Source organism: Micromys minutus (assembly GCF_963924665.1).
Source record: "Micromys minutus genome assembly, chromosome: 10".
Lineage (NCBI taxonomy): Eukaryota > Metazoa > Chordata > Mammalia > Rodentia > Muridae > Micromys > Micromys minutus.
Window position 1 is genome coordinate 20,262,810 of NC_137979.1, and position 143,320 is coordinate 20,406,129.

At 47.7% G+C, this 143,320-nt stretch overlaps 4 protein-coding genes across 6 annotated transcripts; all 4 read left to right on the forward strand.

Moving 5' to 3' along the window:
* Positions 1 to 3,500: 3,500 nt before the first annotated feature.
* Positions 3,501 to 25,181, forward strand: PIK3R5 (phosphoinositide-3-kinase regulatory subunit 5; the record flags this gene model as incomplete). Of its 2 annotated transcripts, none has more annotated exons than XM_080923004.1 (18): positions 3,501 to 3,603; positions 5,044 to 5,144; positions 5,943 to 6,011; positions 7,068 to 7,206; positions 15,471 to 15,540; positions 19,301 to 19,475; positions 20,018 to 20,171; positions 21,128 to 21,211; positions 21,429 to 22,131; positions 22,249 to 22,411; positions 22,598 to 22,723; positions 23,197 to 23,325; positions 23,454 to 23,547; positions 23,778 to 23,854; positions 24,048 to 24,141; positions 24,224 to 24,306; positions 24,811 to 24,923; positions 25,040 to 25,181. In XM_080923004.1, the coding sequence occupies 18 exons, from the start codon at positions 3,501 to 3,503 to the stop codon at positions 25,179 to 25,181; spliced, it is 2,619 nt and encodes an 872-aa protein (XP_080779130.1). The 2 variants fall into 2 exon arrangements, with proteins under 2 accessions (XP_080779130.1, XP_080779131.1); XM_080923005.1 differs by having other exon boundaries at positions 23,200 to 23,325.
* A 6,563-nt stretch (positions 25,182 to 31,744) lies between these two features.
* Positions 31,745 to 77,560, forward strand: PIK3R6 (phosphoinositide-3-kinase regulatory subunit 6). Of its 2 annotated transcripts, XM_080922772.1 has the most exons (20): positions 31,745 to 31,865; positions 46,565 to 46,661; positions 51,775 to 51,858; positions 52,367 to 52,458; positions 53,155 to 53,223; positions 54,646 to 54,778; positions 54,954 to 55,023; positions 56,064 to 56,247; positions 57,329 to 57,491; positions 58,418 to 58,504; positions 59,374 to 59,788; positions 60,094 to 60,184; positions 61,795 to 61,917; positions 65,141 to 65,251; positions 67,113 to 67,200; positions 67,482 to 67,552; positions 68,105 to 68,195; positions 70,535 to 70,653; positions 76,408 to 76,520; positions 76,987 to 77,560. In XM_080922772.1, exons 2-20 carry the CDS (start codon positions 46,649 to 46,651, stop codon positions 77,138 to 77,140), a joined length of 2,271 nt encoding a protein of 756 aa, XP_080778898.1. In that variant the 5' UTR covers positions 31,745 to 31,865; positions 46,565 to 46,648; the 3' UTR covers positions 77,141 to 77,560. The 2 variants fall into 2 exon arrangements, with proteins under 2 accessions (XP_080778898.1, XP_080778899.1); XM_080922773.1 differs by lacking the exon at positions 31,745 to 31,865 and having other exon boundaries at positions 46,638 to 46,661; positions 53,159 to 53,223.
* Positions 77,561 to 80,711: 3,151 nt separating this feature from the next.
* MFSD6L (major facilitator superfamily domain containing 6 like) lies at positions 80,712 to 82,502 on the forward strand (the record flags this gene model as incomplete). Its single annotated transcript, XM_080923473.1, has 1 exon — positions 80,712 to 82,502. One exon carries the CDS (start codon positions 80,712 to 80,714, stop codon positions 82,500 to 82,502), a length of 1,791 nt encoding a protein of 596 aa, XP_080779599.1.
* Positions 82,503 to 107,063: 24,561 nt separating this feature from the next.
* Positions 107,064 to 117,747, forward strand: CCDC42 (coiled-coil domain containing 42; the record flags this gene model as incomplete). Its single annotated transcript, XM_080922930.1, has 7 exons — positions 107,064 to 107,146; positions 107,443 to 107,548; positions 107,984 to 108,088; positions 111,206 to 111,403; positions 114,560 to 114,781; positions 115,436 to 115,594; positions 117,670 to 117,747. 7 exons carry the CDS (start codon positions 107,064 to 107,066, stop codon positions 117,745 to 117,747), a joined length of 951 nt encoding a protein of 316 aa, XP_080779056.1.
* Positions 117,748 to 143,320: the final 25,573 nt, after the last annotated feature.

Consider the following 143,320-nt stretch of genomic DNA (forward strand, 5'->3'; position numbering starts at 1 on the left):
ACCTTCCAGAATGCTCAATGACCCTTTCCCCCTTCGCAGTCTTACAGCGGTGAGCACACACACTGCTGTTCCAGGTCCGTGCAAACAGCACCAAGATAGTTGCAGCCACTGTCCAAGTGCCTTACAGAACTTTAAACATTTATTTAATTATACATTACGTGTCTATGTGTGAGTATGTGTATGTGAATGCAGATGCCTGTAGAGACCAAAAGTGTTGGATCCCCCCTGAGGCTGGGGTGACAGGTGGTTGTGAGCTGCTTGGTGTGGGTGCTGGGAACTGAAATTAGATCCTCTGCAAGAGCAGCAAGTGCTCTTAAATGCTGAGCTATTCTCATAAGAATCAGGGTTGGGGTTCAGCCAGTTAGGGAGAAGGGAAAGTCTTGCTTGTTCCCCGGGGCTCTTGAGAGCAGTATGACTTCCCTATAGTTCTAGCCTGCTCCTGGTGGTCCAGAGCAGGTTCCTTATCCCCTCCAGCTTCCATTTTCTTCTTGTGGAAACTGAGGGACTGTTGGGCAGCGGGCTGTGTGTCCGCCTTGCCACTGGGATGCTGAGGCATCCAGGTAAACATTCCGTTCAGGGAAGGCACAATGCAGCCGGTGACGGGGGTCCGGGCCTGTGTTCTTCCTGTGGAGAAACAGCAGGAGCTGGGATGAATACTGTGGTTCTCAGTCTCCTGTGTACCCACATGCAGCAGGGAGTGGGGTAGGCAGGGACTAAGAGGGGTTGAAAACGGTCCGCACTTCCCCTGGGTCAGGCAGGCAGAAAGCGGATAGCTGAGCTGGGGATGGGGTGGAATCCAGTTTGGTTCCAAGTGGGTGCGAATAGTACAGCGGGGATGAGAAAGGCCTTCTTTGGGAGATTTAGACATGGCTCTTTATGATGATGATCTTTCCCCTAACAACCCGCCTCCCGCTCTGTGGGGAGCCCTGGTGAAGGAGATAGCCCTTGCTTGTCCAAGCTACTTTATTCATGGTGGATGTGCATGTCTTACTCAGGGTGAAGCAGGGATTAAATACCTTTTGCAGAAAGGGATGCCCAGGAAGGGAAGCTCACTGGCTAAACACTCAGGGGTGTATCTAGATAACTCTAGGTTTTCATGCTACATGACCAGTTGTCATGATCCTCTAACAGGGTGTCGTGGTTATGTGTTCCAGGAAAGATAGACCCTGGGGGGCAGTTGTTCTCAATTATGAGAATTACAGGAATTTTTGAACCTGCTTCAACCTCACTGGGTCTTCTGTCTGGTGGCCTGGCCCACTTGCCCACAAAGGACCAGCTGGGGTGACTTCCTGTCTCCATCAAGAACTTGGCCTAGTATTGATGCGGAAGCAGCTATAAGGACAAAGGCAAGGTTGGGTCTCTAAAGTTGTTTGTATGAAGGTTTCTACTGTTCCAGTAGCAAGTGCTGTCACCTCTGGGCTGATAGACATGATGTATAGGGGCTAGTGTTTGGATTGTCACTGAGATCAGCCGCTTATCACACGTGTTAATCCCTTGGTCATTCAGCCTCACTGGGTACCAGCACAGCCCAGGATGAAAAGGAGCTGAGCTCAGGAAATTACCTTATCTGTCTGGGGGCAGTGGATTCTACATAGTTTGAAGGTAAAAGTGGCAGCAGTTCTGAAAGGGCTCACAGATGCCTTGAGGCATCTCCATATCACCAAGAATAACATTTAGGGGCTTGATCATGAATAGTAAGTGAGAATTCTTTTTACTCAGCTCAACATCCCAACATCCAAGGCCGTGGAAGCTGGGTCAGCCTGTGTTCCAAGCAAGCACAGTGTCCTGATGACATCCTGCTCCAAGGGTCTAGGTCCTTAGTGAGCTCATTCCTACATTCAAACCTTGGCAATACTGTCTCCTCTTTCTGAAATACTCTTCCCCTAACTTAACCCTAGGTGTCCTCACCTTGGAAACACTAAACAACCTACTGTGTGGGCTGGCCAGTGGTTCCCTTCCAGCACCATCCACTCTTCATAGCATATGTCATCTTCCAGGAGTCCCTGTTTGTACTGACATTGGAGTCAATGTCTTCCACCCAGGAACTTATGTCTGCTCTGTCCCTGGCACATAGTAGGTGGTCAGGAAATGAAAAATGGCATGCTTCATGGGTGCTGCTGTGCCATTCAGGTTTTATGATACATCAGTCTCTAGGGGCATTGGTGGAACAGCTCACAAAGAGCTTACTTTTCAGGGGGTGCTTGTGCTCCCCCGAGATGGAGAGGCAGGAGGATTTGCCTAGGTTAAGGCTCTGAGCTCAGCATCTGGATCTGGGTCAGGGAGTTTATCCTTCTTTGCATGTCGTTTGCATGGCTCGGTTTGGAGGTTCTGCTTCCTCTTCTGGTTTCCTGGCTGGTCCTCAAATGCACAGGATCGTTCCAACACGTGCTCAGTTTCCCAGATGACCGGTGTGACAAGCCCGGGGACAGTATCTGCAGTGAGATGAATCGCCAAGGGCAGGCGAGTGTGGCAGAGAGGGTTGTGTGGTAGAGATCTCACAGTGGATGCTCAGCAGGGACCCTGTGTCCTCCCCACATCACCATCTCTGCTTCATAGATGAGCAAACTGAGGTTTGGAGGAAGCTCAGGTATTTGCCACAAATCTCGTGACTAGTGAAAATCAGGGTTCAGTCTGTGTCTCACTCTGTTGGAGGCTACAACCTGGTTTAATCACTGCGCTAAGCTTCCTGCCATAGCTTCCAAAGGACCCAAAAGCCCTCCCCAGAACCAAGACATGGGTTAGCCCTATTGGCGATTCACAGTTTCCTACCTGGTTTTAAAACCATTCCTGAAGTCCCCTTCTTATAGGCCTCTAGTTGGGCCAGCTGGGCCTCAGGAAAATGTAGAAGGGTTCTGGGCTTTGGATAGACTGAAAAATGGTCAAGGCAGAAAGGACCTGGGCATCTGAGCTGAGGTTGTATGGGATAGGGGTGAGTCAATGTGTAATAAGAGACCCCCTCACCCTTGTTCTAGCCCTAGCAGTGGCTCTGGGATATCCAGCATGTGGAGGGAGATCCTGCAACCCCCCACCCCTGTAGGACTATGAGACACAGATCTGGAAATTCACAAGCAAACTTTCTGTGAGGTTTTGATTCTCCCCTGGAGGTCCCTTGACCAGATGCCTGAGGTCTGGCATTCTCTAAATATCCCTGGGCATTTCCCGGGCACTTGGCAATGTTCCCTGCTGCCCGGAGAGTAGGCATGTCCCATTTCCCGCTCTGTTCCCATTCTGGAACTCTCTTCTCCTTCACCTTCATGTTTTTCTTCCCCATGAGTACCCTCTCCTGCCACACGGATGAACCTTCCGGAAGCTACCCCCTCCCTCCCTTGTACACGGCAGGGAACCTCCTTGTTCAGTGCCACAGAACCCAGAGTGGGCTGCGAGCGTCTACCAGTTTCACTATGGTCCTGCTGGGTTGAGGGCTCCCCTAGCCCAGTGTTCTCCAGGAAGGGAGCCCAAGCAGCTGACCAGCATCTATTCCATGCAGGCAATGACTCAGGATGCAGCCAGCAGCCACGACTTGCACAGAGGACCGCATCCACCACGCCCTGGAGCGATGCTTGCATGGACTGAGCCTCGGACGCCGTTCTGCTCCCTGGTCAGGTAGGTCTGGGGAACGGGGAGACAGTTCAGAAACTCAGAGGAAGGTTTCCCCCAGGACCTCTGTGCTTGCTTCCTGGATCCCTTCTCTAGGAACTGGCCCCTCGTTATGCAGGTCTCAGCTCAGATGTCACCTCCATGGACATCTTTCTCTGTCCTTTGGAATTAGATTTGGATTAAGACTCTTACTGTGCAGGCTTGCACAACTCACTTATCCTTGTGAGATCCCAATGAATAATGAAAATCAAGGCTCGAAGCTAGGAAGCTGGGCAGAGAGAATGCATGTGAAGGCCTAGCACCGTGGCGGCACAGAGTAATGTTCAGCGAGGAACATTGTCCCTTCTTCCTTCCTTCCCAGGTTTGGATACAGCTAAAGTTTGCATAGCGTTGGTGCCAAGCTCCATTAAATAAGATATAAGGAAATCACTAACTTCTGCACTGCTGTTTATTTTCTGTTTTTTTTTTTTTTTTTTTTTCTTTCTCTTTTTCTTGCAGTACTAAGTATTATGGTAGACAAAAATCTATAAGCACATGGACACACCTCCGGGAGCTTCCGGGATTTTGCAAAGCACTCACACACCCCAGGAAGCATGCCCCTTCCCCAGCTGCATGAAGGCCACGTCCCCTTCCACCTCCTGCTGAGCTCACTCCCTGCCCCATAGATGCAGCCCTGTTCCTGTGGTCACCTCTTCAATTTTAAGGGGTTTGCCCGTGCTGATTTCAGGGAAATCAGGAACCAGCACATTAAAGTCTGGGGAAGTCACAGTGACAAGGGCTCAGGGCTTTTCAACTCAGTGAGTGGAGCTTCCCCTTCCTTCCTGGGCTCCTCTGCCAAGCAGTCTTGGGAAGCCACATGACAGTCTCAGACTCGACACTCTTGGGTCCAGGGTGGAGCTCTTGTAGCAATGTTTACCTCTGACCCAACTTCCTTGCATCTGGTAGGAATTGGCACCCACTGCAGGAAAGCTGAGCAGGGACAATTGTTGGGACCACCACTGCACCTGGAGGTGCAGAGGCGGAGTCTTAGAGGGTTCTTTGGCCCCTAAGGGACCCTAGCTTCAACCAACAACCCTGATAGCTAAGAAGCTGCCTCAGACCCAGGGATAAGAAACGGGTCCTATGTCTTGTGGACTTTATTATCATTATGGCTATTCAGTATATCTCACTATATAGCCCAGGTTAGCCTTGAACTACGTAGCCTATTGTGCCCCTGAGCCCATGACCCAACTGCCTCAACTTCCCAAATGCTGGGTTTCTACATCTGTGCCACCAGGTCTGGCTTCACATGTCCTGATGGAGCTTGGGGGCCTGAAGCCATTTCAAATAATTTAGGTATACTCTTCAATAGCAGGGTTCCGGAATACATCCCCTTCTCTGCAGCTCTACCCGTGGCTAGCCAGAGAGAGTGAAACTAACCACTGGTCTAACTTGTCCTCTGTCTAGCCGGGCTGTGTTTGAACTGCTGGAGCCTACAGGAGCTGGTGAGCAGGGACCCAAGCCACTTCCTCATCCTCCTGGAACAGATCCTACAGAAGACCCAAGAGGTGAGGGTGAGCCAGACGCTGATGAGGGTAGCTAGCATGGACCCTGTAAAGTCAAGACTTAGGTCAGCTCTGAGGCTCCCAGACCAGCTGAAGGCTTGCCCAACCCTGGGAGCCCATCTGCTATGCTCCTGTCCTGTGTAAACACACAACAGGTCAAGCTACGGCTTAGGATAGATAATGCTTGTAAGTCAGGGTATAGACTAGAAGGAGAGAAGAGGAGGCAGGGAGAGAACTTCCCTGAGTTCCTTTGCTCAGAAGGATCTACAGCAGCAGAGACAAGGAAAACTGACTGGGAAGGAAGCCAAGGTCTCCTCTGCCAGCTCAGCGTGCAGGCTTTAATGTCTGAAGAGAGTATATAATGCTGAGTTGGGTTGACGTTCCAGAAGGGGCCAAGTTCCTAAAGTGCCTTAAACTGTTTCAAGAAGGATTCTCTTTTGTCTGGCTGGTCCCGCCCCCCAGGAGAAAGTTCATCACTTAAACCCATTATCGATTGCAGCGTTCACGGCCAGCATCCTGGCATCAGATTTACCGAGTGACTTTGCTTGCTGATCACAAGAAAACTAATTTAAGAGTACTTAGTTCCCCTCTGGAGTGCTTAGCTCCCAAGCTCACACGTAAAGGACCCGGTGCCATGGAGCCACAGGGAGGGTTTTGTTGAAGGTCTCAAGTAGGTTAGGAGAGAGAAGGGAGAGAGGGAAGGAAATGTCTTAATTCATCTGCCGAGATTGGCACAGAAGAGCTGCTGGTCGCAAGCTGTACAGCGGCTGAGTGACCTTGACCTCCCTGTCTTCTCCACAGGTCCAACAGAAGGGCACCTATGACCTCCTCGCCCCGCTGGCTTTGCTCTTCTATTCCACTGTTCTCTGTGTAAGTACAGCTGGGCAGGGGGTTCGAGGGGAGGGAAGAGTGGGCACCTGGGCCACAGGTCACCTCTCTGAGGATAAACAGAAACTTGGGAGCCACAATACTTGAGATGGGTTGAGACCTTCTGACCCCACCAGAGCACCACCCTGGGAAGCCTCTGGTCGAAAAGATGTTTGGCATGGTTACCTGCTCTCTCTTGGCTTCCATGGAGGAACCGTGTCATGGTGTGGTCATGAGAAGTTACATTGACAGAGTTTTATGTCCAATTCATCTGTCACCCTAGGGGTCAGCGTTACCTGATGTGGCTTTTCACTTGTCTGCTGAGCCAAATGGCCGATGGGGTACCGAACTCAGTCTACCCCGAGTACACTGAACTCCGTCCACCCACAGAATAAAAACATCGGCCTCTCATGAGGATATTTACATATGAATAGCATTTGCACTGAACATGGTTCCACCATTTATCATGACCCCTGAGCTGACAACTTGTCAGAGAGACTTCCTCAAGTGTTGGAAAAAAGACTGGTTTATGGGCCGAGTGTGTGGCTCAGTGTGGAGAGCACTTACTTACCTAAGCATGAAGTCCCAGGTTTGATCCTCGGCACTGCATAAAGTCAGCACTGGAGAGGTGGTGAAGAGCTCAAGGCCAGCCTGGACTACTTGAAACCCTATTTGACGAAAACAAGGCCTATTGCCACAGAGACGCTCCAGGCACCATTCTGTCTGTCCATAATTTGGTTTTCCCTGATCTTGTCCTAGGGCATCCTACTCCCTGGAAGTGTGTACCCTTTGTGGGGTAGTCCAGAAAGGGAGCAGAAACTTCCCTGGGAATACAAATGAACTCATCCTCACCTGTTCATTTCATTTCTTTTTTTTTTTTAAGGCAGAATTTCTATACTATACATATATACATATATCTTGGAACTCACTCTGTAGACCAGGCTACCCTCGAACGCACAGAGATCCACCTGCCTCTGCCTCCCGAGTGCTGGGATTAAAGATGTGTGCCGCCACCACTTGGATACCTACTCACTCCTTACTGTCCCTCTTCCACCCTAGACACCACACTTCCCACCAGACTCAGACCTCCTGCTGAAGGCAGCCAGCACCTACCACTGCTTCCTGACCTGGCCGGTCCCCTACTGCAGCATCTGCAGAGAGATGCTCACTTTCATTGATGCTGAGCTCAAGGCCCCAGGTGAGTACCCAGGGGGGCAGGGATCACATGACTAGGATAATTAGCCCTTCTGGAACAGTTCTCCACATATGGCTCACTTCATCCTCCTGTCATGGCAAGGAACTCGGAGTGCCCTCTTTATGACGTGCTTAACCAGCATCGGATGGTTGTGCTCACACATATTAAAGCAGTCGATATGGGAAGTTGTATAAGAAGGAATTATTCAGGGAAGCCAGCCCAGGCCTGTACCTCTATACTGATTAGCTAGAACAACAGTTCTCAGAAACCTCCATCTCCAAAAATATTTACATTATGATTCATAACAGTAGCAAAATTATAGCCTTGAAGTAGCAACGAAAATAATTTTATGGTTGGGGTCACCAGGAGATGAGGAACTACATTAAAAGGTCACAGTGTTAGGAAGGTTGAGAACCTATGATTAGCTAGGGGGTCTTCATGGCTGTGCAGGCCACTCAGAGAAGTCTCATGGTGATGAGATTTGTGCCCTGTGCCCTGCGATCAAATAGGCAGGTGCAGGGGTGGCTTTCCCAGGGATAGCGCCTCTGCTGGGAATGGAGAGGTTGATGGCTGTCCTGGTGAGAGAGGACAAGGACTTCGTGTTTCCAGGATCTTTCATACTTAGCATCTGAAACGTGAGAGTTCCTGAGGAATTATGACATGTATTGATGATTTTGTGTAGGAGTGGCAGAGCACATGTGTGCCTTGGTGGGCATGTGGAGGTCAGAGGGTAGCTCGGCGCCAGTTCTCTCTCCTTCCACCGTGTGGGTCCTGGGGATCGAATTCAGGTCCGCAGGCTCCGCAGCGGGCACCCTTTCCTACTGAGGCAAATGGTGCTGATGCCGTTTTTAAACGAGAATCCTAAGAAAGCCACGCGGCAGCAAGAGGAAGGACAACCGGGTTTGATTCTCTGACAGGCTGCCCAGAACAGAGTAATTCGCCATGGGTCTATTTCAGGGAAGTCGTTTTGATAGATTCCTCTAAAGCATTTGCTTAGCACCGACATTCTCTCTTGCTATTCAAAGCCCCTCAATATATGGAAACTCTTGCTGCAGAACTATTTTTAATATGGCAACAGCCCAAGAGAACTGCCACAAGCAGTTCCATTAAACTCGAGCATTGTTCTGGTTTTCCTTATGTGTATTTTGCCTATGCAAAGGATATTTCTTCATCTGGAGGAGATAACATTTTAATTTTTTATAACACCCAATTGCTTATCTAAGTGTGAGAGAGTCACGTGGGTGAGTAACTCAGAGGCAGAAGAGGCAGATTTAAACTTTCCAGTTCACCAGCCCCACCTAGGAGGAAAACTTTCAGGATTCTGGAGGCAGAGGCAGGAGGAGCATTGTTATAAGTCTGAGAGCCAGCCTGGGCTACAGATTGAGACCCTGCTTCAAGAAGAAATAGATAGGGACACAGAGGGAAGCAGGGGAGGAAGGAGGGAGGCAAAGAAGGAGGGGGAATGCAACAGAGGAAAAAATCTAAAATAAGAAATGTGAGTAACCTACACAGAGAAGTCAGCACTGCCTCAAGGACTATTGAAGGGATACATTGTGGGATCAAACCTATATCATAATGACATCAGGCATCATGGAAATAATGTAACCAAATCAAAATAACAACAACCAAAACCTAATTATAGATTACAGAAGCATCTAATTATTCACTTGCTATGAGCTTATTTATGTGTTCTTAGGGAAGACTGAGAGGGAAGTATTTGCATCACTAGGTCTTTCATAATGCTAAAGTTATTGAAATCGCACCTATTGGTATAGAAATTATCAACAGAACCGAAGGCAATTATCTAGAAACAAATTAAATACATAAAAGCTATGCTATGGTAAAGTGGCATCCTCAAAGCAGCAATTTAAGAAAAGCTCACTTAATAACTAGTGTCAGTATAACTGGCAGGTCGTTTTAGAAATGAGTTAAAATTCTACCCCCCCCCCAATAATCCAGCAGAGCCTTGGCGGTGCTTACCTTTGACCTCTGCATTCTGGAAGCCAAGGTAGGTGGACTTCTGTGAGTTTGAGGCTAGCCTGGTCTGAGTTCCAGGCCAGCCAGGGCTACATAGAGAAATTGTGTCTCAACAAAATTAAACAAAAAAATTTAAATAAAGTTCCGTCTTAAACATAAAATAACTTGCAGATAAATTAAAAATTTAAGCATGGGAAACAAGAGAGAAAAAACAGTGGAAGGAAAATATAGGCTACGTGAACCTGGGCTGCGGAAGAGCGGCCACACACATTTCTGAGATAAAGCCACAGAGATTGTGAGGGTCTGAAAGGGTCAGATCTCTGGAAGGTTCTTTGGAGTCCGTTTTAAAACTTGTCAGACACACCAGTGAAATATAAAGACATGGGTCACGTGCTCCAGAAAGAACTCAAGGGGCTGAGCAGTGCTCTCTAGGAGGGAAGCTGATGCAGAATTAGAGGGAGACACTCTTCCTTTTCAAGTTGGCTGACTTAAAAAAAAAAAAAAAAAAAAAAAAAAAAAAAAAAAAAAAAAACTGACCGTAGCAGTACTGATGGAAAAGAGAAAGGGGCTGACTCCAGCATCATCCTTTAAACCACGATTCCATTCCTGAAACTCAATCCAGAAGACCAACCATGGCTGTGCAAAGATTCAGCAGAGAGAATGGTCATCAAATGTGTCCTTCCTAACTGTTAACCGATGCAGAGCCCTCATTAATGACCATAGTTCAGAGCACGGTAGCAGTCATTTGGTAGGATGCTATTCAGTTTTCTAAAATAGAGGCTGGACAAAATTGGCTTAGCAATTGAGAACAAATACTGCTCTCACAGAGGATCCGAATTTAGTTCCCAGCATCCACTTTGGGACAGCTCACAGCCACCTCAGCTCCAATTCCATGGAATCTGTCGCCCTCTTCTGGCAGACTGGAGCACCTGCATTCACATACACAGCCCCCCCCCCACCTATCTACACATCAAAAGAATATAGAATATAAAATAAAATCTCTTAAAACGACGTTTACAAAGCAGCACTTAGATCAATAGGTGTTGATTAACTAGTCGTCTGGACCCCACCCCCATACAGTGTCCACTGTAATCATTTTACTTTTCCATTTGTAACCTTTCCTCATGCTAGATTGTGTTCAGCGTCAGTGGCGCTTAACTGCTGTCATACAGAATAAACACAAGCCAACAGAAGCATTACACTCCACACCCCCAACTCAGGAGCACTTAAAAGTTCTGGGCTGAAATCTTGCCTGTGAATTCCTTTGCAAGGGTTCATGCCTTAATTCTCCAGCCAATCAGCTGGTTTATCTGCTCATCCTAAATGAGCAATCAGTTTAAGGCCGGTCTCTTTCATGGACCTGTCTTGGCTTCTGGATGTTGACTGGGCTCCCTTTCCGGGAGACAAAGATTTTCTTTCCTTTTGCCATTGATTTGGAGAGAAATGATTTAAAAGCTCGATGGCCCTGACAGTGCTTCGGTGCACACAGCTCCTTTATTTGAAGTGGTCCAGGGGGATTGCTGCTCGGGGGAGGGGCATCACCTGCGGAGAGATGGCTTCCCACTTGCAGGCAGAACCAATGGCTAGCCTTAGTTGGGTGCGTGTGATGCCCTGAGATGCTTTTGTGGGTTGTCAGTGAGATGTTCTGTGCCCGTCAGCCCAGCAAACAGGTGTGAAGAAGCAGAAACTTAGGATGATAGGATGCTAAACATGGGAGTGAAGAGCCAGACAGAGCAGCCATTGATAGTGGAAATGGAGGACCCAGAGGTGGTCACTCACTGCTGAGGGTCCTTGGTATGAGACTATGAGAGGTATACACACCAAGGACCTGAGAGAAGTCCAATGCTGGGAGCAGGAAGCACTCACAGAGCTGCCCATCCCTTTCTGAAGGTAAGCAGAACTGAAATAGGAAAGCATGACCTCTCCTGGTGCCAGAGAATCACTTCCAAATAGCTCAAACGCTCCCACAGCTCGATGCTGGGCCTGTATTGAAGTTAGAGTTCATTCATTACTGAGGCAGTAGCAAAGTAGTAGAGCTGGCTTCAAGAAAGGCAGGAAATGGGCCAGTGAGATGGCTCAGTGGTTAGGAGCACTGGCTGCTCTTCCACAGGCCCTGAGTTCAATTCCCAGCAACCACATGGTGGCTCACAACCATCTGGAATGGCATCTGATGCCCTCTTCTGGTGTGTCTGAAGATGATGACAGTGTACTTACATGAAATAAATCATTTTGTAAAAAAGAAAGGCAGAAAATTATTTAGGTGTGGTGGCACACGCCTTTAACCCCAGTGCTTGGGAAGCAGAAGCAGGTGGGTCTGTAAGTTCAAGGCCAGCCCGGCCAATATAGTGAGTTCCAGGACAGCCAGAGCAGCATTAAAGAGGGGCATAAGAAATGGATGTAAATCTCTCACATAAGCTATAATAAGATTCAAACTGAGGACATCAGATGCAGACTGAACTTTCGTCATTCAGACACTTTTGATGGGGCCGGAGCTTTGGGGGGTGACTGTTTCTGTGGAGGAATGACAGCAGCAAAAAAAAAAAAAAAAAAAAAAAAAAAAAAAAAAAAAAAAACAAAACACTTGTGGCTTTTCTCACCCTGTGGGTAACCTGTAATTTCACAGAAGCCAAGCTCTAGTCCTCGGCAAGTAGTGGGTTAAATAAAGTTACCTTCTTCTACATGAGCAGGAGGTAGGCTTGTTGGAGAATGTCTTAGTGTGATTTTTGATAGAACTTAACTTCGGCGTGACCCCTCCCACCTGTAGTGAGTCTAGCCAGGGGACGCAGTAGGAGAAGGCTGGAAGAGGCCAGGGAACTTGAGCCATTGAAGGAGAGCCAAATATCTCTGTGGTTCCTTTGACTTAGCACCAGACCACTGGCTCCAAATCCTGGGTCACAGTCCGATGCTCATTGGCTGGGAGGCCCTTTGATAGGAACATACATAAACCTCAGTTTCCTCATCTGAGCAATAGGGGCACAGTACCTCTCTCTCTGGGCAGCCTGTGAAGACAGATGCTGATTCTGTTCGCTTCCATCTTGCAGGAAGCATTGGGATGCTGATACTGTCAGAGATAGGTCCTGCCAAAGTACAAAAAGAGATGACAAGGGATGTGGGGATCTGGTCCCTCCCCTAATAGTTAGAGAGACTCGGTTGCTATAAAGACAACAGCTGGCGGTCTCCTTAAGTAAGGAAGAAGTGGGCTAGTTATCAAAATAGGGTCTTCCCTTTTCTCCTGACTCCACCCCCAATGGCATCAGGCCCTTGTGCAGCACAGCTCTTTGGGCTTCAGACCATGTGTTTATCGAATGTTGGCTCTGCTCACACAGTAGTGATACAGAATATCGTGCTAACCTACTAAGGACTGATCTGGAATCCTGGTCGGCGGCAGGGGAACTTTACATGTGAGGCATTCAGCAATTTTGAAAGCAGACAAACCTCAAGGACTGTGCCTCAGCAGGCCACATACAGCCCTACAGGGTGAGGAAATGATCCGACACACCCCTCCAACATATGCACAGTGAGAAATTCAGTTCCCTTGCCCAAGCAAGTGTGGGAGAAGGAACCTTGTGTGCCAACGACCTCGATTTTGGCACATACTAGCTGATGACCTTGGACGGGCCACTTAACCTCTGGGTCTCTCCATCAAAGCAGGGGTCCTGCCGCGGATAGGATGCAGATGCTATTATTGTGTGCTCACTGTACGTTTGACATGGCCAGCAGGGCCCCATGCAGCCTCAGAACAGCTCTTGGTGTAGCAATGGGCGTGCTCATCGTTTAGATAATGAAGCAGGAGTTAGGCAGTAAACCCACATCTACTTAATTCCAAAAGTCATGGTGAAGTCCCCTCCCATTTACTTGACATCTTATTGCTACCAAGACAAGTGACCCCTATACCTGGGAGGCTCCCCTGTGCTCCTTTGAGGGAACATCCCTGTACAGGAAAAGTCCTTGTCCTGTGTCGGTCAGCTCTAGTGTGTCCCCAGCTCAGGCCCCAGCCCACCAATAAGCCTTATAAATTCCATAAGCCTCATGATAATCAGTGGAGACCATCACCAAGAGAGGTCAAAGGACACTGAGGGGTGTGTCTTCGGATTGGCTGTTTAACCAAATGGTTGTACTTCTACTTGGAATTCTGGTCGTCTTGGCTGTTCAGACAGGCCGTTAACTCAAAGCACAGCTTCCTCTGGGTCAGTGTGTGTCCAGATGTACCAGTGTCCCCCCAAATATTCCTTCTGGTGCTGCCAAGTTAAGCAGACAAGTGCAGGGGAAGCATCGGAAGTGGCCTCCTCTCTAATTGCACCACAGCCCAAGATGAAGGGATGGAAATATCTACAGAGGCGTAAGGAAGAAACATGACAGAGGGTAGTCCTCAGCATGAATGCCACAGGAAAAGAGTAACTACAGAGATTGTGGTTGCCAACAATGTCCCAGAGTCAAAAGACACATATATGAGAGAGTAGCAAAAGGCTGGGCAGTTGGGCTTGGGGGCAGGGCAAAAACTTGCAGTGGAATGCAGTGGGCTGAGTAGTCTGTAGCCTAGCATTTTGGAGAATTTATATTCAGGCACAAAGACTTCATGGCTTGGCATATGACTGCCTGGCTGTCCATCCTAGGTCAACAAAGGCATTAGGAAGCAGTCCCCACTCTGACTGCACCACATTGAGGTGTGTAATTAGGGGTGAAGACCCCTGGGGAGTGGGCTGCTGCTCATTTAAAAAGCATTGAGGGGGCTGTTGCTCAGTGGGTAAAGCACTTGCCATGTAAGTATGAAGACCTGAATTCTGATTCCCAATATCAGGTAATGTCTGCCTGAAATCTCAGTGCTTGGAAGGCAAACGCTGGGAATGCCAAGACAAGATGGCTGGCAGAGTTGCAGAACCAGCAAGCTCTGGGTTCAAGTGAGAAATCCTGGCTCCCTTTATAAGGTGGAGAGTGGTTGAGGGAAACACCTTCTGCCAACCTCTGACCCCTACAAGAACACACATACACTGTGTGCACATTCATACATACATATGGTGCCAGACACCTTCAGTCAAGCACACACACATATGCATTTGAAAAGAAAAAAACAACCACAAAATAGAAACAACATTAAATAAAGTAGGAGAGATAGCTAGAGATTCAAGGCTCTGGATTCTACCCAGAAACACACACACACACACACACACACACACACACACACACACACAATGAGAAATAAAGTCAACAGAAGATTTTCTTGTCTATGTTGCATGGGTGTCAAATGGGCAGGGGGTGTGGTGGGATTGAATTTATCATTGCAGTGTATAAGAATGGCCACTAGATGTCATCCTAAATACTAAGAGTAACAGCTGCTGTTTTAAGGATGCTATTAGCAAAGACCTAACATTAGCAGCTGTGGCAATTATAGAAAGCAAACAGCACACCAAAGGCCAACAATCAAACCAATTAGGCCCCAAGTTAGAAGAACATGAATTGGTAATTTCCTGTAGTTTACAAAACAAAATTCGTGGCCTTTGTGTTTGCTGCTTTCTTGGCTTTCCTGCATCCAGGGGGATTTCCCTCCCTCTCCTCAGCTCAGTCCCAGCCAGGGGTGCCCGTGTGCCCAGCAGGGACTTCCTTGAGCCTATTTCTGAACATTGTTTCCTTTCAGTGTGTTTGAAGTCACAGGGGAGGGAGGGAGACAGGCTCTGCTAGGGACTGTCAGAGAAAGCAGGCACTAGGCAAGACCTTGGTCCCCAAGCTAGGCAGAGAAGAGGAGAGGAAGGATGCTGCCAGTTTGAGACGAAACATGGAGATTGATGGGGGCCTGGTGCACACACCCTCCCCCCACTGCAGAAAGACACCAGGTGTTAGTGACACTGTTCGAGGGTCTAGAAACTACTTGGCAGCCTCCTGGGCCTGAGTTCTCCCTCTCGTGATGTTCTACCTCCCAGGAAGGCCAAGCTGATGCATCGAGGTGGGCCAGGGACTAAATTATAAGCAGTCACAGAGGAGGACATGAGGGCTCTAACAACACACCCTTTGTCACCAAATCTAGGGACAGGACTTGGACAAATGGTTAAGAAAAGACAGAGGGTAGCCAGAGAGACTTGGGGTGACTTTGATACAAAGACAGGTGCTGCAGGAGTAGGGACGGGTTCACAGAAGCAAAGCACCTGCCCAAGGGCCAAATTGGCAACTTTGTCTGGAGCCTCATAGGGCACCCCCAGCCTCACTGTCCAGAGCATGGCTTATAGGAAGCCCAGGACGACTTTGCCTGGGACCTAAACCCACCTACCCTCTCCTCTATGTTGTTTGTTGGTCCACAGGAATCTCCTACCAGCGGCTGGTGAGGGCTGAGCAGGGCTTGCCCATCAGGAGCCACCGAAGTTCCACTGTGTGAGTGTTCTCGTGGGGGGGGGAGAAACAGGGTGAGGAGCTTTTATCCCTTCCCATCCCCTGCCTTCTACACTCACCCATAACCCATAACCACAGGCGCACCGACCAACTGGGAAGCCCAGGAACTGTCCTGCTGCTGCGGTGGTGTTTAGTTCCTGAATCACTCTTTCTGGGCTGAAGGTCTTTCTTCAGACTCTTTTTTTTTTTTTTTTTAATTTTATAAGTGTTTTGTATACATGTGTATCTCTGCCCACAGAGGCTGGAAGAAGGCATCAGAGGTCCTGAGACAGGAGTTGTGGGTGGTTGTGAGCTGCCATGTGGGTGCTGGGAATCAAACCTGGGTCTTCTAGAAGAGCAGCCGGTGGTCTTAACCACTGAACCATCTCTCCAGCCCTATTCATGTCTCTCCGACCTTCTTCCTTCAGATTCTCAAATGGGTCTAGCGCACATCATTTTCTTCATCTCTAAATTTCAGGTGGAGAAACTGGAGATGAAAGAGGCCAAGTAATCTCCCCAAGATCACGCAGTTAGCAAGGGTCTGAGTTAGGATTTGAATCTTAGCCTTTCTTACTCAAGGGCCCCTACCCTACCTTGGTGTCTTAATCTTGTTGCTAAAACAGTGCTTTCTACATTCTTATTGTTCTGAACTTGCACTTTAAAAAAAAAGTGCTTTAAACCGGGCATAGTGGCATATACCTGCAATTCTCACACGTAAGGCAGAGTATTGTGAGTAGTGAAACCCTATTTTTTTTTTTAAATTATTTGACAGCCTGGCACAGGGGTAGGGGGAGAGTTTCATGAAATATTAACCCTTTCATATATAGTGAGTTCTGTACCGTGCTTATTTATTTGCCTACTTAATTATTACCTTAAACTTACTGTGTGTCTTAGTCAAGGTTTCTATTCCTGCACAAAACATCATGACCAAGAAGCAGGTTGGGGAGGTAAGGGTTTATTCAGTTTACACTTCCATATCGCTGTTCATCACTAAAGAAAGTCAGGACTGGAACTCAAGCAGGTCAGGAAACAGGAGCTGATGCAAAGACCATGGAGAGATGTTACTTAGTGGCTTGCTCCCCCTGGCTTGCTCAGCCTGCTTTCTTATAGAACCCAGGTCTACCAGCCCAGGGATGGCACCACCCACAATGGGCTGGGCCAGGGATGGCTCCACCCACAATGGGCTGGGCTTCCCCACTTGATCATTAGTTGAGAAAATGCCTTACAAGCTGGATCTCTTCCCCTGCCTCCACGAGTCAAGTGTTGGGATGGCAGATACAAACCAGCCACTGTGTCTGGCTTTATTCTATTTCATTAAAATAACAAGCTGTGGTTGGAACTCCACAGACTGTTGTCTTTTCCACCCCTGAGTCCCGGGCTGCAGTGTGTGTGTGTATGTGTGTGTGTATGTGTGTGTGTGTGTGTGTGTGATTGCTTAAAGAACTTTTGAGACAGGGTCTTACACTTAGCTCAGGCTGGCCTAAAGCTTACTATGTAGTGCCGTCTGGCCTGCATTTCGTGTTGATTCCCCTGCCTCAGTCTGCTGAGTGCTGAGGTTCCTGACATGCGTCCGCATCCCTGGCCTTTCTCGGTCTGTAGTTGGGAAAGCACTAGACAAGGCCCTCGTGCCAAGGACCCGAAGGTGCTCTGGCTCTGAGTGCTGCTCCCTCTTGCTGTGTGGTCAGAAACCCAGGGAGCCAGGGTCTCGCACATGCGCACATGCCCATCACAGCACTGAGCACCAGATGCTCTAGGTGCGGGAAACAGTCAGCAACAACAACCAAAGCCTGTGGTGAAGGCTGAGAAACAGAAAAGACTTAGACAGTCCAGGCATTCAGTCCCCTTACCTCTAGGATACGGTCCGAGATACACAGCAGGCGCCTTCGGCTACGGATAGTATCAAACCCTGTCTCTGTGCCAAGAACTTTTACTTCTGAGAACTTTCGGTGCCTCCTTGGCGTATCCAAAAATGCCAGCGTGTGCCTTTATGAAATCATGAAGAAAAATGTCGATCACCTGACGAACACTGTAGCACCTGGATGGCTCATCTGGTTACTGATGACCAATGGGCGGGCCATGTATAGGGTGAATGTGCCAGTGAACGGACCTGTATTGCCTAAGGCTTGAAAATTATAAAATGTTATTTCTGGAATTTTCATTTTATATATTTGGAGCACGATTAGTTGCAGACCAATGAAGCCTTGGATAAGGAGGGCTCTGTGCGATAGTTTAGAAAAGCAAATACGGTATTTCCAGAGAACTGAAGAGGCAGCCAACCAAATAGCCAGCGATACCGTTTCATTGTGTACTGGAGCCCGGAGCACTATTCTTTTGTCAAATTAAAATCTTTGTTTTTATTCTAAATGCAGGGGTGTTTTGCCTGCATGTGTGCCTGTGCCCCATTTGTGTAGCTGGTGCCTGCATAGGGCAGACAAGGGTGTCTGATCCCCTAGGACTGGGACTGCAGATGGTTAATTAGCCACCATGTGGGCTCTGGGAACCAAAACTGGGTCCTCTGGAAGAGCAGTCGGTGCTCTTAACCACTGAACCATTTCTCTAGTCCCTCAGCACTATTCTCAGCATATGTGTGTGTGTGTGTGTGTGTGTGTGTGTGTGTGTGTGTGTGTATTTCTCCAATGAGGATAGGGCTTTCTCCAGTGAGGATTCTGAAGCACCTTCCTCCAATGAGGATAGAGCTTTCTCCAATGAGGATTCTGAAGCACCAGAGTATTAGAAAAGTTTAGCGTTAGAAACGTTCTCATCTTCATTGTAGCAGAGAAGTCAAGGCAGACAGAGCAAGGGCTCAGTTAGCCTTGTCCTGCACACAGTAGGGATCAGCACATATCGGTGGAAGGAATGACCAACCTCCCAGCAGGAGCTCAGCCAAGCACTGTTCAAGATCCTCCCTCCCTTCAATTCTGAATGGGGAGATTAAATAATAATAATTTTAAAAGCCCGTCTCTGCGACAGATAGGGACTGTCCTGTCCTTGTGCTCTGACTCGCTCTCCTTCCCTGAAGGCGGACGGACACCTGCAGAACCTGGCAGGGACTCCGCCTGCTTGGTGCCTCTCTGCCCTGGAGTTTCATACAATTTGGGAGTGTGCGAGTGAGAGAGGTTTGGACCATTTCTACCACAGCCCCGTGGGCCCTGGCACACACAGTGTGGGGGCTATCCGGAGAAGCCTCGAACACCTTAATATCTGAATGTGCTTGAAGTCTCCATCACAAAGACTTTCGGACATCGACACCACAAGGGTCCCATGTGCCCCGCTGAGTGGGGTAGAGATGGGTTAGCCCTTCCTCTCCCAGCCCCAAACTGGAAGGCGGATGAACTCCCGGCCCTCTTGTCTCTCCCTCCCAAGTGCTAGGATTATAGGCATACACCATTATACCAACTTTATGTGGGGCTCAAGCCCACAGCTTGCGTACGCTATAAAATTACTCACTAACTGAGCTACACTCCCAGCTCCTTACGTTTTGTTTTGTTTTGTTTTTTTTTTTTTTTTTGAAAACTATTGCTTTTGTTTTTTAATTGTTTGTGTGTGTATGTCTAAGTGTGGGTATGTGAATGCAGACGTCTGCGAAGGCCAGAGGTTCCCCAACCCCCTGGAGCTGGGTTACAGGTAGTTGTGAACCACCTTGTGGATGCTGGGAACTCAGGCTCTCTGCTGTCACTTATGTTGTGAGCTGGCCTGTGTGGAATTGAGCCCGAGGGCACAGAGGGTGCAGCGGCACGTGGTCTGTGTCTCTCTGTGTCCTCAGCACTGTGCTGTTGCTGAATCCGGTAGAGGTACAAGCTGAATTCCTTGCTGTGGCAGACAAGCTCAGCACACCGGGACAGTCACCCCATGACGCCTATACCACTCTGCTCCTGCATGCTTTCCAGGCCACCTTTGGGGCCCACTGTGACCTTCCTAAACTGCACCGCAAACTTCAGGTAAGGACCAGGAAGCCTAGGTCTATGAAGAAGCATTTTGCTACAGAGGTATGCTGGCCTCCATAACCCCAAGTGTCACTGCTGGTCTGTGGCTGCAGGGCTGGCCCTGACTCACTGCTAGTGTCTGGCCAGAATCTGGACATACCCTGCTGGGCTGGGTGTTGGTGCCTATTGTCCTAGAAGAAGGCACCATGCCATGGGAGTGGGGATGGCATTTGGACAAAGGTCTTGTTTCTTTTCCTGGCTCTGTGACTAGTTAGCTATGTCCTGTGTTACCATTCTTCATGCACTGAGGGATGTAAAGTCCCTCCCACTCTTTAGTACGATTCCTGGGCTGTTTTTTTCCTTCTGATTTTTTTTTTTTTTTTTTTTTTTTTTAATGAAGGCAGAAGGGAAGTGGGATGAGGGTGACTCAGCTCCTAATCTACCCAAGGGTCAAAGCAGTGAGGAGGGTGGAAGTTTGTCTGGTATTGCCAACCGGGAGGGGCAGGTGGCCTGGCTATAGGCCAGGAATGTATCTTGTCTCCTCCTGGACTTTTTAGTCCAAGACCCTAGAAGAGCTTGAGGACATCTTCGCTGAGACTACAGAAGCCCAGGAGCTGGCATCTGGCATCGGGGACGTAGCAGAGGCCCGCCGGTGGCTCCGGACCAAGCTGCAGGCAGTGGGAGAAAAAGCCGGCTTCCCCAGCATCTTAGGTAAGGCCCGAGGGGGAAGAGCTCTGTCCACTTCCCCACCGTCTACTCTGGCCTGCAGGGTGTGCACGCCAGCCGGCCTGGCAGCTCCATTCCACAGAGCCTTCCAGCAGCCAGGTTCCTCAGCATCTGTGTGCTCCCTGAGTCCTCAGGCAGAGTTCCTGTGGGCAGATACCAGGCTTAGTTCCCTTCATGTTAGCAAGAGGGAAAGAGAGCTCACTGAGGGACTGGGGCTGCTCTCATGACTTGGTACACGTTCTGGGACCCATCTTGCTCCAAAAGAAGTTAGAGATGCCCCCTGCCATTCTTGTTACCACAGTCAGGTAGCATAACTTCTGAGCACCAGTTGGTAGCTTCAGGTACTGTTCCTCATACAACCTCCAAAGGAGCCTGGCGTGGTAGCATACACCTGTAATCTCAGCACTCAGGAGGCTAAGGCAGGAAGTTTATGGGTTTGAGGCCGACTACATAGTAAGACCTTGTCTTAAAGCAAACAGGCAAGCCACAAGGGGGTGGCAAGCACCTTTAATCCCAGCACTTGGGAGGTGGAGATAGGTGGATCTCCCAGCTCAAGGCCAGCCTGTTCTACAGAACAAGTTCTAGGACAGCCAGGACTACACAGAGAAACTGCCTCAACAAACCAAAACACAAAGCAAACCAACCAAACGAAAACATGCAAGCAAGACCTTTAAACTAGTTTTTCTATTTCTACCCTTTTTCTGACTGTCAGTGAAGTGAGGGCTCAGAGGCTGTGACTTGGCCACACCCACAGAGCTAGGATAAGGCCTGCTGTCTACAGGATACTCTAAAGAGAGGCGCTGTAGCTGAGAGTCAGGTATCCAGCCATTCCAGTTCTCTACTGCTCCAGCTCTACCCGCTTCTGTAAGGCCAAGAGACTGGGCTGGCCATTCTGTAAGGCTCCTCCCCAGTCCCCTCTTCCTGTCCCCCTGTTCTTACAGACACTGCAAGCCCAGGAAAACTCCACACGATCCCCATCCCTGTCGCCAGATGCTACACCTACAGCTGGAACCAGGACAGCTTCGGTAAGGGGCAGCGGATCCCGGACCCCAGCTGTCTATCTGATTCCAAGTCTGTGAATGCATTGCATTGCTGTGGGCGCTCCAACTACACAGGCCATAGGCCTAGTGGGTGGGGGGCACTATAGCCCTGGAATAAACGTCTCCTAGCCTTCCAGACTCCATCACCCTCTGCGGGGGCTCAAAGGACACCAACCGAAGCTCTGCTTCTGTCTCCCTATAGACATCCTACAGGAAGTCCTTCTTAAGGAACAGGAGCTGCTGCAGTCAGGGATCCTGGGAGACGAGGAAGAGGAGGAAGAGGAGGACTTGGAGATTGACAGGCATTGTGCCGAGAGGGACTCCCTGCTCTCCGCCAGCTCTCTGGTGTCTCACGACTCCACACTGTTGCTAACCTCCTCTCAGGCCTCAGGCCCAGTGCTGTCCCGACAGGTGCTGACCACCTTTGTCTCAGGCCTCTCGGATGGCATGGACAGTGGCTACGTGGAGGACAGTGAAGAAAGCTCTTCAGAGTGGCCCAAGAAGCCCAGCGGCCAGCAGCGCCAGGGTCACCGAAGGCCTGGGCAGAAGCTCAACAGGTTCTATAAACTCTTAAAGAGCACCAGCCAGTTGGTCCTGCGGAGGGACTCTCGGAGCCTGGAAGTCAGCTCAGATGCAGCCCTGCCTCTGCGGCGGGCGGGGAGCCTCTGCAGCCCCTTGGACTTTCCGGCCCAGTTCCCCTCCAGGGCTCAGCGCTCACGGTCCCTACCCCAGGCCAACCTCAGCACCCAACTACCCAGCTGGCTTCTGGCACCATCCTCACATCACCAGCGCCGCCGACCCTTCCTCAGTGGGGATGAGGATCCCAAGGCTTCCACACTAAGGGTTGTGGTCTTTGGCTCTGACCGGATTTCAGGAAAGGTGGCTCGCGCCTATAGCAAGCTCAGGTAGGGATAGGAACAGGGCGTGTCACTCTGCCTTGTACCTCAGGACTGTGGTGCTGATAGAACTTAGAGTGCACCCCGAAGTCACCGTGGGCTCACCGTTCACTGTCCCCTAACCAGGAGGCTGGAGAACAGTCATCCGATCCTCACACGGTTCTTCAAGCTCCAGTTCTTCTATGTGCCTATGAGGAGAAGCCATGGAACCAGCTCCAGTGCCTGCCCATCCTCTCTGAGCCAGGCATCTCCGCTCCCCACAGACTCCTCGAAACACCCCAGCCCTGCTGTACGTCTCAAACCTCGGGCCAAATGGAACGGGATAGTGGAATAGATAAGAGTTGGTTCTGGGTATTGGTTTAAAAAAAAAAATCATTCAGAGCATTCAAGTTCAACTTGGGGTTTCAGATATAGTCCTGTGCTATGATAGGTGCCTTTCTGTGTGGCTGGGGATGATTCTTGTCCCTTACCCCAGGACCTTGGCATGGCCACATGGGAGGACAGCACCAATGATATCTCTCACTACCTCGGTATGCTCGACCCCTGGTACGAACGCAATGTCTTAGGCCTCATGCACCTGCCTCCTGAAGTCCTTTGTCAGGTAAGCGGACTCTCAAGTAGATGCCGGAGCCCACTGGCTCCTGGCATTCTGCCTCACTGAGGATTCTGGCTTTGGAGGATCCAGGGAGGGCCAGGGCTGGCTTAGAAAGGGAAGGGGCAGGATAAGTGAGAACCAAGATGAAGTCTGAACCCAGGGACAAGAGCTGGGGCTACTGTGGAAAAGGGGGGGGCAGATCCTCAGAAGGGTAAAAGGGACTTTAGATGTCGGTTCCCTTTCATCTCCTGGCTTGTCTCCCAGGAGGCCCGTGTGAGGCAAGGTGGGGCACAAAGGCCTAACACTCTGTCCAGATCCCCCTCGCTTTCTCTTCCCCTCTTGCTCTGTCTGCTTCCAAACTGTTTTCCCTGCCTTTTCCTCACCTCCTCCCTGCCTCTCCCTCACCTCCTCCCTTCCTCTGGTGGCTTCCTTTACCCCGCCACCTCTCCCACCTGACTTGGCTGTCCCATCTACCACAGCAGTCCCTGAAGTCAGAATCTCGGCCCCTGGAGGGCTCGTCCGCCCAGCTGCCCATCCTGGCCGATATGTTGCTCTACTACTGCCGCTTCGCGGCCCGCCCCGTGTTGCTGCAGGTTTATCAGACAGAGGTGAGGCATGCCGCCCTGGTTAGCTATGGCCGTCACGGCCCGGTCCCAGCTTGTGGAACCCCTGGAAGCTCCTATGCTGGTCCACGGGGTCCACACTGACATACACGCTCTACTTCGGCCCCCTCCAGCTGACCTTCGTCACCGGGGAGAAGACCACGGAGATCTTCATTCAGTCTCTGGAGCTGGGTCACTCTGCCACCATCCGTGCTATTAAGGCTTCAGGTGGGCGCCGAGGGAACCCTTACAGAGATGGGCAGGAGGTGGAGTCAAAAGAATGAGCAAGGGGAGGGGAGATCCTGTAGGTAGAGAGCAGGGCAAGGATTACAGGGAGGTACGCTGGGGTGCAGGAGTCCTGGCTCTGGGGAGTTGGAGCCCTGAGGAGCCCAGGCCAGAGGGAAGGGGTCCCCAGGGAGGTGGGGACATTGAGTGAATAGTGTATCTGTGTGGCACAGGTCCGGGTAGCAAAAGGCTGGGCATTGACGACGACCGGGAGGCCGTCCCTCTAACACTACAAATTATTTACAGCAAGGTAAGTGAGGCCAGCGCTGGGCCCCTTCCCTCACCAGAGCTTGGGCCCAAAGTGGACTCTAGAGTTCTCAGGCTCTCAAGTAGGCTCCCAGACTTCCCTTGGTACCAAAAGGTGGTCCTTTAGCATCTGGACCCTCCCAAGGCATCAGGCTGTGGGGCTCCGAGATAAAGGGCGTGGCTGTGCCGCCTTTCAGGGAGCCATCAGTGGGCGAAGCCGCTGGAGCAACCTGGAGAAGGTCTGTACCTCTGTTAACCTCAGCAAGGCCTGCCAGAAGCCGGAGGAGCTAGGTGAGCGGGCTGGAGAGGATGTCTGGGAGATGTGGTTGGGGAGTCCCGAGCCTGCCCTGAGCTACCTACCCTTGACCTCCAGATGCCAGCATGGAGACGCTGACGCTAACCCTGACAGAAGTGGTGAAGAGGCAGAACCCTAAATCCAAAAAGGGCTTTAACCAGGTAAGGGCTTGCTTTTCTCCCCTTCCACCGACAGCCCTGGCAGGAGCGGGGCGTGGCTAGCACTCGAAGGTGGCCTTGTGTTGTGTGTAAGAGAGAGACAGAGAAGGGATCGCTGGGAAAGGAGAGGAATGTGAGGGGTGTGGCTGGGGGTTATACCCAGGTGTGAAATGTGAGGATGTATATATGTGGAAAGGTCGTGTGGTTGTATGGTGGCCATTTGGGGTCACTAGGTCTAAGACCGCGTAGACACCGTATCAGAGAACCCTGGGGTCTCTGAGTTGAAGCAGGCTGTACATTGATTCCTTGAGACTCAGTAAGAGGCCGCAGAGGAGACAGGGCTTGACATGGGTCTCATGTTTCTTCCTCTGACCTGATGGTCACCTCTCAAGAGCTGCCAGGCAGTCCTGTCCCAAGCTCTTCCCGTTTCTATGGGGGGAAAAAAGACCCAGGGTTGGCAGAGGTCTGGCCAGGGTTCTAGGGCCTGAACTAAGGTTTCCCTTCCAGATCAGTACATCCTCCATCAAAGTGGACAAGGTGCAGATTATCGGCTCCAGCAGCTGCCCCTTTGCCGTGTGCCTAGACCAGGATGAGAGAAAGATTCTGCAGAGTGTGGTCAGGTGAGACTGGGGGCCCAGCTCTGCTAAGCAAAGGTGGTCCCCAGGGAGGGGGGTGTGTGTCTTCTCTCTTGTCTGAAATATGCAGAGCCCCACCCTTCCATCATCCTATCCTATAGGTGCGAAGTGTCACCCTGCTACAAGCCAGAGAAGAGCAGCTCGTCACCCGAGAGGTCCTTCAGTCAACCCGCAGAGGCCGGCTCTGACCTGTGCTCCCTTCTCTGCCTTCCCATCATGACTTTCAGTGGCGCTCTGCCCTAGTGCAGCTAGGCTGGAAGAAAAGTGCACAGCTTCTCCTAGACCATCCTTCGGGGCAGCTGCTCTCTATGGAGAACCGCATTGCCCTTGGCTGTATCAGGAACCCTCTATAGGCCCTGCCGTGGGCCAGTGGTATCTGGAGCCTCGGAGGGCTGATGAGGAAGCAGGCATTGGAGAGAGAAGGGCCTGAGATGTCCACACTTACAGATGTCTCTGAACAGAGGGAGAGGGATGGGTGAGAGACCCCAAAGAAAGGGGTGAGGCTTGTCTGTGGTTTAGGTCTCCTTTCCAAGCCCTGGTATAAGACCCTTCTTTGGTTTGTCAAAGACTCAGGGTCCCTAAGCAGAAGTCAGTCTCTATAAGGCAAAAGATGGGTGAGACTTTTCGTGGCCTCAGACACCATCTCTCTATCCTACTCTGCCATCGTGAGCCTGCATGAACACACACACACACACACACACACACACACACACAGGCTTTCACTTTCACATTCCCTGGATGCCTCAAAAAACAGCACTAATACCTGGTCCATTGCTATAGGACCTGCTACAGTTTCTCCTGAGCCCCTTTCTGGGTCTCAAATGCTGAGGAGACAGGACAGACTTGGTTCCTTTTTACTACATGACCAGAGGAAGTTAGTGCATTTCTTTGAGCCTGTTTCCTCAGTACCGAAGGGGAAGTGGGTCCTCAAAGGGAGTGCCCCTGAACCATGCCCAGTGCCTGGCTCCCAGCAGCTGCCCTGGAAAGACAACATCTTACCCCCCCCCACCCCCGCTGCTGATGCCCCCCCCCCCCCCGCCTTTGCTCTTGAATACTCTCAGGAAAGTTCTTGTTCGGCCTTGCCCCACCCATGGATGAGGCAGAACCCATGCGGGCTAAGTAGCCGTCAGGAAGGAGCCCCTAGGTACAGGTCCTCCCCCACTTCCCTAGCAGATCAGTTCTGGTACACTCACTTCCTCTTGGCTGGAGGCCGGTGCACATCGCGGGTAGCAGCTCCCATCTCCACACGCTCTCTGGACAAGATCTCAGAGGAGCAGAGGGCAGACTGCCGACTATCTGATGGTTGACAAGATGTAGCTGCAGCGATAAGGTGGCGGGCTAGCTCGGGCCTTGGGCTGACCTGATGAGTGAGGGACCTTGGAAGTCTAACAAGCTGTACACGGAGCTCTTCCCGTCCCGTTCTGCGCTAAAGACTCCGGCTTCTAGAAGCCCAAGGAACCTGCAGAGTGCCCCTGACTTGAGCACTGTGCTGTTGTCCCCAATCCCAGCCGGCTGTCAATCGGCTAGGTTCCGGAGCAGTGCCCAGCCGCGTATTTTGGTGCACTTCAGCCTGCAGTGTAAGCATGCTGTTCTATTGTATTATCAGCATGACACGAATCAACAGATGGGGTTTTAATATTATTATCAAATAAAACGGATTTATTGTATATTTGGGGACCTACGGTTATGTTGGAGTGCGTCAGTGAACTATCTGGAGTTTACGTTTATCAATTCAGGGCTGGAGAGATAATTCAGAGGTGCTCACTGCTCTTCCAGAGATCCGGGTTCAGTTCTCTGTACCTGCTTACGACGGCTCACACTGGCCTATGCTCCAGCTTGAATCTGATGCCCTCTTCTGGCCTCTGAAGGCATTCACACACACACACACACACACACACACACACACACACACACACTAAATTTTAGCTGAAGTAAGGCTCTTGGGGATTATTCAGTTTATTTGTAATTTCCAACTCTATAGAATATATTTGTGCTAAATTCTCACCACCGCTCCTCCATTTTGGCCTCATCATACACTCTGACTTCCAGAACAAAAAACCCTATACATCTCTCCAGTCCCCTGGATTATGTCACTTGAAAAACCTAAGCCTATGTATCTTGATGTCCCCATGGGCCTGAGGCGCCGTCATTGACAATTTGGCCCGCAACAGGGGGAAGAGGAGGTCACTGGAGGACACCAGCTCCAGCATCTCTGAATAGCTGCTTTGGCTGGAGGGGGGAAGGCTCCAAGGAGGCTGCACCTTGGCATCACTAAGATTTCATCCATGTTGAAAACTTAGTTGGCTAAAAGTAGGAATGGTGATTCTTTCATGTGCAGCCACAGACACTTAGGGGAGCAGTCCTTCTTTTCCACGCAGCCACAGACACTTAGGGTTCATCTAGTCTAAACTGGGCTTGGTGCGGTGTGGTTGCAAGCAGTGGACCGTGTCCAGGTCTTTCCGGTGGGTCTCTCGGGGGCCTTGGACCTTGCGTGATAAAGCAAGAGATGCTACAATGGCCACCTCACCACAGGGAGGCAGGTCTATTCTCAGGGGTGTTGCGGGGTGTCTGAGAGGAAGTGTGTAAAAGGCATTTTGCTATTGTGACTGTAGTCTAGAAAACCCACCTGTCTTCTGGGGTACTGTGAGCTGAAAGCCAGAGCTGGGGCTAACTCTAGCCTTCTGAGTTAAATGGGGACCTTAAAGCTTTCCTGGAAAGGGGGCACCCCCAGAAACAATGTCTGAGCCCCCTTTGTTCTTCTTAGGCAGCTGGAGCCTGAAATCAGGTGGCCTATTACCTCTCCAGCTGTTCCTGAGAACCATATGGTGACTCCATTGCTGGGCAGGGATGCTCCCAACTCCCCTGCTTGCTCAAAGTAGGGAGAGAAGGGGGAGGGGCTCCCTCTAGGCATCTTTACATACAGGAAACACCAGGTACTGGTTAAGTTTTTGTCAGCAACACAAACGAGAGTCATTTGGAGAAAGGATCATCAACTGGGGAACTTGTCTTCAGGAGATTGTCCTGTGGGTGTGTCTGCAGTATTGTCTTAATTAATGATCGATACAGGAGAACCCATCCCCCTGGGCAGATGTCGCTTCTGAGCAGGTGATCATGCTCTGTCACCACCACTGGCCAGGGAAGCTAAGTGACCGTGGGTTGTGAGCCAGCGAGTAACTTTCCTCTATGCATCTCACCTCGAGTTTGAGTTCATACCCACAGTCTTCCCTCAGTGAGGGGCTGGGACCTGGGAGCCACACAGGGAAATAAACCCTTTGCTTCCAATGCTCTGGGTCTTGGCCAGTGTTACCACAGCAACAGAGACACCCTGTGGACTAGAAGAAATGCAGATCCTGTTTCTATGTGTTTGGGGGCAGGGGGGGGGTTTGGGGAGTAGATCTGCTCTCTCCTACCGCCACATTTCTGACTCTTTCCCTTCATCTAATGGTCCCTTTTCCTGCTCCCCAGGGACAAAGTGTCCTCTGCCTCCTTCCGGAGGTTCTATCCAGCCATAGACTTTCTTCTGTGTTCTACTTGCAGGCACATGTGAGGCTTGGAATGTCCCATGAACCCCTCTGAAGAACCTAAGAAGGTAAAAGTGGAAAGTTCACGCTCTTAGCTGTGGCCACTAGAGTAGGTCATACAGGTGAATGTCGGCTGGGTTAAATCCACCTCAGCAACACTTAGCAGTGCTTAACTCTGCAGAGGCCAGGAGTTCTCGACCCTAGTGCTCCTGTTAGTTTACGTGTGCCTCTTCTGGCCCTCTGAAGTTGGTACTGTTATACCCATTCTACAGGTAGGAACACTGAGATGCAGGGGAGTTGATTAATGTACTCAAGGTCCCTCAAGCCCAGATGATGGCCTCCAAACTTACCTAACAAGGCTATGTGGCCATCTCAGTACCTCGAAAGTGTTGGTTAATCTGGGGCCCAGAAAAGCAAAGTTCATGATTGCATCTGAGGCTGGCTTTGGTGTGATGGAATTCAGGAGGAGAGCTCCAGTCTCATGATGGAATAGACACTCTGATCACCCTCAGGAATGGTGGGAAGCAGACTGGGGAAGGGGCAAGCTTTGGTAGAGTAGATTTTTTCCTGTTCCAGGTAAGTCTGTGCTGCTTGAACTGAAGGGATGGTGGCCAGAAAGGAAGCCTGCGTGTAGCTTCAGGCCTCAGTGCACTCCAGTATTCACATGTACACACCACACACATACACATACATAGGCAGTAAGGAAACGTATTAAAAGTGTATGCACAATCCAGTTAGATGCTAGGTGGATAAAGGCACTTACAGGCAAGCCTGATGACCTGAGCTCAACTCCCACATGATGGCCCAGAAGCTGGCTTAACACCATTCCCCTGATGCCTTTGGAAGGGTAGAAGACAAGGTATGGGTGACTTTGGGCAGCCTACCCCATCTACCCACACCTCTGAGGAAAGGGGCCTAGATGGCCTGAGAGCTGAGGCCTTCTCTGGGCACAATGAGCTGGAATTAGGGTCCTCTGGGGAGCTGAGAAGCTGGGGACCTTCACAAACAATTTCTCCAACACCTCAGGGGATAGATGAAAAAATGAGGCCCAAAGAAAACAGGGTTCCACAGCCAGAGGTATGTTAGCAGGAGTGTGTGTGTGTGTGTGTGTCTGTGTGTGCGCGCTCGCGCGCGTGTCTGCGTGTGTACACTTGAACGGTCCTCTGAGAGCGCCTTTGTTGTCATGAACTGCCCCGGGACCCTCCCTGCTATTGCTGGGGAATTATTGTTCCTGTTGACAGGAGAAGTTCCGGGGAGATAGGTACAGAGGAGGTGGGTGGGGCTAGACAGCCATGGGTCTACACCCTGCCTGGAGATGGGCGGGGCTGTGCGCAGGGGAAAGTGTGGGGGTGCAGTGGACAGTGGCAGATCTTTGTCATCACTGCCCCTTCCCAGTCCTGTCCTCGGAACAAGGGTTGGCTCTGGGGCTGTCTGCAGTCAGTCAGTCACCCAGCAGCAGATACATGGTTGCCACACCCACACCAGCTGCAGAAATGCAGCTGATAAGAGCGGCGTGGCCACAAGAGCAGAGGTCGGCTTGTGATTTCCGATTCAGTTAGGCCAAGGCCGATAAGCCGGGCTGCCTGTGGAGTCCGCACTGGTTCACGCTCTCGGGTTACCGCCCACTGGGCTTATTCATTTTCCCGCTTGTCCCTCGTGCGCTCACTTTCCATTTGCTTTCCTGAATGAGCCAATCCTTTTCTCAGGATGGGAGGGGTGACTAAGATCTGATGACGGCTACTATCCCAAAAGTTACAGAGCAGGAGGTGGGTGGAGGCAGGCAGGCAAATGACCTCTGAACACCAGCAAAGAGGCACTAGATAGAATATGCCCCGGGCACATGGAAGATTAGGGAAAGAAAGTAACAGGAGGGAGGCAGAGCCAGAGAAGCAACCATGCTCATCCCTGGACTGTGTTTTTCTAATGACTTTCTCTAAAAAAATGAGAGTAAGACCAGAACCTGGGGGGGGGGGGTGCCTTACAAGGAAGTCAAACAAATAAAAACCAGTAACTCCATGCTCCCAAAGCTGCAAGCGACAGAAGCCCACATCAAACAGGTTTAATCTTTAAAAGGTGAGGAAATTGTTGTATCACATAGAGGAGCTGATTAGAAATAGATTAGGCAACGGGGTTTCAGGCATGGCTGGATCCAGGTGCTTCAGTTACAGCATCACTATCGATCTGCCTGCCACTCTCCAGAGCCAATTTACCAATAGGATGTGACCATGGAATCGTGACTTTTAGAAAGAGACCTTAAGAGTGTGTTGGAGATGTTCCTGTATATTTGATTTCAAGTCTGAGATGGAAGTGGAGGGAAGGAAAAAGGAGGCAAATGAGGTGTAGCTTCTTCTTGGTCCCCCAACTGTCCTTCCCTAGCCTTGGAATTTGCCACCACTGACCACTGATCCCTTCTTGACATCCCTGCCCCAGCTTTTCCTCCTGCCCCTTTGTCTTGTTTCCTATTCTTCCTTGCCAGAGGAGAGATGACCCAGGAAAAAGACTGGAAGGACAGTCCCGTGGCCTGGATGGGTTTTGTTTGTCTGTTTAGAGACAGGCTAGCAAAAATGTAGCCCTGGCTGGTCTGGAATTGGAGATGTAGCCCAGGCTGCCCCTGAACTCACAGATATCCACCTAACTCTGCCTCCCAAGCATCAGGATCAGAGACATAGACCACCGCAGCTGGCAGCCTGGATAGTTAAAAACCTTCATGAGGGAGGTGGAGAGGCTGCTGTGAGGAGCTCCTCAGGGGTGAGATTAAGGAAGCAGCTCAAGAACAGGCTTTGCCACAGCTCAGGACAAAGCCCACGGGCTGGGGGAGGCAGTGCTGAATGGACTTGATGTGGTTTAAAATGCAAATGTGAAGGGCGGGTTCTGGTATGGCACAGGGTTTCCATTCTGCAGGTTTGGTGTGAAATAGTTTGGCTGGTGCATGTCAGGTGGGAGGAGCTTAACGGACATCTGGTCCATGATGTCCTTAGAATGGGACATAGTTGGGGTGCTTGGACCTTTGGAAAGCCTAGGTTTCTGCTTCAGAACAGCCTCAGCATGAGGAAATGTTCATCCCTCCAGACAGGTCAGTTGCATTAGGTCCTTGAATAAGGAACCCCCCAAGGGACAGTGAGTGACCACACCCACTGCTTTGGGAAAAAAAAAAGCCTCAGCAGGATATGCCTGGGAGGGGCTTTGTGGGCCTTGAGGAAGGGGAAGGGGAAGGAAGGGGAGGGACAGGACTCTCGGTGTGAGGAAGAGCTTTCTCTGCAGATCTGGAGTAGGCAGTCAGGATTATAAGCTCTCGTTGACTCCTTTGAGACATCTGGTCCTTGGGGTCACTGACATTCCTGGTCAGGACCTCAGGAACTCATTGGCTGGAGGATCTGGGCAGGTAGAAAACTGCTGTGCAGCGGAGGTAGGTTCTGACTGGGGTCCGGGGAGGGAGTTAGGAGAGACAGAGCTGAACCCAGATGTGAGCCATAGAGAAGGCTAGTGGATGGAGAGCCCTCAGGAACCTCAGAAGGCGAATCCTGACGTGACTAGAGTCCCCGACAGCTCTTTCTGTTCAACCTATTTCAAATGAGGAGAGGACCCAAGATCCTGTGAGGAGACCTCCTTGTTTTGCCCCTCTAACTCTGTGCCTGCTAACAATCGTGCTGTGTAGACACGACCCTCCCAGCATCTAGGAGCTGGGTCAGGAATAGACCAAGGCTCAGCGCAGGGAAGTAAATTGCAGTAGGTTGCAGACTAGATGAGCAGGCAGGGAGACTTCCTCAGAAAAGCCTGAATCCCTACCTCTGCTGCTTCCGGGACATCCTCTGTCCATCTCTCTTCTGGGTATTTAGTGACTGTCATGGCTGTGGTGTGGTGCGTGTGTGCATGTCCTCACCCGGAGAGACGGGGGTGGGGAGGCGGCAGCGCATCTCTGCTCTTGAGATGTCGTCCTCCTGCTCCAGGGCTAAGACGGGGCCTTGGGTGTCTAACATGGGTAATATAAGGCACTAGATTGCTAGGGAGCAGGGACTTGGGAACAGACATGGGGGAAGGAGAGATGAGATCAGGAGGAGGCTTCAGAGATAGGGATGGCTTGTATGCAGAGGTGAGGCTAGCCCAGGAGCACCCCGTGGAGGAGAGAGCCGAGTGTGCAAATTCCAGAGGCAGGTTAGTGTTACGGAAGCAGGAGACCTAAGGACTTTGTGTGGCAAAAGGTACAGGCTTGTGAAGGACTCCAGTGTGGGACTGTCCTCATTCGATGATTTAGCTCCGGGCAGGTCTGATCACCTGGCATAGTACTCTTGCCTGCCCCATGTGACAGGTTCTGCAATGGTGTCTTCTTTAGAGGGGAGGAGGGCCGGGGGTAGTGCTCAGTGGCAGAGCACGCTGCCTTGCATGCAAAAAGCCCACGGGCTTTATAAGTAGTAAGGAAGAGAGGGAATGAGGCAGGAAAGGAAGGAAGGCAGAGAGACAGACAGACACAGGCACAGTGGTATAAGAATTCAGATTTACAATAGCCTCAGCGGTAGGCTAGGTCAGTCCCCAGACAGTGTGAGCTAGGATGCAGGCCTCACCACCTGTCGCAGGCCTCACCACCTGTCGCAGGCCTGCTGCAATACTCTCATGCTGCTTCTAAGACATCTGGCCTTGATGCCTGAAATGTGCACAAAGACCAGGCTTCAGTTCCTGTGGTCCCTCAGCACCAGGACCCTCAGATTCTCTCAGACGCCCTGGGAACAATGTTGCTGGTCTCACTGCTCTGTCTCATCCAGGTGTTTCCTTTCAGCCCCGGATAGACACCCCAAGGAAGTAGGCCTGAGGCCCTTTACAGAACCAGCAAGGAGGCAGGGTCTTGAGGAAACCTTTAAAACCCTGATTGGCCTTGAGGGCCTGAGGAGGGTCCCAGAAACCCGCCCCCCCCCAGCTCTGCGTCACACTTCCGCTTACCCACTAATCACTTGCCATGGTTTAAAGATCTGCCCAATAAGTCATATGCTGTTGTTTAATTAAAAGAGAAAAGTCCTATTGTCTGTTACATGTGGTCTGTCTCTGAACTCCGGCCCCTGAACTCTGGCGGTGAGAACACTAGTGAAAGAGGCAGCCGGGGAGGCTCCATGGAGTGGTGAGAGGTGGTGAGCGTGGGTGACAGAGGGCCGATTTGCTTGATCTCGTCACCCCGCATTTCACACACATATGACGTCACTTTGTGACCTGTAAGTGTGCATTATTGCAAACTGTCCATCTATGACTAAAAACTAAAAATGGAATACATTGAAATATACACCAAGTCTGCAAACCCCTCCTTAACTCTGGGACCTCTCCACGTGCCGACAGCTGAGTGAGTGGGTGGACCCATCTACCTACTCCATTTCAATGGGGCCTCAGACAAGCTAGGCAAGTATTCTCCTACAGACCTATATCCCCAGCCTGCTTTACTTTTCCCTTTGAGACAAGGTCTCACCTTGAACTCATGGGAGCCCTGGCAAATCTTGAACTTGGGACCCTCCTACTTAGGCCTCCATGACAGTTTGTGCTATACCTGTGCAACTTGAACCACCAAAGATTCCATTTCTACGCTTGTTTATGGGATGGTTTCTGGCATGTAAGGATAGATGATCAAGGATGATTTCATGTGTGAGACAGAGAATGGATGTTGTGGGGTACAAAAGGTCAGAGCCCACAATACCTGCTATAGGCAACATCTTCTGGGATTCTTCCTGGCTACATCTTGCTGTTCTAGGGCACTGCATTCTTTCAGTCACTGGGGGGAACTAGGAGACAGTAGGGCAGTAAGCTGAGCTCTGACATGTCCTTTGAATGCTCAGTGTCTTGCACATGCTTTGTGACATGGCCTGAGTTGTCCACAGTGGAGCCTGCACCAGATCGGCCACCAGTGGTGACACCACATGAGTGTGGAAAAGCACAATATCCTTCCCCCCACTGTGTCCACCTGCCCAGTCTTTTTGTCAGTGTTCTTGGCATCAGTACACTCTGTTTTCTAAGCCATTTGGTGTGCCAGCTGTGCCCGGCAGACTTGCCTGTCTCTGAGCTGCTTAGGGATGGTGACACAGTCTTGTTTTCCAAAAGCACCGGGCTTTTAATATTTGGTAAAGAGACCTTCGATGTGGCATAAACAATGTGACATAATGTTAACATGCTGTACAAAACAGAGTTCCTGCACCGGGGGAGCAGCACTCTAGTGGAGACGACCGACAGTTAACTAACAGTGTAATAATACAGGTGCTGTGTGGAAAAGCTGAGTGACCATTGATGCTGGCTGATGACATACATAGACACCATGGGACAGCCCTTATGCCAGCTCATATCAGGTAGCCTGTGATTACCTTGGCAATTTCTCTCTTCCTCTTTCTCTCTTTCCTTCCTTCTTTCTTTCCTTCCTTCCTTTCTTCTTTCTCTCTTTCCTTCTCTCTCTCTATTTCTCCCTCTCTCTCTTTCTTTGAGGCAGGGTCTCACTGTGTAAACCAGGCTAGCCTTAAACTCACAGGGATCCACCTGCCTCTTCTCCATGCTGAGTCTGATATTAGAGGCATATGCAACTTGCCACGTTTGTTCCTGTTTTAAGCACTGAGACCTAAGTCACTGACAAAGCTGCTATGTGGCCATGAGTCCTCATTAAGAACCAAGCAGCTATCAAGCATGAGCCAATAGTCCGTGGTGGTGATACTGCACTGCCAAGGCCTCTGTACTGTGAATGTGACAGGTGGGTGTCACTGAGACCCCAGGGAATATATAGCTTTCAATAGGAACAACCATACTTCAATACCACCTGATTGTTGGCATGCAGAACAATGGACCCAGTGCCCTCAGGTCTTCCAGCTCCTTATTTTAAATAAAAGTTCAAATTTTGATGTATATCTTAAATCTGACTTTTCAATGCTGGACATAGATGCATCCCCCCCGACCAAAAAACAAAGCTGTGGGGAAGGAAATGAACCAGAAGATGACTGAAAAAAAAAATGCTTGCTTTTTGTGTTAGAGCCATTTGTGCCTTCAGATTTTGAAGACATGCTGAGATTTTATTGTAAAAAGTGATTCTTACAATAAATAACTAAGAACGGCATCGTGTCCAGGTCCCTCCCTCCCCCCATCACCATCACTCGAGTCTATGAAGAGAGCTGGTTAAGCACCATTGAAGTCAGGCTGCTGCAGAGAAACAGCCAATAATAGGATGTGAACAGATGGGCAGGAAAGTACCACCTTTTTGAGGATTGGTTCATGTGGTTATGGAGACTAAGGAATTCCTCAGCATGTCAAAAACCCAGAAAAGCTCATGTTGTAGTTACAATCTGGTTCCAAAGACCTGGGGAGCAAGGAAGCTGGTGGTATGAGTTTTTATCAGAATGAGGCTTGAAGGCCAGGAGTATTGGTGTCAAGGGCAGAGATGTTGGACTTCTACATCAGGTAGCAAGAACAAATTCACCTTACCTCTACCATTTGGCTCTGTTTAGGCAATCAAGGGATTAGATACTGCCCAGCCACATTAGTGAGGGCAGATCTTCAATGAGTCCATTGAGTTAAGGGCTAATCTCTTCCAGAAATACCCTGCTGTGGTTTAGATCTTGAATGTCCCCCTGAGTCTCATGCATTAAAGGTTTGGTCCTCAGGGTGTGCTATTGGAAGATCTTACAGGTAGAACCTGTAAGAGGTGGGGGGCTTAATGAGAGGGCTTGAGTTCATTAGAGGCATGCTGTGAAGGGAAATGTGGCATCCTGGGTATTTCCTTTCTCCTTCTCCAAGATCTTGCCAGGTAGTTCAAGCTAACCTTGAACTCATGGTCTCCCTGCCTTAGCCTAAGTGCTGGGATTGCAAGTTTGCTCCACCACACCCTGGCACTTCCTGTTTATCTCTTGCTATCTGGATTGTGAAGTTAGTGGTTTTGCTCCAGCCGTTATGTGCTGTCTCATCCAAAGCATCAGAGCAATGGTCGTGGGCTGAAACTTTCCAAATAGCTAGATAAAATAGACCTTTCCTATCCATAAGTTAATATCTGCAGGTACTTTCTTAAAGTAATAGAAGACTGACTAATACCCACCTTCACAGACAAACTCAGAAACAATGTCTTATCAGCCACTTGGAAATCCCTTGGCCCAAGTGGATTGACAAAAGTTTACCAACACAAATGTGCTGTGGGCAAGAGGTCTGCAAGATATTTTCAGAGGCTAAGAGGTGGGCCAGAAATGTGTTTTGGGCAAATAGAGACAAACTGTGGTCATTGAAAAGTTTACAGAGTGGGCAGGTGAGATACCTCAGTGGGTTAAAGCTCACTGTCTATGCAATTTGATTTCTGGAACCCATGTGTGAAGAGACACCATAACCACAGCAACTCTTATAGAGAAATGATTTTAATTGAGGCTGGCTTTCAGTTTCAGAGGTTTAGTCCATAATCATTATGGTGGAAAGCATAGCAGTGTGCAGTCAGTTATGGTGCTGGAGGAGCTGAGAGTTCTATCATCTGGATCTGCAGGCAGAAAACTGTGTGTCTCACTGGGCTTATCTCAAAGCCCACCCCCTCAGTGGCATACTTTCTTCAACAATGCCATGCCTCCTAATAGTTCCACTCTCTATGACACACAAATGAGCCTATGGGGGTGACAGCTATTCAAAACTACCACATGTAGGGGTAAAAGGAGAAACCTGACTTCACAAAGTTGACTTCTGACCTCCACATGCACTGTTACATGCACATATACATCCCACACAATAATAACAAAGAAGAAAAAATTACAAATGGTAGACCAGTAGTCTAATCATTAGCAAAGAAGGAAGAGGAGAAGGAAGAAGAATAGTTTAGCAGGTCTTTGTTACTTTATGGGTTCTTCTTTTTACCACCCTCTATAAGCCCCCAGGCCCAGTTTCACCCCCTATCACTAGATAGAAAAGGATCTCGATAGTTTGATTTTACCAATGAAGACTTGAGAGGCAGATGCTAGTGTGAAAGCCTGTGAGCTCAGAGAGGCAGAGAAAACACCCATCTGACTTTCCTCCTTAGCTCAAGTCCCATCAGGATTGTCCCTTTCCCATGCCAGCTCAAAAAACTTCCTTCAAACTTAATGTTCCTCCCTTCTACTTCCTTTGTATCACTCTATCCATCCTCTTCACTTCCCCTTATTCTGTATATTTTTCGTAATAATCCTACAATCTCTTACCATCAGCTGATTGCTTAATCTACCTCTTGACCTATACTTGACTTTATTGTATCCTGTTTACAACATTTAACCAGAAAGGTCCTTGGATTAAAGGTGTGTGTTAGGGCTGAGCCATACTGTAACTAAAAACAGGGGTTTTTTTGTTTTTTTTTTTTTTGTTTTTTACAGTAACCCTGAAATAACACAATCTTAGGGTTCACAGTGTGATGACAGAGGGAGGGGGAGAAAGAGGGAGAGAAATAGATCTGAATTTAATTTCTTTATTCTTGTTCCTTCTTTGGGCATGATTACTAACAAACTGAAAAACCAACAATCACTCGCCTACCCTCTCAGGGCCATAGCATTTATATAACCTCTGAAAACTTTCCAGAATTTCAAACATTACACAATTACAGAAACTATCTGCTGCTGACAAAACCATGCCTCTATTAGAGCACAAGGCAAATCATAACTGCTTGCAGACAGTCTGAAGAATTCTCACTATATTTTCCCCCATCTTAAGCCTTTAGTTGTGAGAAGTGTCATGAGAGATTAGAAACAGAGACATTTTCAACGAAGTAAGTGCTTTTCAGGTTAGTAGCCAAATTTTTCAGGAGACCTCTCCTGCTTGATTCTAACCTTTATCAGTTTTGATGGTATCCACAACTTTTCACTTCCTGGGGAAATATAAATAAATCTGTGTCCCTAATGCAAAACCTTCACTGGTTTTCATTCTGAAGTTAGACATTCTTATATTATATATGCTGATTTAACTTCACATTTTTCTAAAACCCAGTGTCTCTTAGCTGCTGTTTTTCATTTTTCATTAACATCAGAAAATATAAATTTAACAAAGCACTATTTAATCTATCCCTGAGTGTCTTTATTTTTCCTTTTTGATTTATAAGCATTTTCTTTAAGGTGCTATTAGATCTTTCTAAAACCACTTGTGCTGTAGGATTGTATGTTATACCTGTAATGTGCTTTATATTATAATATGCAAAGAATTGCTTCACCTTACTGGAGACAAATACAGGAGCATTGTCAGTCTTATTTTGTATGGGTATCCTCCTAGTAGCCATCACTTCCAATAAATGTGTAATTACAGAATCAGTCTTCCCAGAGCTCAAAGCAGTTTCCCATTGAAACTCTGGTTACATATCAATGATGTGGTGTAGAAACTTTAGTTTTCCAAATTCTGCAAAATTTCCACCCATCTGCCAGATTTCACTTCTTTTGGTACCCCTAGGGTTACCTCCAGTGGGCAATGGAGTTTGGTTACACAAAGAACAAGTGGGACACTTTCTTATAATTTTTTAGCTTGTTGTCAAGTGATTGAAAAGTTTTCCTTTAAACCTTTAATGTTAACATGATGTTTTTCATGAAAATTTGAGGCTTTTAACACTTTCCCTACTAATAATTGTTTTTTTTTTTTTTTTTTTTTTTTTTTTTTTTTTTTTTTTTGTGCCATTAGATCTAGCAAGCCTATAAGAGACCTAATACGGGTGATATGTACTGGATCATTTCTATTTCTGATTGCCTGTTGCAGCTGTATAAATAACAGAGTTAATTTTGAATTATCTGGAATAAATTCAACAGTTTCTACATGCAAAACACCTCTTTCTGCACATTAAGAGTCAGTAATTATATTAAAAGATTCAGGAAAATCTAGTAATAGTGTAAGAATTACATACAACTCTGATATTTGAACTGAAGTATATGGGCTTTGAATTTCTTTGCTCATTTTTGTCTGACTTATAGCCTGCAATCCCTATCTTATTTGCATCATTATAAAATGTAGGCAATTCAGGAACTGGCATTCCTTTTACAATACATTAGAGAATCCAGCTAGTTATTTTTATAAACTGAAGATGCTTGCTTTTAGGGTGTTTGCTGTTAATTTCTCCCAAATGGTTGCTACAAGTTCTTTGCTGATCTTTATTGATGACATAATCTCAGCATTGCTATAGGGTACTATGGTTTCTGCTGGATCCATTCCTAATAACTGATGTAGTCCTATTCTAGTTTTTTAATGATTAAATCAAAAAATTTTTCTATGCAAGTCTCTAACTTTTTACTTTGTTTGTGTGCTAAGAAAATCCATTCCATAATAACTCTCTTTTCTTTGCCTAGTGAGCCCAGGAGGAGAATGAGTGAAGGCAAAAGTAACCAAAATGTAATCAGTCTTCATATGCAGCTTGCAACTCTGTTCTACCAGAGTCAACTCTCTCACTGCTTCACCTGTTAACCATCTTAGACCCTTTGTAATGTCTGAGACAAATTACTTAAGTCTCAAGAGGTTAATACAATGATAGGCCATAGGCAATTAATACCTCTCATTAATTTTAGAAAATCATTAAGAATTTTTCAGCTAATCTCTTCTGATCCGTATCTTTTGTGGTTGAATTTTTTGTTGTTGAATTATATTTTACAATCCAAATAGTTAATAGAACCTTCTCTCTGTAGTTTTTTTCAAGAGCAATCAATAGCCCCCCAGCATGGCAGAATTCTTTGTGTTTCCTTAAGCATTTTCTCTAAAGTATCTGAGTATCTGTGTCAGAATCAGCCAACAAAATATCACCATGTAATGATTAATAACAGATTGAGGAAATTGCCCATGAAATATTTCTAGCAGTTGTTGTACAAAATATTGACATGATGTCTAACATTATTACCTATAAAAGAACTTTCTGCTGATATCTTTTTGCAGGTTGGGCATTATTATAAGTAGGTACTGTAAAAGCAAACCTTTCCCTATCCTGCTCTTGCAAGGGGATAATAAAATTGCAGTCTTTTAAATCGATTACTATCATGGCCCATGCATTAGGTAATGAAGAAGGTAAAGGAATTTCAGGCTGTAACAGATCAATTGGTTGAATTGCTCTATCTATCACTAGTTACATCTTAACATTCTCCATTTCCCTGGTTTCTCTTTTATAAGAAATATGGGAGTGGGGTTTCACTCTTCTATATACCGAGCCTCAAGTTGCTCTTGTACCAGCTGCTCAAGTGCTTATAATTTTTCCTTAGTTAAAGGTCATTGCTCTATCCACACAGGGTTGTCAGTCAAGCATTTTAAGGGTAGGGCCAGTGCCTCCACCTCTTATAAGTCACTCCCTGTTATGTTCTGTGTTTGGACAACTGATACAGCCTGAGGTGGTTTTGTATGAATTATATCAACACCTTTCCCAGGTTCATCTACCATTTCACCCCTTATTTTATTCTGGGCTATGTCTGGGATTGAAAGAATATTAATCTGAGCATTCCACTGTTGTAGGAAAAAAATCCCTACCCTCAAAATGGTGAATAATTCTATTTGGGGTAGCCTGGTTATTTAGAACGTGTTTCACATATGGTGAGTCCATCCCATGTAAAGTCATAGCTTTTTTTAAATGATCTATCATTTGTATAGGAAGCCAACCTATCTCATTGTAGGCACACCATGTTCCACACCATTGGCAGGCATGTGCTGTATGCCCACTGAGAAAGCTGATAGTGATTTGGTAACCCTGTACCTCCTCCTCACACGCTTGCAACACAGCTGTTCAAGATCAATCCTTTGTCTAGAAAGGCTGTTTCATCAGATTTTACTTATTTTTTCCAGTTTTTCTCTGACCAGACCACACTCTGGCACAGTTTCTTTTCCTCTTTCTTCAGGGGAGGAAACCCCACTCTCTGGAGCCTTTTTGTTCTCTCTTTTTTAGTGTGTCTCACTTCCCAAGAGCTTCTCCCTCCACCCGCAACATCTCACACTTCACCACCATCTTTGCAACCCTTTCAGCAAAGACGGGGTGACTCTTTTTGTCTTCCCATTTCAGCCATTTTTGCTGTTGTTGTTTCTCAGGCCCCTCAGTTTTTCCAAATGCTCAGTCAATTTTTTTCAACCTTTTCAAAAGCAGAATATATGAAGAAGAAAAAGAAAACACAGAAAATTGCCTCTGGGAACAAAGTGGGGGTTATCCCAATGGTAGCACCTGCAATAAAAGGTTGCTGTACTCTTGAAATAAAATCTCCATTTCTTCATCCCTGCCCTATCCTTAACTGTATTTTAAATCAATTTTGCCATTTTTATCCTTAATGTTTGATCCCCATTTTGAGGCTCCAAAAGAGGAAAGAAGAAGGGAGGAGAAGGAGGAGAAAGAAGAGGAGGAGGAGAAGGAAGAGGAGGAGAAGAAAGAGGAGGAGGAAGAGGAGGAGGGAAAAATAGGGTGCAGGAAAATCCAGATGCTGTAACCAAATCAAAGTGTGTAGAAGAGTTGTCTTGCATGGAATGTTGAAAATGCTCTTTGAGGAAGTGATCTTTAAAATGAGTCCTGAAGGCCAGAGAGATGACCTGGAAGTTAGAGAGATGACCTGGAAGTTAGAGAGATGACCTGGAAGTTAGAGAGATGACCTGGAAGTTAGAGAGATGACCTGGAAGTTAGAGAGATGACCTGGAAGTTAGAGAGATGACCTGGAAGTTAGAGAGATGACCTGGAAGTTAAGAACTATTGTTATTCCAGTCGGGGACCCAAATTGGTTCCTAGCACCTACACCTAGTGGCTTACAGCTGCCTGTAACTCTAGCTCCTGAGGATCTGTTCTCCTCAAACATCCATCTACATACATGTGATGCACATAAATCCATACAGGCACACACAAATACACATACATTTTTGAAATCTTCAAAATGAGACTCAAATGTTTGAGAAGGAGCCAGTTGTGGGAGAAGCTGGAGGATAGATGCTCCAGGCAGAAGTGTGCAAGGGCCCTGACTTAAGACAGAGTTTAGTAAGCGGAAACAACCCAATAGGTGAGAACCTGGTGATGTGAGAGGAGAGAGGCCACTGGAGACATGCCCTGGAGCTATATCAGACAGCCTTCCGGTAGGACAAGGAGTGTGGGGTTTGAAGAAAGATTGAAAAGAATGCACAGAGGGATTTAATCAAAGGATGACCAGGGCAGAAATGGAAGCTGGGAGACCTGTGGGGGAACGGCCACAGTACAGCAAGAGATGGTGTGAGTTGGAACTTCTGGGCAAAGAGTTAGATTAAGGTATGGTTGTTCCCAGCATCCACTTGAGTAAGAGAGGGAGACCATGGAACCCTGATCTCCTGCATCTCATATAAGAAGCTTCTCTTAGCCTCCATACTGGGGGTGTGGTGTCAAATCCTGAGTCTTCCCTGTGCCCAAATGCTCGTTTACCCTCTTCCATGTGACTCTGATAATCTGCCATCAATAAATCACATCCTCTTCTGTCCTATAGGAACTCCCCAAATATCATAGCTAAGTTTTTATGCTTGAGTTTTCACAATACATTCCAATGCCAATGCCTTCTTTTTTGTTGTTGTTTTTGTTTTGTTTTGTTTTGTTTTATTAAAGACACAGTTTCTATGTGTAATCCTGGCTGTCCTTGAACTTCACTTGTAGAACAAGATGGTTTTGAACTCAGAGATCCATTCATACGTACATCAGCCTGGGAGGACTCACAACTTAAAGACTTTCCAAACAGTGAGCCTAAAGTTTCCTAAACCTGCAATGGTTTATATGATATCAATTATTTTAAGTAGCATAACGCCTGCAGAGAGAGTCATTCATCTGCAGGGTTATTTCCTCCTTCCAATATGTTTACCTTAGACCAGCTTTAGCTCAGCAGTTCCTTCGACAATGCAGCAATCTGGTGTGAGCCTGTTTTCCTCCATATTACACTGACAAGGATTTGCAATGTCAAGTTGACTAGCAATGGTGGCAGTAGACACTTCTGTCCTGTGATGCCGTCGGATGCTCTTTATCATAGTAATAAATTCCCCCTGCTCCTAATACTCTGTGAGCTTTTGTCATCCACAACCACTGAAATTGTCAAATGCTGTCAACTGATAGGATCTTGTGATTGTTTTCAGTCTTTACTGCCATAGATTGCATTGATTGGTTTTCAAATATCAGGCTAGTATTTCATGCCTGAGATAACTTCATCAAGTCATTGTGCATTACTTTCTATATATTGCTAATACTTGGTTAAAGATTTTTCATATATATGCATGAGATACTGTTTCTCCTCCTCATCATCATCATCTCCTTCTCCTTTTCCTCCACTTCTTCCTTCTCCTCCTCTTTCTCCTTCTCCTCCTCCTCCTCCTTCTGGCATCATCCTTGTCTGGTTTTGATTAATAAGAGACTTCTGAAATGGGCTGGAAAATGTTCTCCTCTACTCTGCTTCCTGGGCTCATGCATGATTTAGAGACAGAGATGCTAGGCTAGAGAGATGGCTCAGCAGATACTTACTGTTCTTGCAAAGAACCCATGCCTGGTTCTCAGTGCTCACACTGGGCGGTTCACAACCCCGCTTATAACTCCAGCTCCAAAGGATCCAATTTATCTTTTCTGAATTCTATAGGCACTCAGAAGCACAACCCCCTTCCCCTTCCTCCACATGGACACTAAAAACAAACCTTTAATACTTCTTTATATGTTTGAAGACTTTTCAAAGTTATATTTATGGTTTTTTATTTCAAGTTTACTCTTACTAGGGTCTATGAACTTGCTTTGTATTGTTTCATTATTTTAAGTTTGTTAAGGTTTGTAAAACCTGTTCATGACCTATTCTGCTGGACATATTATGTACATTTTAAAATAATTTTTATACAGTGGTTATTGTCTACAAGGCTCTATAGATGTTAATCAGTTTCAGTCAATTGATACTGTTATTTAATGCTATTTGATATCTCTATGATCTTTCTTAAAGAGATGCATTTTAACTTTACCTTATTTTTATGATTTTTTTAAAATTTTATATGTATAAGTGTTTTTATTGTATGTTATACAAGTACACTACATGTATGCCTTGTGCTCATGTAACTGGATTTACAAACATTATGAGTTGGTATGTGGGTGCGGGAATTAAATCCATGTCCTCTGCAAGAGCAGTCAGTGTTCTTAACCACTGAGCCATGTTTCCACCCTAATATTTCTATATTTCTGTTGATTTTCTTCTCCTTGATTATCAGTTACTGAGAGAGACATGCTGACATTTCTAACTATAATAGTAAATTTTTCCACTTAAGTTTTAATTTTACTATGTAGTCTTTCATGAATTTTGAAACCACACAGGTTTTCTCTCTCTCTCTCTCTCTCTCTCTCTCTCTCTCTCTCTCTCTCTCTCTCTGTCTTTCTCTCTTACACACACACACACACACACACACAAAACTATATTCATCTTCCTCATGAATTGAGTTTTTATTATTTTTTAAAAGATTTATTTATTTTATGTGTAAAAGTACACTGTAGCTGTCTTCAGACACACCAGAAAAGGACATCAGATCCCATTACAGATGGTTGTGAGCTACCATGTGGTTGCTGGGAGTTGAACCTCTGAACTCAGAACCTCTGGAAGAGCAGTCAGTGTATTTATCATTTTATAATGGCCCTTTTTATTCCTAGTAAGTTTCTTCTTCTGATATTTACTTTGTCTTATATTCATGTACCCACCTAGACTCCTTAACTTTATTTTTCTTCATATTTTCATGATATATCTTCTTGTTTGTTTTTAATCTTATTTAAACTATTGTCTGTCCCCTGGTTCCGTTCCAGCCGCCACCCAGATCACACTCCCTTCACGAGACTCTCTTCCCTGGCGGTTTTATACCACCTGCCCTATTGCCTCAGTCCCGTGGTGTTTCTTGGCTTCCCTTCTTCTGACTCCTTGTCTTCTTCAAGCCACCACTTCCAGCACCACTACTCTAAGCGTTGCATGAGTCTGTGGGCCTACAGCAGAACATGGAAGCGGGGAGGGAGTTCCCCATCCCCCCAGTTTAAAGAGCTCCTTTCTGCAGCTCAGACGAGATACAGAAGACTCTATTTTCTTTTAAATTGTGTGTATGCATGTGGATGTGTGCATGCATGTGGACGTGTGCATGCATGTGGACATGTGCATGCATGTGGACGTGTGCATGCATGTGGACATGTGCATGCATGTGGACGTGTGCATGCATGTGGACGTGTGCATGCATGTGGACGTGTGTATGCATGTGGACGTGTGCATGCATGTGGACGTGTGCATGCATGTGGATGTGTGCATGCATGTGGACGTGTGCATGCATGTGGACGTGTGCATGCATGTGGACGTGTGCATGCATGTGGACGTGTGCATGCATGTGGACGTGTGCATGCATGTGGATGTGTGCATGCAGTGGACGTGTGCATGCATGTGGACGTGTGCATGCATGTGGACGTGTGCATGCATGTGGACGTGTGCATGCATGTGGACGTGTGCATGCATGTGGACGTGTGCATGCATGTGGATGTGTGCATGCATGTGGATGTGTGCATGCATGTGGATGTGTGCATGCAGTGGATGTGTGCATGCATGTGGATGTGTGCATGCATGTGGATGTGTGCATGCATGTGGACGTGTGCATGCATGTGGACGTGTGCATGCATGTGGATGTGTGCATGCATGTGGATGTGTGCATGCATGTGGATGTGTGCATGCATGTGGATGTGTGCATGCAGTGGATGTGTGCATGCATGTGGATGTGTGCATGCATGTGGATGTGTGCATGCATGTGAGCACAGCTGCTCATGGAGCAATCCCATTGGATCTTTCGGAGCCTGGCTCGTTACAGGTGGTTGCAAGTTATCCACTCTGGGTGCCAGAACTCTGCTCCTCTGAAAGAGCAGTACATACTTTCAACTCCTGAGTCTTCTCTCTCAGGTGTCCTCACCCTCACCCCACCCCCAACTTCTTTCTCAGACTGCTGGACTGGTGTCATGCCTGGCTGGCTATGGAGGAATGGGGAAAGCAGAAATCTCTTACCAGATTATTCTTACTTGAATTCTGGTTCCCTTCTACCCTCTTCCTGATACCATTTACTGTTTAGGATGCTCGGGTAACTGTCCCATGTCTCCCACTTGGAGTTTTCAGCATGCAGCAGGCAGGTATCCTGGATACACTTCTGCACTTCCCTAAGCACACTAACAGGCTGCCTCTTATTTTGCAGAACAGTCTCTGTGTAGAAACCACTATCCTGCTTCCCACTCTGCTGCTTGAGACAACCACATCCTTCCCTCACGGGACAGGCCCCATGGAGAGCTCAGGTCAGTGTGTGGGGTAGGGGGAGGGTGTGTCCAGAAGGCCTGGCTGCTCAGTCCAGAGAAAATATTTTGTACATGTATTAATCAGTCAAGGAATGCTAGCTGATGTAACAAACTACGGCAAATATCAGAATAGCATAACAACACTCATTTCTCATTTCACACTTAATCGCAGTCCAATCTGGGCTCTAAGCAGTCTTCTGGTATCTGAGGATTCAATCTTGTGGTGCCATCGTCCCCAACATCCCCAAGATCACTGCTCAGTGGGGACTGTATGGATACAATGGGTGAAATTCTAGCACCAGCCCTGCAAATGGCAGACTTCACTTCTATCACATTCCATTGGTCAGGATGTTTTGCACTGCTCTTTTCTAACTTAAAGGGATTCTGGGAAATGTAGTCTTCCTGTCTACCTTGATTTGATGAACATTTAGCATTGCCTTGAAATGTTAATAATACCTAGTTGTACCAGGCAGTGATGTTACACACCTTTAATCCCAGTACTTGGGAGGCAGAGGCAGGCAGATCTCTGTGAGTTTGAGGCTAGTCTAGTCTACAGAGTGAGTTCCAGGACAGCAAAGGCTACACAGAAAAACACTGCCTTGAAAAATGCAAAACAACAACAACAACAACAACAATAATAATAATAATAATGTATACTTGTAATATCCAGCAACACCAAGATCAGGAGTGTGTTCTTACCCTGTGGAGTGGGGCTTATAAAGCCTGGACACTGGGAAGAAGTGATGATAATCCTTCTATTTGGCTGAGGCCTCCTGAAGTAGCTGACTAGACTTATATGGCCTAAAGGAAGATGGAGGTTTCTTTGCAGGACATTCCTGTGCTCTGGGCAAAAGTTGGTTCAGGAGATTTACATGTGGCATCCAAAGTCACAGTGCTTGGTGCTCAGGTACCCTTTTCCCTGAGGCCCCATAACACTTTTTCTCTCCTGGTCTTGAGAAGTCTCGCCTCCTTGAACTGAAAACACTACCTTTCTCTTTGTCTTTTTTTGGGCAACCCAGGTCAGTTCAGTTAAATAACTGGGGTCCCCACAGTCAGGCAAGAAATAGAAACCAGTGACGACAGAAAAGGTGGGTTGGGAAAAAGCAGAGAAGCACCCCGGGTCAGCTGTCTCCAAGCACCTGCCAATCATCCCACCTCAGGAAAGACTCACCAAAGAGTCAGTGGGTTTTCAGACTTGCAAGAGATGCCAGGCATATCTATTTTTATGCAGACTTCCTGATTCCTAATTCAGTTTTCAGAAAGTGCTGCACAAGCCTGAGTAAAACATGTCAGCAAGCCAGCAGAGGGCCAAAGCGTGAGTCTGTTCCAGCATCCAAAACCAGCATTTGTTTGAGATTGTCTCCAGGACTTTCTGGCAACTTCTCTTTTTCTCTGAAACATGGGGGATGGCGTTCAGGCAGAGGCAGAGACAGGTCAGAATTATCACTGGTTTAAATCTTTTCATGTCGTCAAAGGACAAAGGGGGAACAGAAGGAAGGGAAGAAAGGAGGGAGAAGGGAGGGGGATTTTAAAAAGAAGGACTAAAACTTCAAGGGAGAGAAGTCAGGAGGGAGCCATGGAAAGAAAGAACACAGCAGGGAAGGAAGGGGAGAGGGGAAGAAGAAAGAAGCAACGAAAATGAAAGGATATAGAGAAGGGGAGGGAGGGAGAAAGGCAAGCAATTAATTTACTAATAACTCACCTTCCTTGTTGTTCATTAAATCTTCATTCAAGGTGGAGATGGTTAGGTGAGAGGGCAGTTTGGAGCAATGATCATGCCAGACTAAGTGACTTCCTGGCTAATTTGGAGAGATGGGGCCCTGCTCAGCAGAGTGTCTAGGTGGATAGACATGGCTGTCATGTCCATGTTCTGTGCTCCTTCAGGTTTGAAGAGGCTGGGAATTAGGCCTGAACGGTGACAAGGACCTCACGGGGATAAGTGGGAGTTGGGAGCAAAGTGGGGGCTTCAGAGATGGCAACTGTGCTCTGGAGAATGTGTCCACCTCACAGCCATTTAGAGGGACTGCCTAATGACCACCAGAGTTCAAAATACCCTGGCCTTCGTGGTGTAACTGGAGCCACCATCTGTGATGTTTGCGTATGTAGCCTCTGTCCTTCTAAAGGAATCAGAGACAATTAAGGTATACATTTAATAAAACACAAAGCAGAGGCCGAAAAGAGAAAGCAGGAAGTGAGATCCGGGCCCCTTGACATGGGCTGGTGCTTGAGACTGGACTCTAACTCAGCTGTGACTTTCTTGGCAGCCAAGTCACAAAGGGAAGCCTTGAGGTATGTTGTTTGTGTGGTCTGGTGACTAGAGAGGACTAGTGACTTGTGTATAGAAAACACTCCTGGGAAATCTGTCCTTGTGAGGAGCACTTCCCAGACTTCCCATCCTCGTCTAGATCCTCCAAGAAGCAGACACTAAGATGTGTAAGAATTTGCTCAAGGAAACACCTGTGAGACAAACAGGAGGCTGAGAGCAGGAAAGAGAGGTTGGCTTGCTGGGGGGATGGTGTGTGCATGTGTGTGTGTGCATGTGTGTGTGTGTGTGTGTGTGTGTGTGTGCATTCGTGCATGTGTGTCTGCATGAGTGTATCTTAGGTAGAGAGGAATCCAGAGAACAGTTCCACAGTGTAGCACTGCTGGTGAAATCTAGAGCCAAAACAGCCACCAAAGCAGCTATAGCGAGCACTCATGTGCTCTGGACGGCGGCCAGCAGGCACAGCCCTTCACAGTGAGAGCGGGGAGACACGTTCTCAGAGCTGCCTCACTTCATTAAGTCATTGACATATTCCTTACCTCCCCTCACCGGCCAGGTCAACACGCCCTCATTAAGGAAAACAGGTTTACCCTGACACTTGTCAAAATGGCAAGGAACGCTGGCTTTCTTCACAACCCGCAGTGGAGAGAAAGCAGGCTCGAGATGCCTGGGATTCCCAGCCTGTGAGCAGAGTAAGAACTGAGTAGGTGGAAACTTTCTGAGACTTAGCAAGGTGCTTGCTAAGAGAGGCAGGCCACAGGGACCAAGGAGCGCACAAGGGAGGGGCTTCTCTCTGAGCTGACTTGCCAACCTTCCTGATGAAATTGGGATGAACAAGCCAGATCCAGGACAGAGGCCAAGGTTGAGGCCCAGATGAGAAGAGGCCTAGGGGAGCCCGAGATTGGAATGATGTCACTGACACAATATAAGTAATGTCACTGGGACAGTGTAAATAAAGCTGTCACTACCAGGAACAGTATTTACACGATTTTTTTTTTTAAATCAGAGTTAATATTTAATAAAGATATTTTATAGCAACCTACAAGAAAGAGGCACTCAGAAAGACAGAACCCCCACCCTGGAGCATGGGCATAAAGATTCTCCAAAACAGCCCCACTCCACTGTCTTTACCATAGCCGAATATAGAGTTTTGGTGACTTTGAAGCTATTGTCCTTATGGTGACTCCCAGGTGGGTCCTGAGGAGTTCCTGAAGGCCTATGATTAATATGTTCGTCCAATAAGATCACTGTCTGGGTCACAGGGATTAGGACTCTTCACCTGCAAACAATCAACAGTCTTATTTGAGACCCTCAGACTAAGACTGGAGAAGGGAATGAAGCTCACCCAAGGTCAAATATATCCAGGCCCTAAGCCTGGGCCATTGCTGTTTTAACAGAAAGGATGTATCTGTATAAGAAAGGCATATGGGGGTGTGCGGACCGCCTTTCAGTTGACGGTATTGCTGTTGACAGCAGATTTTTGCTGCTCAGCTCCTGGTAGACTTTGGGGTGAGGGGTCCTCCTCCTCATGGCCCCATCATTTTCTGTCTTTCTATTCTGCCTTATTTCCCTCCCTCAGACATTGATAACTCAGTCGTAAGGGTTACCTAAGGGTCGTAGATGCCCCTCAAAATGTGTCTTCTATGACTTGTCCATGCTGAACAAGAAAGGGTGTAGGCCCTATCTATCTAGAGACCAAAAATCTCAGCCTAGGCTGGAGAGATGGCACAGATAAAGAGTTTGAAGGCCTGGTGACCTTAGTTCATCTCCAGAAGCCATGACAAAAGCTTAGAACAGACTCCTGGGGGTTATCCTCTGACCTCCACATGCCCACCATGGCACACATGTGTCTACCCTCACACACAAACACAGGTACACACATGCACATGTACTCACAGTAATAAAATAAAAAAGAATTTATATCTTAACCTGTCTTGTGTGACTAATGTAATGGGAACCTGAGAGAATCTGGGGTTGAAGGCTGTCAGGTCATCATTTGAAGGGAATCTAGATTTTGGATATTATCATTTGTTGGAACTATATCTCCAACAACACTTCAGGAGACTCCTTGATGAGTCAGAAAAATAAAATGGGAATGATAAAGCAGGACACCCAACTCCTCCTCTGGCCTCCATACATATGTGCATAGGAGCCCATACCTGAACATACACATACATGTGCGTATGTCCACATACATATACATGCACCCACATGCATATGACCACACACTCATACATATATACACATGACCATACACTTATACACACATACATGTGCATATGCCTCCCACACACACACCAATTTTTTTAAGTTACTAGAACACAAGCACTCTATACTAAGATAGTTTAGCTGGTAACCAAGATGGCTGCTAATGACTAATGGATGAGTAGGTGGTATGTTACATGGATACTCTGGAAAGAAAGATATTTCGGGTCTCAGAACATATGGAACATGATGGTGTGAGATTTTACCACGCTCCTCTGAACAACAAAGAATTTAAAACTTGTACACTATTTACTTCTAGAATTTTCATTTAGTATGTTAAAACTGTGCGTAGTTGGCGATGAATAGTTGAAACCACAAAAAGTGAAGTCTCAGCTTAAGAGGGATTGCCATACATCTGCACTTTTGAAAGTTCTAGGTTTACAAAGAACTCAGAAATACAGGTGGAAATACTATCTTCCAGCTCAGAGCAATGTGCTGGCTTCCGGCTCTGGATGGATTGCTACTGGACACCTCGTGAGGTCTACGGGAAGTCTAAGAATATTCTCTAGAGAATAAAGATTGGGGCAGCAGGTAGGGCCAGATTTGGCAGCACAGCTCCTGACCTCAAGGTTCCCTCACTTTCAGACGTGGAACTGGACTTTCAGAGGAGTATACAGGCTGTGCTGAGAGAGCTCAACGCCCCAAACCCAGCCCTCCAGAGTAATCAGGGTAAGAGCTGGAGCAGGATGCTCCTCACCCCCTGTCCCATCCTTCCAGCTCTGCCTCAGGCATTCCAGGAAGGGCCCAGCCTAGAGTTCTTGGCTGAAGGGTTTCCATATTACAGACAGTAATAAAACTCTGTTGCCTTCTTTCCTGGTTACCTTCCCCACTTCCACTTCCAAACAAAACTCTCTTTTAGGACCTAGAACCGTTCAGAAGGTGGCTGGGGCTCTGGACCTGCACACATCACTGCCCCATGCCCCACACATATACCTCTGTCTGCTCTTCTGCCTCCCTTCTTGTTTCTGCCTTGGGAGCTCACTGCCTAGAAAGAGCTACAAACCAGGTGACCATGGAGGAGCTCAGCACAAGCATCGGGGCCAGCTTTCACTACGGGGTCAGATGTAGCTGGCTGGTCACATTCTAGGACCCAGGGATCAGGGTCCTGCTCAAAGGAGTGTCCTCTAAGACCCTCTGGTCCCACCCAGCCATGACAGGTCTCTTTCTCCTGGCCCAGGCATGTGGAGATGGTCTCTACACAAGAAGGTGGAGAGACATCCAGGGAAAAGCTCCGTTCTGGTCCGAATTCTGCTCAGAGAGCTGGAGAAGGTCGGTGCTCAAACCTGAGGAAGGCAGCAGGGGTGGAGTGAGGAGAGGAGCCCCCTCAGGTTGGGGTTCCACCTGTGCAGATCTGTGCTTCCAAACTTGGGCTGTTTGTGAACCATAAGCTTGCTTTTCTTCATTGATTTGTCTTTTTTATCTCAGCATATTTTCTATTCGTCCACTCCCATGGTTTCTTAAATCAGTATATTTCAAAAGGAAACCCCGTAACATAGCCATAAACAGAAAACCCACATTGCCGAGTACATATATACATATATATACATATATATGATATATACATATATATACATATATTGAAATAGATATATGTATACTCTGCATGTCTGTGGGCAACCATTAAGGTTTATCTTTGTGCCATCTAACATTATCCACGCCCTGCATGTTGCTGCTTGGAAAACACTGCTCCAAGCTGTCAGTTAGCTTTGACTCCTGTGTGGAGTATCCTAACTGCTTGTACAAGGATTCCTCTGTCTGTCCTGCTCCTCACAGAGGGCTCCCACATCCTTGCTTCTCCCCGCCCTGCTCCCTTCCTCCCCTCTCCAAAGCAGACCACTCCCTTTAATCTTGCTGCCTTTCACCTCATCTTCCATCAACCCCAGCCTAACCTGTGTTCTGTAGCTAGGATGTGGTGCTCCCTGGAGCACCCAGCCCAGCACCATATTAGGATCTCCTGTTTTCCAGGCAGAAAGCGAGGACGTGCGGCGCGTCATCATACCCTTGCTGCTCACGCTAATGTCTGTGCTCACTAAGGTGAGAGGGGTCAAAGTGACTCCCATGAGGCTGGGGACTGTCAGGGGGAAAAGTCACAGTTCTCAAAAGAAATAAGAGGCCATTCATTCTGTAATCAAATATGGATGACTGGAGTTGGAGAGATGGCTCAGTGGGTAAAAGAACCCAGGTTCAATTCCCTTTGATAGTGGGCGGGCCCTTTAATGGTGGGCAGGCCCTTTGATGGTGGGCGGGCCCTTTGATAGTGGGTGGGCCCTTTGATAGTGGGTGGGCCCTTTGGTGGTGGGTGGGCCCTTTGATGGTGGGCGGGCTCTTTGATGGTGGGCAGGCCCTTTGGTGGTGGGCGGGCCCTTTGATGGTAGGCAGGCCCTTTGATAGTGGGTGGGCCCTTTGATGGTAGGCAGGCCCTTTGATAGTGGGTGGGCCCTGGATTTGTGCATTATCACTGTAACAAGGTCCTTGTTCTGTTACAACACATTAAGAGACTGGAGAAGGCAAAACTGATTTTGGTAATCGGCTCTGCATAACAGGGATCCAGCATAGGGGAAAGGCTAAAATGACTGGCATGGCATTTTAGTGCATGACAGAGGTTTTGTAAAGTCCCTAGTCTTGAGAAATCCTTGCTCTTTTCCCCCATAGAGTTATAATCTTACACTCCCCTAGCATAGGTCCTTTCCCAACTCTCCATCCTCATCCTATTGGTCCAGGATGCAAAGCCTTATCTGATGACCACCCAGGGGCTTGAAACTATCTCCTTTTCCAACATTCTGAGTCCTGAGACAAGCTAGGGGAGGGAGGGGCCTAGTGCCTTCTGCCTGTCTGTGACTTTGGTGAGCTCTAAATGCAGACCATACTGAAAAGAGACCAGAGGGTTGATTTGTTACACGCGGTGATCTCTACATAGAGGTGGGATAGGAAAAAAAAAAAAAAAAAAAAAAAAAAAAAAAAAAAAAAACAATGTTCTACACTCTTGGTTAAAGGAATTGGTGGTGGGCTGTGGAGAGTCTGAGGTGGGGGTGGGGCTGGGCTCTGGCAAAGGAATCAAGCACAGTGAGGAAGAAGGCAAAGGGAAGGAAAGAAAGCCTTTGAGCATTGTGGGATACCTCATGCCTGTGAAATCCGTGGGGGTGTAGAGACTTGGGAAGTGACTCCAAGTTTCCAAGCCTGGGGATGCTCAGAAATGCTCCACACAGCTCCGGCATCGGGGCCTGGAGAGAACTGATCTCCCAGGAATGCAGGGATGGATTTCTGTCTGGCTATGGTGGATAATGGTGCTGTGGGGAGGTCTCTCAGATGCTGGGAGGAGAGCCTGCAAACAGAGGATGTGGAGAGCACAGAGCCGGTCTGGCCATCCGTTCCAACCTTCCTTCTTCCCTACCTACTCTAATCCACTCCACCCTTGACCCTTCAAGACCTTGAGCATCGACCCCTCCCTCCCACCAGGCCACGGGCATCATGGAAGATCTATACCATAGAGCTTACACCTTCTGCACCAAGCTGCTGACCCTGCCGGCCCCCTACTCTACAGTCGCCTTGGACTGTGCCATCAGGCTGAAGATAGAGATCGCTATCCCAGGTGAGAGCTACTGGGCGTCCTGGGCAGCCATGCCGCGATGCAACAGTAGTCTGTATGGAGCTGTTTTCTCCAGGATACCAAAGAGCTCGATGCTCTCAGCCCCTTCCAGGAAGGATGGAGACTTGGAGAACTGGAAAGTGGAGCTGGCTGGCTCACTGGTGTGGTCTGTTTGCAGGTACGCTGTACCAGCGGACTGTCATCGCGGAGCAGAACCTGACAAGCGAACTATACCCTTACCAGGAGAGGTAAGAGGCCTGGGAGCCCTTGCTGCCCTCTGATCCCTCAAGGTGTTAGGTGCCAGGCAACTGCTCATTGACAGGAAGAGAAAGGGGGATAAAGAACAACACTTAACAGGGCTTCCGCGTTGGCCCAGCAAGGACATGCACTTCCGGTTCTAAGGGCGGTAGTTGTATTGTTTTCTTAGCCTTGCTTCTTTGACTGGGTGCAGATTGACCCCGCCCCTGTGCAGAAGAACCACATGGCCTAGGGCAAGACTGCTGTTGCTCTCTGGTGCTTCCCTCCTGCCTTGCTTCGTGCCACCCAGCCAATCCAGGCAGCAAGAGATAGCTTCAGAATGCCCACACTGCAGGGACTGAACCCTGGGGGCTTTCCTCAGTGAGTTCTCATCTCTGAGATAAGGTGAGAGAGTATCCCTGGCCCATGTTTGGAAGAATAGTAAACATGGATGGGAGAGTGCCTCTCTCTGCTGCAGGCAAGTCTGTGGAGTCAGCACTGAGTGGCACTGCGTAGGTTTGAGACTTGGGAGCTATGTTCGGGAAAGATGCTAAGGAAAGGAGTATCCTGGGAGTAAGGGCTGGAGGAGAGGTCGGGCACAGCACACCTGAGGAAAGAAAAGGAGAGCGGGGCAGTTTTCTGGTGTGATCACGGTGATGAGCAGAGGAGAGTCTATGTGGGTCCGGACCTCCAGTACCTGAAGGGGGCGTGGTTAAGGGCTCCCCAGAGGGTGATGAGCCAGGATACTGAGAACCAGGAAGCACGGCTTTGGTTGTAACCTCACTAGATGCAGGACGTAGCCTGCTTCCCTACATGGAACCAGTAGACTGGTTGAGGGAGACTGTAGCTTCCCCTCTGAAAGACTGTGTATCCCGCCTGCTTCACTACTTGCTGTCCTGCCTATAGGTTTTTGACCTTGAAGCTTATCTTTTTAGGAGAATTAACCACTAGAAAATGCTTTTGTTATTAAAGGCGTTATATGACCCGGGTGAGGGAGCTAAAAAGGTTTTGAAATGTCCCTCCAGTAACTTCATTCCGTTCTTGCCCCCAGAGTGTTTCTGTTTGTGGACCCCGAGCTGGTTTCTCCCTCCGTGTGCAGCGCCCTGCTGCTGGAGATTGAGGCAGCCCAAGAGCAGCAGACACCCGAGGCCTGCATGCGCCACGTGGTCTCCCACGCCTTGCAGGCAGCTCTGGGAGAAGCCTGTCACACAGGTGCTCTGAACAGGAAGCTGCAGGTAATGGACAGCACAGCCTGGGCATCCGGCATACTCACGCTGTGTACTCTTCCTGCTTCGGTCCCATGTCACCCTTAATAAACACGTATGTCAACAGTTCATACGTATTTATTAAGGGAAATAAGAAAATACAGATAAGCTGCTGAAAGACAAATATAAAAAGAAATCACTCATATGTCTCTACTTAGAAATTTTATAAAATGAACACTTAGTCTATTTCCTTGATAATACCAATGACCAGTTAGTTTATTGACTGTTCCAGACACTGTTAAATTGATCACATTTCGAAGTTCTCCCCCATTGCTGTGAAATGCAGTTACCATCTGCCCTTATAGATGGGAAAGTAAGACACGGAGGAACTAACCGTCTAATCATGCTCACACAGATGCAAAGAGTCTGAGCTAAAATTTGAATCCCTTGTCAAGCACAATCCTTCTGGCTCGCACCCTGACTCTTCTGAACAGGTGGAGCTGTCAAACTCTGCAACTGCTTGATACAATGTATATTTTTCCTTGACCCTGAAAACCTGCTCTGTGCAAACATATTCCTTGGCAAACATGTACTTTTAAGGGCTGCACAGTATGTATGTGCATTTAGCTGATGCTCGGGTCCTGCTGTGGGGCATGCCGGTAATTCTCATACTTGGTTCCTAGCTTTTTTTTTTTTTTTGCTCCGATCCAGCCTCAGCCCAAGAGATTCTCCTGGCTTTATTCACACCTGTCCCCTGTTCTGCCCATCAAAAATACATAGGAGCATTGCTCTTCTGTTATTTTCCATCCTGAGTTCTCCAGTCTGAATCCCACCTACATCTTGAATCCTTTATTTTGGTGGGTTCTTCCTAGCTTTCTCCCCATCATAGTGTACGGAAGCCAGAAAGAAACACCACTGCCCACACAGTCAGGCAACAGCCATAGCCTGGCAGAAACCCAGGCTCTGGACGAGGAATCCCGATACCATCACTGGGCTGCTCCTGATACCAAGTTGTATTGCTGGTGGCCCTGCCCAATTTAGCATAGGACAGCGGTAGGTGGGTTGGTGGATAGGACAGGTAGACCTCAGGTTCTGATGTCCCGCCTCGCAGGCCAGCTCCCGTCGCGTCCTAGAACACTATTTCCACGCCGTTGTGGGTGCCATAGAGCAGGTGGCTAGCGAGGACAGCCCCAGCCGGCTGGGACACCGGGAGAGGATGGAGGAGATTTACTGCTCGCTGCTAGGGCCAGCGGCCACAAGAAGATGCTGTGTCGGTAAGCGGGGCGGGGGGGGGGGGGGGGGGCAGTGGGGACTTACCGAGAAGTTGCCGACCGCAGGGGGCGCCAAAGAGCTAGGCTAGACAGAACGAGGTTTTGGAAGGCGTGGACCCCTCAGGAGCCTGGGGACGTAGAGGAGAGTAAGGGACTTGGCAGGCCAGGGACTAAGCAAGAGGTTAACACAATCATGATAGTCCACAGCTGCAAAGCGCCTACTTTAGCCCATTAGCGCGCTAAGCACTTAACACATATTCAAATCTACACCATGTGCCAAATCAAATAATTTGGAAAGTTGGGAAGTAGAAATAATTATTGCCCCCGTTTTACAGAGGAGATTTTGAAACTGATTTAGAAAGAAATGGAAAATCAAGCACTGTCACTCAGCTGGTGAGTGGCAGAGCCATCGTTTGAATCTTGTTCTGGGCACAGTAACCGACAGATTTGATTCCCAGAACACCTCCACGGAGGGTGGAAAGTAGCCAGTGTTGGCATTATTTATCCCCTGGAGTCGATTACCTCCTTGCTGTTTGGACATTGGTAAAGATTTGCCACACCCCAACAGGAGCAAGGTCATGAGTGGGCATCAACGATCCAGAATGTGTGTGTCCTGCCTGCAGTAGGGTGATTCTGATTGTATCTTGTTTGCACAGTCACTCAAAGCAGCCAGGGAACATGTCAGCCTGAGTGTGTCAGAACATGGGAGTCATTGACTGCACCCAGAGTTACAGGGTGCAGGGGAAATGGGCTAGAAACCATAGCCGAGGTCAGAGCACCAAGCTCACCAAAGCTTAAACTTGGCAGCCCAGGCTGGACAAAGTGAGCAGGATAGCCCTGTTTAGACTCCACCTTCTCAGCCCACCTGGTCATTTACTTTTCCTACAAGTCTCCTCACCACAGTCCCCACAGTTTGCTCCTTTCTTCAGGTGACCGTCTCCAAGACCGACCGCCAAGCATCCCCCTGCCCAGCCCCTACATCACCTTCCACCTGTGGACGGACCAGGAACAGCTCTGTAGGTGCCGGAGCCTCTGAGCTCCTGTAGAAATGGCTGAGGACCGTGGTATATATCAATGTCCCCAAAGGGGAGGCAAGAAGAGACCTATAGTACCTTCCAGAACAGACATTTCCCTCTACGTTTGTGCACTACCCCCACTTCTCTTGGCTCTCCTAGCAACTGAGGACAAGGACACCAACTGTGGTAGAAAGTATTGATCTTGAGAACTGGGTTCAAGTCTTGACACTTCCTTTTGCACAGTGGGTCATGGTAGATGCCTTCTCTCTCTGAATCTAAAAGCGAGCTGGAGGAGTTTCAAGTCTTCCCTGGAGGTGATGGCCTGCTCTCTGTGTCCCAGGGGAAGCTTCCCTACAGGAAGTAGGGTGTCGAGAGGGACCCAGGGGCAGCTAAATGTGGGAGGTGCTGTGTTACGCATCATCTTCTCTAGTATTGGAGTTTTATGTGGGATTTTAATATGTAGTGCACATCCTTAATCCCTGTACTCAGGAGGCAGTGCCAGGCAGATGTCTGTGAGTTCGAGGCCATCCTGATCTACATAGTGAGTTCCAGGATTGCCAGGGCTACATAGAGAGACCCTGTCTCAAAAAACAAACAAAGACAGATTTAAAAAGACAAAAGAAAGGAAAGAAAAAAAAAAAAAAGAAAAAGAAGAAATATTTTTACTGAGTGGCTTCCATGGGGAGAAACAGTAATGCACAGGACTCTAGACCATTGTTGACTACAGGATAGTGATGGCCTTTGTGGAGTGTCCCATGGGGGTTCGGGTGAACAGTATTTGAGAAACAGAGTTCCTGGATTTCTGGGGAGCTGTCCTCTCAAGTTTAGGTGTCTTTGCCTTCCTCACGTTCCCTGTTCTCCTGTCTCAGGGAAGGAACTGGTGCTCTTCCTCCGCCCACGCTCCCAGCTGCGTCTCAGTGCTGATCTGGATGCCTTGGATCTCCAAGGATTTAGGCTAGACCGGGACTTGGCCCGGGTGTCCACCGACAGTGGAATTGAGCGGGACCTTCCTCTGGGGAGCGATGAGCTCCCGGACCCCAGCGGCTCTGAGATGGAGCGGGCTGCACTTCAACGCAAGGGGGGCATCAAGAAGCGTGTGTGGCCCCCTGACTTCTTCATGCCTGGCAGCTGGGATGGGCCCCCAGGGTTGCATCGGAGGACTGGCAGGCCTAGTGGGGACGGGGAGCTGCTACCTGGAGTCTCCAGGGTGCATACCGCCCGTGTGCTCGTGCTGGGGGATGACAGGATGCTAGGACGCTTGGCCCAGGCTTACTACAGACTCCGGTAGGACCCTAAGGAAGGACTGGGGTATGGGTGGTTCGGGAATGGTCTGGCGAAGGATTCAAATGGGTATTAGAGAGACAGGAGAAAAGGCCTGGAAGGGTAAAGAAAGACACTGCAGAGTATCTCCAGTGCCCAGCTTGACAGGAAATGACAACTGTTCCCATTTTGTAAATTGGTAAACAGAGGCTCAGAAAGATAATACAAATTGCCCAAAGTCAATACATGATAAATGGTAAAACCAAGACTATTTGATGCCAACATCCAGCCCTCGGCTCTTACCCACCTACTTTGCTGTCTGTTGCTAGGAAACGGGAGACTAAGAAGTTCTGCCTCACTCCTAGACTCAGCCTGCAGCTCTACTACATTCCTGTGCTGGCACCTCAGGTGACTGGACAGGTGAGGGTCGGGGACAAAGGGACCACACAAAAGTAGTGGAGGGGTCAAGAGCAGAGGTCTCAGCAGAGACAAGAAGGAGATGTGGGGACCCACTGGCACCCTGGCTTTCAGACTCAGGGACCAGAACCATTGCCTTAGACTACAGAGTTGAGGGAGATTTGGGGAAGGGGGTCTTCCAGATCAGAAGCCAAGACTCAGACTCAGGTTTTGCCACAGTAACTTCTCTGCTGGGCTCCTCATCTTTGTAATGAAATTATCAGTGCTGATCAGTAAACTGAGGCATTTCCCCCCAGGGTCCTCCAGTCAGTAAAACCAGACCATGGCCCCACCAGAGAGGAGGTTTAGTATGAGCCAGAGTGAAGCAGGGTTAGTGAATTTATTAAGTAGGGGTGAGAAAGCACATGCTTCAGGAGACAGAGAGAAACAGAGACAGAGACACAGAGACAGAGAGAGACACAGACACACAGAGACAGAAGGGGTGGGGGAGAAAGGGAGATGTGGGGGTGAGGGGACTAAGGAAAAAGATGCCACTATCCCAAGGCTTTGCAAGAGCCTACAGTCAAAATTTTGATATCTTGCTCAAAGGGTGTACTTTACAACCAACTTAAAACATGAGACAAAAAATTACATAATGTTTTAAAAAGAAAAAAATTTATGTGTTTTTACTTATCCTAAAGAATGTCCTCTAGTTAATAAAACTCTTACATTTGAGAAAGGCCAAAACAGGCACAGACACAGTTAAATGCAAGGTGACACACTCTGGTCCACGGAAGTATGGATCATTTGTTGTTTGATATTTGGAGGAAGTTCTTTTTGTTATATTAATACAGAGTTTTTTGGTTTTTTTTAATGTATCTCTGGCTGTCCTACAACTCACTGTGTAGACAAGGTTGGCCTCAAACTCCTAGGTCCCCCTGCCTCTTCCCTCCAAATGCTGGGATTAAAGACATATTCCACCACTGCCTGATGTGTTTTAACATCTTTGCTTGAGATATATTTTAGAAAACGAAATAATGTCTCTTTAGATCATCCTTTGATGTAAAATCCTTTGATGAGAGACTTTGCCTCCCCAGCCCTTCCCTCCACAGGAGAGAAAGTCTGAGGCAAATGGCTAGGGTTCATTAGTGTTGGTGGAGGGTGTGTGTGTGTGTGTGTGTGTGTGTGTGTGTGTGTGTGTAAGCAAGGCCCCCTGCTCTTTAGAGTCAACAGTGTATTTCAGTGTCAGACAAGTAGCCCTCAGCAAAAGCCTCTAACTTGAGTTTATGACACAGAACACTAACTACAAAGTATAGAAACTGAGCCTAAGGGATGGAGAGATGGCTCAGTGGTTAACAGCACTGACTGCTCTTCCAGAGGTCCTGAATTCAATTCTCAGCAACCACATGGTGGCTCACACCCATCTGTAATGGGATCTGATGCCTTCTTCTGGTGAGTCTGAAGAGTGACAGTGTACTCATACATAAAATAAATAAATCTTTTAAAAAAAGAAAAAGAAACTGAGCCTAAGTGATTAAATGACTTACTGAACACTGGCATTGGTATCTAGGGCAGCCAGACTGGGAGGGAGGGCCAGATAGGTCTGTTTATCCCCTTATTCTCCAAATCCCTAGGATCCAGAAGCATCCAAGAAGCCTGAGCTGGGAGAGATAGCTTCCTTCCTGGGTCGAGTTGACCCGTGGTACGAAAGCACTGTCAACACCCTGTGTCCTGCCATCCTCAAGCTGGCCGAGATGGTAGGAGCAGCAATGAGGGAAGGGAAGGGAGGAGGGAAGGGAGGAGGGAGGGGAGGAGGGAAGGGAGGAGGGAGTAAATGAGGGAAGGGAGGAGGGAGAGGAGGAGGGAGGGGAAGAGGGAGGGAGGGGAAGAGGGAGGGAAAGAGGAAGTGAAGGAGGGAGTGAATGAGGGAAGGGAGGAGGGAGTGGAGGAGGGAGGAGAAGAGGGAGTAGAGGAAGGAGGAGAGGAGGAGGGGAAGAGGGAGGGGAGGAGGGAGAAGAGGGGGAAGACAGATGGTGGGAGACATGTGAGTGGCATAATTGAAGATGAAGAAATTTTTAAAAGTTCAGTGAGAGGGTGGTGGAGTCAGGAGGAAAATCACCAACTAGATGCTGTATGTGACCCATGACCTCAGAGTCAGCCCCATGGAATTTGTTCATTTAGTTTTCAGAGCATAGGGACTGTTGTTCCCAGGTGCCACTGTCACCATATTCATGTCTCCATTTTACAGTCCAGGTAGCTAAAGCAGAAAAGGAGTAGGTAACTTGCCCAAGCAGCAAAATAAATTGTGACGCACCATCTCCCCCATTTTTGGAACCAGGTGGCCTGCCTGCAGACTGCATCTGCCATCTCTTAGTCATGATTGACAGGGCAGGATTGACAGGGGCGGGCATGACTGTCTTGAGTCTTTAGCTATTCACATTTATATGAGCATGCTGCCAGAAATGCTGCACAGAGTTTTTAGTTTTTGCACTTTGACATTTGTCTATCGAAATTTTAACCTAGAATTTAATGTTTTCTGATGTTAGATATAGAACTTTTATTCTTTATAACTTCTGCCTTTGAAAGCTCTTTTTTAAAAAAAAAATTCTCTCTTTTCACCTTGACATGGCTTCTGGGCATTGAACTTGAGTCTTCAGGTTTGTGCAAAATACTTTGCTCTGAACCTTCTCTCCAGCCCAAGAATCTTGCCTCTTAAGGCCTGAGATCATAATACTCGAACAGCCTTGATTTTTACATTTAAATAATCACCCCCCACAGAAATGGTCGCATGCTTCATCCGAGGTGTGTGTGTGATCTGGCTTTCCCTGAAGGTTTAGCCGGTTGTGCTGAAGCTGTTAGTCATGGAAACCATCCTGCCTGGTCCATTGTATCCCTGATTGCGCTCCTATGTCTGCGTGATGCTCTTTTTGGGAGCCTGTGCTTTCATGGATCTAGGCAGTTCTGTACAAACCAATAGGATTCTATCTTTATGCCAGGAAGGGTGGGTCTACAATGTCATTTTTCTTTTATAGAAAATTTCAGAATGTACTAGTTTTCGTTTGCTGATAAACTTTAGGGTTTGCATGTTATTTGTAAGTTTTACTTACAATAAATGTTTAGTTTATGCTATTCATTTTTGGGGGAGGGACAAGCACACATGCATGCAGGTGCACGTAGAGGCCAGTAGAGGGCACTAGGTCTCTTGGAGTAAAAGTTACAGCTGGTTGTGAGCTTCCCAACACAGATGCTGGGAACCTCACTCAGGTCCTCCAAAAGAAACAGCAAGTGCACCTAACCACTGAGCCATCTTACCAGACCCAATTTAAAAAAAAAAAAATATTGAGATTTTGATTTAAAAAGATAGAATCAGCCTCTTTCATATATTAACCCTCTCTGGGGACATAATATATAAGTGTTTTCTTTTATGCCGATGGGAACATCACTCTTTCCCCTATGGCTTCAACCCATTTCTTGCGAACTTCCCTCTCACTATCTAGTAGCATACTTCTTGTCATGGTGAGTACATGCTCCTCTCATTCTAATGAGAAAGAGTGCATTGCCCATAGAACAGGAAGCTACCAATTTATATATTTTAGTTATCAAATTACTTATGTGTTTTGATTTTTAATTGGATATTTTATTTATTTACATTTCAAATGTTATCCCCTTTCCCGGTTTTCCCTCTGCAAACCTCCTATCCCATCTCCCCTTACCCTGCTTCAATGAGGTTGCTCTCCAACCCACCCACCCACTCCTACCTCACCACCCTAGCATTCCCCTATACTAGGACATCAAATCTTCACAGAACCAAGAGCCTCCCCTCCCACTGATGCCAGATTAAGGCCCCTCAGCTCCTTCAATCCTTCTATCTCCTCAATTGGCATCCCTGTGATCAGTCTAATGGTTGGCTTCAAGCATCAGCATTTGAATTGGTCAGGATCTGGCAGAGCCTCTCAGGAGACAGCTGTATCAGGCCCCTGTCAGCAAACATTTCTTGGCATTAGCAATAGTGTCTGGGTTTGGTGTCTGCATGTGGGATGGATCCCCAGGTGGGGGCAGTCTCTGAATGGCCTTTCCTTTAGTCTCTGCTCTACTCTTTGTCTCTGTATTTCCTTTAGTTAGGAGCAATTCTGGGCTAAAATTTTGGAGATGGGTAGGTGGCCCCATCCCTCAATCGGGGGGCCATGCCTGACCTCTGGATATGGTCTCAACAATACCTTTGTGGGGTATTTCAGTTAATGTCATCTCTGTGGGGTCCTGGGAGGCTCTTGCTTTCTTGACATCTGGGACTTTCTAGTTGCTACCTCCAGTTCCCCATACCCCACTGCTACAACCTCTGTCTAATTTCCTGACTCTCTGTACATCTCCTCCATCCCTTCTGTCCCTCTTTTTCCCCTTCTCCTCCCTTCTTCCTCCCAAGGCCCTCCCACCCTCTACCTCCCTGGAATATTCATTTGTTTCTTAAAAGGTTAAGATTTGAAAACACATCACATGGCATACCCATTTGGTTTTTGACTGGCTGCTGAGCTAAGGTCTCCATTGTATTTCTTACCTGCCTGGTTGGAACATCATCTTACATGTGTTATACACACAAATATGTCTGGCTGTGTGTGTATGTGCATGTTTTCTGAATAGCACATGAAGATGATTTCGTGTGCACACAAAAGACAGTTTAGCGGGGTATTAAAATACATTCATCTTGGAAGTCAGAGTTTATGGGAGACAGTTGGTCTGCACAGTGTCCCCACAGTTCAGCGAGTCTGTGCGAATGAAATAAACCAGATTCCCTGAGAAGATGGAGTCTTGTTAGAAGTGGTTCATATTTTGGTCAGAAGTAAAAACCAGATGGCTGAGAAGGCTTGGAGGATTGGCCAGACCTGGGCATCACAGGGAGTGTGGGAGTTTCTCACTGAAAATGGTGCCTCCCCCAGCAGCCTGGAGGTGGGCGGCTGCTGAAGACACTGCCCCTGTTCCTCACAGCCTCCCTGCTTGGACACGTCTAGGACCGTGGACCCCTTCATCTTGGATGTTATCACTTACTATGTTCGCATGGGCACCCAACCCATCTATTTCCAGCTCTACAAGGTTAAGGTAGGTCCTCCCAACCCCCCAGCAGAGGCTCCCAGGGTACCATGCCAGCCTGCAGAGCCCTGTTAATGCACCACGTAAATCCTCTGGCTCTGGGGAGATACTGGTCACTTGGCAGCAAGTCACTCTTAATAACTTCGTCTTCGTAGTGTTTGGGAAAACCAGTTCATTCTGAACCCGTTCTCTCAGAGAACCTGGGTTTGGTCCCCCAGCAAAACAGTTCATAACTGTCCATAACTTCAGTTCAAGGATGAGCAAAGCAAAGCAATCACATATATAAAATAAATCTTTTTCTTATTTCTTATGTATTTATTTATGTGTTTATGTATTTATTTATGTATTTATGTATTTATTTTAAGAAAGGGTCTCTTTATGAAGTCCTGGCTGTCCTACGATTTGCAATGTAGACAAAGCTGGCCTTGAACTCACAGAGATCTGCCCTCTGCCTCCCGAGTATTTTTCTTTATTCTGGCTAGCTCTCAAATAAATAAGCCAGAGACTATCAGACTTATTTAATAGGCTTTATGGTACAATATCTAAACAGTTATTAATCTATCTTAATCCTCTGAGCTAATCTGGCTACCTCACAGCCAAAATCCCTTAGATACTTACACTTTAGGATTGAGCTGTCCCTCTCTGCTCCAGTGTGTCTCCTGGACCCACTTGTGGAAAATTCTCTCTCTCTCTCTCTCTCTCTCTCTCTCTCCCTCCCTCCCTCCCTCCCTCCCTCCCTCTCCCCCCTCCCCTTTCTCCCTCCCTCCCTCCCTCCCTCTCTCTCCCTCTCTCTCCCTCCCTCCCTCCCTCTCTCCCTCTCTCCCCCCCTCCCCTCTCCCTCTCTCTCTCTCTCCCCCCCTCCCTTCCTTCCCTCCCCTTCACCTCCCTGGAATAGGAAGTCCGGCTCTGTTCTCTCCTCTGCTCAGTTATTGGCTGATGAGCTTTTGTTGACACCTCAGAGAATAAATGAGGAGCAACGTGTACACAGCACAGAGACAGCAGTCGGAGAATAAGCATCACAGAGCAGAGAAATCAGCATTTGAATAATATGAAGATGCTGTCTACAGAGGGCACAACCATACTGAGCCAACATCAATCTTTTATTCTTATTTCTTATTGTTTCATTTTTATGTTTTTGGTTCCTTGAGACAGGGTCTCTTTCCATAGTCCTGGCTGTCCTGAAAATTTGCTATATAGACCAGGCTGGCCTTGAACTCACAGAAATCTGCCTTTCTCTGCCTCCTGATGCTGGCATCAAAGGTATGCGTCACCACGCACAGATTAAAATAAATCTTTAAAATAAAATGAGATGATAAATACAAATTATATATATATATATATATTTGTGGCTATGACATGGCATTTTATGATATGTCTACGTGAATAACTCTATTAATTGGGCTGGTTAATGTGCACATTACTTCTCCCTTTACATTTCATGCCACAAACACAATCTACTTACAGCTCTTATTAAAAACATAGTGTGTTGTTATGAACCGTGGTCACCATGTTGTACAGTTGTTCCCTCAACCTTGTTCCTCCTATAGAGCTGGGGTTTTGTATCTTTTACCAGTATCTAGCAGATAGGTTTGATCAGAATCAATACCTCCTGATTCTTCCTCTCCATTCTTTTGTTTCGGGAGGGACTTGGATGTAAGTGACAGGAACTTTGCAAATCAGCTTAGGACCGGAGGCGTTACTACCTTACATTACTGACAGGGTCCAGACTAATGTGACTGTCACTGTGCAGCTCAGAACCTAGCATGGGCAGGTGGGTAGGTGGAGCTTCTCAGGCTGTGGGGACAGAAACTTTCTCTAAACTCGCTCCTTTCCCCTTTCCCTCCCTCCCTCCCTTTTATCTCCTTTCTAGATCTTCACCAACTTGAGTCATGACCCTACAGAGGACATTTTCCTCACCGAGCTGAAGGTGAAGATCCAAGACTCCAAGTCCCCCAAAGGTGAGATTCTGCTCCCCGCTTCCTGGAGCTCACCCTGGTTCAGCTGCCCCTACCTTCACTCCCTTGCCTCTCACCCCCATGGTCACCTTACTGTTTCATAGACTCTGCAGAATGCCAAGGCCACACTTACTTCTGTCTCAGGGCACTCCCAGACTGAAAGGCAGTCTTCCCAAGATGTCTACCTCTCCATCCAGGGACAGATACCAGGTCTATCCAGCAGCTATGCCTCAGAGACATGGGGAAGGGGCTCTTACCTCATACCTCCTCTTTTTTTCCCTCAGAGGGTTCTTCACCCCGAAGGAGAGGGGCAGCTGAGGGCACAGGAGCTGAGTTGTCTATGTCCTACCAGAAGGTCAGTGTCATTGGCATAGCCAACAGGAACTCAGGAGGGTGGTAGGCAGAGCCAAAGAAATCCCCCAGCCTTTCTGGAAAATACCACCAGACTCTTTCAGCCTCCAGATGGGATGGTGTAGAGTCGAGGTTGACCTTACAGGTCGACAAGGAAGCAATATGCTCTAAGAATTAGAGGCTAGGTGGACATAGTGGTGCATGTCTTTAAGCCTAGCATTTGGGAAGCAGAGGCAGGTGGATCTCTGTGAGCTGGAGGCCAGCTAGGACTATTTAGTGAGATCCTGTCTTAAAAAAAAAAAAAAAAAAAAAAAAAAAAAGGAAGAAAGCTAGTTTCTTGATCAGAACTTTCCTGGTGAGCTAGCTACTCATCTAGGAGTCTGATTGGTTCCTTGGGTATTAGGAATGGCTAAGCCTTTGCCCATACACCCTTATTGGTATCAGTACCCAGGGAGAATCTCAGGGTAGGGTGGAAGCATGGGAGAAGCGAGACATGAAAATGCAGGGGAGAGTCAAGTCCTCACCACGCCCTCTTCACCTCAATTCCCATCCCCAGGCCCTGCTCAGCCACAGGCCCCGAGAGGTCACTGTTTCTCTGCGGGCCACCGGGATGGTCCTGAAGGCCATTCCATCTGGTGACACTGAAGGTGAGAAGCTGGGAATGCAGAGTAAGGAGATGGGAGGGATGAGGAGAAAAACAGAGAGGGGGCTGCTAGGAGATAGGGAAACCAAGGTTATGGGGGCAGGATGCAGCTGGGCGGGGCCGCGGCTGGGCGGGGCCGCGGCTGGGCGGGGCCGCGGCTGGGCGGGGCCGCGGCTGGGCGGGGCCGCGGCTGGGCGGGGCCGCGGCTGGGCGGGGCCGCGGCTGGGCGGGGCCGCAGCTGGGCGGGGCCGCGGCTGGGCGGGGCCGCAGCCGGGCAGGGCAGGTAACAGCAGAGTGGGGGCAGGGATATCTCACAACTTCTTGCCATCCAAGAGCTCTGGTTGGGAAAAGCTGAAACCTGACTACCTTGAATAAAACAAGAACCCTGCCCTCAGGTGGCCCACTGCCAGACAAGCCAAGCTATCCCAGCCTTGGGACTAGCTTCCAAAGCTGGAAGGTAGAAGGACCCAGGGATGGGAGTAAAACCCCCCTCACTGTCTCCCCCTGCAGAAAGCCCCCCTCAGTCTTTCTCCCTCCCCTCCCCACTCTGAATTAAGTCTGCAGAGCTGGCAGCTTTCTTTTGGGAAGTGTTGGATTTATATATTGTTGGAGAATAAAAATAAATGAATGAATAAAATGGAGTGACCGTTAAAAAAAAAAATCAACTCATAGACTAGCACACTGTCAAAGAGCTCCCGAACCCCTGAAGGGATGAAAGGTGGCGACCCAGACTACTAGCACCAAACATATTTTTCAGGGGCTTAATTTAGCAGCACTCTGTTAGGTGCAGGACTTTTTTTTTTGTTTTTTGAACTTGTGAACTCTCTGAGACTGATATTATCAGTATTCCTAACTCCTTCCTGAGGGGAAGCAGAAGCAAAGAAAATAACTTCAAGGTCACCTCTGAAGGAGACTCAGAACTGGCTCACTCGAAGTTCCTCTCCACTGTACCCGGGTCTCTGAGAACTGCACAATTCCAGTTTAGGCTTCGGGCCCGTGAGCCATGCAGACTTGACTACCAGTAATGACTGTCTCTAGAATTCCCTGTGACATTATGGCCTTTCTCCCTAGACCAGGCTGGTCTCGAACTTGGCACCCTCTCGCCCAGCCTCTTGTATCAGTGTTCTTGCAGAGACATCTGGCATAAAAGGGAAGAAATAATAATAACACTTTCATAAAGGCTACTATCAGGCAAGCTGAACTTGTAGGTGACATGTGACAACATTCTTTCATATTCGAAGTGTCAAGAGAGCAGGGGCAGAGCCGTGTAGGCAGAGTTCACACATCTTCATTGCTGCTTGCTATCTGGGTGGCTTTGGGCAAATAATGAGTCACTTTTATACTGTTAAATTAAAAAAATAATAATAAAGGTAATAGATCCTTGTTTGTGTGCACATACTTAGTAAACTACAAATGTTAGCTCTGTCCATGGGAGCCCTAGTGACACACTTGTTACTTGAGCAAGCTGGGGATTGGGGGACAAGGGAACAAGATCAAAGTCATATGAGGTTACATAGGACTGTATGAGACCTGGTGGAAGGAGGGGAGGAGGAAGGACAGGAGGAGAAATATTATACTTCTTCCTTTTCCTTCATAAAGCTCACTTGTATCCTAATCTCAAGCCAAACACAGCACATGAGACCGGAACCGTCCACCCAAGCACAAAACCCTCTAAGCAGCACCTTTAACTGGCTTGGAGGACTTAAGCTGGACAGTGGTCACACAATGGGGACTTTTGATGCAGGGTATCCTATTAAGAGAGTGGATTGGGGGCACATTTAAGGCCCCAAGTTGAATTTCTAACACTACTGAATGCATTTTTAAAAAATTATGCAGGACAGTGGTGGCTTACACCGTTCATTCAAGCACCCAGGGGGCAGGCAGAAGAGGCAGAGGCAGGTGGATCTCTGTGAGTTCAAAGCCAGCCTGGTCTACAAAGTGAGTTCCAGGACAGCCAGGGCATCACAGAGAAACCCTGTCTCGGAAAAACAAAACACAAAGAACGGCGAAGTTCAGTGCAGTGGTGATGCCTTTGATCCTAGCACTCAGAAAGCAGAGGCAGGTAACCCTCTAAGTTCCACGGCTACACCAGACCGGTTTCTCAATCTGTAACTCTAGGGTTTGCCGTGGTGATCACTATGGGTTCAGAAACGTGGTTGATTCTCCAAGGAAGGGGATGGGAGAGGAAGAAAGAACAGAAGTGTGGTTAGACCCAACATGGAACCTGAAAGTAGAGGCCGCCGAGCGGGGTAAACCGGAAGCAGGATGGGAAGATGGGCTTACGGGGTCTCTTTAGGACCCAGAATCTCCACCTTCCTACTCACATACCCCCATTTCATTCAGTTTCAGGGTTCTCCCACTGTACTTCACCAAACGCTACTTCTGCTACAGACTGCTCGTGCCTGCACGTCAGTGTGACAGAGGTGGTCAAGACCTCCAATCTGGCAGGAAGGTCGTTCACGGTGAGTTTGTATGGACCAGGAAGCGGGAACAGGCAGAGGGGAACAAGCAGCTGGTGCAGGAGCTCAAGGGGAAGGTACTCAGAGAGGGGAAGCTGATGGCGGCCCTTCACACCTGCTGTGGGACTTTCCAGTCAATGTGGGAAATGCGAAGGCTCTGCGGTGTAAGGCAGGCATGGAGTCCGACTTCCTTCCGTCTGCAGCCCATCTGAGGACTGCCATCCCTGACAACCACATTTGCCCACACTTATCTTCTGCCCCACAACCAGACTCCTACCCATGCAGCTCTCTTATCCTCTTTGCTTCTGTGACCATCCCTTGCCCCTCAGCTTTTCCTTGACTGACATTTAGTGATCAGGGTATGAGACTTCCCCATTTCCTTCTGCTCCGATGGCCTCTCTCAACTTCACTTACACTTAACCTGACCTCAGAGTCCCATGATGCCACCTGAACTGTGCCCTCACTGACACGAACTCCTGGGCACCACCCAACAGACATCTGGGCACCACCAACCACACAGTCTAGGCACCACCCACCACACAGGCTGGGCGCTCACAGCTCATATCATCCGGCACCCATACTGACCAGGCCCCAGCAAACTCCTGCTCACCCAGAACATTAGTGTCGCTCAGCACCTTTCCACTTAGTCCTTGGAGTCTCTTCGCTTTCTCTGCCTTTAATTCCTCTCTCCCTGCTCCCTCCTCTGCAAACAGGCTCGGGTATTCTTTCTATCCTGGGAACAGACGAGAAACTCTATCTTAGCCAATGCTTTCTCTCTGGCTGCCAGACACAGTTCATTTCTCCTGTTACTCGAGCTTTTAAAGCGTTATTTCTTGGGGCTGGAGAGATGGCTCAGCAGTTAGGACCACTGACTGCTCTTCCAGAGGTCCTGAGTTCAATCCAGCAACCACGTAGTGGCTTACAGCCATTTGTAATGGGATCCGATGCCCTCTTCTGGTGTGTCTGAAGACAGTGACAGTATATACTCATACACATAAAATAAATAAATCTCTTTTTTAAAAAAAGATACTTTTAGAAGTTCGAGGTCCTTACCCAAAACTCCTTTTCCTATAAGCTATGGCCTTGAGCTTACCCCTCTGCAGCAAAGTGACCTCCATGTTGCAAAGCCACGGTCCCTTTCCAGCCCTTCTGTTTCTTTACTGCAAGGTAATGTTGTCATCTATATATGGAAAACAAGTTTACTCATAATCTCAGTGCAAGTTAGAATGACTGGTAACATTTTCGAGTATAAAATAAAAACTTTGTTTTTTTCACTATAGGTTCTTATATAATTGATAGATTATATAAGTGAATAATTATCTATAGCAATGCTTTTGCTCAAAATACGTCAAAGTAGGCTGGGAACAGGAGTGCAGGCTTTTAACCAGCACTCTGGAAGCAGAGGCAGGTAGATGTCTGTGAATTCAAGACCAACCTGGTCTGCATAGTGAATTCCAGGCCAATCAAGAGAGACCCCATTTAATATCTATATAATACATATTATATTAACATATACCCAACATATACGAAGGCATTGTGCATGTGTCCTGATGGGGCCTTGTTTATGTAGTTAAATATTATTTCATAATGGTTGCATATACCTATAATGATTATTGAAATGTTTTTGTATGATTCAATGATCTTCTTTCACAATTGTAAGCATGCTGTGGCAAACACACTTGAGATTAAACAGATGCTAAAACTCATGATTATGCTATTAAAAGGCCTCCTTGGTGAGCTGACATCCACGTCTCAGGACATTTCACCACATGGTCTTCACACCTCTGCCATGTGTGGATGCCGGCCTTAAAGGCAGCCAATACACTGGCTGACTGGTTTCATCTTTGTGAGTCTGAGCATCAAAATGTTGATTGTTTTAGTCTGAATTTCTTTCACTCCAAATTAGTGACACTGATTTTTTTCCCTCACACTGATTGATAACTGCTTCTTTGTGTTTATTTCCTGTGTGTGTTATTCACCCATACTGAAACCATGGCACCTTGGTTTTCTGAGAACATCATCCTTTCGTTTGTCTCCTGATTTTGAAACGTTTCCCCAAATTTGTTGTTTAATTTTTTTTAACCTTTATATTTCAATTTCCTGCTGGGAGTTTGAAAGTGTTCCAAAAATCCCACCTTTGGCTGTTGCTGAGCTATCCTTGTCCCTACATTCTTTAGCCTACACTCATGACAGGACACAGGGGCCATGTACCTGGGAGGCCTGTCCTGATTCTCTTCCCTCCCCTTACCCCCACTTCCTGGTGAGTTGGATACCCCACCTCTGTGCTCTCTCTTTAACTCCGTGGACACAGCCATGGGGACACTGCGGCTCTGTGAATGGCACGGGGCAGGGTCTCATTGATGTCTTCAGAACTCAGTGTAGCACACAGCATGTTGCCAGTCACCTAGAGCTTCGAGCATCTCAACCCTGAACCTGTAGCTCACTTTCTCCGAGGGCAGCTATCAATTGTAGTAGAGCTAATTGCTCAGAGACACACTGTCTTGGGTTCAGATCTGGGACAATATGGCGTTTAAGCTTGAAGCTATAAGGTAGGCCCTGTCCCCTTAACTGCAGCTTCTCTTTGAGAGTCAGCTCCTTGTAGTAACCTCTACTTAATGATCTCATTAAATAACCTGGCCAGGGGCTTTTGGCTCTCCCAGCGAATCAACCCAGCAAGTTCCCTGTTTTTGTTTCTCTCTGACTTGCCAAGTGAGACTTCAATAGCTGTGCTTCCTCTGCTGGAACCCAGGCAGGTTTCCTTAGATGGTAAACAGCAAGCTATGGAGGGGAAGTTCTTGGTGAGCTGGAGGGAAGGTGGTCCCAGCTGGGAGCAGCAAGAGCCCTGTAGCTGGCTTGGTGGGTTTGTCTGTGGATGGGTTAGGGACTTGATTGACAGGAGTGACAGCAGCAAGGTAAGGGCAGAAGAAAGGAGGCCTTGGGTGTGGAGCACAGCCACAGCAACAGGAAACACAAACATTGCCTGTCCTCCAAGTGACACCCTTTGCAAAGCCTGCAGCTGGCCCTTACCACTGGCCTCCATAGCTGCCTGAGAGGTGTGTGCTGTCTTCATAACCCGCAGCCCAGGAGACAGAGTGTGCCTTGGCATGAAGACCCAGAGGCAACTGCAACAGACAGGTGTGTGGGAGAAGGTAGTAGATGGCCCCTGGTCATCTACAGTGTGAGTCTGGGTTGTGTCAAACACCTGAAGCATCCTGTATGCAGCAGGGGAGAGAACCCTGAATCCGAATCGGTGTGCTGAGTCCTTCATTGGGGGAGCTCAGCAAGCCACACCCAGATCCTCAGGCCTCATTCTCTTCACTTGGGCCACACACACCCATTCCTTCAGCCCATATTCCTACTGTCAGCTTGAACATAGTCAGTTAACTGAATTACCCTGCTTCCCCTGGGCCCCTCCTTGTGCAGGATCTCATCCCTCTGCAGCTTCTGTGGTGACTAGTGACACACACACACACACACACACACACACACACACACACACACACACATCCCATATATAGACAACCATCTGGTTAACTGTCAGTTACTGCCCACTGAACTCTACAGCCTGCTCACCTGCCCACAGCACACTCCTCCCTCATAGCTAAGAGTTCCAGGGGAATCCAAAGGGCTTGAGGTTCTACTGCACAACCAGGCATATCTCCCCTCCCCTCTGGGGTCATGGGTTCTGATCGCCTCCATCTAACGGAGGCTCAGGTGTGTCTTCAATCAGTGCTCACTTATTCCTCACACGAGGGAAAAAGGAGAAGAGAAGGGGTTTGGGCTAGGAGACAAAGAGAAAGAAGAGACAGTGGTTTTCCTTCTTCATCACTAAGACCACTGTTTGTGCTTGTACTGGTCTGGAAATACCACAACGAACAGGAACAACAGCAATAATAATGAATGCACACCCAACATTAACACCCTGCTGTGCCAGGCACACTATTTTATTCACTCACTTGGCCGGCTTGAAACCCATAGAGATCCACCTGCCTCTGCTTCCCGAGTGGTAGGTCCAAAAGTGTGTGGCATCATCCCCGGTTTGTCCTCTTTAAAACCACCCATGAGGTCCAACTTGAGCTGCTCAAAATACTCCTGGGTGAGCAGCTATCCACTGGAGACGTGTGGCTCTATCAGGGGCCACACCCTTAAATAAAACTGACTCTCCATTTCCTGGAAGTCATCCCCTGTCTGTAAGCTCCTCGGTGAGGATTTGTCCTATTGCTGATAAAACACTGACCAAAAAACAACCTGAAGGGGAAAGGTTCTATTTCAGCTTCTACCTTACAATTTGTCATTGTGGGAAGCCAGGGGAGTAAGAACCTGGAGGGAGAAACTGAAGTAGAGGGTGTTGAGGAATACTGTTTATTGACTTGCTCAGCCTGTTTTCTTATATAACCCAGGACCACTTGCCCACAGTAGACTGAGACCTCCCAAATCAATCCCTAATTTAAAAAAAAAAAAAAATGCTCCATAGAGTTGCCTATGGGCCAACTGAGAGAAGCACTCTATTACTGAGATTCTTCTTTTTCCAGGACTCTAGTTGGTATTAAGTTGAAAAAGTAACAAGCACGGGGTTCCTGACCCCCTCCCCCTCCATGCTAGAGTGTTGACTGTCTTGTGCAGGCAAGCAAAGCTGCTGAGTCTGTGAGTGTACTGGTCCTGTCACATCCAGAAAACACTGGCCAGCTCCAGTTCTCCCCAACCTCTGACATTCGCAACCGTTCTGCCCTTTGCATGATTACTATAAGCATCCAGGGTTAAAAACACTCGGGAGAAGCTGTCTCAGAGGCTTCCCGACACACTGGGGCTGTCTGTGTACTACGAAAAGCTCCTGTCTGTTGTCCATGTTCTGGTTTTAGCAGGATGAATTTAGGCTTCTCAGTAGCACGGGCTCAGCCCCTCAAGGACTGGGCACTGACAGCTCCTGGGAGCTCTGCATACTGTGACACAAAAAGCTAAAAGGACAAGTCGATCTCTGGCGCACTGGAACATCTTATCTGATCTAGGGGTTGCCTTCAACTGCCCACCACCTAAGCAGTTCCCAGCCATAGGAGACTTTGAGACTTAAGTTAAGCAAAGGCTCTGAGAATCCTTCAGAAGAACAACCATAAAATCTCAGATAACAATCTCTGACAAACGGCTACTTCAAAGCTTAGGTGCCATCATTCCAGATTCATGCCAAATACAACGAATTCTGCAAAAATTCTGCTACAGTCTGTGGGGGATGGGACTTGGCAAGGCCCTCCTGGAACCCACAAGGTCTAGAGTTCTCTGTTCAATAGGAAGGGCCTCTCTGGTAGTCAGTCTGTCTGGAATCAGAAGGATGTCTAGGGACTGCTTCCCACTGGCTTAGAGTTTTATTTGACTATTTTCCAGACCCCCTATCTCTGATTACCCCAGGTAGAAAATTGTGCATATAATTTACTGCTGAGAATTGGACCATCTGGCAATATGGTTGCCATAGGAGGTAATGGAGATCCACACAGACACTCTAATTTGATAACCCGGCATGCACTGCCCACAGCATTCTGATTTGTATTCACAATGAAGCATAACAGGTCAAGAAAAGACCTGCAGAACTGAAGCAGCATCCCAGTGGGAGGGCAACCCAGAAGCAGTTCATGCATCCGCTGCTCAGTCACCAGCAGGGACCCCCTGGGATACGCAACAGAAACACAGCAGATCCCAGGATAGAAGTGTTGGCAGAGCCATCTGCTGAGCAAAGGTGGCATTTATATAAACTCTTCTCCGATGTAGACATCAACGAACACCTTCCGGACATCCAGTATCCAAGTCCAGAGCCAAGACCAGAGGCTGCTCACACTGTGGCTTGACAAGGACGGCCGGCGGACTTTCAGGGATGTGGTGAGGTGAGCGGGGGGCTCTCCACTCCCAGGACTCCCGCCCCCGCAGGGAAACTCTAAACACCCACAGTCTCCTGCCCTTGGCCCTGTCTACTTATCAGAGTCAGATCTGTGGCCAGGAGGGTTTTAGGCCACTGCCCCATGACTTGAGGCTAGTGCTAAATGTCCCCAGGTCTCCTCGAGGCACACACCTGTTTCAACCTCACTGCCTGTACTGACCTTTAATCACAGGCTCCCCCTTTGGGGCATCCATACCCCCATTTTGTGATTTTTGCAGGTTTTCTCCAGGGAGGTAGGCACAAAGTCACAATGGCCCAGATCCAAGCTTCTCCCCCCACGATCAGAGAGAACCTTGGTGCACGATGACCTCCTTCTCTGATTTGTCTTCTGTCCTCTGTTTCCCACAATGGCTGGTCTGCTGGGTGATTCTGGTCCATGATTGCCACCTAAGCTGGTCTCTTCCCCACTGCAGATTTGAGGCTGGTCCCTGCCCAGAGCCATGTTCACGGGCCCAGAAATCCAAGGTGTCATCACTGAGCTCACATGGGCAGGAGACAGAAAAGAACATGGTCAAGCCCAATTCTCTTCTGATGCCCATCAACACATTCTCTGGCATCATCCAGTGAGCCTGCCAGGACACTGGGAGATCTGGATCCAGGGGTAGCAGACCCAAGGAGGAGGAAACACTACCTACCCACCCACAACATTCACACTGACAGCCCCACAGGGCAGCTATGCTTGGACCAGGAGCCAGAGAATGCCTGGTAACTTGAACCTGGGTTGTAATGAATAAGGGGGCGTGTGATAAAAAGGGACCCATCCCACGGCTGCCAGATTGCTGGACAAAACTGGAATGAGATGAGCTGATGCATACACAACCCAGCTTCTTCCAGAAGCATCTTTCTTTTGATGACGTTCATTTCTCATCCTCCATCCACACCAGCTCCCTAGGGAGTCCTGGGAACCAGTGTCAAATGGCTGCAGGTATAGCTGGTGGCTTGGCGGTAGAGCGCTAGGTAGTATATGGGAGGCCTTGGGTTTGACCCCAGTATATAAAAGAGGGGCTGATGGGTTCAATATTTGTACAGAGTCCTGTGACTGAGGAAGACACAGGAAGTAGGTAAGGAATAGCGTTCCTGCTTCCTTTTGAGTCTGTACCGAGGCGGGTCGGTCTATCTCTGTAGAGAAGAGAGTGACAGTATCAATAAAAGCACACTAAAGTGTTTCTGCTTCTGTGCGTGTGTGTGTGTGTGTGTGTGTGTGTGTGTGTGTGTGTGTGTTTATATGTATGTAAGACAGAGGACAATTTGAGGAAATTTGTTGTTTCCTTCCACAGTGTGGGTCCTGGAAACAAAACTCAGGTTGTCAAGGTTGGCCGCAAGCACCTTTAGCCACTGATCCATGGCCGCAGCCCTATTTGAACTGCACAATAGGTCAGAAGACAGAACGTAATCTAACCAAATGAATTCTCTCAGGCCGGGCAAGAGTTTTGCACCATATTCATTGTTGCGGTCTGTCCCCTACCCTTTCCTCTCCTTGTTTTCCTTAACTTATGGACTCTCTCAAGCAGAGGCAGGAATTCAGGGTAACTTCAGGAAAGCCAGAGCTTAAAGAATAAGAAAAATTGACATTTCAAGTAAAAAAAAATTGCACATTGTCTTAATTAGAGTTTTATTGCTGTGAACAGACACCATGACCAAGGCAACTCTTATAAAGACAACATTTACTCGGGGCTGGCTTACAGGTTCAAAGGATTCAGCCCATTATCATCAAGGCAGGAACATGGCAGCGTCCAGGCAGGCATGGTGCAGGAGGAGCTGAGAGTTCTCCATCTTCGTCTGAAGGTTGCTAGGAGAAGACTGGCTTCCAGGCAACTAGGATGAGGGTCTCAAAGCCCACGCCCACAGTGACACACCCACTCCAATAAGGCTACACCTTCAAATAGTGCCAGTCCATGGGTCAAGCATATTCAAACCACCACACACATCAGTGACAAAGTCATAGTGTTCTTGGCCCTATGATCCATGGCCTCATAAATGTAGGATGCGGGAGAAATAGAAAAAGTCCAAAGGGGTTAGACTTGAAGCCCCTTCCTGTCAACTAGATGGAGTCCCTGGGGTGGTGGGATCCTTTGAAGCAGGGAACTTATTTAGTAACTTTACTGTTGCTGTGCTAAGACACTGTGACCAAAGAGCAATGGTAGAAAGAGCTCACAGAGTGGTGAGAGCCAACTGTGGCAGGAAGGAATGGCAGCAAGCTTGGTGGCAGAAAGCTGAGAACTTACAATTTCAACACAAGCATGAAGTATCAAGAGCAAACAGAGAGGCAGCTTTAAACTCTCAAAACCCTTGCCAGGTACACACCCCTTTAGTCCCAGGACTCCGGAGGCAGAAGCTGTGGATCTCTGTGAGTTTCAGGCCAGCCTGGTCTACAGAGGAAGTTTCAGGACAGCCAGAGCTACACAGAAAAATCCTGTCTCCAAATAACAAAAGAAAACAAACAAAAAATAAACTCTCAATCCCAATGACATACTTCTTTCAGTAAAACCTGCTAACAACTACCACCACCAAACAGTGCCACCAACTGGGGGCCAGGTGTTCAAACATCTGAGTGTACAGGAAACATTCTCATTCAAGTCTGAGTGTACAGGGAACATTCTCATTCAAGTCGATGTAGAATGTGAGGAGGGCAGGGAGGAAGAGTAGCTATGGCATTTTATCTCTTACCTCATTATCCCAGGAAAAGGGGAAAGTCCCGTGACCCATTCTTAAAGCCAAGGATGATGTAAGTAGAGCTCAGGGTTAATAGACACACCCAAAGGCAGCCTAGGCTTACAGAAATTCTCTGCTCCCCCATGGGCATGGAAAGCAAGGAATGTTTTCTCAAGAAACTAGAATCAGATGAGCCCATAGGGTCTTAAAGAGAAAAGAAAGCAGCTGTGGGAAAGAGCAAGTGATGGGCACAGGTGTGCGGGCAGGTGGGTGGGCACAGGTGTGCAGGCAGGTGGGTGGACACAGGTGGGTGGGCAGGTGGGTGGTCCATCTTCAGTGGTTTGAAACTGGTAACATTACAAACTCACTGAGTTGGACCTGGGATTTTCTGTTTTTCTGCACTGAGGTGATATGAACTGCTTCAGACCAGCTTGAACATTCACAGTCACATAAGCACTAGGTTTTGTTTGATGTATGAGTGTTGTTTAGTTTATTAGTTGATATCTTTGAGACAGGATTTCACATAACTAAGGCTAGTCTTGAACTCCTGGTTCTCCTGCTTCTACCTCCAAAAGTGGGATTATATGACTAAGTCTCCACATCCATTAATCACTTGAGGTTTTGGTTTTTTTGTTGTTGTTGTTGTTGTTTGTTTGTTTTTATGCTCAGTTTTGTAAACAAGGTCTCACCTAGCTGAGTGTACTCCCAAACAGGGCAGGCAACAGCGTTCTATTGACTGTAGATGAAATTTTCCATTGTGTACATACTGTCTGAGGCTGTGCGGTGCTATCAGGATTGGAAATATACATGTTCAAGATCACATCTCTAAGGTCTGGGAGCCTAAATATCTATTTCTCTGAGAGTTTTAGTGTTGGTGGAAAAAAAAACAATAAGATGAGCAGGATTATAGACAAAAGTGCACTTAATAATAGCAAGCAGAGAAGGGCACCTATGAGTTCTGTTGATGGACAGACAGGACTGGGATTTCACTTACAAACAACAGGACCAACTCTGTGGATGGCCACTAACTAGTGGGCCTATGAATACAGACCCGAGGACGAGGGATGTGCAGATATTGTTCATTCTTCTCTTCCCGGAAACATCCCCATCCTGACCTTGACAGTTTCTCATGCCTGAGACAGTCCAGGGTCCAAGAGGACCCATGGCCCAGCTCCGAATGCGCCCAGCAAACCACAGGTGGGCATTAGGTGGCACAGGTGGGGTGCAGGTGCGGCAGGTGCGGCAGGTACAGCTAACAGGTGCGCAGGCTCCGCCCCCGCCGCGTCTCTCTTGGGGCGGAGCCACTTCCGGGAGGGTGGCCGGACGTGGGGGTCAAGTAGCCGTTGGCTAGGTGACAGGAGGTGACGCAGTCCGGCTTGCTCGGAACCCTGAGCCAGCGATCCTCCCTCCCCGGGATATGGAGCCCCACGCGCCCTGCATCTAACTCAGTCCTGTGCCCTTCCGGGTCTGACGGGATCCCGCAGCCATGAGCCCCAACCCGCAGTGGGACATCCCCAAGGCACTAGGGGTGGCCAGGCTCTTCCACCTGGTGTGCGGGGTCCGGGATGCCTGTGTGACTCCGTTCCTGACCCTCTACCTGAGGCAACTGGGTGTGGCCGCACCCTGGGTGGGCATCCTCATGGGAACCAAGCACCTGATCGCTGCCTCCTGGACTCCCTTCTGTGCCTTCCTGGCCAAACGCTACCAGAAAAGGAGAATGTTTCTGACGAGCTCACTGCTGGGCTCCGCAGGCGCCAGCCTCCTGATGGTCGTCGTCCCACCGGTGGACAGAAATCTGGTCAACCCCTTCTGTAATGGAAGCAGGAAAGTGGCCACCACTGTCCTACCACTGGGGGTCACACAAACTGTGACCATGACCCCTACCTCGGGGTCAGTCCCAAACCGCTGGGCAGGAGCACCCAGCCTTCCAGGCAGCAGACACACCAGAGCCCTGGACCCTTCTGGCTTTCCAAATGGATCTGGTAAAACTCATGAAGGAACGTTTAGCGGTCTGCAGACCAATTTAGTGGGCTCAGTTGAAGGATCCAGGACCACTACTCAAGTTCTCCATCTTTTCACTTCTGAGTTGAAAGATAATTTCCAGAAAGGGACTTATGAGGTAGGCAATGTTACCCTGAGTCTACTTCCTGGAAGTACAACTCTCGGAGATCCAGTCAGTTTGTCAAAGACCCAGGGGAACACCCAGACCGGTGATCACTCCTCGAAAGGGCCACAGTGGACCTTCATCCTGTCCTTGGGATGCGTGGCATTCTGGGAACTGCTGGCTGCACCTCTGGAGCAGGTGGCAGATGACAGTCTTTATGAGTACTTGGATTTCGTAGACGCCACGGAACGGAATAGAGACCCGTGGGTGTGGAGATTGTTGGGTATATCAGCAGGTGCGTGTGGCATCGCAGCCTTGGTGGGGCATCTGGAATGCTTCCTCGTGGGCAGTGGTCCTCAGGGTACAATTTATTTCTACAGCTACTCATTGGTCAGCACCCTGGCCTTAGTGGTGAGCACTGCTTTTCCTGTTTCCATAGGCCAGCAGCAGGGGCCCAGGTACAAGACCATCAAAGCCCTGTCCCTCATAAGGAGTGACTCCCGTCTCATCCTCCTAGGCTTCACTGTCTTTTGGATAGGAGCCACAGCCAGCACTGTGCAGAACTTTCTGTTCTGGCACATGAAGGACCACGGCAGCCGCGAGCTGGTGATGGGTTTCTCGGTAGCTCTCGGCTTGCTAGGAGAAATTCTGTTTCATCTGTTCGGAACTTCGTTGCTAAGGAAACTGTCTAGGGTGGGTGTGCTGGGGCTGGGGCTGGGCTGCCTGGCCCTGCAGATGCTTTACTATGCTTTCATCTGGAGCTGGTGGTCTGTCCTACCTGTCCAGATCCTAAGCACCATCAGCAGTGGGGCTCTGTGGTGGGCTGTGGGAGCCACCGTAGAGGACCTGGCCACCTCTGGGATGGAGAGGTCTCTGAGCACCATGTTCCGAGGTCACTTTTATGAGAGTGGCTGCAGCGTAGGCAGCTTGGTCGGGGGCTTTGTGGTCCTGCGATTCAGCATAGCTGTGCTCTACCGAGCCTGTTGTGTGGTCCTGTTGCTTTGGCTGGCTGTGTTCCTGTCCATCCAGCCCAGGCTGCCTCAAGAGCAGAGGATCAACTACTCAAAGCTGTTAGTTATGGAAGGGAGTGACTCCAGTGACTCTGAGCGGGCGTCAGAAGGGGACTGGCTTGTGCAGGCCATGAGGGAGGAACACACGGACTGGAAGGGCTGAGAAGTGAGAGTTCACTAGAGAGGAAAGCACTCACAGATGGGCCGGAACTCCAGGACGCCCTGGACTGCAAGGAGCCGTAAGGGAAAGAAGCCATGTCTGTGCCAAAGGCAAACAGGATGATTTTATTTTGTAGTAAAAGGAGATTTTTTTTTTTTTTACTTTTTGTGGATGTGTTTGTATACATATGTGTTCATGTGTTTTTTGTGGGTGCACATGCCTGCTCTCTCTCTCTCTCTCTCTCTCTCTCTCTCTGTCTCTCTCTCTCTCTCTCTCTCTCTCTCTCTCTCTCTCTCTCTCTCTGTGTGTGTGTGTGTGTGTGTGTACAGGCCCTAGGACAACCTCAGGTTGTCATCAGGAACACCACCCACCTATCCACCTCTTTTGAAACAGAATCTCTCACTGACCTGGAGTTCGACATTTGGGCAAGACTGGCTGGTCAGTCAGCAAGCCCCAGGACCCTCCTCCGGCTGCCTCTGCCTCCCCATCACTGGTTTTACGCACACCCCACCATGCCTTCCATTTTCACGTGTGTTTTAGAGATCAGACTTGGGTTCTTATGTTTGCAAAGGCTGCTTTACCAACTGAGCAACCTCCCTGGCCCAAGGTATTCTTTTTTTTTACTTTATTTTATTTCATTGCTATGCAAACTGTTTAGAGTATGGGAGACAGAACACATTTGCTTTGTGTTTGCTGATTTTGACCTGGGAGGCCTTCAGGGGCTTCAGTATAAGGCTCTGCAGCAACTGGACCCAGCAATGGAGCAATGGCAGAAGCGAGGAAACCATACCTGCAGGATGTAGTGGGCAGAGAAGAAGTTGATCTAGACAGGTTAAGGGCCCTCCCGGAGGTGGGGGAGACACTAGCTTAATCCTATAGAAGCTGTGCTTCAGGCAGATAAGGATTCCCTCAACATTGAACCCTACCCCATACGTTTCTTACTCATACATATGTGCCACAAGAAGAAGGACGTCACAAACCCCATGTTCCTGACTGCAAGAACGCATGGAGATTTTAACACCTGCCTTCATTAGGAGGTAGCATTACTGAACCTGTTCCAACTCTCCCAAACCTTTACTCGAAAGGCAAGTTTTTGTTTGTTTGTTGTTTTCTGAGACAGGCTCTCTACATAGCTCTGGCTGTCCCGAAGTTCACTCTGTAGACCAGGCTGGCCACAAAAAAGATGCACCTGCTTCTGCCTCCCATGTACTGGAATTGAAGTTGCCTGGCCCTGAAGGGCAGGTCTTTACATCCTAATTCTCCCACCTTGTAGTGAAAGCAATAGAAACCGGAGAGATCACTAGGTGGTTAAGAGCACTGGATGCTCTCCTAGAGGACCTGAATTTGATTTCCAACATGCACATGGAGAATCACAACCATTTCTAACTCCAGTTCAGGGGATCTGATGCCCTCTTCTGGCCTCTGTAGGGACAGCATGCATGTGTCACACCAAAAACCAAAACAAAACATATGCATACATTTTTAAAATAAATGTATATTAAATTTTAGGAGCCTTGCTATACAAAATGCAAAAAGTGATTCACAGATGCAGAAAAGGAAGAGACAAATGAATGCTCACTGGTTGGGATATTTTCTAAGAAGTGTCTTTTTGTTTTTTTTTCGGTACTTTCTGGAAAGCCTTAGGGTACTGATAACTAACACAAAATCACCTTTGCTGTCACAGGCTCAACTGTCTCACATCAGCTACCGAGGGATAGGCTACCCAGGGCAGATTGCTGCTCGGTGATGGCAGAGAGTCCTGTCCCTCAGGGCCTTGCCACACTCAGCTTCACCCATGTCTGTAATCACGAGAAGACAGCCACCTCCTTGCCAACCTCCTCATCTGCTTCCCAGCTGTAAAAAGCATAAAAAGTGGGGACAAGACAATGAGAGAAACAGAACCAGGGAACCAAAGGCCTTCCCCTTGGTCCTTAGCTTTCTTCTGTATAAACTGTCACACAACCCTTAAGTCTGGGAAGCTGGGAGTTTTTAATTGTTATTTATTATTGTGTGTGTGTGATGCGTGTGTGAAGGCAGGCACCCGTGTTGTGCTTTTTAAAAGATTTATTAACTTTATGCATATCAGTGCTCTATCTGTGCACCTGCATGTCAGAAGAGGGCATCAGATCCCATTACAGATGGTTGTGAGCCACCATGTGGTTGCTGGGAATTGAACTCATGACTTCTGGAACAGCAGTCAGTGCTCTTAACCACTGAGCCACCTCTCCAGCCCCAAAGGGGCGACTTTCAAGGGTCAATTCTCTCTTTCACCATAGATTCTCGGGGCTGAACTTGGGTCCTCAGGTTCCTGCAGCAAGGGCTTTGCCTCCTTAGCCGTGTCCCTGGACGGCCTGGTAGCTGAGTTCTTTCATCCCAGCAGAATGTGTCCCAGACAAATTCTGTTGTAGGAGGCAGAAGATGGGTTGGGTACAGTACTATCGAGTCAGATGACCTTCTGCAGGTACCCAGATTCCAGCCATTCTGAAGTCTCTGCTCTGTTCACCTGAGCAAGCCAGCTTCCCCATAGAAATGATTTCAGCTGTTTCAGCCCCCACGAGACATGCAGGCAGGCAAAACAGTCACATAAATTTTAAGTTTTGGAAAAAAAATCTTCCATTTTACAAACAAGAAAACAAAATCTTAGAAAAAGAATCCCACATTGGGTCACAGGCAGAGCTAATCGGTCTCCCTACCCTAACTTTGAGACATTTCCTTCTGTGCCAGAACCTCCTAAGCTTAGCTGTTTTTCCAAGTCTGGAAGCATATAGGAAAAGATGGACTCCCAGGAGTCACCAGGGCTTTCTGGGTGGAAACTAGGATTCTCTATGTCTACCCCAGTCTCCAAGTGGTTCTGATGTGGTTAACCAAGCCCTTGTCCATTTGGTTCCTCTTCCTGTGCTGTCTGTCTCACCAAATGCTTTCCTGGTGGCTACCAGCCAAACACGGCATCTGTGGTAATCTATGCATGTCTCCAGAACCCCAGAAGAGGGCATCAGATCCCATTACAGATGATCATGAGCCACCATGTGAACTCAGAACCTCTGGAAGAGCAGTCAGTGCTCTGAACCGCTGAGCCATCTCTCCAGCCCTCTTTACTCTTGAGATGTACTCACCATTAGCATCTACAGTTACAGGTGACAAGGGTAATGGGTACTTGAGGTCCCATAGCACGCAGCTACACCAGTGGGAAACTGTCCTACAGTATCCTTTAACTGCCTCTCTGTCCGTAGGGTGAGGCCTTATGACCCCTTCCTCACTAGCAGCTATCAACTGGCCATGCATCTTCCATGATCTGTGACAGATGTTAGTAGGCCCAGGTGTGTGCAGGCAATCACAGCTGCTGAGAACTCAAGAAGGCAACAGTCAGGGCTGGAGAGGTGGCTTGGTGGTCAAGAGCACCGGGTTCAATTCCCAGCACCCATGTGGCAGCTCACACCTGTCTTTAACTCCAGTTCCAAGAAATCTGATACCCTCACACCAATGCACATAAAATAAAGTTAAATAAGTCATAAAATAAGAAAGAAAAGGCAACGCTCATGGTATGTCCAGAGGCCAACATTCCCTATTAGAGATGGTTGTGAGCCACAATGTGGTTGCTAGGTATTGAACTCAGGACCACTGGAAGAGCAGTCAGTGTTCTTAACCTCTGAGCCATCTTCTGAGCCAGCTGTTCCCATTCACAACACTTGGAGGTTTAACATGAACATCTAAAAAACAACCCCCCCCCAAAAGAGCATCATTGTGGATTTCATATTTTCATATTTTCTCTGTTTGGAGTTCTCTCCCATGTAATACTAATATTTCTTCTTTCAACATTTATTACCAAAAGCAGGATAGGGAGAGGCTAGGCAGGAAAAGCAGATCTGCTGGAGGCTGAAACTGGAAAAGGCTGCTATGTGCTATCCAGGAGCTGGTGCTAGCATTCATGGGTCCCATAGGGAGCAGGGGACACTTGCTGGGGGAAACTGGTCCTTTCCTAAAGAGTAACAGGAAGTGCTCTAAAACCCAAGCCTCCTGTCTTGTTCCGATGTTTCTCGTGCTGGTAAGGTCATGGCTGTGCTTTTTGCCTTCTTTGGAATGGTTATCACTTCTTCAGGTCACCCAGCTGGTGGTGAAGGTGGTCTCTGAGTTCACTCAGCCCTCTTGCTGGTGGCCAGGGCAGGCAGGGTTTTCCGTTGGTTCCTCGCCTGCTTTAGTCTCTTTATGGCCTTGTGGGAAAAAAAAAGAAAACCAAAAAAACATTTGGCTACATGGATAGTTGTGGGGGTGCTGGTATTTGCAGCCAGCAGATGGCTGATTTGGACCATCTGCTACCGGTTCTCCATCCCCCTCCCTCCCCTCTCCAACAGCAGGTACAAGTCATGACAGAGGAGTTCTCCCGGAATGCCTAGAGTGGCAGGTTTGATTCTGGACCTGAACCTGTGTTTCTCTCTCTGGTCTTACCAGTGTTCCAGGGAGGTCCATGGTGCCTGCAAAGTAGCCGTGTCCGTAGGATGCAGAACCTCAGTGAGTGATTCCCTTCCATGGGGATTCCATCTAGGCAAGTGACAAAGGTGTCCCCTACCTTTCTTAGTGGCAGCAAAGCCACAGTGTTTTCATTTCCCACATGGTGCATAAAGCAAGCTTTTCCTCGGCTGATCCTTGATAGCAGTCTGAAATACCAATGCATCTGCTGGGTCATCTGCTGCCCACCTTGCGCTCCAGGATCACTCGCCCACTGCGCTCTCTCTGCCTCCTTTGCTGGCACCTGACACCTGGGTAGCCATTTGTCACAGTTAGCACCCCTGCTCAGCATGGCCGTCAGCTCAACCTCCGAATCCACGCTTGCTTCACACTTGAGGAAGAATCTCTCACTGAACCTGGGGTGCATCTATTTGGCCAACGGTAGACACTGGCCAGTTAGCCCCAGGGACCCTCCTGTCTCCGCCTCCCCAGCACAGGGATCATGGAACACATTGCCACTGCCGAGCCCTGCCTGCTAACGTCGGTGCTGGAAATCCAAACACTTGTATATAGCAAACATCTAACTGAGCCATCAAACAACAGAGCAGGGTCTCACTCTGCCACACTGGATCGTCTCGAACTCACGGTGATCCACCTGCCTCTGTCTCCCCTGTGCTGGTATTAAAGGTGTGTGCCACCATGCCCACTATCTATTTTTAAATGCCCCCTAATGTTTACCCACCATTCCAATGACCCTGAGAGGTGGTTTGCACATGGGTGGGCTTGCAGTCCCCTGCAGTAAATCTGATGTCACCAGCCTCTTCCCCACAATGCACATCAGGTTTTCCATGTGCATCACATTTCAATGTCTAGAAAATTACAGTGCCAAATCCCCAAACAGCAGCAAACTGTTGACTGGCCTCAGAAGAATAAAACAGATTTACATGCATGAGGTAGATACTTTTTCTTCCCCTGCCAAATAACTTGCCTATTACATTTTAAAATCTCCTAAATTTGCCTTCCCTTTACTCTGGGGTCTGCCACTTTGCTTTCATTAAGCTCCTTAAGGGCTCTCGACTCTTGCTGCCCTTGGTTGGCCCTTTGGCTTTTGCCTTCTGGGAAGGTGAAGCAGAAACCGGCTGTAGTACATAATTCGGGGCTGGAGGAAGTGTTCCAGGACACATGGAGACACTGTGGTCAAACTGGTCCAGGGCTGTGCTCTTTGGTTCGGACAGAGCATGGGAACACCAACAGGAACGCTTCCCTGGGCAGAAGAGCTAAGGATGCCATTCCCATTTGTGTGGCCATGGAAGCGTGGAAGCGGCCATGTTGCTACCATAGCAGATCCTGGCTGGGAGCCAAGCAGAAAACTTAGAAGGGAGGGGCAGACTGAAAAGTGGTGGGTGGACGGGATGAGACAGAACAAGTTCAACATTTAAGCAGTGGCTATTTCAAGAAGCGTGGGGCAGGCAGGCTGCTTGAATGCTGGTGTGTTCAGAAAAACAAAACTAAACTAAAAACTAAAAAAAAAAAAAGAAAAAAAGCAATAACAACAACCAAACCAACAGCAAAAAACCTCATGGAGATTGCGAAATGAGCCGCATGTGGGGGGAGGAAGTGCAGGGTCAAAGACTCAGCTTTGAATTGTGACTTATACTCTGTCAGCTCCTCAAACCAGACAGCCAGGTTAAGTGTCACAAGGTCAACGGCAATCTAATTCTTATCTTCCAACCTGGTGGCTCTCGGAGGTGTCACGACATTCTGACAGGTCTTGGTTCCGGTTAAGAGGGAAGTAAATATTAACTGAGCCACAAGCTGCCGCGTTCACGTCGACTCGGAGTTTTGTGGAACAGGTAATCCTGGTGGGCTGGGTGGGGTGTTAGAGAAAGTGGTCAAAGGATTCTGCTGCTCCACAGCTTAAGAAAATGACAGTTATTGCTACTTCTTAGAGACATACACCGATTATTAGCGACCTGGGGTGCTCAGGAGCTTGGAAGTTAACGGGCTTAGCTCCGTTTGATCTTAAATTACCTCTTACACGTGGCACCACTGGTTCCTATTTACCACTGCCTGCAGGCGTTTGCAGAAATGGCGCTCCCTAGGAGATGTTTGGGAAATGTTGAAGTTAGCGGGTTGTGGGTGACCTGGTGCTTCGGGGCAAATCTGGGCTCCCAGGCTGGCGAGCCCTCCCTGGCATCGTGCTCCGAACTTGACAAAACTCCTCTCGTTTAGTCAGAACACCAAGTTTATGAAGTGAGCTGTCACTCTGCCCTCATGCTGTAAGTGACATGACAACCTCAGAAAGGTAAAAGTTCAAAATCATATCTATCTGACCGTGGAGGTCCGTACTCTCAGCATTGGTACTAAGCCAATTTAAATAGTGAGAGACTGCTCCGGTCAAGGAGCGGTTGTCTAGGGTAGGAACACAGCAGGGCTTGTGGGGGGGGGGTGTTGGTTTCATACGAGGAATCATAAAAAAAAAAATGTTGGACAGATATGAGCATCCTGTATGCCAAAAATGGAAAGGAGGACACATACCGGTTGAACTTTGCCTCTGTGCCAGATAACCACATTCAGTGTTTGCAATTCCCTCCAGCCAGGTTCAATTTGCAATAAACTGAGGCTCGGAGAGATTAGCTGACTTAGTTGCCCGGGATCATAATAATTAAATGGTAGATCCATGGCTTGGACGTAGATAAGACACAGCAAATCCCATAGCCTGCCTTCAGCCTGCCTTTGGGAGAAGAAGGTTTTACCAGCTCTCCTGAGGGTTGTGTTGTAAACAGTGAACCAAAGCTACACAGGGTGCTGAGGGCTGAGATATCTGTTTTGGATTGACTAGGGCATGCCCACCGTATCCAGAAAGAGGGAAAGTTGACGGAAATGAGTCCCGTGGGTATAATCAGAACGTCGCTCTGGTTGTGGACTGACTAATGAAACAAAAGGTTAAAAGTCGGGGTGGGGGTGTTCAACAATCATGTGTCCGTGAGTTCAGGAGCTCACAAAGCTGTGCATACAAGATCTGAGAGCAATGTACGGATCATAATAGAGAGGTACAACCGTGGCTGGAGAGATGGCTCAGTGGCTAAGAATACCTGTTCCTTTTCTAGAGGACCACAGTTTAGTTCCCAGCACCCATACTGGACAGTTCACAACGGCTTGTGACACCAGCTTTAGGGATTACTGTGCCGTCTGACCTACATGGCCACCTGCACACACCTAGTGCACACACGTGCATATACATTAATAAAAAGAAAAAAATAAATGAATATCCATTTCTGTTCTCCTAGCCTGGTGCCAAATCTCTGGTTTCGTGCCCGGTTAGTCACACTGAGCCCCAAGCACAGCCTACTGGCCAAGCAGCTTGTCCTCAAAACAGGAGCCCTGCTCGTGGTGTCTGAGTCTGTGGAGCAACCTATGGGAATCGATGCTTTTGGATGCATGTGACTCCAACATGGGGACCGTTGTGCGGGGGACAGGTAGGCACCTTCAGCGTGAGGACCTCTTTCTATGGCATTCAGTAACATTTTTCCCGGGTCAACCAAACCCCACAGTCTGCAGTCTCCAGCATCTGCAGCCCTCTGCTCTTTGCAAGGGATGAGACCATCCTCTTAAGCCCGAAGAACCATTTTCTACCTGTTGCCTAGAAGAGTGTATAAACTGTGTTGAAAGGGTCTAAAACGGATGAGGGCAGAAAAGAAAAGGGAAGCTGGACCAGAGGGTTGGAAGCAGTCCACTAGGGGGCACCAAACATACTAGGATTCTCTCTTTCACTTCCTCCTGCAGCCTGGTCCCACGCCCTTCCCCTCTCCGAGGCTCCAAGTATAGGAAAACATGAAATGAAGAGTTGAGTTCGATTTGTTAGAGGCCGGAAACAAGTCAAAGAGAGGGATCTGAAAATCCACAACGCAGATTCGCTCTAGGATTGGCCAACAAGAAGCAGGTCACATCGGCTCAGCTAGCTCTGAGTAAACCTACCTGAGGGCACAGGCTGCCCTAATGCTGCTTTCGGTTTTTTATCAGAGTCGGCTGGGTCAGTGCAGAAGTTGAAACAGGAGAAATGACAGTTTGTATCCCTTGTGTCTCCTGGGACGGGTGAGGGGCCACACGGGGGTTTGAGTCACAAATAAGGCAGTTTCACTGATGCCGGGGCTACCTGCTCCTCAGGCCCCGCCCCTCCCCTCCAACGTGCTTCCCTCTCTCCCTAGCTTTTGGTGTGAGTGATTTCAAAGACGGTTCGTAGTCTGGTCTCACTAAGGACTCACCGGATCCTCCATGAAGTAGGAAAGATGAAATTTGATGCCAAACTTTAGAAAATCTGAGTCTCTGCTCCCATTGAATTAAATCTGCTTTGGGCGTGGGTGAGAAGGCTTGGTGGGTAATCGGCAGAGGGAAAAGGCACCCAACAGAGCACAGAAGAACGTGGTCTGTTCTAATGGGCAGACTGTATGAAGAAGAAGAACTTAGACACAACAAGGGGCCCGCACTAAGACTCGAATAAGGTTTGTACTCTTCAGAATTCACCTCGGGATGAAGTGCGGTCGGTCGTGGGATCCTGAGACGGTGGGAACTTAATCTAACTGGGGTGCTTAGGATACATTATCAAGGGGACTTTCCCTGGTGACCTTAAAAGGAGACAGGGATAGAGGGGAGAGACAGAGACACACAGAAAGAAACAGAGACACACACAGAGAGGTAGAGACACGCAGAGAGACAGAGAGACGAGTAGACGACACACTCACACAAGTAATGGGCTGCACTGCCTCCACCCTGACAACAGGAACTCCATCAGGTGGGTAAGATCGCTCTGCACATAAAAGCACTGGCTTGCATGAGCCTGAGGACCTAAGCGGGATAAGGGTGGGAAGGGAGAACTGAGTCCGCAAAGTTAACTCCACACGTGCATAATGGCACATAAGCACCCTATATACTATACACACAATAACAACAACAATAATAGTAATCTTTAATGAAGAAGACTACCAACAGAACTGCCAACCAAAGTAAGCCTTCTGACTCATCCAGCCTGTGATATTGTTATACTATCAGCAGTATAAAAGGACTTAATACAACTTTTTTTTTTTTTCATTTCCTCTTTAACTCGGAGACAATTTAATAGCGTTTTGGGCCAGGAGCACAGAACTTTTGTTTCGCTTTGGTTTTGTTTTGAGGCAGGGTCTCTCTACATAGTGCTTGCTGTCCCGGAACTCACTCTCTAGACCAGGCTGACCTCAGACCCTCAGAGATCCACCTGCTTCTGCCTCCCAGGTATTGAGATTAAAGGCATGTGCTGTTGAGTACTCCTAGCAAACCAGTTTTCAGGAATTTTTTTTGGGGGGGAAACACAGAATTTTTAAGTGCTCTCTTGACTTAAGTTTTTACTTCATTCCATTATTCTTCAACTATAGTTAAAGAGTGTCAGCTCTTTGTAATTTTTTTTTTTTTTTTTTTTTTTTTTGGTAGCTTGTGGACATTTTCTCTGTTCGATATAAAATACATGTGCATAATGATATGATTTTATTATCCAAATGTTCTGTGTTACTTATTGTCATGGTCTGGATATAGTTCGAGGCTCAGAACTGGAGGCTTGGTGATATTAAGAGGCACTGAAGCCTTTGAGTGATGAAGCAGAGTGGAAGGTCAAAGGTCAGATCAGTTCCCCTCCATCCTCTGTGACCTCATAGCTTTCACCCCGTCTCCTCTCCTCCCCCCCTCTCTTTCTCTCTGTCTGTCTCTGTGTATGTGCGTGCATGCATACATGTGCATGTGTGTGTGTGTGTGTGTGTGTGTGTGTGTGTGTGTGTGACACAAAACACAAGCTCTCACCATGTCACCCACTATGGAGTTGCACAGGGTGGGGTCGCGTGGGCTCTCTTGACAGAAGCAGCACTATGTCCTTGGACTCTAGTCCCTAAACCATGAGTCAAATAAAACTTTATAAGTTTTCAGCGTCAGATGTTTGGAGAAAACTGACTAATGTGCCTATATTTAATCTTCTTGACTTGCCATATCCTAAAAAAGTTTACACTATGTCATTGCAGACACAGTGATTTCTCCCATTTCAGTCTTTGCTGCTGTATGTAACTTGAGACGGACCATGTGGCTGCATCATAGGGTATTTCTATATTTATGGTATTTCTTCTTGTTTTGTTATTATTCTTCACTAATCTATAAATTTTCTTTTTATCTTTAACCTATTCGTACCTTAAATTAATTTTATTCTGTTTCGATTGCTATTCTGAAGCCTTTTCTTTTTTCAAATATGCCTAGGTTTTAAAACTCTTTAATTTTCTAACATGGCTCAAATGATCTCTTGCTAGCAATGTACTATTAGATTTTCTTAGAGATTCTTAAATTTCGTGTTATGTGTGTGAATGCTTTTCCTACAAACATTTATGTGAACCACATATGTGCCTAGTGCCCGTGGAGGTCAGAAGAGAGTCAGGAACTGTGGCACTGATGTTACAAGTGGATGTGAGCCACCATGTGGGTGCTGGAAATCAACCCCGGCTCAGCTGCAAGAACACATGCTCTTAACTGCTGAGCCATCTTACCATTCAAATACATAGTATCTCCTTATAGTCTCTGTACTTTGTGGGTTTAATTCACCTGTGTTCATTCATATTGTTGGCTGAGGACTTCCACTATTCCTTCTTGTGTTGTTGTAAGGTATTTAATAACTCTATTGGTTCTTAGTATGACCTGCCCAGCCCCCTAAATAACCAAGGCAGGGTCCTATGAGTTTATTTAATCAGCTTTTCCACAATGACTGGGCGATTACTCCTAAACTATTTTATTTACACTGGATTGGCTATTTCCCAGCTGCGCTGCCCAAGCTACTTGCTGTTTCAGTCTCACCAGGTTTATTTCTGCTCCATTAGTCCGTCCTCAGGGGGCACTTTTCGGGCCATCCTGTCTAATGGAGCCCTGTTTCCTCAGTCTCTTTTCTCCTTCTCTCTCTCCTGTTTGTTCGCCCTCTCCCTCCTTCCTCTGTCTGTCTTCCCCTCGCCCTTTGTCCCTCTCTCCTCCTTCCCTCCTTATCCCCTCCTAGCCCCTCCCTCTCCCCTCCCTCTGCTGACCCCCCTCAGTCCTGTAAGCGAAGCCCCGCCTACCTCTAGTCTACCCAGTAACTGGTTGTAACCACCTTTATTTAACCAATAGCTTTAAATTGGGGTGCAAGGTTTACACAACAAAGGCCAATATATTTGAGAATTCACTCATCTGTGGACAACTAGATCCGGGGGTTTAGAATTTAGCATCTGTATACAGAGAAGCACCATCCCCAACCCCAGCATTCTTGCTGTCTCTGTTCATTGCTTTCTAACACCCTCCCTCTTCTTCAGAATGGCTAAAACCATTTTTTCCCTCTTCCATGAGGAAGTCAGGATTTTTCTGATTTACTTTGACAATATCAAATTACCTTTTTGTAAATGAATACATGGTGTGTACCCTCTTCTCACGGTTGACTTTGGCTTATGGTAGCATTTGCATTGAGTGTTCCTCCTGTCAATTCGGCGTCCATAGCAAGTGTGTCAGCATCCCCGACCCCTGTTCCTGCCATTGGTTTCATCATCTCCATTCCCCAGCCGTGCTTCCAGCTTCAGGTTCTTGTTTTAATTTTATGTATCTGGGTGTTTTGCCTGCGTGTATGTATGTATGCCCCTTGCATGCCTAGTGTCCACAGAGGTGATAAAAGGTCGTCAGATCCCCTGGAACTGGAGTTACAGCCAATTGTGAGCTGCTTCGTGGGGGCTGAGAATCGAACCTGGGTCCTCCGGAAGAGCAGCCAGTGCTCTTAACCTCCAAACAAATTCCCCAGTGGCACCAGTGTGCTTTCTCTTTTCAGAAATGCTTCCAAGAGACATGGACTTCTGGGATGGCTGGCTAATTGGGGACCTTTAAGGATCATTCTTCGAAAACAGAAACAATACTGGTTTGAGGGTCTGGGTGTAACTCAGTGATAGAGCACTTGCCTTATATCGAGGCCTGGACTAAGTCCTCAGCACCACAAAGTAAATAAATAACCAAGATAAACAAGGTCCAGCAGGATGGCGCATGCCTTTCATCCCAGCACTCGGTAGGCTGAGGAAGTCAGATCTCTGACTTTGAGGCCAGCCTGCTCAGGTTTCCAGACCATTTCTTCACAGAGACTCACCCACCTCTCTACATAGCCCTGGCTGTCCTGGAACCTATCCTGTAGACCATGCTGGCCTTGAACTGAGGAAGATCCACCTTCCTCAGCCTTCTGAGGAACACCACCTCCAGGGTGTGGTTATTTGACTCCTGAGTGTCACCAAAAGCCATCAATACCCGGAAATATCTCAGCCGCCCACATTGCAATTTTGGTTGCAGAAAACATGAGCGTGGCCAACAGTAAAAGTTCACAAAAAGATCTTTGGGAAATAGAAAAATCTGGGTACTTTTTAACGCTCCAACATTCCTGGGGATCTAGAAGGATCAGTATGCCTGAGTGATTAGGAAGGACATTACAAGGAAGAAAGTCAGTCACCTCTGGCTGACCTGAATCCCCATATAAGCTAGATGTGAAGGTTACGGCAATCTTCTAGCTGCTGAACGGACTGAGTGCCCTCAGAAGCATTTCTCACTGAGAGAGGATGGAAGACAGACAGACACGCATTTAGGAAGGTCTTCAGACCAGTCATTGGCTGACCACTAAATTATACTGTCCTAGGGGAGTGAGCCCCAGGAGACAAGACTTAAAAATGAAAATAAGAACTTCTTTAAAAAAAAAAAAAAAAAAAAAAAAAACTGACAGAAAACTCAGATCTTGTACCCTGTGGAGAATGTAAAATATATAAAAATAATTCAGAAGACTCATGAAACAAGGTTCTAAACAACAAAAACAAACCCGAGAAATCCATCTGAGGACAAGGTTGCCAAGTTGTTAAAAAATAGCTAAAATGTTGATTTCCAACAGAAAATCACAAGACGTGTGTGTGTGTGTGTGTGTGTGTGAGAGAGAGAGAGAGAGAGAGAGAGAGGATGAATCATAGATCATATATAGTAACATCAAGAGACAACAGAAAATACCCCGAGGGTGCACAGATCTGATTTAGTAGCTAGATTTTTCAAATCAGTCATTATAAATATAGTCAAAGAACTATAAAATATCATGTCTAAGGCACCATAGGCAACGTCTGCTCTAATAGAGAATATAACAAAGTAGTAGAAACTACAGAAGAAGAACCAAACAGGAATTTTGGAGTTGAAAAATGCAACAGCCGAAATGAATACTCACTGATACCAATAATAATTAGTAAGCTTAAAGATTGACCAGTAAAGGTGCTCCAAGCTGAGAGCAAAAAAAGAATAAAGGAAGTTAACAGCTTCAGAGATCTGAGGTAACTTGGCACTGAAACCCAGCGCTGAACCAGGGAAGGGAAGGCTCCTTGAATGGAATGGAGGAGAGAAGGCTCAGGTGGGCTTTAACTGAAGAGCCAGGTACTGGAAACTCGATCACACAACACGTCCACTGAGGTAGCAACTCTGTATTCTTATCTGCAAATTCAAGAATGACATTTCATAGTTAACAGAAGGGTAAGTTTAGAAAGGTTTTGTTTGGGTAAAGCAATAATTATAAAGCCTAACCAAGGGACACATAAAGAAAGGAGATGGGGTCTGTATGACAGGAGCGGCATAAATAAAACAGAAGAGAGGTAGATGTATGTTGAAGCAAAATTTCTGTATATATAAAGTTTAAGTTATTTTAGTGCCGAATAGATTTTTAAAAGATCTATTTTATGTGAATGAGGAAACTGGTAAACACACACAGATAAAAGCCTTTATCTATAGCAGGGGAAATGGGTGTGGTCGACAGTAAGATATCAAAGTGAACTTGGTGATAGGTTGAGACAAAGCTTCACTATGCCATTCGGGTGGTCTGGAACTTGGTATAACAGGCTGGCCTTGAACTCACAGAGATCCACCTGCTGGGGTTAAAGGTACACACTACTACACCAGGCAAAAATTAACTTCTGAGTATATGCCTTAAAACTTTTTTTTGAATTATGAGAAAAAACTACTCTTTCAAGATAAAGATAAAAAATAATTGTCTATTTATTAGGGGCTGGAGAACTGGCTCAGCATCTAAGAGGCATTGGCTCCTCTTCCAGAGGACCCAGGTTCAGTTCCCAGTACCCACATGATGACTCACGTAGGATTTACCTTAGACCTGAGACAGTTCCTCTTCCTCTTCTTCCTCTTCCTCCTCCTCTTCCCCTCTAACTTTAGTTCCGAGAGATCAGACACCCTCACACAGACATGCAGGCAAAACACCAATGCACATGAAGTAAAAATAAATCACCAACAATTGTCTGTCTTGTCTTCATCACTTCTAAAGCTTAGCTTGATGTCTGAGCATGGCAGGAGATTCCTTTGCTGTAGTTTAAGTTTGGCCTTGCCTAGAGATGAACTTTTTTTTGGTCAGCTTGTAGACTGTTACAGAAATTTATCATCCCTTGTTCCCTGCATGAGAGACCCCTTATCTCTGTCCTCTACATCCTGGTGCTACTATTCGATTATGGCTTCCACCCAAGCGTTTCGTTAGGTGGAAGCTTGGTTCGGGTGTTGAGAGGTAGTTAGAGTTTTAAGAGAAAGGGTCAGTAGGAGATGGTTATTGGCTCTTCCCTGGATTCTGGCTTCCTTTCTTAATATGTAACAGTCCCCTCTTCCAAGAGCATCCTTTATAACACTGTCTTGTTGCTAGTCCTAATAAATAAATAATAAATAAATAAATACTTTTACCCAGCCTTGTGTATTTCACTATAGTAACAGATTTTATTTTTACCTAACCTTTCCACTGTCCTTGGGGAGTTCCTAAAAACAGTCTTCTAATCACAGTGCTCCTCATATCTATCTTGCCAGGTTGACATGGGTTTCATTCCCTGTATGTCCATCCAGTTTCTCTCCCTTATTCATTTCTGAACTCTACCTTCATTCCCCTGACTAATATTTATATCTAGCTTAAGTCAGGGATAAATTGAGTCTCCTGTTTCCTTTGAGGTAGGCTTGTTTGGTTTTCTATCTTTTATAATGAAAGAGTTAAAGTTTCAAGTTAGCCCCCACAAACCCTGCCTTGAGAACAAGTATATCTCAAGGCTGAGAACAAAAACCGCAGACCACTCGGTCTTGATAAGGTCTGACTCTGCAGTCCTGAGAAAAACTAGTATGATGGTCAGTGTGCCCCAAAACAGAGTGGTCTAGAGTTAAATCATATCCAAAAGCAGACAGAAAGTGCCAATTTGAATAAACCAATAAAATTATTATGTGCTTGTTGCCAACTGCTTATGTAATTTTCCCTATAAATATGTCCCCCTAATTGAGTTCAGGGTCGATGCCTCTGTCTCCTGCATGAGATACGTGTCGGCCCGGAGCTCTGGCATTAAACTACCTCGTGCTTTGGCAGCAAAAAAGGTCTCTCACGTTTCATTGGGTAACCCTGTGTCCTGAGACTCAAGTGGGGATCCCCAGAAGAGGGTCCTACAATAACAGCTACCCCCATCAAAGGCCATTCTCAGTGACATATTTCCTTCCATAAGGCCACGCCCCCTTCTAAGCCTTCCCAAGCAGTCCCACCAACTAGGGAGCAGGCATTCAAGTGTAGAAGCCTATGGGGACCATTCTGATTCAAACAACCACAATGAGGAACTGCCTGCTAGTATAGGATCCTTCAACCTCCTTCTACCTCAGCAGCATCGCCATGACAGGAGATAGGAACCATCCCTGGTCTGCAGTCTTGTAGGAATCCTGTAATTAACTTTGTTTCAAATCCTGGCTCGGCCATTGCTGAAGATGAAGTTTTAACTGTCAGCTTTCCTTTTCTGCTTTTCTTTTGTATATAATGAGAAGTTTAGGTTAGATGATCTCGGGTTGTTCTAGCTCTGAGATTCTGTAAGTCTACATGGTAAAGGAAGAGGTGGCAAGTAAGGGATATTGAGATGCTTCACACGGTTTCCAAGGAGATAAAGAGGCAGAGCTGGGGATACCCAACAAGGGAGGGTTATTAGCAAAAATAGATGTCAGGTTTCGAAGGTGGGCTGTCAATCAATATTCAGGGGATACACAGGAGGAGGATGTTAGCAGAGGCTCACAAGAGAAGAGAAAAATCACTCGTCAGTGATTAGTAGCCAGGTGCACTCCTATAATCTCAGAGCCGGAAGCAGGAGGATCATGGTGAGTATGAGGCTAGCACGGGCTCAGAAACATACAGTGTGTCTGAGGATGTGACGCAGCTGGTGGAATACATTCCCACCACACATGAAGCCCTTGATTCGATTCCTAGCACCCCATAAACAGGGCATGGTAGGACACGTCCGTAGCCTCAGCAATGAAGAGGTAGAAGGGTCGGAAGTTTTGGGTCATTTCTGGCTACGCAGTGAGATAGAGAGCAGCCGGCGATGCATGAGACTCTGGGGGAGAATTTGCACACCTTGACAATGGCCAGGCCAGAATGATTAACCAGTATGGGAGCACACACATTATTGGCTTTCAAAGCCATTATAAATACTGGAGTATGTGGCCTTTTAGGATTTTGTTCAGGTCCTAAAGTGGCCACTTATAGCCAGGAAGGACTCCCGGTGGAGGGATAAGGACAGCAACTTATCTACAAAACCTGTGACTCAAAATGTGTCCTCTGTACAGAATGTCCAGGGACAAAGATGGAACAGAGGTGGGGGGAATGGTCAATCAATGACTGGCCCAACTTGAGAAGCAAGAACCAGTCCCTGATACTATCAATGATACTCTGTTATGTTTGCAGACAGGAGCGTCACTGTCTTGGGCAGCTTATCTAGACAACTCATCTTAGACAGCATAACTGTCTTCTGAGAGGCTCCACCCACCAGCCAATGGAAACAGATACAGAAACCCACAGTCAAACCCTGGACAGAGCTCAGGGAGTCTTGTGGAAGAGTTAGGAAAAGGATTGAGGGACCCAAAGGAGACAGAAACTCCACAAGACCAAGAAAGTCAACTAACCTGGACCCTTGGGGGCTCCCGAAGACTGAACCACCAACTAAAGAGTAAGCAGGGGCTGGACCCAGGCCCCCTTAACATGGTAGCAAATGTGCAGCTTGGTCTTCATGAGGGTCCCCCAACAACTGGGGCAGGGCTATCCCTGAACCTGTTGCTAACCTGTGGATCTTGTTCCCCTAACTAGGCTGCCTTGTTTGGCCTCAGCGGGAGAGGATTCTTCTAGTCCTACAGTGACTTGATGTGCCAGGATGGGGTGATACACAGGGGGTTTCCCCCTTCTCAGAGGGGAAAGGGGAAGGGGGATGTGTGAGGGGAGACTGGGAGGAGCAGGGTTGCTATAAATGGATGTAAAGTCAATAAATTAATGAAAAATTAAAAGCAAAAAATAAGTTAGTTCATGATATAAAATTATTCCAGAAATCCCAAAAGACACAAGTAATAACCCTGCATCTCCTGTGCCCAGTTTCAAACATGACACATCACCAATTCATAGTAATCCTCTCTGGTCCTATGCCCCTTCCTTTACCACCACAATGAAGGGAGCTCCTGGGACTCTGAATTGTTTATTAATCATTTCTAGTTCTTGGCAGTTCCATTCCATACGTATAAGCAACGTTTTTTAAAAATTAGATCTCATGCCTGAAAAATGAGAAATATGACTACTGAAATACCAGAAGCAAAGCCAGGTGTCCTTGCCGAAGACACAGAGGCGAGGGCAGTGACCCCAGAAGTCCCTCTGACTTGATCTCTCCTGTGCGATGTTGTCACTGCCAGTGGTAGGTGGATGAGCCTGCAGCTTGTCTGATGCCTGGAGGAAGGCATACTCCAGCACTGAGCTCAGGAAGAAGAGGGCGAGCTCAGCAGCCGCCTGGTGTATCTGTTAGTTTGATCACTGGGAATGCTCTTCTCAGCAGCACCAACCACTGGATGATCAGGACAGAGCAGAGAGCAGTCACTAGCATTGCAGGGAAAAGCCACATGGCTTAGGCCAGGCTCCCAGATCAGGGCGGCGAATACAATGGGATTCCCCTTCATCCCCGCCAGTGTAGGCGCCTTTGAAGCTGCCTCTGAGTGGGGCCTGGCAGCCTCTGCCGGAGCAAGCTGCCAAAATGAAACAAAGAATCATTCAGTGAAAAGATGGGGGGGGGGGGGGGGAGTGCTGTTTGTAGCTCTTGCTACTGGTGATTTTTCTTTTGGTCGTTTTTGGTGGTATCAGTTCAACAACAAAACCTTTTAAAAGATTTAAATGACAATAATAATAGAAGACTGGAGGCCACTGGCATGGAAACCTACCCTCTATAATGCTAACTCTTTAAAAAAAAAATTGTTCAGAGGCTGGAGAGAAGGCTCAGCTGTGAAGAGCACTGAATCCTCTTCCAGAGAACAAAGGCTCCATTCCCAGCACCTACTTTGGGGCTCACAACCTTTAGGAGCTCCAGTCCCAGGGGCTCTGGCCTTAGTGAGCACCCTATGCATAGGATAAACGGACATACGTGCAGGCAAAACATCCACCATATAGGATACATTCTTTAATTTAGAAATATGTCTTGGTGTGCACTGTATGCATATGTGTCTGTATGCAATGTGTCTGTATGCATATGTGCATGTGGAGGTCAGAGGACAACTTGCAGAAGCTGGTTCCACCTTTATGAGAACTGAGCTCAGTAGACCCCTTTCACTTAGCCATCTCCCTGGGCCAAGGATCCAGCCATTTTTAGACCACCCAGCCCTACAGGAAGCATAGCTAATCCCTAAATGTTGCCATAACAGATTAAAACACACTTCCTCAACATTAAAAATAGGTTGGAGGGGGGGAAATGAAAGGGTTTTTAGAATTCTGCTTTAGAAATTACATGTCTCAGTAACTCATTTAATTCTCAATTTGCTTTCCTTTTTTTTCCACAAAAAAAAAAAAAAAAAAAAAAAAAAAAAAAAAAAAATCTGTGAATAATTAGGAATTCTCGGGGAGTGAAGAATCAAGCCCGCAGAATGCTCTGAAATGTGAAGCGCCGAGCGAATGCTGAACGACCCATGAAGCTGAGGGTTACATCCCTCTGCAGTCCACCAAACAGCACACCTCTGGCCTCTGGTTGGGGACTTTGTATTTTAAAGCCAATAATTAATTTTAAAGCTTCAGACTTTGAGCTCACGCCACCCCCCCCCCCATGGGAGGAGGAGCAGCAACCAATAGGAAAGGTCTTAAGGGAGCTTCCAGGGTCTGTGGGCAGCAACTCACTCCTATTGTTATCCCCTCCCTCACACACACACACACACACACACACACACACACACACACACACACACACACACACGATCACTTGCGGTGACAGGTTGTGATACCGAGGGCAAATATGGCCAGAAAACACTTGTCCCCTTTGCGAAGACAAAGCCCCGCCATCCTTGTGGTTGCCTGTTTGCTGTGCTGTTTATTACATAAAGACGGCCCCAATTCTCCCACATTTCTACTTCTTAGATGAGACTTCTTTCAGATTAGAGCAGGAGAGGCCAAAACTCTTCAGAGTAAAGCAGGCCCACTCTTGTGTAAAAAGACCAAGCGTTGGTCACCTTCTGCAGGTCGCCACAACACGATACAGAAGTATTTGGTGTGTGCACGGTCACCTCTTGAAATACCAGACTGGGTGTGGGATAAACAGAGGATCGGCCGTATCTCTACTGTCTAAGCATTTGATGACCGAATAGATTCACTGTTGGCGCTGTAATGAAAAGGTTTTGCAGTGAGGCGTTGCCTCACACCCATCAGAGTGGCTGAGATGAAGGGGAAATGCGGAGATGCCAAACTCCAGGGAGAATGCGGAGGGGTTTCTCTTGTCACTAAGTATGGAGATGTAAAATGAACGGAATGCAGTAGGTGGATCCCCAGAAACGCAGAGCTGCGGCAGGAATGATGGCCCCCACCTTTAGTCCCAGTGCTCCGGAGGCAGGCAGGTCACTGCATTCTAGGCCAGCCTGGTCTACAGACCAAGTTCCGAGATAGCCAGAGAAACCCTGTCTTGAAAACCAAAAGAAAAAAAAAATATGAAAAAAAAAAAAAAACAATGCAAGACAATTAAAAAAAAAAAAAAAAAAAAAAAAAAAAAAAAAAAAAAAAAAACAACAACATAGAAAGTAGATTTTAAAAAAAAAAAAATCCAACTAGCTTCCCCACCCCATGTCACTGTCCTCTCCAGAGCACCACTAACAACCTTCCTCAGCCAGTCCTCTGCCACACGCATGTGCACATGCTGCATCCTATTAGACATGCTGTGCTGCAGCTCGCTTCTGTCACTCCATTTGTCCCCATACTCATTCCACGTCCGGGCATACAAATCAGCTTCGTCCTTTCCATAAGCTGCAAGCATTGCATTAAATTCAAATCACTGAAATCACCCATCCCCTCGAATCTTCATAGTGCATGATCACAACATCTGCTGTAGTGTTTAAAAAAAAAAAAGAAAAAGAAAAGAATAATTTAATTTTCTTGTCGTTTTCACACTAGCTAGAGCATCCAAAACAATGTTAAGTGGTTGCAATGACAGCAGAGAGAGTTTTGCATCCATAAGTTTAGCAAGAATAAATATCTTTGACACAAATGTTAATAATATCTCTCTGGTTCAGATTCTTTTATACATGGAGTGTGTCTGAGAGAGAGAGACAGACAGACAGACAGACAGACAGGCAGGCAGGCAGGCAGACAGGACAGACAGAGACAGAGACAGAGACAGAGACAGAGTTCAAGTAGCTGGCCTGGTACTCACAGTGCAGGGAAAAAGGCATACACCACCACACCCAGCAAATTCGCCAATATTTTTTTAAAAGATAAATGTAGAAGTTTTCAGTGCCACATTGACATCTATCACAATTTAATTCACCCCTTGAGGATTTCAATGGAATTATTTTTATGAATAGATTTCCTAATATTTAAGGATTTTTCATGCAGGCCCTAGTTATTCTATTTGAATTACTCTTTTAAGTAGGAGGTCTGAACAAATGTATTTTGATAGCTACCCTCTGGAAGGGTCTGACCACCATGTGGAAGGTCTGACCTCCCCAGAGAGGCGGGAGACTGTGCGAACTAAATTAGATTTGCTAATGCTGCCACTAAGATTTTTGCATAGGAGAGCCGGTTGGCCTATTTTCTTTCTTTGTCTACCATAGGGCTCCTTAAGCTTTGCTTTCCCCTTACCTTCAGACACCCGTTCGGTTCTGGGAAAGAGGAAGGCACAGACTGCTTGGATGCTTTTCAAAGTGATTTATTTTTTTTCTTGGAGACACAGCAAAATGGTGGCCAGCCTTTTTCAGTGTGGGAGGCTGTCAGAAGTGGAAGGGTATAGGCAGTGGGTGTAGTGTTTTCTCCTTCCCTTCCAGCAGTGATCTGGCCAATCTAGGTGCGTGCTGTGGAGCAACTAGATCAAAGGGATCGGACCCCTGGTCACTGCCCAAAGGAGCATCTCCCGAGACGGTTGGGAGGTTGTATACCCAGGGCTATCCCAGGAGAATACTTCCAGGCACCGGTTCTCAACCTTCCTAATGCTACAACCCTTTGATACAGTTCCTCGTGCTGTGGTGGTCCCCAACCATAAGATTATTTTTCTTATTACTACAAAACTGTAATATTGCTACTGTTATGAGTCATAACATAAATATTTGATATGCAAGATGGTCTTAGGGGACCCCCATAAAAGGGTTGTTCAACCCCCTAAAAGGTCATGACCCATAAGTTGAGAACCACTGTTTTCAAGATATTATATTTATATCAGAAATCTTTTATTTTCTGCTATTTTTCTCCCCCTTTCCTTTTAGTACTGTGGGTCAAAGCCAGCAGCTCCTGTGTGTTAGGCAATCCCTATACCCCTAGGATATGTGCCCTAGATCCCCCTTCCGTCTTTGAAGCAGATAAACAGTCGCAGAGGATAACACCACAAGACAGAAAGCAAAATATCCCTATTGGTTTTCAGCATCCAAAACCCATTAGATGATTAACTTAGAGATGAAGGTTCAGGTCACAGAGGCCGAGCAGAGCTGAGAATACAAAACCTTGCTCCTTAACGCCTGCAAAGTCACTAACTACCCCACCCCATACCAGCCCTCCAGGACAACAGTCGGTGACCGGAATCTAGACTGACTCACACAAGGTACCGTGTGAAACAGCACAAAGAGCTTTGAGACCCAAGAGGCCGAATGGGAGGGAGTGGTGTTTCAAGTCCTGTGTGGATCGCCCAGGCCCTGTCCCACCTGATTTGACAGGCACGCAAGGTCGTGCCTGAGGTCCAGAATAACAGGTGATTCCAGAAGCATATGACTCAACTTCTTTAAGGGCAACATCATCACGTGACCCCTCCAAACCAAGCTACCACATGAGGCAAGAAGGGGAGGAAACAGAGAAATCCCTAATGGGCGGTGTCAAACTGTCTTAGTTAGGGTTTCACTGATGGGAAGGGACACCATGACCAAGGCAACTCATAAGGACAACATTTCATTGGAGCTGGCTTACAGGTTCAGAGATTTGGTCCAGCATCATCAAGGCAGGACCATGGCAGCATCCAGGCAGGCACGGTGCAGGAGGAGCTGAGAGGTCTACATCTTCATCTGCAGGCTGGTAGGAGAAAACTGACTTCCAGGTAGCTAGGACTAGGGTATTAAAGCCCATGCCCACAATATATAGGACCACATCTCCATCACACAAACTGGATAAAAATCATACACAACACTTGTGAAACTTAGAAATAATGTCTCATTGCCATCCTGCTGGGTCTATATCTAGAGTTGGGATTAGGGATTTACAGTGGGCTGGGGGTGATGTGGGGATAGACGGGTGAGTTCAGAGTGAGTGGTGGGCTTTTTTTCTGTCACCCTGGGGAGCAACAGAAGCTGGAACAGGAGCAGGACAGGAACGCAGAACATACAACCACTCTCTTCCTCACAACAGGGATTTAGAGACCTGGTGGGCGGAGCCAGCAGGGCATATGAGGTGACCCACAATTTAGCCTGCAAGCTCTGTCCTTGGCTCTGGCCAGAGACCCCAGCAAGGCTACCTCAGCCCACTAGGAGGAAGAGCAGGGCCCAGTGCCAGTAGAGGTCACTATGGTGCTGTTTCTTTCACCCAGGGAAACACCCAGCGTTCCAACCATACACAGCTTTAACCTCATGTCAAATAAGTATTTATGCATGTGCCCCATGGAATGGAGGAAGGTGGCCATATAGACGTAAACCATTTAAGCAAGGGACCCATTCCATTAACCCCCCCACCTGCACTTACATCTCAAAAGTGTATTTTATCTGTACTTAATATACTTACTCTCATGTTAAAGGGGCCTTGCCTTGCTTAGGCTCTTCCACACTCCCAGTGGCCACTCCCTCTGTGACCCTATGTATCTTTGGCCCACTACTTGGTTCTAATGCGGTTCATATCCCCGCTTTACACACTTCTCTGTCCACCTCACCCCCTCCCGGGGTTCTTTCTAAGCACCCATTCTCTCTACCGCTTTTCTCCTCCACCATCCGCCTGCAGCCCAGTCTCTCCTTCGCCCTCACATTCTCCTAACCCCGACTTGCCTTCTCCGGGGCAGATGGCTATACCCTGCTTCCCTACCTGGTAAGGGAGCGACCAGAAACATAATCCAGAGTTCCCGAAAGGTGCCATCAGGAACAGAGAGGCCACCTCAACAAGCGAGTGAAGTTAGCCGGGCGGTAGTGACACACACCTTTAATCACGGCACTCAAGAAGCAGAGGCAGGCAGGTCTCTGAATCCAAGGCCAGCCTAGTCTACAGAGTGAGTTCTAGGACAGCCAGGGCTCCACAGAGAAACCCTGGAGAAAGGCGGGGGGGGGGGGGCGGGGGAGGTGGGTGGGGAGTTAGCGGGTTCATAGGTTAAAGGGCAAACCGTGGGTTCCAAATACGGTCCACAGACCCAGGCAGCTTGTTGCTAGGTAACCAGATCTCATCACCACAAGAGCGCATCATACTAAGGTAGCCTTTAGCTGGTTTCTCCTTCCCACTCTCTGTGAGACTTTGAACGCAGGAAGGAGGGGAGGAGAGCTAGAACTCACAACGCTGAGTGCTCCGTGGCCTTGCCACTGCCCATTTCACTCTGAAAAGCAGGCCACCTGGGCTATTAGGTAGCTGCCACCATGAGTTTGGGCCTGATGGAAGAGGAGGACCTGGCCGAATACTTCCGGCTACAGTATGGAGAGCGGCTTCTTCAACTGCTGCAGTAAGTGCCTGGGATAGCCCGTTGGCCTCGACTCCGAGCTCGGGATCACTCTTACCCATACGATGATGCTCCGCTGCTTGGCCTTTCCTCTCCTAACTGCCATAGCCCATTGCCCAACTCTACCCTGACTCTGGGCCCCCATCACTTGCTCACCCCTGAAAGCCCGTGTAACCTACTCTATCCTCAACACACCGCTCCTTTCACTAAGGTGAGAGCGGAGCCCTCTTTTCATTCCCATGGGCATCCTGCTTCTGCTTCTCAGAGGCTCCTGTCCCCCTTTCACTCTTCTTGGGCAGGAAGTTCCCAAATGTCGAGGAACAATCAGATTCTCCATCCATCCGGCTCCTGGAGAAGAAGAAAGAGGCCAAGATCATGCAGGAGGCCATGGAACATAAAAAGGAGGTGAGGTGGGGAGTTGGGGTGATAAGGATAGGGGTGCAGGGTAGAGAATAGATTGGCTGGGGCTCAAGGTTAATGGATAGTCGGTCCTTGATTTGGGGGTGGGGATGGTGATGGGGTGGCTAGAGCTGGCATTCTGGCTGGTGGTTCTGGCAGAAAGGGTCAGAGTCTTGGGGGATCTGGGGCCATGGGATACTGTACTAGGATCTCTGTGCAGGGTAGGAAGCACACACTACAAGCCCTTCTGTAACTACGTTTTTTGTTTGAGGAGTTGGGGATTTAACTCCTGGCAACTACTTTTCCACTGACCTATGTCAGCAGCGTTTCAAGAGCCTCCCGGGCTAAAGGATAAAACACTTGGGCAAATGATGTTAGATTCTTTCTGAGAGCCCATGGCAGGTGGCTTCTCTGACTCCCACCTTCTCACATCCTCTAAAGACATTCCAACGAAGAATGGAAACGCTGAACTTGCGCTGGGAGGAGCTAGGTATTAAGGAAGAGCAGCTGAAGGCCCATATCCAGAAGTTCGAGCAATTCATCCAGGTATGAAGTGGGGTGGTTTGCAGTAGATGGAGACTTTTGTGCTGCACTGGACCAAATGGTTCTTCCCCTCTACTTGACTTTGTAGGCTCCCCCACGCTCCCGACCTCCCAGATTAAAGGCGTCTTCCCTGGTCCAGCAGTGCCTGGTCTTTCCCAGGCATCTTCTACATTCTATTTACCATCTCTCTAAGATGTCCCATTTTCCTGCCAGTCTCTGCTCTCTACTTGACCCTTTCCTATTTTATGGCCAGTACCCAGGACAGTGTATCAAGGAGATGGGTGGATGAATGGGTGTGATGGATAGATGGGAGTATTTGTGGATACAGCAGTGAGTCAGAGGGGCTTGGACCACTCACTCACTGTATCCCTCCATCTTTGTCCTCGCATTGAAAGTGAGGGACAGATGAAGTCAGGAAACCATTGCAATGAAGGGCCATGAAGCAAAGAAACTTAGTAAGAAACTCTCTACTTTAAAAAGACCTTTACCTTGGGTTAGGGGGTTAAGCAATGCCCCCCTTCTTCCTTCTAAGGTCTCAGTGATCCTGAGGAACCAATGAATTTATCAGGATCACTTACAGAGCACAGATTTAAGCAGGAGCATGAATGACCCTAAAGCAGCCACACTGGAAGGTACACCGTGGATGATGGCTTCCATGCTTACATAGATGTCGTCTCTCCCCTAGCCCTTCCCCACCCATATTCTCTAACTCCTCCCAGAGACCACAGTGGGATCTCAACTAAGGCAGCCTTGCATTTAACGGGTTGGAAGGAGTGACTGGATACTCGAGTGAGGGTTCCCTGATCCCCTCCGCAATAAGGCAGCACCAATAGTCAGCAAGCCCAACTGTGATGAAGCTTTTGTGTCTGGGCCCTAGGGATGGCAGCAGTTGGACTCAGAGGATAGTCCCCTTAATCAGAACTTAGAGGAATGATTTGGGCTGGCAAGATGGCTCAGTGGGTGAAAGCACTTACTGCCAAGGCTGACTGACAGCCTGCCTGTTGGAAAAAGGAGAATTGACTCCCACGAGTTTTCCTTTGAGCTCTGGGTGTGCACTGTAGCATGTATACAGGCAAACACACTCACCCACATGAAAATAAATAAAAATGTAAACAAAATAAGGCAAAAACCCACCCAGACTTATTGGCCAACAATCCTCCAGGACTAGCAGTGGAGAAGCCCTGAAGAGCTGGGCCCTGTTGCAGGGGGAATTCATTGCTGCCCTGTCCTGGAAGATGGAAGAACCTTTCTCTCTTTCTCTCTCTCTCTCTCTCTCTCTCTCTCTCTCTAAGATACTTTATTTACATTTGAGATGTTATCCCTTTACTCCGCACCGCTCCCATCCCCCTCCCCCTCCATTTGCCTTCACAAATGTGCACTCCCTCCTGATTCCCCCTCTCCACCCCCATTGCCTTGGCATTCCCCATACATTAGGAAAGCATGCCCTCTTTGGAACAAAAGCCTCTTCTCACATTGATGCCAGACACTGGTATCTTCAGCTACACATACAACTGGATCAATAGGTCTTTCAAAGTGCACACAATGTTGGTGTTTTACTCCATGGGAGTTTCGGAGGGTTTGGTTGGTTAATAATGTTGTTATCTTCCCATGAGGTTGCAACCCCTTTCAGCTCCTTAGGTCCTTTCTTTAGCAACCTCATTGGGATCCCTGAGTTCAGTCCGATGGTTAGCTGCAAACATGCTCAGCTGTATCTATATGACTCTAGCGTAGTCGCTGAGGGGGCATCTCTGTCTGGTTTCTGCCAGTAAGTACTTTTTGGGATCAGCTATAGTGCTTGGATTTGGTGACTGCACATGTGGTGGATCCCCAGGTGAGGTGGCTTCTGAGTGATCTTTTCTTCAATCCCTGTTCCTCTATTTGTCCTTGAATTTCCTCCCATGAGAGATTTAAAGTTCCTTATTCTACACACATCTGTACAGGGCAGGGATATCAATGAGTTGAACTCTTTCTTCTGAGATACAGTCTGCCTAGACCATAGCAAAGTTGATGAAGTATTTGAGAGGACAGAAACTTTGAGAGTTAAGGGTTCTCCAGATGACTTCCAGGCAGTCAGCGGCTGTGGAATCTCATGGAACTTGTTGGAAAGATAGACATTGGTAACTTCTTACTTCTTCTGATTCTAGCAGGTCTCAGGTTGAGCCCAGACACCTATAGGTGTTTAAAAACTTTTTAGGTGATCCAGATATGACTGATTTGGGATTTTTCTGGCCTCTCTGGTGCACTGGAGTGGGGCACATATCTGGTGTCTTTCTCCATCCCCCCCTAAATGTCCACCATGTGTGTTCATCCCTGTGTCAGGAGAAAAGAGACACCTGGTGAAGTGCAAGAAGTTGGCTTGCACTGGTCCTGATGCTGCAGAAAGAGGCAGGGTCAGTACCTGAGCCTCATCTTTTCTATGTGCAGAATTAACGATGTTTCCTCTAGCCCTAGCCGATGCCAGTCTGGGCTATCAGAGATGTGTCCTCCCCTCTATGTAGGTTCCATTACTACTGCGTGGGCTCTGTAGGAAGAGAGGCTACCACCTCTCAGCTGACAGCTGGAGAAACAGAGGCACTATGTACCAAATCGGGAGAGCACATGGACTTCCCAGCCCTGGCTGGGCCATCTGCCCCATGACAAATGGCCACCATTAAAATCAGAAATTACAGGAGCTCTGTCGAAGGCTTCCTGCTTCCACACAGCCTTATTCTGCCTTCTTGTATGCAAAATGGATCTTCCTCCACTTCCGCCTTTCTGTGTTCTCTTCCCATCCCCCAGTCTCTGAAGCCCAGAGGTCAAGTCCCACCGATTCAGAATTTCCTGCTTGTTCCTCCTAAGGGCCCCTCTTGACCTTGAGCTGAATTGCTGTACTCACAGCCTCCTTGGGCCACAGAAGCCCCTTAGTTTTACTAAGTCCTTTCAAAGAACGAAAATGCCACCAAATCCCTTCCCTTCCCACCCCGGCTCCGACATGGGCAATCCAGCAAGCTCTGCCTGCCCTCTGGAGGTCTGAGCTCAGCAGATGGAAGGAGCAAAGGGAATCACCAGCCCCAGGAGGCCAGGGTCTCAGAAAGAAAGGGTGAAAGGCTTGCCTGATTGACACTGCCTTCCTCATCCCAGGAGAACGACCAGAAACGGATCCGAGCCCTAAAGAAAGCCAACAAAGAGCGTGAACTTAAAAGGCAGCGCCTGCGGGAACTGGCCAAGGCCAAGCAGGAGATGACAGCTCTGAGGCTGGAGCACCAGAAGCTGAGTGTCAAACTGCAGGACTATGCCATCTTCAACAAGTACCTGGAGAAGGTGGTGGAGAACTCTGAGGTGGGTCCCAGGGCTGGAGGTGCTGCACCACAGGGCCCCCTCCTCAGAACTCTTCAAGCTAATGGAATAGAGTTCAGCTCCAGCTGGCTGGGGTTTAGGGGCCCTTGGAATAGTTATCCTGACCTGGGAAGGGGCAGTGACCCTGGGAAATAGATGGCCAAGCCCCACCCTCTATGAGTGGGGTTCTCAAAGCAGGAGGCTGTGCCCGTCTATATGTCTATACATGGGTTGTGTGTTTACATTTATGTTTGTGTGTCTATCTGTGTGTGGGGGTGGGGAGTGGAAAAATACCTACCCTCCGAAGACCAGGAGCACTTAGGATGAGATACAGGCTGAGAGCTTACACAGGGAAGAACAAACAAGCTATCCCTTTAATGGGAGAGATGGAGGCGCCTGACCAGAGTCTCACAGCTTGGAAATGGCAGAGCACTCTTCTGAGGGCCCCTCCAGGACACAGGCACCCCGTGTCTCCGCAGGACCTGCCACCCCACCCAGGAATTTTCAGCCTTCTTGCAACATACGTCGTTGCTCCTGTGACACCTCCTCCCTCCCTCCCAGGGCCCTCCGGGGTTTCCTCTTCTCAAATTCTTCCTTAAGCAAGACCTGGCTGTGCCTCAGACTACAGCCCCGCCATAACTGAGCTTCATCCTTCCCCCCACACCCTAGTCCTGAAGCCATCAATCAGATATGGTCCTTTCTGCCTCCTACGTATTTCTGGAATCTAACCCCTGCCCCTTCCTCATTCCTCATGCTGCGAGCTTCAGCTGTGTTACCTCCGCCCTTTGCCCTTTTACATTCTCCAGCCTCTCCCCCTCTCGTCCTTTCTCTCGCCCCCCCCTCGTCCTTCCCCTGCTCCATTTTCTCTTCCTGTCCCCCATGCTGGAAAGAACAGAGAAAAACTTAACCTTTCAAGAACTCACACACCGCTTTGTCTAATCTTATATTTTCCTGGTTTCCTCTGAAATAAATTTAAGCCTCTTATATGTCCTTCCAAATCTCAGTCTTTCTCTCCTCTCTTCAGGGGTCACCAGGATCATAGTATTTAAATTTGTCATTTTCGTGACTGCTTTCGTCATTTTGTGATGTATTTACCAGGTGTCTATACCCTGTGTATCGTGGCAGACCTGTCCCTCTACAACTTGGCTTTTTCAGTCAACCTTTTTTTTCCTTCCTTCCGTCCCTCCTTTCTTTCTTTCTCTCTCTCTCTTTCTTTCCTTTTTGTGAGTGTCTCACTATCCACTCCAAGCTAGCCTTAAATTCAAGATCTTCCTCCCTCTGCCTCCCAAGTGCTGGGGCTGCCATGCCTGCATCGAACTCTTGATTCTTTATAGTGTTCGGAATAATAAATTAGCATGTCAGCAGCCTCCAAAAATGACCTTTTTGTGGCATTATGAACTCACAGGTTTTAATCCACGTTTCAATCTTTTTTTTTTTTTAAATTTATTCTCATCGATGCTCAAATTGTCCCCTCTTTGAACAAGCAGGAACCTTATGCTGGCACCTGAGGCTTTCGACATCAGTATAGATCTGTAAGACTCTGTCCTGGTAGTTCTGATTGAACCCGTTCATTCTAACTCCTGCGCCAGTGGCGTTTGCTGAAAGGACCGTAGGAAATAGAGACAGGACATGGGCTCTCTGCTTCTTAAAACTCTCCATGGATAATGTTCATAGTCTTTTCCTAGTTTTCTGGAGTGTTCTGTCTGTCTCTGTCTATCTGTTTGTCTCTGTCTATCTCTGTCTGTATCTCTGTCTCTTTCCCTTTGTGTGTGTGTGTGTGTGTGTGTGTGTGTGTGTGTGTGTGTGTTACTAGCAATTGAATCCAGGTCCTCATATGTGCTAGGTAAGCACTCTGCCACTGCTCTGCACCCCAGCCCTTATTTTAGTTTGACACGGGGTCTTACTAAGTTATCCCGACCGGCCTCAGACTTGGATACAGCCCAGGCAGGCCTTGAACTTGGAATCCTCTGGTCTCAGCCTCCCAAGATGCTATTGCTCAGGCATGTCTCCCTCGTGTGTCCCCACCACTCCCCCAGGTCCATCTCCCTCCCATCTGATCCTCATTTTACATTCCTGAGTGTTCTGAGCACACCCCCAAGCCTCCGCTCACTTTACTCAGGCCTCTTCCCCTACCTGTGACACCACCTTGCACCCCCAACCCCTGCCTTTGTCTGGCTAGCCTCTACTTGTACCCCTAATATCATGTCAGCCTTCCCGTCTCCCCCAAAATACTTTTCTGGCTGTTGCCACCTCTTCTACCACTGGCCGGAGTGGTCTTCCTCAAGAAGCACACCTGGGAAAACAGGACACCAGTCTTCAACCACCAGCAGTTATGATATGGAGACACGCTCAGAGAGTCCCTGAGCACTGCACACTGTGAAAGCCTCTGGAGAGACTCACTGGTGTCATGGAACTGGAGGTCACATTGCCCTCTGTAGACATGCTTGCTCCGTGCTTCTGGACCCCACTGGAGCAGGTGATCTGAGTCTTGCTTGCCCCCTGACCCCACTGGCTTACCCCTCTTCAGCACCACGTGATGAACAGAGGCTTCAGGAAGTTAGTTCCTGGGCCCTGTGCAGCCCCACCCCCTCAGTCCTAATAAAGATGGTTTATCACTGTCTACCCTCCCTTTGCCCAACCACCCTCGAGGCTATAAATTTCAAAAGAATGGGGTCTGGCTTTCTTATCTCCTGCTCTGTCACTACCTTTTAGCATAGCTCCTGGCCTGTGAGTGGCTTCTGGAACATTCTTGTCGAACAGGATCGATGTTGCCTTAGGAGACAAAGTGCCTTTCCAGCAGCAGTTCTTAACTCTAGCTCAGCCTGGGGCTACCTAGAGATATTTTGCAAAATTTTAATTCACTGGGGGCCACCATAAGACATGTTATTAATCTGAATCTCTGCGATTGAAGCTTGGTAAGCATCTTTTCTAAAAGGGTCCCCAGATGATTCTAATATACAGCTGGCATTAGAAAATACAGGCCCAGCTGTGCAATCCTCCAACATCAGGGGCATAGCCCATACAAACCCAGGAGAAGCCAACAGTCTCACAGTAGTTGTTAATGGCTGTGGCTTACTTGCCCTGGTGTCCAGGCTGAGATGCCTGTATTCGGCCCTTGAGAGCCAGCTATTCGGTGACCCAAGCCCATTGGCCCCTCAGTTTGAAGAGATCCACGAGCTGATTGCCCGCTATAAGACGCTGGTGAGCATGCATCACGACCTCATGCAGTCGGCCCAAGAAGGCCAGGAGAAGATTGAACGTGCCAAGGCACGGCTGGCCCGCTACATGGAGGAGAAAGATGACGAGATCCTGCAACACAACAATGAGCTGGCAAGACTGCAGATGCGCTTCGACCGGGCCCGCAGTGATGTCATCTTCTGGGTAAGCTTCAGGTCCAGCATAGGGCTGGTAGGGGTGCGGTTCCTGGTTATGTTTCTGCAAGTGTGCACACATGCATACAGATACTACACACACACACACACACACACACACACAAATACACACACACATACACACAAACACACAAACACACAAACACACACACATACACACACAAACATACATACACATACACACACATACACACACACACACACACAAATACACACACACACACAAATACACACACACATACACACAAACACACACACATACACACACATACACACACACAAATACACACACACAAACACACAAACACACACACATACACACACATACATACACACAAATACACACACACAAACACACAAACACAAACACACACACAAACACACACACACATACACACACAAACACACACACACAAACACACACACACAAACACACACACACATACACACACATACACACACACACATACACACACATACACACACACATACACACACACACACATACACACACACATACACACATACTCGAGCGAGTACCCGAACATACAAACAGAAAGAGAGAGTCAGAGAGAGAGAGAGAGAGAGGGAGACACTCTCCCCCTGTGCTTCACTTACACGCTACCACCACATCTCTCCCCAGGAATCTCGCTGGGCGCACATCCAAAACACAGCAGCCAAGAAGACCCTCCTGCTTGGCACCATTAAGATGGCTACACTGAACCTCTTCCAGATCGTGAGCAAGCAGCTGAAGGAATCCACCCACGTGTCCCTGGAGGACACACACAAACAGCTAGACATGGTAAGAGGAGGATGTGGATCTGGGTCCAGCAGGGTGTGGGGGGGTCATGGAGGGTCTGAACAGGCTGAATGAAGGAGTGAATCAGGCAAAGTTGTAGCCCTCAAATAATTCAGTGCCAGGATCACCTAGTGGTGGGATTGGGGGATTTCTGAGCCCACCCCAAATCTCTTACTCAGTAAATGTAGGATGAGAACCCATAGATTTACATATTTAGTAATATTTCCCGAGCTACACTGCGGGTCAGGGTTCCACACATTGAGACCTACCGCATTAGCACCCAAAATTCTTGTTAGCATCCAACCACAGGGCAGGAGTAGGGACCCACTGTTGAACTCAGTGGCTGTGCAGAACAGACTTGTTGGCTGTGTGTGGCAACTCAGAGTCTGTTGTACGAGGGAGGCTGTATGAGACTGAGCTGCTGTCTTCTCCACCTGTGTGTGGTCCTGGGGCAAAGCTGGGCACCTTCTCCAAAAGCTGACTGCACCCACCCTTCAGTTGATGTTCAGAAATAGTTTTCAACCACTTACGTTTCCAGGGAAACCCACGTGGATTATCAAGCACTTTACCAACTGAGCCATTTCTCCAGTCCTCCAGATAGCACGGTTGATTAAAACTCCAAAAAAGCTCTTTTGGTGAGGAGAGTTGCATTGGTGGGCACCTTGGCCAATCCCCTTTAATGTCTGCTTCATTGACAGGTAGATTTGCTGTTTGTCCTTATTGTGTGTCCTGTTCTGACAGGACACAAGGAAAGTCTGTTATGGTAAATGGCACCATGTGCTCTTGAGGGAATGCGCGCGTGACTTCCAAGTTCTCCCGGCATGCTTGGTTCACTTCCTTTAGCTATCCTGACAAAAGATGCCCTGGGAAGTGGCGACCTGCAGCTCCCAGCCCCCAACCTGCTCATTCCCTGCTCCGCTCGGAGCCTCCAACCCGTCTACTCCAAAGTCTGGACTTCTTGAACCCTTGAGGATTTCCCCCAAGTTTTACTTCCCAGGTCAGACTTGGGTGTCTGGCAAGGAAAATCAAGCCCAGATTTCCCCTGCCGGGTGCACCTTCATCTTCACAGAATATAAGCATACAGACAGGAAAACTCAAACGACTAAGCAACTGACGAAGACAGACAGAGAGACAGACAGGAGTGGAGAAAGTAGGCGTGAACTAGGAGGTTGAGCACACAGCCTGCCCCTGAGCGGAGGGTCACCTTTGTGAAGATGAGAAATGGGGCTGGGTGCATGGCTAAGTGCTACAGCATGGCCCAGCACGCATGAGGCCCTGGCTTCCATCCCCAGAATTAAAATATTTCTTCAGTGCTGTTTTGTGTGGAGCCCAGCTGGGCCGTCTTAGCCTTCGAGTCTATGCGGGGGTCACTCTGACCACAAGCTTTTAAAACAGAAGCCTGGTGAATAGAATTTAAATTTCCCTTGAGGACAGGACCCCAAGGGCAGTGAGCATCAGGTCTGGGTTTCCTCAAGCAAGCCCTTTGATGTTGCCTGAGGCCCATGCTTCCCTCTGAGGCCTGCTTGTGACCGGCAGTCTTTCTCCCGCCTGCACATCTGTGACCACCTCTAAGCAAGTCCCAGATTACTGTGCTTTGAGTTCACTGTCATGGTTTAAACCCAGCTTGAGGCACTGGTTTGGAAAGGTGGAAACCTTTGACAGCAAAGCATGCCTTGCAGAAGTAGGTTACAAGGTGCAGGTCTTTTGAAGGTGACAGCTGGTCCACCCACTCCCGACACACTCTCTGCCTCCTTGTCCCCTCTCCATGTGACTAGCTCCTACCATTGCAGACTGAGCACTCCACCATGACTTCCAAGGTGGGCCACAAGCTTTGAAGGCACACTCCTTTAAGTTGCTTCTGTCATGCACTGTGAGCACAGTGCCCAGAGAAGTCACTAATAGGTCTGCTAAGCCCGATTCTTAAGGTCACCTAGAAAAATCTGTGAGCCGAGGCAATGCAGCCACCTCTGGAAGTCAAGGGTGGGAGCAATGAGGGCAATCTTCCAAGGAGATGCTCCATCTTCGAACTTGGGGAGTGTTTGCTGGGTGAAGTCAATGCTGTCTCCCTGTCTTGCTAGATCCAGCAGTTCATACAAGACCTGTCAGACATCTGGACAGAAGTAAAGAAGAAAGAACAACAGCAATTCCGGGTGTAAGAAAGCAAACTGCTTCTAGAATGTTCTGAGACACTTGAGAGGAGAGAAGGCTCCTGATGAGCCTGTGGTCCAGTCCCCTAGTCCAGCTGTTGAAGACCTACTAACAGCTTCCTGATGATATACCCCCCTGTTGCTTTCCCCTCTGGCCTCACTCTGTCCCATCCCTAAAGGCATAAAAGTTATAAGAAGTTGGCTCTGAAGTTACCGCTCCTTTTGAAAGTCGGTTCATGGGGAAGAGCCAATGAGCAAGAGCCTCACAAGCACCCCATCTAAGAGCAGCTCACTCGGGCTGCTGGAAAGCCAGATGCCATGCCTTCGACCGGGTGTCTTTTGGGCTTTAGACTTAAAGCTAGTTAAGAGTTCGGGTGAGCAACAGGGATAGCACAGGAGCCCCATCTCTCTTCTACCACATGGGGGGGAGTGTAGTTCTTAGAGTGCAAAGCTCGCTAGAAACTATAATGGCAGCTTCTCAAGTCAACATGCAAACACAGTGTCCTGTCACCAACGACAATGCAGGAGCAGCCCGCTGGCCACTTGGAAGCTTGCAAGGGAACACTAATGTGCCAAAGGACAACCTCAACTTGGAGCATCCTAGCATGCTGAAATGATTGTTAAAAAAAAAAAAAAAAAAAAAAAAACCAAACCAAACAGAGGCAAATTGTTGATGAAAAGTCATATGTGGGTGGGTATGGGTGCTTCATAGACACAAGCCTTGTGAGAGGTGCACCAGGCCCCTGGCACCCGTAGCAAGACAATTGTTTGTTCCAGGACACTGGCTGCAGGGCCCGAGGGTGAGGATTGCATCTGTGTCTCTCTGCCCTGAACTCAGCTCCAGAAGGCTGACACAGCAGCTTTTCTCATAGCCCGGATCCTCCCCTAAGACCCTGCAGGGGAGGCCCTGCTGCAGCCTTTGCTGGCTAGACATGTGTGTCCTGTGGGTCCAGCCCAAAGGCAAACTGAAACACTGACCTAAAAACCCAAAGCAAGCCCTCTGCACAATCCTTTTGCTTGCTCAAGCCTGGTACTGTGCTAGAGGACTATGGTCTCTGCCACTAGGGTTTGTGCCCAGAGGGTCACATGGACCCCGGAGCTCAATAGATAAGAACACTTGCTGAACAGGAGCCCATATCTGAGTGCAAATCCCCAGCACCTGGGTACGAGGCTGGAAATGGGTGCACACCTGTAACTCGAGGGCCGCGCTGGGGTAGAGACAGGAGGCGTACTGGGGCTTCCTGGCTACCAGCCTAGTTGCAGGTTCAGTGAGAGACTCCGCGTGTCAGTTTTGTTTTGGTTGCTGTGATGAAGCACCATGACCAAAGGCGACTTAAAGAAGAGAGGTGTGGGCTTACGGGGAGGCCACCATGTCAAGAAGGCAGCGGAGCGGAAAGCTGAGAGGTCACATCTATTCCCTCACGCCGGTTTGAAGGATGAACTGGAAGAGCATCGAGGCTCTAAACTCTCAAAGATCCGTCACAGCGATGCCCTTCCTTCAGCATGGCTGCAACCGCTCCGTAACCTCTCTAGAGTTTCTCTGGCTGTTCAAATGCCTGAGCCCATTTCTCATTCAAACCAGCACACCCTGTCTCAAGACGGTAGAGAGCTGGGCAGCTAATGTCCTCCCCTGGCCTCTACACGTGCACACACGGGTACATGTACTGGCACAGATGTGCACGTGCACACACACACACACACACACACACACACACACACACACTTGGGTAACTATTGCTTTATATACTGGCACAGATGCACACACACACACACACACACACACACACACACTTGGGTAACTATTGCTTTATATACTGGCACAGATGCACACACACACACACACACACACACACACTTGGGTAACTATTGCTTTATATACTGGCACAGATGCACACACACACACACACACACACTTGGGTAACTATTGCTTTATATACTGGCACAGATGCACACACACACACACACACACACGGGTAACTATTGCTTTATATACTGGCACAGATGCACACACACACACACACACACACACACACTTGGGTAACTATTGCTTTATATACTGGCACAGATGCACACACACACACACACACACACACACTTGGGTAACTATTGCTTTATAATCCAGAGAGATGGCTCAGCAGTGCAAAGCACTGGTAACTCGTCCAGAGAACCCAGGTGCAGTTCCCAGGACCCACCCAGTGGCTCACAATTTTTAGTAGCTCCTGTTCCAGGGTCTCTAACACCCTCCTCAAGCCTCTGCAGGCACCACCCGTGTACACGCGTCACAGACATACATTCTAGCAATACTGTTTTGTTTTTTTTAAGACAGGGTCTCACTACATCGCTCTTGCTGTCCTGGAGCTCAGTCTGTAGACCAGGCCAGCCTCAAACTCATAAAGATCTGCCTACCTTGTGTTGAGATTAGAGGTGTATCCCATGATACCTGACTTACAGAAGATGATTTTTGAAACGCATACGGACCACATGCTTTCTAAGCATCATTCATTTCACCACGAGTTCATGATACCGTCTGTGTCAGTTAACACTCATCCAGATGAGGGTGCTGATGTAAAATTAAATATCACTTAATCGAAGCACTTGGGCCAGGAGTGGTGGTAGACACTTTTAATCCCAGTACTGGGAGCCAGAAGCAAGCCAGTCTCTGTAAGTTCAAGGCCAACCTAGTCTACATAGTGAGACCCTCCCTCACCCCCATCTACTTTTAGAAATAAACCCAAAACTTGTGATCATAAATGTCTCAGACTTAGTGTTTTTCAGATTATATATTACTATCATAGATATTATAAATATAGATTTAGATAGAGATGGAGAGAGAGAACTTTCACAGGGATGGGATACAAGTCTAAACATAAAATATACTTGTTTTATATATACTTCGCATATAGTCTGAAGACGGTTTTATTCAATATATGGAACTCACTCTATAGACCAGGCTGGACTTGAACTCAGAGACCCACCTGCCAGCCTCTGCCTCTTTAGTGCTGTGATTAAAGGTGTGTACCATCACCACCCTCGATATTTTTCATAATTTTGTGTGGTCTGTCACACCCGGTCAGGCGTGAGATTTTACACTTACACCGTCACATCCATGTTTTCCATTTTGAAACACTGTAGATTTTGAAGTGTCCAGTGAAGGATGCTCAGCCTGGATGCAGATGTATAAAGGTGGACGCAGGTGAGCCTTAACACACATACATAGCTTCTTTACAGGACTTTAACCCTGGGCTGACCATTTACATCTCATGCTGGAGCTTGAAGTCAGAGGGGAGGTAACTGGGAGACAAATATAGAGGAAGAACTGGAGAGATGGCTCTGTCTGTCACGTGTTAGCAGGCAAGCAGGAGGAGCTGGGTTTAATCTCAGGGACCCATGTAAACGTTCAGTGCTGGGAAGACAGAGGAGGAAAATTCCTAGATCTTGCTGGCCAGAAAGTTTAGCCAACTCAGTGAGCTCTAAGTTCAATGTGATAGCCCACCTCCAACAAAACAAACAAAACACCGAGGTGGGTGGGGCCAGGGAGATAGCTCTGTAGGTAAAGGCACCAGCACCTAGCCTGAGCTCAGTGTGTGGGACATTGCATGATAACTTTTACATATGTATGCTGGTGTGTATACATGTGTGCATTTACGTATACACTAACAAAGTGTAATGAAGTAATTTAAAAATATCTAACAGGGAGGAAGCAATTGAGGAACACCTGTGCGCACACACGTGCACGCACGCACGCACACACAACGGGGGGAGTTGGAAAGATGATGAACAAGATAGAAATCTCATAGCTTTTATCCTGAGGACAGACAGAAATCTATGTCAGTCCATGCCACCTCTTTCCTGGGTGATAGGCGTGCCCTGCAGAAGCTAAGTCCTTGCTCACAGAACTGAAAATAACACCCTGGCACAGGGTACGAGGAGAAGCCAGAGGAGGATCCATTAGCTGGGGAAGAAGCTGTATACCCTACCCCTGAGGCAAGTTAACAGAGAAGCAAAATCTTATGTGAGCCACAACAGAGCTGCCTCTTCTCCTCAGCTCCAAATAGCCCTCCCTTGGGAAGCCATTGGTGACCTGCCTTCACAGGAAACATCCAGGAAAAAGAATTCTGGGTAATGGAGCTCAGCTTAGTGAAGGTGACATGTCACAAGCCTCCACACTGCCTCTGTCTCCACAACAGGAGAAATGGAAGTTTTCCTTCTTGAGAGAGACCTGGAGGCTGGCCGTAGAGCTGGCCCTGTCTAAACAAACCTCTCTCTGGTACAGGTTGAAGACCAGAGGGAATCTCAAACCTAGCACGCATTCGGTCAGTGGAGTGCTCGGAGTGGAACGAATCAGGGCTGGCCAGAAATGGCTTGAGGGAGTGGGAGGCGATGTCTCCGAAATAGCTGGGTCCTGGGAGGCAGCGGAAGTCCGTCCAACTCCCAGATACACGACACCCTCCTGTCAACCTCCCGCTGTCCCTTGTGAGGTGGTGTTTGAGAAGCCCAGCCTGTTAGGATTACACACACATCCTAATGGGCCAGGCCCTTCAGCCCAACCCCCAGCCCTAGTCCAGGAGCTGGAGCCTCTCTGCCTCCCTCCTTCCACCCCACAGCCTCGCAGAGTCATGTTTCTGACTGGAGTGAAGTCAGGAATTAGGAAGGGTCACACTTGGAATGCCTGTGATCACACAAAGCTCATCTTAACCCTTGCATTCATACTCGCTTATCCCATTCGGTGCTGTGGTGTTGGGTTTCTCAGGTTGAAGATAATAAATACCCAGTCCCGGAACAGAAGAAATTCTGTGGGTCTGGGCAGTTTCTTGAATATAGGAGAAGCCACAAACATATAAACCTATTCCCAAACATACAGAAGAGGGAGAGAAAAATCCAGAAGGTTCAGCAGCCTCAGAGACTCAAGCAAATGGCTTTCGGGTGGGCAGGAAAGGGAGGAACAGGAGCCTGCCATAGACAAGCCTTCAAGCCTGCTTGCTTTCTAGAGACTCCCTCCCCCACTTCCCAGTCCCTCAACACAGCTTACCCCCCCCCCCACACACACACATGGGACCCAACAACCATGTAAAGAAGTTCAAATCTACCCAGCTAAGAGACCCAGGTTCCCAGATGGATGAGATTATACAAGAAGTTAAGAGGCTGATTTGCGATTTCCCAGCAAGAAAAGACATGAGCTCATTAGAGCAGTAGTAACTGATTGGTTCCAGAGATGGATGGATCTAATCAGCCAAGGCAGGAAGCAGGGCTCAGCATGTTTGAAGGCAAAGGAGGGGAAGAAGCCCTTCAGGAACTCATACTCTGTTCTGGGGAAACCTGTGCCCACAGCAAAACCTGTTAGCTTTTCCTCAGGAAAGGGAGTTGCGAGATTAAGGGAACGGGGAGGTATGTGAGAGCTTGACCTCCAGGTAGTGGATGGACATATCCCCACATCTGCCCCACACGTCAATCATGGACACGGCTGCTGGTGCGAACATAACCAGATCAGTCAAAGGCCCTTTGAGGTGATCTTGGGTCACCTGTGCCTATGAGGTCATCCCTCAGTCTCAGGTCTTTCTCTCACACACTTTTTTATCCTGAGCCCTTTGCTGCTGGCTTTGGGTCTCGTGAATGGATTCTAGCCCTGCCTCCTTTCACATCACATTAAAATCGGCTGCTCAGAAAGCTGAGACTGCTTCTGCCTCCTGGACTTTTGATCCTTGGGATATATTCTAGCATCTTGTGTGTGTGCACACAGAACCGGAGGAGAACAGCACCGGAGGAGAGTAACACCTCCATCCCCACTCCTACCCCCACCCCATCTCCCGCCCCAGCATTTCTTCTGGAAGAATAAAAAAGCTATGACATTAGCCAGGCCAGGCTGGCCCTCAGCTTCCTCTCTATGACTGCCAAGAATCCCCTCTGCCTTAACCTTTGAAAGGAAAAAGTAGGAAGTGTGGCATAGCGAATAAGCCAGGCTCAAAGACATTCAGGGTGTGACATCATCCTGGGGAGTGGGGCAGGAAGTAGCCATCCTTTAAAGAATTTTATAAGGAAAAGCCCAGCATCTGGGAACACCCATCAGGATGACAGCCAGCTGCACCGCCATGCAAAACTGATGCTATTAGTTCCGTAGCCTGCATCCCAGGCTGCTGAGTTCTAAGCCATCTCCTCAGCATCTCACAGGAGTGAGTCTGGAGTCCACATAACCTGACTGGGGTCCTACTCAGCCATTCTTGCACGACAGAACCCAAGTGTTGGCCAGATGGGTGCTCATCCGGAGCTTGGGGGTAGGGTGGGGGACACTTTACTCTCTTACACATTCAGGCTGTTGACATAATGCCTTCTCTACAGCTGCAGGTCTGAGGTCCTATTTCCTGGCTGGCTGTCAGCCAGGGGGCTGCTCTCTGCTCCCAGAGGCCAACTACATTCCTCATTGCATAGCACCCTTCATCTTAAAAGCAAAGGCATCACATGGAGTCTTTGTTGAGCTTTGAATCTGACTCTGCTGGTACCAGGCCGGGCAGCTACATCCACTTAGAAGCTCTCCCATGGTTAGATCAATCACACCCAGATAAACACCCCAGTGCACATAACTGAGACCAATACCAGGGAGTCACAGTCCTGGAAGCCAGCCTGGGATTCTGCCTACCACAGGAAGGAGTCAAGCAGAATGAGGTCCCTACCCCCACATCCATAAACCCAGCACCAGGGAGCCGGAGGTAGAGGGATCATGAGTTCAAGGCCAGCTTGGACTACACAGTAAAATCCTGTCTCAGAAAGAGAGGACGAGATGAAGGGAGAGAAACGGGATAGAAAAATCAAAGTAAATAAAGGTCACAATGAGACACAGACATGAGCTTCATCTTGACCCTCCATACCCACTAATAGTCGCTCCCGTTTCTTCTCAATCCCCAGCCTCAGCAAAGGGTCTTTCCTTCTTTCTGTATTTTTTCCTTGTCTGGATATGCCATTTACCTAGAGTGACCTAGTGGCTGGTATTTTTGTGTTGATTTAGTGTGATATGTTTTCCTATGATAATGGTACACAATATACCACGTACCACTGTACCACTTCTCCTTTTTTTATTATTTTTATATTAGTTATATTATTATGAGTGTTTTGCCTGTGTATAGGTCTGGGGACCATGTGGGTGCCTGGTACCCAAGGAGATCAGAAGAGGGCTCTGTATCTCTGAGAACTGGAGTTCTGGGCAGTCGGGAGGTGCACTATGGGTATTAAAAACAGGTTGTGGGTCCTCTGCAAAGCAACCGATGCTCTTAACCTACGGGCCATCTCTCCAGTTTCCATAGTCCATCTATATAATTAAAATAATAATTCATTGTATGGGTTATTATGCCTCATTGATTCAATAATCAATCGATGGGCATTTAGGTTGTGTCTACTTTATGGCTATTAAGAATAATGCGGCTGCATACATTTTTTTGCATGAGCATGCTTTTATTTATTTATTTATTTTTTGGGTGTCTACCTAGGAGTGCAATTGCTGGATTGGATGATAACTCTGTGTTTAACTTTTGAGAAACTGGGTTTACAAAAAATAAATTTAAAAAGCCAGCAAGAAATAGAAGAAAGATCAGAATTTGATAAGGCAATGATGAGGGACAGGTCAAAATGGACGAATATAAGACTCGATTGTGGGATTCCCAGATTCTGAGAGAGCGTATGTGGATCATAAGTGAGAGCTTCATCATAATCCAGCCCATAATCCACTGTTGGAGGGACAAAGTATCATTTCACATCCCACAATGCAGCATCCTTCACTTTACTCCTGGTCAGGAGAGCCCTCTGTCAACCAATAATGTTCTGACCCAGGGGTCCCTGAACACCACCCAGAAGGCAAAGCCAAAGGAATGAGTTGTTAAACAGCTGACATAATCCCTGCCCCTGGGAGCCGATGGTCTGTAAACAAAAGGAATGTAAGCAGACAGTTCCAACAAGCCCTACAGCTCAGTCTTCCGGCATTTTTCACTGCACCGCCTGCCAAGCGGTGCTTGGTGCCATGGGGTCCAGAAGAAGAAGAAGAAGCCGAAACTGACAGATCGTTTTGAGGGAGTCCCGCCTGAGATGTTTAGGAAGAGATTAGAATGAATAAATTAGCTAAACAGGATGAGGAGAAAAAGGAAAGACTGAAGGTGTCTTAACAAACAATGGAAAGGACCCGGGTCTGGAAGGGGCGGTCAGAAGGGGTGCTTACATTGGCCAAGGAGCAAAGAAAAGTGAGTAACCCCCAAAATTCTCTCCAAGTGCTGTGCTGTTTTGCAAAACTCTTCTATTAGTTTGTATAGATTCTTGCTCTCCTTAACCTCACAGCTGTTCTGTGTGCAAGCCCCGGGACCACCAGACTCCTTCCTACCCTGCCTACTGCAAGCAGGTACTATAGATTACCCATCAATCATGCAGTATAGAAGCCCCCCTTTCCTCTGAAATTTATAAAAAGGGGAGCCAGAGAAATGGCTCAGTAGTTAAGAGCATTTGCTGCTCTTCCAGTAAATGTTCCCTCCCCAGAACCCATATAGTGGGTCAGAATCATTCATAACTCAGTTTCAGGGGAGCTGATGCTCTTCTGACCTCTTGTCACCTGCTGCACACGGCACACATACACACAAGCATATACACGCATATTCTTAAAATTAATAGGTAAAAATGAAATGCATAAGAAGGGGTCCTCATTCTGCCACATGGACCTGATCTCGCTTCAGAGTCTCTGCAATACTTCCATCCATCCATCCATCCATCCATCCATCCATCCATCCATCCATCTATGGGAGCACACATAGGCAATTAAGAATGCTAAGACAAATTTGATAATAAATGCAGATATGATCTTCCCCTGGGGCAAAAATCAACTGCATCCCTGTACAAGACTCATTTGAATTTTTATTCACAGCAATCAGAAGCAGCATCTTCATGATTTATCTTCTACCTCTACAGAGCTGCAGATAGTTTTTAAAGACGACAAACAGAAAGAAAGGCATAAACCTCTGTAGATTCAGGTAACCTCAAGAAGGATGCTCCAAATACCAAACCCTTGAAAGGAACCCAGCTATGCCCATGCCCATTTCAAAGTCTTTTGCAAACTTCCTCAGGTTGCCAATGTGGTCCAAAAAAACTTGGACTTATACAGAGGGATGTTATAGGATGTGCTGTGCTTGAACTGAAGCAATGGGGTCTGTCTTAGTCAGAGTTTATATTCCTGCATAAAACATCATGACCAGAAGCAAGTTGGGGAGGGAAAGGTTTATTCAGCTTACACTTCCATATCGCTGTTCATCACCAAAGGAAGTCAGGACTGGAACTCAAGCAGGTCAGGAAGCAGGAGCTGATGCAGAGGCTATGGAAGGATGTTGCCTACTGAATTGCTTCCCCTGCCTCTATAAGCTTGCTTTCTTATAGAACCCAGGACCACCAGCCCAGGGATGGCTCCACCCACAATGGGCTGCCTCCCACCCCCAGATCACTAGTTGAGAAAATGCCTTACAGCTGGATCTCATGGAGGCATTTCCTCAACTGATGCTCCTTTCTCTGTGATAACTCCAGCTTGTGTCAAATTGACACACAAAACCAGCCAGTACAGGGTCCAAAGGTTTTCTTCATTCCAGTCAAGCAGATTCAAAGATATCATGGGCACTTGAGACCCAGACACCAGTTTTAAAAAGGAAAGCAGTGTGTTTCCAAGGCTCCTCCCTGTGTAGCACTCAACATGATCTGAAATTTCCGTTCCTCACTCTTAATCTCACATATATCATTTAAGCAAAACCTCTTGGTTATATTGAGAGACTGGGAAAGTTTAAAGATGAATTGTGGGGCAGTTTGTTCCGTTTTTAAAGTTTTTTTTCTTAATTTGGAGTCAACGCTAAAATGCTTACAAAGAACAGAGCCCACCCTCCACTTGTCCTCTCTCAGGTCTCACCTTCTACTCTCCTCTGATCTCCCAGTCTCCTCCAGGCCTCCAGCCAGACTCCACATCACAGCCTAGGTGTGCTCGTCCCTGGGTGTAAAATGCTCTCCATCTTCTTTGAAGGCAGTCTCCCAGAGGGGTCTGCTAAGACCAACTCTTCCTCTAATTCCAGCCTTCACTTTCATATTCCCAACTTGTCTATTTTATCCCATAGATGCATCCTCTTTGTCTTAGGGATTTTATTGCTGTGACAAAACACCACAAACAAATCAGGGAGGAAAGAGTTTGTTCAGCTCACACTTCCACGTTGTTGTTCATCACCAAAGGAAGTCAGGACAGAAACTCAAACAGGGCAGGAACCTGGAGACAGGAGCTGATGCAGAGGCTATGGAGGAGTGCTGCTTACTAGATTGCTCCCCTGGTTTGCTTAATTTGCTTTATTATAGAAACCAGGACCACACCCAGGGATGGCACCACCCACAATAGGCTAAGCCCAACCCCACTATCACTGATTGAGAAAATGCCTTACATCTGGATCTCATGCAGGCATTTCCCCAACTGAGCCTCCTTTCTCTGTGACTCTTGCTTGTGCCAAGTTGACACAAAACCTTCCAGTAGACTCTTCTAACACATCACACAATTTACTTGTTGATTTCATTTCTCGTCTCTACCAATAGAACAAGAAGGCAGATGTTTCTTGTTTCTCCATTCTTTTCTTTGTTTTTTTTTTTTTTTTTTTTTTTTTGAGACAAGGTCTCTCTCTAACTCAGGCTGTCCTGGAACTCACTATGTAGACCAGAATGGTCCCGATCTCAGAGATCCTCCAAAGGCAGGTGTTTCTTCTGAATTGATGGGTGTAGAAACCCTGCTTCCCCACACATACACTTCCTATGATAATGCCAGGAACAAAGATGGATGGGTGAATGAGTGACTTAGGGGACCTGGCTCCCATAGACACCACACCCCACTGGCTGAAGCAATAGGGATTACTAGGGAAGACTAACACTTTGAAGGGAAGACACACATACACCAGTAAGCCTTAGCAGCTACAGGGACACTGTTGAGTGATGTTTGCTTGTTATCTTAGGTCCACCTGTAGGCCTATCTATGTTTTATGTTATACTATATTCTGTCTGACTCACAGACATTATTGTACTCTTCTTTAAGGAGAAGTTAATGTTGATAATCAGCAGCATGTTGTATTCAGTGCTCACAGGCACAGGGCCAAACTTGGGGTCTCATTTAATCCACTTAATGGCCCTACAATGCAGATATTACCATGGACATCATTTTACATACAAAAATGGTGATTTAGAGGTGTGGATGACTTTTAAAATGATATCTGGAGGTAGAATGATGGCTCAGCGGTTAGGTGTACAGGCTGCTCTTTCAGGGGACCTGGGTTCGGTTCCCAGCATTCCCACGGCAGCTCACAACCACCTGTAACTCCAGTTCCAGGAGATCTGACAACCTCTTCTGGCCTCCTTAGGTACCAGGCATGGATGTGACATCCATACATGAAAGAGAGAGAGAGAGAGAGAGAGAGAGAGAGAGAGAGAGAGAGAGAGAGAGAGAGAGATTCCAATCTGAAGGCCTGTTTCCTGACTCTCCCAGGGTCGCATAACAGTCTGTCCCATCTGTCACTGCTGTACCAATGACCCACTACACTGCAGACAATGCCATGTAACCTGTGTAGACCTACGACACTCGCCTTAACAGAGAAGCTCTGCTATTGGTTTGGTCTGGCATGCCTTTGGCTTTTAACACTAAAGACCCTAGAGCCAGATAAAATCCTGTCTTTTTTCATACTGGGGTCTTTATATTACACCTATCTTAGACATGTTAAAATCCATTAGATTGCTGGGTAGTGATGGCACACACTTTAACTCCAGCACTCAAGAGGAGAGGCAGGCAGATATCTGTGTGTTTGTGGCCAGGCTGGTCTACAGAGAGAGACAGTCCCAGGACAGCCAGGGCTGCACAGAGAAACCCTGTCTGGAAAAACAACCATTAGCACACTGAAAAATTAATTAGATTGAATCACTTAGGAATCAGCTATTTTTACCTTGTGAACTTCAGGCATCTGTCAGCCATGGAACCAGATAACCGAGGGGGTCACTGGTTCCTTCCCAGGTTTGTGATCTCACACCCTACATGTCCCTGGCCTCTGAGGTCAGCCAGATCTTAGGGTAGGGAAATAGAGATTTCCTTTAGGAGCATTTATGTTGGGATCTCTCCTGCCCTGAAGGGTACAGTTCACCCAGACGAGACAGGAAGACACAGAAACAGCATATGTCCAGTCAGAGCCACTCTGGAGGACGTCCAGAGGTCCCCAGGTACTTCTTTCATCTCTTCCTTTGAATTGCTAGCTTGGCGAGGTGGATTAAAGAGGAAACATTATTCTCATTTTTAATTAATTCATTCAATAAACAGATATTGCCCATATGGGGATGGTCTTTCAAGGAGCTCATTGTTTATAAAGGAGTAGTTCAGGCCTGAATGTAATCTGCATTGTAGGAAGGGGCTTGGTAAAGTTCCATGGGGCTTAGGAGAATTTCATCTTGGAGGCAGAGACTATTAACATCTCCATTCTATAGGTCCACTGCAGATATCTGCCACTGCTGTGTAACTACCTATCCCAGAATTAAGTGACTTAAAGCAAACCCCCCCAAACCCCCTGCAACCTACCCATGATTTTGTAGGTCAGAAGCCAAAACTGAGCTCATCGGCTCTCTCCAGTGCACTTTGCCAGGCAGGGAACAGTAAGATTGCTCACCGATAGGGAGAAGAGCCCCAGGGGCTCACCATCATTTGGGGGCACTTTGGTTATCACTGACATTTCCAATCTCTGTCAGGACAGCAGAACTTTCTTTCTAGCGTGAATAACTCCCCAGAGCATCAAAACAGACACTTCAAGTGGCAACATCACATCCACCACATTGGTCAGTAAAGGCTGCAGAGCCAGCCCGCGCCCAAAGGGAAGAAGGAACACTGACTTGGAGGCTTGGCACAGTCACTCCACAAAGGGCAGGCAGGATGGAGACAACAATTAAGGCCATCTTTGGAAACTTGCACATAAGTGGCACTTAGCTTGCCGAAGGTCGCACAGATAATTAGGCTCTGAAGGTTCGCAGAAGGTCAGTCAAACATGCAGAAAGGTAGAGGACATTTCAGATGAAGTGATATGTGGGGGGAAGGATGCTAGGTGTGGGTCAGAAGCCGCTGACATGGAGATCGGGAGTGTGATTGCTCAGTGCGCTAGACACAGTGAGTGGAGAAGAATGAGATAAGAGATATAGGGCTGTGTTGGGACTGGAGAGACGGCTCAGTAGTTCCGGGCACTTGCTGCTCTTGCAGAGGACCGGAGTTCGTCCGTTCCCCGCACCCATTGCCTAGGATTCAAACTGCGGGGAAATCAGTGCTCTTCTCTGGCCTTAGGCACTGCCTTCAGATGCACACACATGCAGACATACACAGAGAAAGATGGACAGAGAAAGACAGATACACATACAGAGAGGGAGGGGGAGGGGGAGAGGGAGAGAGAGAGGCATGCCAGAGGATGGATAGAATTAAACACCAAGGTGAACTGTGTGGACTTGCTTTCATAGGCAGAGAGGTAGGGAGCTCACCCTGGCCACATCAATGCCTCTGACTCCTGGGAGTTGCAAAGCCTTTACCAGACAAGGCTTAAGAGGGATGGCAAAGCTTTCCTGAGCTCAAGTGTGTGATCAGGTGTGTGATCAGTGCAAGACTAGCAACTACCCTTTTCTCCCCGGGGGTCTGTTTATGGCCCAAAACTGTTCCTCTACTGAGGCCTCCAGTGGAGACCAGCGAGCCCCTCCCCTGTGCTGTGCGCCATAAGCACGCGGCCTCCAGCTTTCCTGTACCGGAATCTGAAGGTTAAGGCAGGTAAGTGAGGAGCAATGGAAGGCTTTTGGCAGTGACTTCACCAGAGCTATATTTTAGGAAGACTGCACATCCCCATGTGCTCCAGATTATTGGAGGCCACCGGTTAATGAGGATTCACAGAAGTCCGGCCTAGGTACCACTTTTGAGGGTAAAGGAGAGCTACAAACACGAGAAATGTCACGGGAGAGCAGCCAGCGCTCTTACCCACTGAGCCATCTCTCCAGCCCCTGCAGTAACTTTTTTTCTTTCTGGGCACATCAGCTTCAGCATGCTGTTGGCACCTGTAGAAATGAACGTTTCTCACTGTTGTGACCAAAATCGATCAACAGTCTACGGCCGATAAACAACCAAAGGGAGGACATTTTTGTTTGGGCTCAGGACGTTAGAGGGTCCAGATACCGGAGGCTGTTTGGCCTTGTGCTCTTGGGTAAGATAGTGCAGTGGCGGAAGCGGGTGCAGAGGGAGCTCTTTACCTCTGGGTAGGAGGCAGAAAGAAGCCGGACCGATGCTCAACCGCTCCTTTATCTGCCCCCGACCTCTAGTCCAGGAGATGGTGCGGCTCACATTCAGGATGAGTCTTCCCTCTCACTAAATTCCTCTCTGGAAACACTTTCCCAAACATACCCAGAGATGGGCCTCAGCAGTCACTCACGGGATTCTGCAGCCTAGCGGGCAATGTAGGTCAGCCATTGTAAGATCAGTCCCCCGCGTTGGTTTGAGCTAAGAAAGTAGTCACTGAGGTGGGTTTTCGTGCACCCTTCCTGCTGTGAAACGTCCTCTCAGATGAGAGCAAGCCTTGGTCCATATGGAGTTAGTTGGGGGCTGGGTGTAAAGCGAGAGATGAAAGCGAACCTTGTACCTTCTCTGCTTACACCCCGATGTGCTCTGAATGTCTTTCCAGTACAACAGCAGTGGGAAGAGAGAACAGAGGGTGTAGTGCACAATCCCTTCAAAGTGCTAACTTCGAAAAGAAAAGACGTTTAAAGGGAAGAGAAGGGAGAAAGAAAGAAGCCTCGTTGGTCTCGTTTTTCTTTTTCACTAGTTTCTCTGGCTACAAAAGAGTCCCCCCACCCCCACCCCTCCTCTGCTTGTTGCTCTCTGGGGTTTGTATCTCTTATTCTTCTGACACACTTCATGCTAGGAGAGCTCATTTTGGCTCCTTCAAAAATTGGACTCTAAATTTAGAATTGGCCTCAAAACTTCTGATCTTTGAGCTCAACTTGTCTGTGTTGGCCGGGGCTCCAAGCAATCACCTCTTATCGTCATTAACGTGGCTCCTATTTGGTTTCCTGGTTGTCTTAGAAACATGGATTGGTATGATCTTAGAAACATGGATTTCCTGGTCACAGCCAGGAAATAGGAACAGCGCCCACCCATCTACCTTGCTAGGACCCTGTGCCTGTTCTTTCCTGGCAAATAATGTTCCCTCTGAGCAGAAAACGCTTCCCCTTCATCCTCTAAGAGCTGGCCCCTTGGTCCCATTCCAAATTCCTTCTGTCTCCCTTCCATCTGTTGTAAGTTCCTTTCCTGGCATCTCATCCCTGGAATCACCAGAAAGAAGAAGAAGCAGACTTTGGTTTGTGCCTCAGCACAGCTGCTTACCATCTGGACTCAGGCCCATTAACCCCTGACCACCAACCACCATCTTGCCTGGTACCTCGCTTCCCATGGCCACGTCAGGAGAGGTGCTAAGAGGCAAAGGGCCTCCCAGACTCTACCGGGTGACTCTCCGTATGTTCAGTTCTAACCAGTGAGTGTCCAGCAAAAGACCAGAAGCAGGTTCTGTGTGTCCCAGGTCCTGCCCCCTCACTCCATATCTCCTTGGAAAAGTCACTTGCCTTTCTAGCTGACTCATCTGCCCACTGTCACCCTGAAGAGTAGAGTGTACTGATATCTACCATGAAGTATACTTCTCTTATGTGCCCTCAAAGCAACCCCTTCCTATGTGATCACAGCCAGACTTCACTGGAGAAAGGCCCCTTTAGCTCGAAGGCTCTGTGGAGTCTTCTGCAACATCCCAGATGAGCACCAGCATGTCAGGGAGTTCCAGCATTTTTTCAGGGCACTCCAGAGATGTAACCCCTAGACTCAGAATGACTCTGAAGGAGGCCAGAGCCATCTGGGTCTCATTTGTGGTACTTTTGAAGGTACACAAAGCTCTCAAGATAAAAAGCAACATTCCTGGGGCTGTATTCCCCACATTGCTGTCTCGGGAGCACCAGGACCCCGTGTGGGGCAAGTGCTCCAGAAACCGATTGCGAAGTCCATTTGGGGAAAGCTGGTTTATTGACTTGAGGCTTGTTCAGAGTCATTAACAGACTAACATGCCTCGAATCTACAGCCACTACGACATACATCACATTCGATGTTCACATCGAAACCTGTTTCGTTCACTCACTAGTCAAAGAAAAGCCAAGCTAAATGGCCAAGGTCTTTGCAAATATATTTTGAGTCTGAGTCTCATTTCTGGGAGCATGGGGCTGGGAGGAAGAACTGAGACCTAAATTGAACAGACTTGTCATTGGGGACAACGTATTTATCAGAGGGACACTTGGGCATCTGTGTTATTTCTCATAACTTACATTATATTTACTTGTTTGTAAAGTGTGTGTGTGTGTGTGTGTGTGTGTGTGTGTGTGTGTGTATGTGATAATGTATACAGGCCACACCAGAAGTATGCCACAGCACGTGTATGGAAATCAGAGGACATTCAGGTATCTGTTCTCTCTTTTCACTGTGTGGGACCCAGGGATGAACCTCATCGGGCTTGATTCATTGAGCTGACCTACTTTTGAAAACCTAACTTTCCATTTTATGATTTTTCCCCCAAGATTTATTTATATATAAGTATGCTGTAGCTGTTTTTAGACACACCAGAAGAGGTCATCGGATCTCATCACAGATGGTTGTGAGCTACCATGTGGTTGCTGGGATTTGAACTCAGGACCTCCAGATGAGCAGTCAGTGCTCTTAATCACTGAGCCATCTCTCTAGCCCTATGATTTTTAATTTGCCTGCGTGTATGTATGCATGCATACTGAATGAGTGTCTCGTGTCCAAAGGTACAAGAAGAGGTCATCATAGCCCCTGGAACTGGAGTACCAGATGGTTGTGAGCCACCCCATGGCTGTTGGAAAGCAAATCTAGGTCCATTACAAGATCAGCCAGTATTCTTGCCTTGCTAAGCCGTTCCTTCAGCCCCATAATTTTTCATGTAAGGTCTTGCTGCATAGCCTAATTGGCCTCAAACCTATAATACCTATAATATTCCTTCCTCTGCCTTCCTTGAGCTGGGGTTCCAAGAGTGTGTCATTATACTTACCAATGAGCCTAACAGCTCTAAGCTGTAAGGTGGTGAATCGGGTGACGAGGCGCCATCCCTTGACAGAGACAAGACACAGAAAGAAGTCTCCTGGGCGGCTGACAGCCCGTCGTTTGAGAGAAAGGTGAACCAGACCATCAGGTTTTGAGAATTCAAATGAGGGAATCCAAACACTGGATTTAATTCTACTCACTTTCTCTCTTCATTTGTCTAGCAAAATGGTTCCTAACACTATGACCCTTTAACTCAGTCCCTCATGTGGGAATGACTACCAACCGTAAAATTATTTTTATTGTTTACTTCATAACTGTAATTTTGCTACTTGTCTTGAAACATCATGACCAAGAAGCAAGCTGGGGAGGAAAGGGTTTATTCAGCTTACACTTCCACATTGCTGTTCATCACCAAAGGAAGTCAGGACTGGAACTCAAGCAGGTCAGGAAGCAGGAGCTGATGCAGAGGCCATGGAGGGATGTCACTTACTGGCTTGCTTCCCCTGGCTTGCTCAGCCTGCTTTCTTTTAGAACCCAGGTCTACTATCCCAGGGATAACATCACCCACAATGGGCTGGGCCCTCCCCCCTTGATCACTAGTTTAGAAAATGCCTTACAGCTGAATCTCATAGAGGCATTTCCTTGACTGAGGCTCCTTTCTCTGTGATAACTCCAGCTTGTGTCAAGTTGACACAAAACCAGCCAATACAACTGACCCCTTGTCAACTTGACACACAAGCACAATACTATTAAGCCTCAACCCCTACTCTCTTATTCATCTCCACAATGTAAATAACCTTAAGAGTCCCACAGTCTTTACAGATTCTTACATATTAAAGCTGCAATCCTTTTAAAATAACCAGTCTCTTTTAAAAAATCAAAGTCTTTTTATAAATTCAAAGTCTCTTAACTGTGGGCTCCACTTCTTTCTTCAAGGGGAAAAAAATATCAGGGCACAGTCATGATCAAAAGCAAAATCAAACTCTAACCATCCAATGTCTGGGATCCACTCTTGAACTTCTGGGCTCCTCCAAGGGCTTGGGTCACTTCACCAGCTCTGCCCTTTGTAGCACACACCTTGTCTTCTAGGCACCAGATGCCTGTTCTCCACTGCCACAGCTGTTCTTGATGGTCATCTCATGGTACTGACATCTCCAAAACACTTCTGTCTTCCACTGCAACTAGGCTTCTCCAGTAACCTGTCATAGGCTTTCCTCATGGTGCCAACTTTCAACTTCTTTGCATGACCCCTTCAGTCCTAGAGCATTTATTGCAACTGAGGCTGCACCTTCACCAATGGCCTTCCATGGCATCTCACAGTGCCGAGCCTCAGCTGCTCTCCATGACCCCTTCATGCCTTCAAAACCCGGGTGACTCTTACACAGTGCCAAATCCAGGCACAACATGAGGTACAACTTTGGCTTTCTCTGGAACACAGCTTCTTTGTGCTCTCAGAAAACACTTTCCAGAAGATTTCACCTAAATGATGCTGGTCTTTTCTTAATTACCACTAATTTCTTAGCTCCAACTGACCAGCATCAATAGTCCCATCAATAATGCAAAGGTTTTGCTTTAGTAGTTCTGGTATCTTGTTAATCACAGCTGATTCTTCAGCCCCAGCTAACAAAAACCACAGAATCTTTACAATCAAAACAGTAACAGCCCTGATAAAAGTCTTTAATCTTCCCTCCAAAATTTCACAAGCCAGGCCTCCATCTTCTGCACTGTTCTCAACATTATCTTCCAAGCTCCTACAGAATATTCCACAGGGCTCTTAACATCCCAGTGTCTCTTCAAGCTCAAAGTCCCAAAGTTTTTCCAAGGTCCTCCCCAAAACATGGTCGGGTTGTGACACAGAATACCCTACTCCTGGTACCAATTTATCTTAGTCAGGGTTTCTATTCCTGCACAAAACATGACCAAGAAGCAAGTTGGGGAGGAAAGGGTTAATTCAGCTTACACTTCCACATTGCTGTTCATCACCAAAGGAAGTCAGGACTGGAACACAAGCAGGTCAGGAAGCAGGAGCTGATGCAGAGGCCATGGAGGGATGTCACTTACTGACTTACTTCTGGCTTGCTCAGCCTGCTTTCTTATAGAACCCAGGTCTACCAGCCCAGAAATGGCATCACCCACAATGGACTGGGCCCTCCCCTCTTGATCACTAGTTGAGAAAATGCCTTACAGCTGGATCTCATGGAGGCATTTCCTCGACTGAGGCTCCTTTCTCTGTGATAACTCCAGCTTGTGTCAAGTTGACACAAAACTGGCCAGTACACTACTGTTATGAATTAGAATGTAAATGGTCTTTCAAATGATCTCATGTGACCCCTGTAAAAGGGTCTTTTGACTCCTCCCCTGCAAAAAAAAAAAAAAAGGTTTATAACCAATGCTTTAATAAGCAAATATTGAACAAACCGCTATTGGTCAGAAAGCACAGTGGTGGGTGTGTCCATTGACCCTGTTCTCAAAGAGAAGCAGCCCTTAAATAAAATTAATGCTGTGCTAGGCATGATGGCAGATTCCTTTAACTCCAGCACTCAGAAGCAAACAGAATTCTGAATTTGAGGTCAGCCTGATCTATAAAACAAGCTCAAGGCCAACCAGGGCTACACAGAGAGACCCTATCTCAACAAAACAATAATTTTCATGAGTGGTATGATCTATGAACCAAGTAAGTATGGCCCTGTGGCAGTGCATATGTATTCATATGTTCCTTCAAGAGATGTGATTGGCTGACAGCCTCCCTATCTTGCCTTGAGATATACCACGAAGGCCTGGGTACTCTGAGCCAGTGACTTGGCCCTCAGATACTGCAGTTGGGCCACCTCTGTCTGACACACAGCTATTTCAGTGAGTAGTGGTTTCTTTTGGGCCCTTTATCAATGTGATTGGCCCACTCCAGTCATCCTCCCTTTCCTGTTTTCTGCTCTCCTGGGTACCACACTTACAGGCCCCCTTTATCCTTATGACACTTTCTCCCAACAGTTTTTGCACTGAATTCTACTTTAGTGTCTGCCTCTCAGAGGACCCAAGTGAAGATTGGTAGAAATGCTCCCTGGAAAAGGACAAAGAGATACCACCAGCAAAGGGCACATCCCATTTAGAGCCGGCAGAATGTGCCATGCCTCTGTGGCGGAAGGCAGGAAATGTGGTTGAATCACTGGGGAAGGGGAGACTGCAGAGATTTTACTGCAGGTTGGGTCAGAATGTGAGGGATCCTCCAGGTCACAGAAAGAGTTACATCATTATCTGAAGAATAAGAGAAGCTACTGCATGATGTTTATATGGACAGAGACAGCACGTGAGCACCCAGCAACCTTCTTCTGGCTATTAAGAGGCCAAAGAGGAAAAGGAGCCCAGTCAAGTGGAGAAGATGGTCATGGGCCCATGCAGATCCCTAGGTAAGGGATACTGGTGTGAACTAGGGTGAAGAAAGAGCAGCGATGCAGATAAGTGGATGGATGGAGATTACTGCATAGACTTGAAACCTACTGACCCCAGACTGGAGTTAGAATGGATGGTAAGATAAAGGTCTGAGGAGCAGCTTTGGGGGATTCAGGGCCTGCCTGGATGGCAGAGTTGTCACCCACCAAGATGAACAATTTTAGGAAAAGCATCAGTTTTCTGGGGAGACTATGAGTGATTCTCTAAAACACTCAGCTTAAGGTGTCTTTGAGATACTTGAGTAGAGTAAATGGTTAGACTTGGGCCAAAAAGCTCAGAAACTCAGAACTGAAGATACAAAATTGAAGGCTGTACTATCAAGTCCCACTAGAGTATCTGTTCTTAAGAAAAAGCAGAGGAGGACCCCAATGGAGGAGTTAGAGAAAGGACTGAAGGAGCTGAAGGGGTTTGCAACCTCACAGGAAGAACAATATCAACCAACCACACACCTCCACAGCTCCCAGGGACTAAACCACCAACCAAAGCATTCACATGGAGGGACCCATGGCTCCAGCCACATAAGTAGCAGAGGATGGCCTTGTCTGACATCAATAGGAAGAGAAGCCCTCCGTCCTGTGAAGGCTTGTTTCCCCCACTGTAGGGGAATGCCAGGGTGAGGAGGTGGGAGTGGGTGGTTGGGAGAGGAAGCATCCTCAAAGAAGCAGGGGGAGGAGAATGGGAGTTTGAGAGGAGGGAACAGGGGAAGGGGCTAATATTTGAAATGTAAACACATAAAGTATCCAATAAAAATGCAAAGAAAGTGAAGAAAAGAAAAAGGAAAACCAGAGCGAAAGAGATGACTCATCAATTAAGAACACATACAGCTCTTGCCGAGGACTAGAGTTCATTCCCAACACCCTCCTCTGGCAATTTGCACCCACCTGTAACTCCTGCTCCAGGGGCTCTGATGCTTTCTTCTGGCCTTCATGAGCAACTCAACTATACATACAGATTACACAGACACACACACACACACACACACACACACACACACACACACTTAAAAATGGGAATAGGGGATGGAAAAGTGGCTCAGTGGTTAAGATCACTGGTTGCTCTTGCAAAAAACCCACGTTCAGTTCACAGCACAACCTCTGTAACTCCATTTTCAAAGTATCTGATGCTTTCTTCTGGATTCTTTGGTCACTGCACACAAGTGGTACACATAAATTCATACAGACACATATATGCATACCTAAAAATCAAATTAAGAGAAAAGAAAGCCTGGTAAAATGTTATTTTAAAAGTAAAAATAAACATGGGAAAAAAATTTAAAGGTGGAGTGGTAATGTCTTAAATCCTAGCCCCTGAGAGGCAGAGGCAGGTGAGTTCAAGGTTAGTCTGGTCTACATAGTGAGTTTCAGGTCAGCCATGGCTACAAAATAAAACCCTGTCTCAAAAAAATTTTTTTTTAATAAAAGCTTTTTAAAAGGAAAAGAAAAGCCAGTAAAAACATAGAGGATCTATCTGAACAACAATATTAGTCCCTTGACCCAACTGATATTTGTAGAATAGTTCAACAAGATAGAACATGTTGAGTCATAAAACAGGCCTCAGAACATTTCAACTTACTGAAATGCTTTCCAAGAGCAATGAAATTAAATATGAAACCAATTACAGTAAGATTTGTAGCAGAGCTCAGATATTTGAAAGTTTAAATGATCCACAAGTAAAAGAAGAAACCATGGACTTATCATGGGTAAAAGAAGCTTTCTGCCAAGCCTGATGACTCGAGTTCAATCCCTGGGACCCACATGGTAGAAGGAGAGAATAGATTCCTATAAGTCTTCTGACCCTCATACGTGTGCCATGGCATTCAAACAAACAATCAAATATAGATACAAATAGATAGATAGATAGATAGATAGATAGATAGATAGATAGATAGATAGATAGATAGATGGGTGGGTGGGTGGGTGGGTGGATGGATAGATAGATAGATAGATAGATAGATAGATAGATAGATAGACAGATAGACAGATAGATAGACAGACATGTCAGAGAGTCCAAATATATTTTTAAAGTAAATGGTAAACGCAGATATAAGCTGTCAAATTTTGTAGCACACAGATAGAAGAAGAACATGGTTAGCTTCACTGGAAAAGGGTGACTTGAGTTTTCAGTACTATAAAGGGATGACTAGAAGACAGACTAAGGCACTAGCTGAAAAAGTGCTTTCTTATCTCAAATGCATGACCACCTGGGTTCAATCTTCAGAACCCATATAACTCCCCACACCAGGGGGTAGAGAAAAACGGGTGCCTGCCCTTAGTTAGCAAGTCAGACAAACACACTTGGTGAGTTCCAAGCCAGTAAGGGAGGATGTGTCCAAGACAAAGAAATGTTGCCACTCAGGAGGCAGAGGCAGGAGGATCACAAGTCTGAGGCTAGTCTCAAAAACAAACAAGCAAAAGCTATAAAAAGAAGAGCAGAAAAACCATAAGTAAATAAAAGGGGAAAACACACTGGCAAGAGCAAATCTTTGAGAATTAGAAAGTGTATATGATTATGGGTTTTTCCTACACCCTCTTTTGTTCTAAGTAATGACACAGAGACCTTTATATTTATTAATGAGCTCCAAGCACACTAACTGGGCAGATTCTGACCTATTCTAACTGAACTATGCTGGCATGGCCTACTTCCCAGCCATTTCCTGGCCACTTCCCAGACACTTCCAAGCTACTTCCCAGCCATGTGATGTTACCTGCCACCTTATTTTCTCTCTGGCACCTCCTTCTTCATCTGAGTCCTCATGGTGACTTCCCAGGGCACAGAAGTCCTACCCTATCCTCTCCTGTCCAGCTATAGGCTGTTCATCTTCTTATTGACTAATTAAAATATGACAGAGAACAATCTTTTACAAAATACTGAGTCAGAAAATGGTTCATAATACAGACAACACCAAGTCCGGACTGCAACCACATCTCTGGGATACAGAAGTGTATGTGTGTGTGTGTGTGTGAGAGAGAGAGAGAGAGAGAGAGAGAGAGAGAGAGAGAGAGAGAGAGAGAGAGAGAGAGAGAATAGATGTGAGTTGATATCAGGAGTTTTTCTCAATAACTTTTCTTCCTCATTTTTTGAGACAAGCTCTCTCATTAAACCTGGAGCTTTCTGTTTTGGCTTAGTGGAGCCCTAGGAGCGGCCAGCCTCTGTCCCTTGGTGCTGGGGTTAGAACAGTACCCTGCTGTGTCCAGCTTTGATCTGGGTGCTAGGAACCAAGCTCAGATTCTCAGGCTGGTACAACCAGCACTTAACCCACTGAGCCATCCCCAGCCCTACAAAGTAGATGGTTCTCGAATCCCACACATACTCACACTCAGACACACTTAGTAACTATTAGAAAAGACAGCTGTGTTAAATATCTGAGCTGTGAGGGTTATTAGAATGTATGACACCAAACCATCGCTGTACACTTTAAATATATCTAAGTTTATTGAAAGTGATAATTCAATAGCACTGTTTAGAGAAGAAAGAAATCTCTAAGCAAAACTGTTTCCCTGGTGAATTCTCTCAAACACCAGAGGAGGAAATAACACCCATATCAGCCAAATTCCTTCAGAAAAATAGAACAGGAGGAAACACACTCCAATTTGTTTCTCAAGACTAATAATAACCGATATCAAAATATAACAAAAGACATATAATCAAAGAGACAGCTCGTCATGTTCATCACAGTAATTCAGCAAAACCTGTTTCTGCCAGGTCACGTGTTCAGAACAGATCCTAAGAGACCCCACCTCAGACACTCTGGGTGCGGCCTGAAACATCCCTCTGACTGGGCGGAGCAGGGGGACGTGGGTGTGGCCTGAAACATCCCTCTGACTGGGCGGAGCAGGGGGACGTGGGTGTGGCCTGAAACATCCCTCTGACTGGGCGGAGCAGGGGGACGTGGGTGTGGCCTGAAACATCCCTCTGACTGGGCGGAGCAGGGGGACGTGGGTGTGGCCTGAAACATCCCTCTGACTGGGCGGAGCAGGGGGACGTGGGTGTGGCCTGAAACATCCCTCTGACTGGGCGGAGCAGGGGGACGTGGGTGTGGCCTGAAACATCCCTCTGACTGGGCGGAGCAGGGGGACGTGTGCAGCACCTTCTGGTGTGTGTCTTCGTTGTTTCTGCTCTTTACTTTCTGTTGCAAAAGTTTGCGAATATCCCACCGTGCTCACTTCCGCTCACTGCTTCCTTCTACAGAAGACTCTAGCTTGTCCACCCTCCCCATCTGATGCTCAACTGTCTTGTACTCTGTAGGGGATCTCTGCTGCTCTCCAAACAAGCAGAATTTCTAGACCTTTCTGCTATGTATGGGCCATGTTTGGGTCTTATGGGTCTTTAAAGGTCTCCGAGGTCTTCATATCAAAGGTTCCTGAAGTTTGGTTTTAGATCCCAGGACAAGGCGCTAAGGTGCATGTTTTACATACCAAGCAGACCTGGCCTCCAGGTTCTCCCAGCATTCCTCAGTCCCCACCTAGCACACCCTGCCCCTAACACTGAACTTTCCAGCCAAGGGGCTGAGCCGCCCTTCCCCAAAGGCTCTTTCAGTACAATCCAGACATTTTGGTCTTCCTCCTCTCTCTCCTCCTCTCTCTGCACACATTTCCTACCCCCCCTCTCTCTACACACATCCCCCCCTTCCTCATCTTTTCTCTTTCTTCTTCCCTGGCTTCCTTCTTTTGGAGCCAAAGAGTAGCCTGTCGGAGAGCAGCTTCCCAATAAACCTGAGTTTAATCTCACCCAATCTGGTTTGAATTAGCTCATTTACAGATGCAGAAATAACCTTCTGCTCTGTAAAGGCTTGGTTCCCAGGGAAGTGCTATTGGGATTCATAGAAATTTTAAGGAGAGATCTTTAGGTCATTTGGAGACAGGCCCTTGAAGAAAACAAGAGAATCCCAGCTCCTCTCCTCTTTTTCCTTCTTGGCCTCCTTGAGATGAGCTACATGCTCCACTACACGATTCCACTGTCAGATGCCACGCCCCAAGCCCAAAGCCAGTTGTGGCTGAAACCTTTAGAAAT

Excerpts from the sequence above, each read along its gene's own strand:
- PIK3R6 (XM_080922772.1), top strand. Across the intron at positions 52,459-53,154 it reads TGCTCAGAGAGCTGGAGAAG|GCAGAAAGCGAGGACGTGCG; the intron begins GTCGGTGCTCAA and ends CCTGTTTTCCAG. Across the intron at positions 61,918-65,140 it reads TCCTCAAGCTGGCCGAGATG|CCTCCCTGCTTGGACACGTC; the intron begins GTAGGAGCAGCA and ends TGTTCCTCACAG.